The 121,876-nt window shown below is 36.3% G+C and overlaps 3 protein-coding genes across 7 annotated transcripts; 2 read left to right on the top strand and 1 right to left on the bottom strand.

Moving 5' to 3' along the window:
- Positions 1-2,841: 2,841 nt before the first annotated feature.
- On the top strand, positions 2,842-28,776 carry LOC121371434 (inactive ubiquitin carboxyl-terminal hydrolase MINDY-4B-like). Of its 3 annotated transcripts, none has more exons than XM_041497319.1 (14): positions 2,842-3,123; positions 5,875-6,001; positions 7,259-7,358; positions 8,348-8,448; positions 10,842-10,961; positions 12,958-13,052; positions 14,965-15,130; positions 16,768-16,833; positions 17,909-17,979; positions 21,112-21,271; positions 22,359-22,445; positions 23,180-23,360; positions 24,569-24,662; positions 26,280-28,776. In XM_041497319.1, the coding sequence occupies exons 2-14, from the start codon at positions 5,906-5,908 to the stop codon at positions 26,326-26,328; spliced, it is 1,386 nt and encodes a 461-aa protein (XP_041353253.1). In that variant the 5' UTR covers positions 2,842-3,123; positions 5,875-5,905; the 3' UTR covers positions 26,329-28,776. The 3 variants fall into 3 exon arrangements, with proteins under 3 accessions (XP_041353253.1, XP_041353271.1, XP_041353262.1); XM_041497337.1 differs by lacking the exon at positions 17,909-17,979 and adding an exon at positions 17,073-17,089; XM_041497328.1 differs by lacking the exon at positions 2,842-3,123 and adding an exon at positions 5,112-5,245.
- A 10,660-nt stretch (positions 28,777-39,436) lies between these two features.
- LOC121371407 (fragile X mental retardation syndrome-related protein 1-like) lies at positions 39,437-73,308 on the bottom strand. Of its 3 annotated transcripts, none has more exons than XM_041497282.1 (17): positions 73,258-73,308; positions 67,337-67,389; positions 65,895-65,988; positions 64,861-65,015; positions 64,032-64,097; positions 63,395-63,488; positions 62,390-62,506; positions 54,727-54,912; positions 53,998-54,076; positions 53,062-53,189; positions 50,798-50,884; positions 50,080-50,183; positions 48,816-48,910; positions 47,326-47,499; positions 46,326-46,385; positions 43,672-43,773; positions 39,437-42,751 (listed from the first exon to the last, which is right to left on the bottom strand). In XM_041497282.1, the coding sequence occupies exons 1-17, from the start codon at positions 73,306-73,308 to the stop codon at positions 42,168-42,170; spliced, it is 2,229 nt and encodes a 742-aa protein (XP_041353216.1). In that variant the 3' UTR covers positions 39,437-42,167. The 3 variants fall into 3 exon arrangements, with proteins under 3 accessions (XP_041353216.1, XP_041353224.1, XP_041353232.1); XM_041497290.1 differs by having other exon boundaries at positions 54,727-54,894; XM_041497298.1 differs by lacking the exon at positions 46,326-46,385.
- Positions 73,309-74,727: 1,419 nt separating this feature from the next.
- LOC121371398 (WD repeat-containing protein 44-like) lies at positions 74,728-115,799 on the top strand. Its single transcript, XM_041497270.1, has 21 exons — positions 74,728-74,862; positions 77,717-77,810; positions 80,092-80,153; positions 81,861-81,942; positions 82,345-83,016; positions 84,341-84,502; positions 85,951-86,199; positions 87,685-87,821; positions 90,808-90,897; positions 92,509-92,570; positions 95,893-95,954; positions 97,892-97,972; positions 98,944-99,079; positions 105,712-105,779; positions 107,063-107,170; positions 107,617-107,739; positions 108,877-109,068; positions 109,778-109,876; positions 110,482-110,597; positions 112,723-112,847; positions 113,473-115,799. Exons 1-21 carry the CDS (start codon positions 74,807-74,809, stop codon positions 113,664-113,666), a joined length of 2,970 nt encoding a protein of 989 aa, XP_041353204.1. The 5' UTR covers positions 74,728-74,806; the 3' UTR covers positions 113,667-115,799.
- The last annotated feature ends 6,077 nt before the right edge of the window (positions 115,800-121,876 follow it).

Here is a 121,876-nt window from a genome sequence, read left to right as displayed (position 1 = left end):
GAGCTACAAATGAGTCCAAATGAGGGATTTTTTTATTTATCAGTTAACTCGAAAATGATCGATGTAAAGGTATTTGACGTCAAACATAGGATTGGTGTGGTATTAGAGCGGGAATCTTTGCCAACTTTTTGGTTGTCAGGAATTGCCAAAAAAATACATAGGTTGGTCTCTGACTGTAATGAGAGCGTATAACTGTCCAAATGTCCGTCTAGCTCTCTTACAGTCAGAATACTCGGGCTAGCTCTGAATGTGCACGTAAAATCCTTCTTTTCTTCTTCTTCTTCATTCCGAGCACATGGAATTTGCACCTTACGATGTTTATGGGGTGGGCGTTTCTGTGTGAATTTGACCAGCTAAGACCAGCCAAACCAGTTCAAGGCTCTCATGTTACATACCTACCACCAACCCTTTACTCGCGGATGTGTAAGAACAATCAAAGCAAATTGACAGCAGTATTTAATTACGAGAGAACAAATAAAAATAAAATGTAGATTGTGTGGGGTTTCTTTTAGTCGTGTTCAGCTATGTGAACCATACAAAGGATTTTTCAGTCCGATAGGATTAGCGTGTGCCGTTGCTATCAACAAAAAACGTGACCAACAAGACACAAGAGAGAATGCGAAAAATATTAAAACCATCGATTGATGATCGATTGTCGCTAACCCGACGTCGATAATTCCACCTGACTGTGATGAATATAAATATAAATATACGTCAATGATGAAGCCTGTGTTTCGAAATATATCAGCACCCCTAGAAAAACGACGACCGGCGATTCTATTTCGAAATAAAATCGCCTCCGGAGGGGTTAGGGTTAGGGAAGTTTTATTTCGTGGGTCGGGGCGATTCTGTTTCAAGAGGGGGAGGTTTTATTTCGAAATAGATTCGTCGGGGGAGAAAATTTTGAAGGGGCGATTCTATTTCGTGACACCGGCAGGCATTTCGTTCGTTCGTTCGTTCGTACATTCACTTCCACCTCTGTTTTCTTAAACGAACATCTTTTCCCTTTCATGCAGTGTACGTTATTTGTGGCTATAGTGATTTTTATTTCTTTACATTTTTCATAATAATTAATATATTATAAATGTGTAAATATTTGTTTGTGTTATTTTATTATTGCTCACTAACAACTAACCATTATAATATTATAAATGCAGGGGCGGGTGCATAGGCGGGTTTTTGTCAGGCTAAATTTTGCCCGAATTAAACGAAAATGCACGAATCTGAATAACAAAACATTTATTCGTAATTAGCATTAATTCCGTATACTGCTAAACCCTGACCATAATCCGGCGGGGGGGGGGGGGGGGGGGGGTGCTATTTTTTTTATAAATAATATCAGTCGTGGGGCACTGATTCGAGAAAGGATCTACCAAGAGTGTTTATTCCTTCAATTCAAGCACTTCAGGCGAGCGCATATTGACTGAGTAAGACCCCCCCCCCCCCCCCATGCATTGTGAATTTTAACAGCTCAATGGAGAAATGTAACAGGGTCCGCGGAATGTGTTTGAAAGTGTTGGAGGTGGATGAGGGACACTGTCAGGCCAATAGGGTAGATAGGGGATGCAAGTACATGCATTTGAGTGTTCGAACATATCAGTATCCACTAACAACTAACCATAGGGGTCGAAATTGGCTGACGGATATCATTTGATCCGACCCCTGCTCACGTGCCTCTTTTGTGTTCAATTTACGGTAGATCTATTGATATATATATATATATATATATATATATATATTATATATATATATATATATTTATATAGCTATATATATAGTGTTTTCCCTAGCTTGTTTTAGCATGGTGCAGTACCATGCCTCAATAGTCTAGCACCAGCTTGCCTTAATCAGCACCATGCTGCCCTGAGATTAAACAAGCCTTTTTCACCAATTAATTCTAAAATTGTCTTTATAAAACACCCAAAAAGGTATTATTAATTAATAAAATATGCCTTTTATATATTTTGTCATTCATTTATTAAAGCAAGCACATAAATTACCTTAATGTTTATTTCAGTTAAGTTTTGTGTATTTTTAATAAAAAACAAGTGCCCCGAAAATGGTGAAAATGCCCCAAAAGTGTTTGGTCTACCATGCCTTGTCAAATTTCTAGGGAAATCACTATATATATATATATATATATATATATATATATATATATATATATGACAAAAATTAGGCTTAAACTCTTAATTTGCTTAAATTTGTATGGGAATTATAGTTACCTATTACGGCTGACACGTCCCTCCATTTGTCTCTCTCTCTCTCTCTCTCTCTCTCTCTCTCTCTCTCTCTCTCTCTCTCTCTCTCTCTCTCTCTCTCTCTCTCTCTCTCACACACACACACACATACACAAACACACACACACACACACACACATACACATACACACATACACACACCTACACACACAACTAAGAGTGTTATTTAAAATATATAAAATATTGCATTTGTACACAAATTTGCATGTACAATACTTTACTGTATCACTTTATGCATTATATAAGACTGTACTGTAAAACAATAAATTAATATACATGTACCTTTATTCAGAATACATTTGTGATGTAATGCAATATGTACAGCAAACACATTATAAGGGGTACAATAAAAGAAAAAATATACTACAATTTTATGTAAAAAAAAAATGGCTTCTAATATTCTATTGCAGATAAATTAAATATAATGCGCAACGTTTTATGCGTGTTGTCTGTATAGTTCCTGAGTGGGTTTAGTGATGAACTGCGCTTGTGAATGTATTGGCTATTTAAATTGCAAGGAACCTCGGAGCAAGGTGGGGGTTACCAAACAACAAATACATCCGGTAGTGTTAGTGGAGTGTAGCAGACGAAAAGAAAGATTTTGTTAGCTTTTGCCCAAATGAAAGTCGATTTTTATATGCTTTGGAACGTTTGCATTTTATCATTTCTGTTCATTATATTTCTTTATGAGTTATTTTTTTGATGGAGCAATTAATTAAACAATAACTATTTAATAAAACTCGAACTTGGCCATTATTTTTAAAGTGGACTTTCTAATTCTGAACCGGAAGTTAACAGTTTTGAGGTCATAAAAAACGTTTTTGTTGGCAACGTGAAACCATGGCAATATCACCAAAACGAAGTACGTGTATATTGATATCTGATAATGTAAAACGAGTGAGAGAGAGAGAGACTTGGAGAGCGAGAACAAATTATAAAAATAAATACGTCACTGGCATAGTCAGTGTTTTGTTGTGATCTTCTTCAACTTGGAAGTTCAACTTCAAGTCTATTTTCTCCTGATGATGTCAACAATTATTGTCCGAACCAAATTGTTAACAACTACAAAAAATTACTCTCCTACCTTTAATTGCCGTTAGATTTCCTCCAAAGTTTGTCCAGACACAAATCGCAAAAACCCCACTACAAATATACAGAATGAATGAATGAATGAATGAATGTTTAACGACACCCCAGCACGAAAAATACATCGGCTATTGGGTGTCAAACTATGATAATGCAAATAAATAAAGTGATGATCAACATCAATATAAAAATTCAATGTTTAAACAAAAACAGTGTAAAGAACTGTGCCAAAAATACAAATACAAATATCACAGAATTTTACGGACACCGAATTTTACTCTAAACTTCCATTTGTGCTGTATTGGCCATTCTCAAAGAGAATGTTACACCCCTGCACCACGGTGAGGTTACAGCACACGCAGGGGACAAATATACAGATTCCACACACGAGACTGCACTGATGTCGCCGATATTGTCTTTGCTGAGATTGCATAGGGAAAAATACATGCAGTTTTCTGGTGTCTGCCATGTTGTTTGTTTATGGAACACTCTTCAAGAGGGGTGAAAGCCTCCAAAGTATGTGACACAATTAATATGAAATCGATGATCTTTAGTGGTATCATTAAAATAATATTAATTATAATAACAAAAATAATAATAATATGACGTCATCATGTTTGCTTTTATATCATAACATGTTATGACGTTGTTAGATTAAGTCCTATCCTTTCACCCCTCTTGAAGAATATTCCATAAAAAGTCAAAATGGCAGCTGATACAAAATTACATGCTTTTTTCCCTATGCGCTCTCATCGAAGTCGATATAGATGACATGGTTAGCATCTGGTATGTGGAATCTGTGTCATTGTAATGGTTTTTTCAAGATTTGTTTCTGGACAAACTTTGGAGGAAATCTAACGGCAATTAAAGGTAGGAGAGTAATTTTTCGTAGTTGTTAACAATTTGGTTCGGACAATAGTTGACGGAACATTGAGATTTTAAACAGAGACTTTACTTTTATTAAATATTTAAAAAGAAAATGTACCTGACTTAAGTTTAACCATATTATTATTGACACGATCAAACTGCCGGATCATGGATGAAAATCATTAAATTCTGTTGCATTCTCTACATGTATGTGTTGCATATGAGCCAAAAATAATTTAATATTGTCCTTAAAAGCATGTGTCCCGGACATTACATCAATATGTATACAATGTATACCACTCAATTAGATGTAATTTTATTCTGGTCGATGAAACCATGCTGAAGTGCACTTTTGAAAAAGTTGTCATGTACTTGCTATAACACTTAAAGAAGACATGGTCTTAGTACTTATATATATCAGTGTTTTTATAGTGAGCATAAATATGTCACTTATTTTATTGCTACCACAGTACATTGATTTATTGTCTCTACAGTCGAGTAGTATACATATAGATACACATTCACATAAAGATAATGTTTGCACATATATTTTTAGACTACTTCATTTTGATTTAGTGTTTTAAGGAGCAGAATTTATAAAATAAAATAAAAAGTATATAAATATATTGGGTTGAATTGTTGCTTATCAAGTTATCTGACAAGATACTTGATATATTTTTCTTTTTTTTATAAACAATTGTTGGAAAAATTACAGAAATATAATGTCAGAAATATAATACCCAGCTTTATTGTTATAATTGTAAAAAGATATATTATGTCTGTCAATATATAAATAAAAATTATTACCCCAAAACCATTAAGTAATATGAAGAACACTTATCAATATTAAACCTGATTTCTTAATGACTGGGTCATAAAAGTCTTTATATATTTGACTGGTAAGTCACACATTTATATACTGTGGCCTAAGTTTGTTTTATTATCCACTTAAGTATCAAGTCTTACTTAACGACCCACATATAACAATTTGAGAACAAATGTACATCATTGATGCAGAGTACCATTTAGAGGTAAGTCACATGTTTTAAAACTGCAGTCTTGCATCCTTGTACTATAACCACATTAACTAATGCAATACACAGATCCAGCATTGTAAATTACTGTTTTTAATATGCTTGTGTGTTTTTGCTCTCCGTGAATATTGCTTCATTTCATTTATACCTATGTTTGTGCTTATATTCAATTAAGGTTCAAGCACATTGTCATGGGCACACATACCTCGGCTATCTGAGCTGTCTGTCCAGGGCAGTGGGTTAGTGGTTAGTTAGAAGTCAGTGTAGTAGCCTTACAACTATCTACAGATGAGTCATTAAAACTTACTCTGGGTGGGAGCTGGTATCGGGATGGGAACCCATTATCTACCGGCCTTAAGTCCAATAGCCTTAACCACTACATCACTGAGGCCGGTATTCAAGTATTGTCACTTTTTTGTTTATACTAAACAGTCCTTTATAAACATCCACTCTGATATTTTCATAATGTATTTGCATGTTGCATAGATTGGAGGCTGATATACAGTCCAAAAAAAACAAAAGAGGAAGGAAAGTGAAGTAACATAAAGAGAGTGATCAATTTTAAATGCTAAAATATTTAAAATATAATTAAGAGCAGTTTTAATTATTTTTGTGATTTATTTCAGTTGTAATGACATGTAGAAGCCAAAGATTGACATGATGGGCAGTTCATCAGACATAGCAGAAACACAGAAACTAAACAAGCTGTTACAGTTCCTAGAACAAAGCAGTCGGCTGTTTGCAGATGGCCAAGTAAGTAAACATTCTGTTTGGCCTAATTCACAAAACTATCTTAAAGCAACATGACATCGTCTTTGCATGTCTTTTTGCACTGCACTGCAAGATGGTCTATGGTCGATCTCCATTGGTCGGCCCATTGGACTATTTCTCATTCCCACCAGTGCACCATTACTGGTATATCAAAGACCATGGTTTGTGTCATCCTGTCTGTGGGATGATACATATAAAAGATCCCTTGCTACTAATGGAAAAATGTAGCAGGTTTCCTCTCTAAGACTATATATCAAAATTACGAAATGTTTGACATCCATTAGCCGATGATTAATAAATCAGTGTGCTCTAGTGGTGTCGTTACACAAAACAAATTTTAACTTTTGCACTGCAGGAATGCAAAGTAGTGAGTTTAATGAGTTAGGATCCAGGTTACAAATTTTCGAAGCTACAATATCGTAAAATTGTTTTAGGCTATGACGTCAATACAACGTTCACCTTAGCATACGACTGTTTTACGATATTGTAGCAGTGAGCTTCTAAAATATGGGCCACAGACATTATTGCTTCGCAGGGGCGGGATTTAGCTTAGTCGGTTGAGTGCTCACTTGAGGTGCTTGCGTCGCAGGATCAAACTACCTTGGTGGATCCATTCAGCTGATTTTGTTTTTCTCGTTCCAACCAGTGCACCACAACTGAACAAAGGCTGTGGTATGTGCTTTCCTGTCTGTGGGAAAGTACATATAAAAGATCCCTTGCTGCATTAGGAAAAATGTAGTGGATTTCCTCTGATGACTATGAGTCAGAATTACCAAATGTTTGACATCCAATAGCCGATGATTAATTAATCAATGTGCTCTAGTGGTGTCGTTAAACAAAACAACAAACTTTATTCCTTTGCATATTGATGGTGGGAGCAGTAATTGATCAATCACTGTAGTATTTTATTTTATTCCCACTTGATTTAGTAACCATATTGTTCTAAGCTTAATATTATGGTAAATTTGTCTCTTTGACGGGGCGGGATGTAGCCCAGTGGTACAGCACTCACTCGATGCGTGGTCAGTGTGGGATTGATCCCTGTCAGTGGGCCCATTGGGCTATTTCTCATTCCAGCCAGTGCACAACGACTGGTATATCAAAGGCCGTGGTATGTACCATCCTGTCTGTGGGATGGTGCATATAAAAGATCTGACGCCATATAACTGTAAATAAGATGTGTTGAGTGCATCATTAAATAAAACATTTCTTTCTTTTTCTTTCTTGTCTCTTTGACAGACAAAATTGCCAGAATGTAAAGCTCCAGTGGCTACCGAGCTGTTCAAGAAACAAAATACAATTCTAAACGAAAGGTGGACACAAAACAAGAATGAAAGAGGTAAGACTTTAAGTGTAATAATAATATGATTAATGATACATTATTTCACATGTTGTTTTGATGGTACATTTAATGCAGTTATAAACATACCGTATTTGACCGGGAATACACCCAGGGGGCCAAGACAACTCATTTGTAGCATTGTTGGGGGTGGGCTTATTTCCAGACATGGGGCCAGTTTTGTTAAAAAAAATTGTGCTTTCAAAATTCTCTTTTCATATATTACTGTCTTTCACGAATTATCATCTTAGTATTAGTTATGTTATATAAATGTTGTAAAAAATATATTCCTCTGATGCTATATGATGGTGGTTCTGTTGTTTGCGGCTGACTTATTTTTCGAGACGCAATGTAGCTTAGTTGTAGAATACTCACCTTAGTAGACTTGTTTTCTTGTGTTGTTTTTTCCACATCAAGTGCCCCATGATTGGTACAGCTCTGGCCATGATATATACTGACTTAACTACATGTATTGGAAATGCACATAAAAGATCCATTTTTGCTTTTTCATACGAATAACCGGTGGTGGCAGGTGTCTTCTCACTTTATAGCAAGTTAAAATAACCATGTGTTTATTTAAAAGTTAAAGTGTGTTTTGTTCAATGACACCACTAGAGCACATTGATTTATCAGTCATTGGCTATTTGATGTCAAACATTTGGTAATTTTCACTCGTAGTCTTGAAAGAAAACCTGCCATATTTTTGTTCATTACCAGCAAAGTAATCTTTTATGTGCACTTACCCACAGACAGGACAGCACATACCATGGCCAGTTGTGGGGTACTGGTTTGGTTGGGGAAAAAACTCAGTCAGAGATTGGATCCACTGACATGCTTCAATCTTGCGATGTACCCAACTCAGGCGAGCTAGATCCCGTCCACCCACATGTTAGATGCCAGATAGCCATATCATTTAAAAGGTGTCATTAAACCAATATTCCTTTCCATTTATTTGCATATCTTTAATAAAGGTATTATTCATTTTGCAGGCAGTGCCTCTGACGGCTTACTCCTTAACTATCAGAACGGACCAACACCTCGTTTTCGGTGCTTTGTGGGAGGGAAGCCTATAACCTTACAACAAGCAATGGTATAATTACAGAAACAATTTCATTTGTATTCAGTGTAGTACGTTTCTTGGTTGTTTTTACTGCATGCATCAATGTAAGCATGGTGCCTGGTAATGCATGTATAGGTTACCATACGTTACGGACCTTTTAACCCATAGATTATCACAAAGGTTTCAAGTATGCCTGTCGGGCTTAACCTCTCTGACTTTGCCAGTGACTAAGTCCGGGACAGGAGTTGGGTGGAGGTGAAGTTTGAGGTGGACGGAATTTGGAATACCAAGTTAGAAGTTAGGTCTGGAACCTAAAACCAAAATAGAACCTGCATTCTACTCATGTCTGGAAAAGTTAGAGCTGAATATAAACTTTGACTGCTCGGGCAAAAAGTCTTCATGTGATGTGATAAATTTTGATGGGCTGCCAAAATAAAGTTCATCGGACTGTTTACAAAAAAATAAACATAAGAACTTTGAACGCAAGTCAAACATTTAAAGTCCGACTAAGCCCCAAGCCTGGAGGCAAAGTTTGATGGAAAGGTTGGTGTCTACAGTGAGCCGATGGGCTGGTTGACATGATATTTTGGCAGGAAGTCTGCAATGTTCAGGTAGAAGTTCTTAGTTAATGCTGTGTACTCTTCCTGTAGGACGATCTTGAAAATCATGTGGATGGTAATGTTATCCATCGCTACATTAAGGATTGCCTGCCAGTACTGCCCATTCCTACCGAGCGTACGGTAGTATTGCTTGTCATCGGGTCTGTTGGTGAAACAGTATTTATCCGGGCCAAATGGTAGAAGGTGCCACGATTTATGAGAAACTGAGGTAGTTCAGATACTTCTCCTTAGGGCAACCCCAAATGTAGTGCCTACAAGAGTGCGACAACTTGGGACACACAATAGTCCAGTTGGTGTCATCAGTCTTTTCCAGTGGGGCTGCTTCTGGAATGCTGATTTTCATCTTTTGGTGTCGTGTTGATTGTCCCCAACAACTACCGGCAGTGGAGGGTCTGGACTGGAGTTTTCAACCATGACAATGATTTCTTTTTCCTGATCTCTCAGGGGTGGAGGTAGTGCTACCAAAGAAGCCACTTCCAGCAGTGGAGCTACTGGTTTGGTTTGGCTGCTGAAGTCCTCTTCTTTGGGGATGCTGGAACAGAAGGGACTGCCCCTGACTGTTGAGCTGCTGGCTTTGGTCCCCTCTCTTGAGCAGTTGAAGTGTTGGTCTTGTTAGGAGTGGAGTTAGAAGGTGCCACCCCCAGCGGTTGAACTGCCAGCTTTGGTCACTCCCCTTATTCTCCTCCATCGATCGCTTCAACCATGGTTTCCAGTTCCTCTTGCGAGTTGGTGGGCTGTCCCGATAAATCAGGGTAACAGTAACCACAGTCACGTAATTTTGACAATGTGGCAAAGCTGGCCAGGATGCAGCTCGATGGGAGGATTCACTGAGACTGGTGAAATATCGACTGTCATTTTACAATGACAAATCGTGAGTGCCATAGATTACAATACATTTAGGAAGGTTACAATCCCCATCATCATTCTTTCATAAACATGCTACTTTGTTATTCATTGATTTCAGTATTCTTGTTGTACTTGTATTAGTTTGTGAAATTTATATTTAAACAGCACAAAATTGATTGAAAATTTAGGTGATAGTGTTTGGTTCTTGAATTTCTTGACACGTGGTAACCTCCTGATAACCTGAACAACCGTTCTCGACTCATTTTAATGCCTGTTACTGTTTGTTTTGCACACCTATATATTGCTATTGGTCTTGTTGCAACCAGTGCCCTATAACTGCTACATCAAAGGCTATGGTATGTGCTGTCACGTCTGTTGAGAAAATGCATATAAAAGATCCTGATGAATAATAAATTGCCCTAGTGATGTCATTAAGAAAACTCAATTTGTAACCTGTTGACCTTGATGATTCAGTGAATAAACACTCACATATGTAGATTTATAGCAGAGTGCCAAAGGTATTGAGCAGATAAACATATTTACAATTTAAGCGGTAGTTGTAGCCATAGTTCATCTTAAGTTTTTAATTTGTTTTGGTTACTACCCCCATAGTCCCACTAAGAGCAAACAAAGTATCTTTTTATTTTGCTTTATAATAACCTAATAATATGATGTAAAAAAAATTCAATAACTTGTGATTCCATTGCAACCACCTAATAATATGACGTAAAATGTTGGCGACAACTTGTGATTCCATTACAACCACCTAATAATATGACGTAAAATGTTGGCTGTAACTTGTGATTCCATTGCAACCACCTAATGATATGACGTAAAATGTTGGCAAAAACTTGTGATTCCATTGCAACCACCTAATAATATGATGTAAAATGTTGGCAATAACATTGCAACCAGATTTGTTATTGAGACTGATATTATTTGTTTGTGAAATTTCAGGAACTGCGCAAGATTACTTACGGGTCTTGTCAACATTCATTCGGTACTGAATGGCGCAAATCGAGCCTTTCATTTCAAAATTTGGATGGCAAATTTCCTTATGGAATATTGGGTCACCGGGTATGGCTTTTTCATTCACAATTGTCTGGTGTATGCATGTTCTGCATCTCCCCACGTTTTCTTGGTAGGATATATCTTTTTGCAAGAACATTCACATGTAATGGGCTATTTCTCGCTCCAGCCAGTGCACCATGACTGGTATATCAAAGGCCGTGGTATGTGTTATCCTGTCTTTGGGATGGTGCATATAAAAGATCTCTTGCTGCTAATTGAAAAGAGTATCCCATGAAGTGGTGACAGCGGGTTTCCTCTCTCAATATATGTGTGGTCCTTAACCATATGTGTGACGCCATATAACCGTATATAAAATGTGTTGAGTGCGTCATTAAATAAAACATTTCCTTTCCTTTCACATGTAATGGGTCATTTGATCAATCACCCTGACCCATGTGGTTTCTTCCTATTTCCATCTTTTTTTCTTTTTTCCTTTTAAATATATTTTTATACTAAAAAGTGCAAGAATAATACTGCAGGAATGAAATCTTTCTTCATTCTATTTTTTTTTACTATTAATTTTAAAAGAGTTTATTCCTTCAACAATAATTGCCACATTTACGTTTGCTTTATACTCAAGTGGCTGGTGATTGAACAGGACATGTTTTATTTAAAATAGAAATGAATGATCGTGTTGATGATTACAGGGTTTTCCTGGTATGTTAATATGTCAGTTCTATTGTCCGAACCAAATTGTTAACAACTACGAAAAATTACTCTCCTACCTTTAATTGCCGTTAGATTTCCTCCAAAGTCTGTCCAGACAGAAATCTTGGAAAAAACCATTACAATGACCCAGATTCCACATACCAGATGATAACTATGTCACCTATATCGACTTCGCTGAGAGCGCATAGGGCAAAAAGCATGTAATTTTGTGCCAGCTGCCATTTTGACTTTTTATGGAATATTCTTCGAGAGGTGAAAGGATAGGACTTAATCTAACAAAGTCATAACATTTTATGATATAAAAGCAAACGTGATGACGTCATATTATTATTATTATTATTATTATTATATATATATTTTTTTAATGACTAGAGATCATTGATTTCATATTAATTGTGTCACATACTTTGGAGGCTTTCACCCCTCTTGAAGAGCAGACGGCAGAAAACTGCATGTATTTTTCCCTATGCAATCTCAGCAAAGACGATATCGGCGACATCGTTGCAGTCTCGTGTGGGGAATCTGTATATTTGTAGTGGTTTTTTTGCGATTTGTGTCTGGACAAACTTTGGAGGAAATCTAACGGCAATTAAAGGTAGGAGAGTAATTTTTTGTAGTTAACAATTTGGTTCGGACAATAGATGTTTCATCTAACAAATTGTCTCCATTATCATCCATTATCAGAAGGCACGGTTGAGTGCTCGCCTGAGATGCTTGTGTTACAGGATCGAACCACCTCAGTGGATCCATTCAAGTGATTGGGTGTTTTCTCATTCCAACCATTACACCACAACTGGTCAGAGGCTGTGGTATGTGCTTTTCAGTCTGTTGGAAAGTGCATATAAAAGATCTTTTGCTGCTGATGGAAAAATGTAGCAGTTTTCCTCTGATAACTACATGTCAGAATTACCGAATGTGTTGTTAAACAAAACGAACTTACCATTATAAGAGAAGAGAGCAGGTCAAAGCTGTCATATTGTATTTGAATATTCTGTTGCACTTCCACATCTGCTTGACAGAAGACGGTCATTCTTTGATTTCTTTCTTCCTTCTTTTAATTGTTTGTGTATTTGTTTGTTCATTCTTTCATTCATTCATTCATTCACTCATTCACAGAAAACATTTTGTTTTCAAAATCTTGATTAGCGATATTTCTATTCAATTGAAAATTGATTATTTCAACTACTGTTTAATGTTTTAACATTGTGTAGCGATCTCTGAAACTTGCGTAGTCAATTGTGACACGATACTGAACAAAGTATTTCCTCATTCATTCATTCATTCATCCATTCATTCATTCATTTGTTCATTTATTCTCATGTTGTGTTTTCAGTGTGGATCTAGAGGCTTAGCTCTGTGTGTTCAAGCCTTCTTGCTGAAACATCTCATCTTTGATCGTGAATACAAGTCAAGTTTATTTGCTCTTAAGTAAGTGCATAGATAGCTTCTGTTTTTTTGTATGTTGCGCAGAGTGTATTTTGAAAATAATGTTAACAGAAACACATTACATGATGAAATACGTTGATGTTCTGAGTAAGAAAATATAATTAACATGTACTTTTAATCATTTAATAAGTCTTTGAGCTGGAAATATATTACAGTGGCCATGGAGTCGAAAACATCCTTTTAAATGATGGTACTAGCCTTTTGTATTAAAGGGACATTCATTCATGAGTTTGCTGCATTGTAAGATGTTTCCAACTAATAAAATATTTCTGCGAATAAACTTACATATTAAACATATTTTCTTATTTAGAATATCAGTGTTTGTATATTCAATGTGTTTCTGGTCTTAATATTTGTAAGAAGCCCAAACTGGATTTTGTCTTCGGATAATTTTGTACGTACAAAAAACCCAAACTTTTAAGAAATAAAATGAAATTTAACCTAGTACAAATATTACAACAATCAGAAACAAGTTTAATATACAGCCACGAATATTTTATGCAGAAAAATATATTTGATAAGTAATTACAGTTGTTAAAAAGTATCTTTTAGTCAATAACATCTTTAAAATTGCAGCAAACTCAGGAATGTCCCTTTAAGTCAAAATATTCTGTAACCACTGGATTACTAGTTCCCTACCATGACGACCAGAGGAGACTTTAGGTTTTGTCTCAGTCTCTCCATTCATGTCTGTCTGTCCCAAATTTAGTTTTCCGAGCATTGTTTTTTTTAGCAATTCCTCAAGATATTGAACTGAAAGTTTGTGCATAGCTTTATACAGAGTTACGGATCAAGATAGACTTTAATGGGACCAGGGCTCATGCTTATAAAACTTTTTGAGTCCAGTCTCGATATCTAATGATGTCACACACATACAATTTGTATGGTGTTGTCATGACATTGGTGTCTCAGACTCTTATTAGAGTCTTGAGTCTCGAGTCTTGACACGAAAACTTTTAAAAGCACCAGGCCTGGTAAGTGGACATGTATTGCTTTAGCAGTACTCTCAGAATGCTTGTTGTGTTTGTCTGTTATACACCACCAGTGCACCATGGCTGGCACATCAAAGCCTGTGCTGTGTACTCTCCTGTCTTTTGGAACGTGGAAATACTGCTGCTTTGTCAGTATGTATATCATGTTTCCTCTATCTTTCTGTCGACGAGGTGTCGAAATAATGATATGTTTTCCAAATAGACATAGTTTAAAATGTTCTGAGATGTCATTAAACAAACTTTCCTTTCATCTTCTTATACACCCATTTAAGATGGGTTGTATTATGGTATAGCGTTGTCTGCCCGTTAATCCGTACATCCGTCCGTATGTCCGTCTGTCCGTCTGTTAACTTTTTCTTGTCCGGACCATATCTTGCATATAGATGCATACAGGACCATCAAACCTCACATGTAGGAACAACTTGGGATGGTGGTGTGTTACGTACTATTACTAGGTCACTTTGAGTTACTTTTCACGATGTACTGCATATAAACAGTAAACCCTTGTCCAGATCAATCCTTGCATACAGATGCATACAGGACCATCAAACCACATGTAGGAACAATTTGGGATGGTGGTTGGTCCAAAACAAACTGTTTATCCATCCCATTGCAAAAAGTTCACATAATTAGACTTTAATCATACCCATAACATATTCATTAATATAGATATGGTGTTCCATCAAACTCCTGATTGGCGTATCATGTACCTCACCGGTACTCTTGTTAAATTTTTTATTACAATGCACTGCAGCCTAGTTCTTAACTCCTGATGGGCGTATCATGTACCTCACCGGTACTCTTGTTAAATTTTTTATTGCAGTGCACTGCAGCCTAATTCTTAACTCCTGATGGGTGTATCATGTACCTCACCGGTACTCTTGTTAACATTTTTATTACAGTGCACTGCAGCCTAATTCTTACGAGCGTCGCCGTGCATTTGTCAGTGCCGTGTCGGAGATGCTGTGGCAGGCCGGGGACAGACAGAGATGTTCTGTGTGCTTGATGCAGGAAGAGAGCTGCTTCGGCCCAGATTACAGATACAGGGCGGATCGCATCACTGAGAAGGTAAAGTAAAGTTTGTTTTATTTAACGACACCACTAGAGCACATTGATTTTTTATCTTATCATCGGCTATTGGACGTCAAAGATATGGTCATTGGAAACCCGCTTCCCACAGGCAGGATAGCACAAACCATATCCTTTGTTGAACCAGTTATGGATCACTGGTCGGTGCAAGTGGTTTACACCTACCCATTGAGCCTTGTGGAGTACTCACTCAGGATTTGGAGTCGGTATCTGGATTAAAAATCCCATGCCTCGACTGGGATCCTAACCCAGTACCTACCAGCCTGTAGACTGATGATCTAACCATGACGCCACACAGTGTTTTCATATCTTTCTTTACATTTTGTTAAAAAAAGTTAAGGTTTGTTTTGTTTAATAACCCCTTTATGGTCCGTCTTATTCTCCTATAACAATGTTTTTTTGTAAATAATTTCAGTTTCGTGAAGAAAATTAAAAGTGTTTTGAAACCAACAAAAAATCTACCATTTTCTTGTGCAATTTTAAAAATAATTTTCTTCTTGTGTCAAACCAAAGTGAATTTATTTACCAGAAGGAAAGACTACAGAGCACATTGATTTATTAATCATCGGCCATTGGACGTGAAACATTTGGTAATTTTGACATATAGTCTAAGCTAGAAAACCCACTACATTTCTCAATTAGTAGCAAGGGATCTTTTATATGCACCATCTCAGACATGATAGCACATACCATGTCCTTTGATATACCAGTTTGGCTGGAACAAGAAAGCTCGATGGGCCCATTGACAGGGATCGATCTTAGACCAACTGTGCATCAGGCAAGGATTTACCACTGGGCTACATCCCGCCCCACTTTTACATTCTGTACCCGGACCTTGTAGTTCTTGTCAGCATTCTGCAGAACTGAAGTAAAATTGATAAAAGAGACTCCTCTGAGTTGGGGTGCGGGACGTAGCTGAATGGTAAAGTGCTCAGTTGATGCGTGGTCGGTTTGAGATTGATCCCCTTCAATGGGCTATTTCTCGCATACCAGCCATTGTATGTGCTGTCCTGTCTATGGGATAGTGCATATAAAAGATCCCTTGCTGCTAATCGAAAAGAGTAGCCCATGAGGTGCTGACAGCAGGTTTCCTCTCTCAATATCTGTGTGGTCCTTACCCAAATGTCCGACGCCATATAACCGTAAATAAAATGTGTTGAGTGCGTCGTTAAATAAAACATTTCCTTCCTTCCTCTGAGTTAGCTGCCATTGTAGCATGTTTTCTACTAATGGAGCCATTTTAACTACTAAAATGTCCCACAAAATACATTTTCTTGTTTAGAATATCTATGTCTTTATATACTATGTTGCTGGTCATTCTAATGTTGGTAGTAACCCAAACATGATGTTACCTCCCAATAATTTCATGGAATGAGAGATTTCTCCAGCTTAATCTTGAATAAAGAATTGACAGACTGACTTAAGGATTTGAATCTGATATCTTCAAAGAAAGTACGGTAGATTAGGCAGTGAATAAGTAACTTGTTGAATGATCAACATCTGAATATATCGCGACAGTTAATGTGTTGCAATAAAAAAAATAAGAGACATATAAAACAATATTGTGGTTTTATATATTATTATCTTTATCTGTGAGCTCTTTCATTTTATTTCAGCTCTATATATTTGACTTCAGCAACCTAGAAGATTTACAGACATTTATCAGACGCAACCTCGATTCGGTATGTGATGTTACATGTACAATACATTGTATATTTCATTCTGGTATCAGTTGTTTATAAAATATAAATACTTTCTGCAAGCACATACTAGTATGTCACATAGTGGAGGTATGTATTCATCAGAAAAATATTGTCAGCAACTTTTGTTTATGAAAATTAATGACCAGATTCAGCCCAAAATATCATGTTTGTACAAAGACTACCTAAGAAACCTACAAGAACATGATCTTTATTTGCAGGAGACCGTGATATACAGGTATAATGTTTTTGTAACATATATTTCAATTTGAATTTAATATAACATTAATTTTTGTAGCACATGCTGTATTGCATGGTTTTATTTCATCTGGATGTTTTTAGTTTAATTATTTATTTATTTATTTATTTATTTATTTGTTTGTTTATATATTCAGCTGTATATTGCATGGTTTTATTTCACCTGGATATTTTCAGTTTTATTATTTAGTTATTTAGTTAGCTAGTTTTTATTATGTTACTTGTTACGTGTAATAGTATCAAGCAGAAAATGACTGTATTTTGTTAATTTTTGTATTAGGTGCTTTTCGACATAAAATATATTTAGCTTTATTACGCCAGCAGGCACTCATAATGGGGAAAATAAAAATCGTAATTTCTCACTGAGAAATTATCATGCATAGGTTTAACGTGCACTACTATTGGACGATTTGACGCCAACAAACCAATCACCTAGTCGGACTAAATATGAGTCATCACAATTTGGCAAAGCACACACAATGATGTCACTTAATTTAAAGCGTTTGCGTTTACGTCTTTCTGTTTTCAGTGTTAAACTTGTAATAAAATGGTAAAGCTTGTGACAAGGGAAAATTATTTCACTCGGGACATACATTTGATAATAACTGGTAACTAGTTTATTATCCTCTATGTATTGCATAGTTTTATGCCATATATTTTTGTTTCATTATTTAGTTAGTGAGTTAGTTAGTTAGTTAGTTAGTTACAATGTACCTTTGTTGGTTAGTTAGTTTTTATTATGTGTACCTATAATAGTGTATGCATGCAGCTGACATGTAGAAACTTGCATGTTTTACAGTTTCAAGCAGAAAGTGGATGTGGGTGTATTTTGTTTCTCTACAGTATTGTTTTGTCTCGCACAATTCCCAAGTAAGTATTACTGTCATGCCCTGCTTTTTGTGTGTTCGCTTTGATCATTATTCTATAAATTCAGTGAATTTCAGGGAACATTTGGTATTCAAGATTTTGATGTTTGACAGTTATTAATCATTTGAGTATTGATTAGCATCTACTATTTGGCAGTTTAGAAATTATTTTTTTTAGCAGTCTTTGACGCATGCATAACAAATCGTGACACAATACTGAAGAAAATGTTCCTTGCATTTTAAATCCTTTTGCTGTGTCCTCACACTTGAGTCTGGATCCTTACTACAATAACATGCAGTTTGTAGGGTGTATACTACCAAAGAAAATCCCATAGACAATAGTAACATATGTGGATAAAACTCCTACCTGCAGTGTATCAATTACATGCCTTACGTGTTTCAAGCACAATGCTACTTGACACAATGGTGCTAGATGAAATAAAATTGCATACATTTTTTGCCCAGATGAAACTATTTTTTTTCACAACCAACACACTCACATTTATCAACAATCACAGGACTTATATATCTACTATCAAAAGTTGGGTACACCTCGAACTTTGACCCAGCTGGAAGTTATTTGGCTTAGTACCACCTGTATACTATTAAAATTGAACTTGAGCTTGAGCTTGAACTTTTTTAACATGCCTATATACCACTGAGGTTTCAGGCATGTCCATCCCGGATCCTGTCTCTGGATAGCCAGGGTCTTGACCCAGGACAGAATTTTAAAATTGAAACAACTTTGAATCTAGGGCAGGATTTAGTTTAGTTGGTAGAGTGCTTGCTGAGGTGTTTGGGTTGTAGAATCAAACCTCCATCGGGCATTTTTCTTATCCCAGCCAGTGTCCCATGACTGGCATATCAAAGGCTATAGCATGTGCAGTCCTGTGGGAAAGTACATACATATACAGAACTTCACATACGTTGTTTTCACTTCCTATTTATTGCACAAGTTTATTTTGCGCAAGAATATATACCACGAGACCGCGTATGTGAAGTTCTGTATTTATTACATACCTTCTTTTATGTTTTACAAAAACGTTTTTTAATTTAACGCATAACAACACTTTGTTAAATCTATCATCAAAACTCCTTTCATGGATGTACTTAACGTTAAGAATCATACACTGGGGCAGCTTTGTGTAATGTTTCAAATACGATGTGATGTCATTTGTAAATCATATATGACGTCAGGCGCTAACTGCAGTAAAAACAAAAAGGGGATTCCCCGTATAAAAGTTCAGGTCCGGATTGCACATGTGCTAATACAGATTATTGTATTGCACTGATTTGATGTTTGTATTAGTATAGTAAGATTGAACAGGTATGTAATAAAGATTTCTACTACATGTCAGAGTTACCAAATGTTTGACGCCCAATAGCCAGTGATCAATCAATGTGCTTTGGGGTGATGTCCCGGGGCAGGACGTAGCCCAGTGGTACAGTGCTCACTTGATGCGTGATCGGTGTCGGATCCATTTCCATCGGTGGGCCCATTGGGCTATTTCTCGTTCCAACCTGTGCACCACGACTTGTATATCAAAGGCCGTGGTATGTACTGCCCTGTCTGTGGGATGGTGCATATAATAGATCCCTTGCTGCTAATCGAAAAGAGTAGACCATGAAGCGGCGACAGCGGGTTTCCTCTCTCAATACCTGTGTGGTCCTTAATCATATGTCTGATGCCATATAATCTTAAATAAAATGTGTTGAGTGTGTCGTTAAATAAAACATTTCTTTCTTTCTTTCTTGGGGTGATGTCATTAAACAAAATATAATTTTAGCTTTAATTTTGAACCTTGTATGGAATATACCATGAAACCTCTCAAAACTGGACCCTCTGTTAACCGGAATTTCCTCAAAACCGGACATTTTTCATGGTCCCTTTTTAAATATCTGTGCAGAAGAAAACCCCTCTAAACCGGATACCTCTTAAAACAGACTTTTTACTTGATCACTAGGGTGTCTGGTTTAGAGGAGTTTCACTGTATATGTTTACCAGAACCCATTCTTCATTAGGAAAGGTGATGGATGACTCGTACTCCATTCCACACTGGGCGGGACGTAGTCCAGTGATAAAGCGTTCGCTTGATGCGCGGTCAGTCTAGGATTGATCCCCTTCGATAGATCCATTGGGTTATTTCTCGTTCCAGCCAGTACTCCACAACTGGTTTAACAAAGGCTGTGGTATATACTATCCTGTCTGTGGGATATTGCATATAAAAGATCCCTTGCTGCTAATCGAAAAGAGTAGCCCATGAAGTGGCAACAGCGGGTTTTCTCTCTCAATATCTGTGTGGTCCTTAACCATATGTCTGACGTCATTTAACCTTAAATAAAATGTGTTGAGTGCATCGTTAAATAAAACATTTCCATCCATTCCACACTTGTCCGGAAAGATTTAGAGGAGCAGGAAGTTGCTTGCCTTGTAACAAGAATGTCAATGAATGTTGTTTGAAACTTAATGACTGCTCATCAAACACCACTTCAGGAGAGTGATGTTCAGCTCGCATTGAGTTTACTCATGACGAAGACTGGATAAGGGGCCAATTTCACAAAACATCATAAATGTAACTCTACGACTAAATCACAACTCTTGTTACTACTAATAGGACCACTAATATAGTTTGAAGTTCTAATATTTCATTCACAAGAAACAGACTTCGTTTATGATAAATAAACTGTTGTACATCGATCAATTCACAACATATTTTTAAACAATTCATATACGGGTATAACCGAATAAGCATAGGTATATGGGGTTCCATTTTTGTAGGTGGGCAGGCTGGCTTTTGCCCGAAATAAATGATAATGCCTGGATAACAACATTTATTCATTATCTGGATAACAACAGTTATTCATATTCGCATTTTTACCAAACAGTTATACAGGGTTGTGAACGAATCACTATGCATTTTTAAACGGGTTACAACTAATTGTGAGAGTAGAATGATGGAAATACATGGTAAAATTGTCTCAAGTTAGCACAGTTTGCCTGAATATTTGTATAATTTTTGCCCCAATTAAAGATTTTGCTCCAGCATTAGGAGGGTAGTTGCCCCCCTGCCCCCCTGTCTCGTATGCTTATGCAAATTAGTATGCGTTTTATGAAATTCCTCTCTACTTTTCGCAGATTGTATGTTGACATGGACACACGAGATGGTGGATCTTCCAAGCTCCTCACAGACATGGACGAATGTTCTCCAGAGTTGATCAATCTACTTCTCACTGGCCAGGCCATACAACATCTACACAATGGAGACTTGGTCTACGACAATGACGGAAACCTACTGGTAAAAATTGATCAATCAGAGATTAATAACTTTTGGATTGTTTCTGGAATTCCAGATTTTTTAGTGATGCCCACAGAATTTCAAATTTTATGAAAAAAACACCTTTTTGGTTCCATGCCTTGTGATCATTGGAACACATGGGAAACTGTTTTTCAGTGATTCTGGTAATGGTGAAGTATGGGACACAACCCCTGCAATTGCCCATCCTGGCTACAGTAAAGTAAAGTTTGTTTTATTTAACGACGCCGCTAGAGCACATTGATTTTTTATCTTATCATCGGCTATTGGACGTCAAACATATGGTCATTCTGACACTGTTTTTTAGAGGAAACCCGCTGTCGCCACATAGGCTACTCTTTTTACGACAGGCAGCAAGGGATCTTTTATTTGCGCTTCCCACAGGCAGGATAGCACAAACCATGGCCTTTGTTGAACCAGTTATGGATCACTGGTCGGTGCAAGTGGTTTACACCTACCCATTGAGCCTTGCGGAGCACTCACTCAGGGTTTGGAGTCGGTATCTCGATTAAAAATCCCATGCCTCGACTGGGATCCGAACCCAGTACCTACCAGCCTGTAGACCGATGGCCTGCCACGACGCCACCGTGGCCGGTATCCTGGCTACAGATTTTCAAAGCTATCATAGCGCTACGATATCATAAAACTGTCATAAGCTATGACATCTGTATAACAGCAACACATGTCATAGTGACGCCATAGTCTACGACAGTTTTATGATATCGTAGTGCAGAGAAAACTTCAAAATTCTGGCCCAGTATCATGTTCTTCTCCTTGTTGTTTTGTGTAAAGCTCACCATAACCGGGGCTCACTCTGCCATCGCCAACTGTTAAATTGTTTATTCAAAGTGGCTACGACTTTCAGTATTTGGCTAATAGAATTTTGTAGATTCTGCATCCACCCCTGATACTGGTTAAGGTTACAGACTTCAGTTATTTCTTCTTTTAGGAGGTTTTTTTTAAGAGATAGGGTATGGGTGTGGGATGTGTCTTTGTGTCGTAACTAATGTGTTGTATTTCAGGATTCACACATTGTAATTGAGAATATTTTATTTTTCATCCACTGCAGTCAAAACCGATCAAGGGAATTGCAAACCGAAGCAGTATCGGCTATCTTTTCTGGGACAGGTCTGAGACAGAGGACAAAAGGACAGAGGTAGGATTACTATACTGATGGAAAGAAATAAAGGATCACACAGATAGCAACAAGAGATAATGACTGCATCAAAAATCAATTCATATTGTCAGAAGTTGACTGGGAACATGTAGGCAGCACAGTCAACACTACAGACATTCAATCCCACATTACAACTTGGTATGAAATACAGAGATTATTACGCTAGTAGTGAATTAAATTTGGTCTACAATATGATGTGTTCCCTTATGTCTTGCCATCAGTATAGTACAATCCCATGAAGTTTCAGAACCGTTACAACAATCTAATCTTTCAGGAATACCCCAGTGTTTAAAATGTTAATTTAAAATGGTCCATAATGCATTGAACAGCATAAATAGACAATAACGCCCGCAAATCTAAACAAATCCATACATGTGTATATGGTTATCTCCATTGTAAACTGATATGTTTTTCCATGAAACCATCTGAATGACTTGTACTTTTTTTGAAAGAAATACCTGGCTACAATCTAATTAAAGACCCACCATTAAAGAGTTAACTTAGCCAGTTGCACTTTTTAATAATTTCACTAATCTCTATTTGATGCCCAGAAAACAATGTAATTGACCAGTCACATTACAGAACAACATACTCACCATCAGTTTACAATCATGGTTATTCATTTCTTCTTCCTCTGCGTTCAAGCTATAGTTGATCATGCTTTAGATTTGGAGTCCAGTTGTGGTGATAAAAAAAATGGTTATTCATTTCAGATAGGTAGCATGCTGAAAACTCCTAAATATCCAATATGGCTGATAAAAGTTAACAACCAGTTTGGATTGCTGTTCAGTAACAACCTTGACCTTGTTAGTGACTGGCGAGTGGAACATCGATTTCTTCTTCACTACTATACCGGACTACCGAGTACCACTAAACCAACACAGCTTACAGTAGGTGAGGCACCAATACTGTATGTTATTACCCCTATGGTTAAAAATATCTTGGTACATATCAAAGTGATACGTCCCACTAGAATGCCAAGAGGGACGTAACACTTCGACGTGATCACTTAAAGCACTACAATTTTACAGAAACGTCAGCTAAACGAGTTGAGTCTCATGTAAATAGGATATTAAACTTGCTACCATTTCGTATCATGTTTATATCCCTCGATAAATAATTTTCATTGTCACTCGCTAAAGCTCATGACATTTGAAAATTATTTCACTCAAGACATAAACATGATATGAAACGGACGCTCATTTAATATTCTGTAATTATGTTTCATTCCGGGGTGAAAGTTTTAGCTCAGTCAGTTGCGCAGTTTCCTTATTTCCCATTGAGTCTCACCCCACCCACCCCTGTCCCAATCGGTGCCCCATTATTGATATATCAATGGTTGTGGTGTATGCTGTCCTGTCTGTGGGAAAGTACATGTAAAAGAGCCCTTGTTTTAAAGGGTAAAATGTAGTGGATTTTCTCTGAGACTCTTTGTCAGACTTATCAAATGTTTAACAACCAATAGTCAATGATTAATAAATCAGTGTGGTCTACTAATGTCATCAAACAAAACAAACATTTTTTTATTCAGAATTTATTTCAAAACAATGGAGGGGGGAGGTATTATTTATTATTTTTGAGAGAAATAAGTTTTACTTATTGCTCAATTTTATAACATATGAATCCTATTTATTATTCATTTATAATTTAATAACAAACTAATTCCATGTTAGCTTTTAACACTTTAATGCAAGTGTGTTTATGTATTCATTCATATTTTTAATTATACATAAAAACCATTGAGCATGGTTTCTGCCAGAGGGTAAAATAGGTATGGCGCCATACCCCCCAAAATTTAAGTGATTTTGGTTTTTTAAGTTAACCTTTTGACAAAATTAATTACTCTTATCATTACTGTATGATTTTCTAAAACCCAACCCTAAACTTAACCCATTTTCTTTCTGGGGGAGCATTTAATTCCATAGTGCTATACCCAAAAATTCTTTCTAGCAGAAATACTGCTGAGAAATATATATGCTAATTTCGTATAGAGGAAATAAAATGAGGTGGAAAGGATTTCAGTTCAAGTGAAATCCATAAACTTTTATAAATGCAATAATGTGGGTTTTTTTGTGTAATTGTTTAAAATGTTTCTCTTTCAGACACTCGATATCCACGTTCCAGACCGAAGACGAGTTTGTTGCATCGACGTGAAAGCGACAAAATACCACCACTGGAACATTGCATCATGACCAAGTAGGTGGTGTGGGCGGGAGGGAGGGATGCAAATACAGTGGACTGTTCTTTGCTTACCCATGACGCGTAGACTTTACACACACAAAAAAAACCCACAACAACAACAACAAAAACATGTTATAACTTGTTTTAGTAGCCAAGAATCGTTTGTTTATGTTATATATAGAGTGGCCAGTGTAACAAAAGCCTTATTCCTCGTGGCCGGAGTAGGTCAGACAAATCATTAGCTCTGAATGCTAAATGGTAAAAACCAACGATAATTCAAAGGATTTTCTGACTTCAAAGACTGTCTGTTGCCGAAACCTCGATCGGGGATTTGGTGGCTGAATCATTGATGTGACTGCTGTACAGCATCACACATTCCTTGATCATTATAACCTGCTTTAAGCCAGCTGTCCAGCTCGACATACCAGTCCTCTCTACAACTGTGGCATGTGCTAGCCTGTGGAGCTTTAGTTATAGTTTTGAACCCCTTCAGGTAGCACTAAACCAAATAACTTCTGGTTGGGTCAAAGTTCGAGGTGCACCCAACTTTTGATAGAGAAGTGAACACCACAAGTCCTGTGATTGGTGATAAATATGAGTGTGTTGGCTGTTAAAAAAAAAGTTTCATCTGTGAAAAAAATGTATGCAATTTTATTTCATCTAGTACCACTTTTGTCAAGTAGTCATGTGCTTGAAATGTGTTTGGGGTACCTGTACAAAAAGTACTCAAATTTTGTGCGGAACTCTGAAATGAGCAGCTTGACCCCCAATTTTTTCTGATTCACTTTAAGGGTGAGGGGTTGTGTTTATGTCAATTGATACACTGCAGGTAGATGTTTTAGCCACATATGTTACTATTGTCGTCTATGGGATTTGATTTTGTAGTATACACCCTTCATTGAACCCATTCTCTTGGGTTTTTCCCTGTCCAAAATCAGTGCCCCACAACTGGTATATCAAGATTTCGGCCAGAAAGACAGTGGGACATAGCTCAGTGGTAAATTGCTCTCCTGATGCGTGATCAGTGTAGGTGCAATGCCTGTTGGTGGGCTCATTTCACGATTGGTATATCAAAGGCCGTGGTATGTGCTATCCTGTCTGTGGAGTGGTGCATATAAAACATGCCTTGTACTAGTGGACTCGGTCCAGCCAGTGCACCACGATTGGTATATCAAAGGCCATAGTATGTGCTATTCTGTCTGTGGGATGGTGCATATAAATGATCCTTTGCTATTAATGGAAAAATGTCCCGGGTTTGACATCCAATAACCAATGATTAATATATCAGTGTGCTCTAGTGGTGTCTATAAACAAATCAAGTTTTAACTTTTAAATTAGTGCTATTTATGTACACATGCAGAAAATAACCTATCTGCCTGCCTTTCTATGGTTTTTTAATCTACTTTTTATAACATTTTTACCTAATATGCATATATGATGTAATGACGAAATAAAACCACCAGAACAGTATAGTATGTGGTAATTATGTATTTATGCACAACATAACATATCTGTCCACCTGCCTTTCTATTTTTTTAATGACATTTTTTATCTAATATATGAGAGGGTATGTTTTTTCTTTTGGGTTTCAGAATATTTTAAATTGGTTAATTGAGATTGCTTTTTTTTCAGATGGTATGACGCAACTGTCGATTGGAATGGTACGGTACCATATGTTTGATGTCCATGACTGAACTAAAACCAGTTGTCACAATAAATAATTGAACGGACTATTTGGTGCTACAGCCAAACATCATAGCTACAGTGTATGGAGATCTTGCAAATGGCTGTTTGGCTGTTTTATATGTTACAGTGTGTTATTTATTTATTAATGTCCGTTTGTGTGAGAGTGTTTGAAAATATTATTGGTGACTTATACAGGGCTTACGCAGTGTCGTGTAATCTTTTTTTATGTTCTACATACTTGTACGGTATAATATACAACCTTGGTAGTTAACTAAAGCAATAATATAGCTTTATCGGAATTGTAATATTTAGAGGTGCATTTTATTGAATTGTTGAGGTGTGTACTAAGTCTAAAGACAAAGGTGATGGGCTGTTTACAGTTTGTAGAGGGGCAGGACATAGCCCAGTGGTAAAGTATTCACTCGATCTAGAATCAATTCACGCTGGTGGGTCCATTGGGCTATTTCTCGTTCCAGCCAGTGAACCATGACTGGTATATCAACGGCGATTGTATGTGCTATCCTGTCTGTGAGAGATCCCTTGCTACTAATGGAATTTTTGTTTTAATTACCAAATATTTGATTTTCAATAGCCGATGATCACTAAATCCATGTGCTCAGATGGTGTTGTTAAACAAAACAAACTTTACATAAGATGGAACACAATGTGATCTGCTGAATTCTGAAATCAGTATTAGCATGGGGTGTGGAATATAACAGAATATTTTTAAATTGTATATGCCATTAGATGCACTATGGGCAACTTCCAAGTTTGCTTTGCTATCATTTTAAATAAAGGGTGCAGAAGTGGTGGAAATGAGACCCACCCACCTCCCTTCCCAGGCCCTAGCAGACCTGTATATACATTACATGTTGCAACAACTATAAGACTTCTTTCAGTAAAGGTACACAATAGTGGCGGATCCAGAAAATCCATTTGGGAGGAAGGCCAAGGGAACCTTGGGGGAGGTTTGGAGGGGCATCGTAAAAAAAATTAAAATTAATATATAATAAAATTATATCTGTCGCAAAACTTAAGGGACCCCCCCCTAGATCTGCCTCTGCACAAGTATATATTACAATACAAGTAGAGCTTAGTGATGTTTTTGGATGCAAACTGAATTTGTTTTACTTATAGTACCGGTACCTACTTGTAAGATAGGTTTTGCATTTACAAGTTGTTCCGTTATGTAATTTTGTCAGGATTTTATTCAAATAAATAACTTGTTACATTTTTTAAAATAATATCAATTAAAGATTTTTATTCCAACAAGTGTGATTAATACACCCTCCCCACAAGAAAGAACAAAGAATCCCAAAACGAAAGCTATTTACTTTTTAATGTCATTGTCATTGCATTACAATATATTTCATTTTCATGGGCTTTTGTTCTTTTTAAATTCATGGGGTTTTTTTCTTTTACTTTCTTTTCTATAAAAAATGCTTTTTATTAATATTGTGGTTCATGCCAGAATTAACTGTTCTCAATTTTGATGAAAAGGTAAATTTATGGAATGGTGCAATGTTGACTGAACAAACATTCGTGGAATCGGACATTGTTATTTTAAAATTACCCTTTTTGTGTGTGTGTGTGTTATTATTTTTTTTAATCTTTCAGAACAATTCATTTATTTTTGTCTTATGTAATTTCATACATGTATTATGTAGTTTTGTAGAGATATAAAGTACTGATTAAATTAATTTCTTACACACCTGTTAAAAAACCCCACTGTGTGAGATTGTTTATGTCACACGACATTCTCCCACTAATGGGATATCAATTTAAAGATATCTCATTGGCTATTCCACATAGATGACATGGATACCAAAGCCATACCATCCAATGAAATAAGCATTACCAAAATTGATTTCCCCTTTGACATAAACTTGTAATTTATTGCTCTATAATTCACATGATAATTGCAAGTGCAAGTATAGTATATGCATATGCACTTTAATTAGAAAAGACATTTATATTTTGTTTAAACCAGGGTTTTTTAAGATAACAAAAATAAAATAGATAGATACCAATTATTTTACAACTGGTTTAAAAATGTTTTTTGCACATTAGATATGCTGTCCCGGGTCAGACTACTGGCTATCCAGAGATCAGGCCCGGGACAGACATGCTTGAAACTCTAGTGGCATAGGAGCATGTAAATATTGGAATGGAAAAATGCTTTGAAACAACAAGTGAGAGAAATGGTATCTCAACAGACATTCATGAATATTCTCTACAATGGTGCCTTTTTAAAAAAAAAAAAAAGATTTATTAACTCTGTTCTTAATCTATAAGCTTAAAGGTTCCCAAAGTATCATTCCATAATTTGTTTTAAAATTAACTTTATATATTTATAAATTTTTCATTTGAATATATTGGGGTGGGTTTTTTTAATATATTATATATATACTTATATTTTTGTATATATACTTTGTGTGTGCCATTTTGATAATAAATATCAAACATATTTGTATATCAGTGTTTGTTTGGGGTTTTTCAAGATAGTTGATGTTGATAAGAAATTTCCTGCCATTCTGTTAGAAGTTCCTGGGAAAATTTTGTTTTCAAAATCTTGATTAGCGACATTTCTAGTCAATTAATAATTTATTAGCAATGTTTTAAAATTGTGTAGCCATCTTTGAGACTTGAGTAGTGAATCATGACACGGTAAACAAAATGTTTAGTGTTCTTGTTAAAACATTTGATACACTTGCCAATGGATCCACTTATTGTGTTCCAAATGACTGGCCAGGTGCTTGTAAACATTTAGTCCAAGACTCGACACTCTAATAAAGACCAACACTTTAACATCAGGGGATGGGACGTAGTCCAGTGGTAAAAAGCTTGTCGGTCTAGGATTGATCTGTCAGGGGGTCCATTGGGCTATTTCTGGTACTATGACTGGTATATTAAAGGTCATGGTATGATGCATATAAAAGAACATTGCCCGTATTCTCCATATTTAGGGGGCGGGAATCAAAATTCTTCAAACTAAGTATCTAGATTGGTGCATATATGTATACAATTGCTACTTGCCACCGTTAGTTTCGTTTTATTGCATTGGTAATAAAGTTAAGTATGCCAAGCATTAGGCTTTTTATACCAATACCTACACTACAAGGGTTCGACCCTTCAAATTAGATAGCTAGGCTAGTTTAATTCCCCCTCCGTCACTGTATTCAATGCTATACAAGGACGGAGAGGGATGGGTGGTCATGAATGACTGTTGAACTCACTAGAATAGGGATGAATGACTGTTGAACTCACTAGAATAGGGATGAATGACTGTTGAACTCACTAGAATAGGGATGAATGACTGTTGAACTCACTAGAATAGGGACTTATTACAATAGGTACAACCTTAACACAAAACTAGGATTCACACACAGACTACACGCTCACTGCATCAGTACATGGGGTGCATTGACTAATGATAACAATGCACCCGCCCCCATTTAATGGCCCAGCACGTACTTTAATAAGGAACTGGACAAAAGAATACCGGTTTCGAGTACACGATTGCAATGCACCCGGGGGAAGTTGAACAAAAGAACATCAGCTTCCCCCACCCAAACCTCCAATACTTGCTGCTGGTAATAACTTGGTACTTGGTGATGCCTCGACCAGAAGCGGTCAGGCCCTTTATAAGGGCCCTATGGGCAACCTAGGGAGACACCACAGCATTGTAGAGGTCTAAAATTAACGAGCTACTCTCGATTCACTAATATCAAAACCTATATTAGCTCGGCCATTTACCTTTCGACCGACCGTTCAAAACTGCGCCAAATTCCCTCAATCAAAATTGCACACCCTTTTCTCTTTGGCATTTAACTGCTCTATTCAAATTCCATAGCACCACCACCACCACCCGCCTGCTACCGACTTGATCGGGCTGCTGGTGCTCCCTTGCACCTGCCAGTGCAGACGGTCCCTCCTCTCCCCTCCTTTCCTGTCATGGACAGAGGAGACGGCCAAGGCCGGCTCTTGTGCCCACGACAGGCATGCGCTATGACACCCTATGACATGACATGACATTCTCCATCTAGGCTACATCTGCCACTATTACCAAAATAAGTCCAAATAATGAATACACTAAACTGAAACTGGAGTCGGTGTTAAGTGTGTGACAATTAAGCATAAAGAAAGGAACACAAACAAACATTATTGCATCACTTTAATTTTAGAACACATCTGCACAACTGGTCGAAATTTCTAACTTGGTACAACTTTGTAACAAAAGTGAAAATAAATATGCATGGCTTTCTTCCTAGAATGCCAACTACACACACACACACACACAAACACACAAATAGCATAGACATGATACCGTCATATATACAGTGAACAGGCAAAAGGGTTTCTTAAAACCGACTTAGTTTTAAGCAATGGAAGGCATTAGAATCTTTTCATCGATCATCCACTTTCTTTTGCCATGGATTCGATGTTTCTTCTCTTCTTTTTTTTTTCTCTTATTTTGGGTAATATTTGATGGACTACTCGGAGCGAAAAAATGAATGGTGCACAAGATTTAGATATCTCTAATAATTCAAAACATAAAACTAAGTCATTTCTTTTACAGAAATATTTTCTTTTTTCTTATTTCATTAAATAAGGAAAATACTTCCGTTTATTTGGCTGTTAATAGTTTTTATTTTATTTCATTTTTAAACATGGATTCTCATATTTATCTATTTAATATATTGCTACTTTCATCTGCCCCAAATATTAAAACTTTCAGTATTTCAAATTATTTTTGGTATTTTGAAATTTTAGGTCAAAATTTAGGTTAAAATTATCAACAGACTGGTTAAAAGCTTCATGTATAAATTTGTGCACCAATCAAAATTAACATCGGCAGCCATTTTTCCAACAAATCCATGAATAGTGGCTAATCAAAACAGTCGATACATCCTTTTCAAACATTGTACTACCAGAGTGTGCAGATATACAGAAAAAAAGGTATTGACCGTTTATAAAATGCAGCATGGGATAGAACCATATGCTGCAGCAAATGTGCACAATAATGAGATAACAGAATCTATTATGACTGGTGAATAAAGGAAACTGGGTCAGTACAAAGTTTCAGCAAAATTTTTACTTTTAACTTTTTCTTTGAAATGTAAGCATTATTTATACCTTCAACTAAATACCCATAAAAAAATTACAACTAAATAATACTAGAATTTGTTTTGTTTTTAAACGAACTTCTTTAATGGACAACCAACAGAATTGGGTGTATTCAGTTGTGGAACACCCAGAAACATTACATCAGGCAGATGTTGCCTACAAACATTTTGGTTTTATGCAATTCATCTGTTTCTAACAATAAACATGTTGGATTTGTAAGCACAAAAATCAGGTTGTACACGGAACACGACTGTTTCGATATTTCTGTAAAGTTTATTTTATTTAACGACGTCACTAGAGCACATTGATTTTTTATCTTATCATCGGCTATTGGACGTCAAACATATGGTCATTCTGACACTGTTTTTTAGAGGAAACCCGCTGTCACCACATAGGCTACTCTTTTACAACAGGCAGCAAGGGATCTTTTATTTGCTCTTCCCACAGGCAGGATAGCACAAACCATAGCCTTTGTTGAACCAGTTATGGATCACTGGTCGGTCCAAGTGGTCTTACACCTACCCATTGAGCCTTGCGGAGCACTCACTCAGGGTTTGGAGTCGGTATCTGGATTAAAAATCCCATGCCTTGACTGGGATCCGAACCCAGTACCTACCAGCCTGTAGACCGATGGCCTAACCACTATGCCACCAAGGCCGGTCGATATTTCTGAGTTATTTATGCAAACATTATGCAAGTGATTAATTATTAATTGATTAATTGGTAGTTAATTATTACTAATGAATGTTATAAATTGTGAAATATAGCTATGATATAGCACCCTTCGTGGATATTTTGTATGGACTTTTATCCCACATACAGGTCATACCACAGACTAACATACTAGCCGTGGACACTGGTTGGCTAGTAAATTTAAAAATTCAAACTAGAGAGAAATAATTTACCGTATCTCAAAGGCAATGTTTTTCATGCATACCATAGTCATATTTATTTACACATTCAAAAAAACCCACATCAACCAAACTTAATATTATTTTTTTTAAAGTGTCTTATGCTTTGCAATTTGTTTGCACAAATTTCATTGTCTTAATCTTTAATGGGCAAGAAAGAAAAAAAATCACACCCCAATTCCAGTTTTTCACTATGCCATTATAAATCCTGTTAACACAAAACATCAAAATGCACAATGTGCTGGCCAATCTATATTAGGTTCCATGTCTTTCATATATGCTGCCAAACGGTATTTCTTTTTGGCATTCTTCTGTGACAAGAGTATGATTATTGGCAAACACTTCTTGGAATCAAGCATGTCAATTATTTAATTTTTTTCAAAACACAAAACTAAATTATTCAGCCCTTGAACAAATCTGTCAGTTGTTTTATATGAGGGGCTAATTACTGTGCAGTGTTTCATTAAGTGTAACATTTGGTTCCAAAATTAATAAATTTCCAAACAGAGAAAGATTTCTAGGTACTACAGTACTGTTAGACCACTTCATCTGGTTTTCACAAATGTTTCTATGTTTTTTTTGTGGCAAAATTATCAAAAGCTGAAGACTTCAAAATATGTTTAAGGATTTCTGTATTCTTCATCAAAGCGGAGACTACTGTACTTTATACTTTAAAAAAATTAATCTTCAGTCTAAAAGCTACGTTAATTCTGCACCTAACACAGACATTGTAAACTTAAAGTTATCTTAATCTGTTCAAACTATCACTGCTGTTACATTCATCATCGGCAAAGACATTTCGCCATTATAACCATATCTGTCACAATTTTTTCATTACCAAGTTTGTATCGTCAGTAATTTAATCCTGTAACGATGTCTTATATCAGAGAGATGGTATCTCTAGCCATATTAAGCATAATTATAGTCAATGGTGATCAAATAGCAGTATTTAAACTATATATCACCAAGCCAGTCAAAATACAGAATGGGCTCTTAAAAAAAAGCCTAAAATTATTCAAATATTTAAAATGATATATTAAAAATATTTTTCTTGTTAATGATGCATGAGTTCAAACCAATTTTGCTAAAACTGCCCAATTTTCTGATTTTAATTTTTTTAAATTATTATTATACTTATTTTAAGTCACTTGCAAATAAGCCCCATAAACAAGGTCAAAACTCAAATTGCCCATTGCTTTGAAATGTGGAATTTAAACCAAAAAAAACACCCTAAAATTAAATAAGCTTTAAAACCTGGCTTGGCCATAAACAGCCTAAAACTCCTCGCCATGTGATGACAATTCAATGGTGGGGTAACAACACTGCAAATACATTTGTCTCAGTTTTGTTTCTTATATCCTTTGCATAACTGATCAGTAAGTAAGGTAAACACATCATTTTAATTTGCTGAAAGTACTTTTCCATATTCATAACTAATAATTAACTAGCTGACCGTCAAAATGAAAAGTATGGTCAAACCTGCAATTAAGGACAGCCTGTGTAATACAGAAGATGGTTGTTTAAAATTAATTGATTAATTAATCATCGGTCATCATGGATGTCAAACATTTGATAATTCTGATAAGAGTTTTCACAGGAAACCTACAACATTTTTCCATTAGTAGCAAGAGATCCTTCATATACACTTTCCCAAATACAGGCCAGAACATACCATGGCCTTTGATTTACCAGTTGTGGGGTACCGTACTGGTTGGGTCTGACAAAACCCCACCTGGTCCGCCAAGGAGGTTTGATCCTATGATTCTAGCACCCCAGGCAAGTATTCTATCCAATGATAGATCCTGTCATTTGTAATACAGTACATCATACATGACACAACAATAAACCATCAACTCATAAGGTTTCTGCCAGAGAGTAAAATGGGTATGGCACCATAAACCAATTTGTTTTTGCAGATTTGTTTTTTTTTAGTTAACCTTTTGACAAAATTAATCACTCTTGTCATTATGTACTGTAACATTTGCTAAACCCAAAACCTAAACCTAACCCATTTTCTTTCTGGGGTTGGGCCCCCTTACCCACGTCATTCAACAAACACTGTAATTATTCAATTCCATAGCACCATACCCAAAATATCTTTCTGGCAGAAACCCTGACTCGATATTTCTTGAAAGTCTTGTTGGCTCATCCAGTCACTTTTACACTTTCCTGTGATTACACTAAGCAGAGATAATCAGTAACATAGCTGGCAACCTATGCTTTATAGCTTTTTTGCACACTTTTCTTCTTTACTTAATATGCTCCTATTTGAAATTGCTGTTTTTAGCTTTCTCGATATAAAAGTCACCTAGTCATAACAGCTATTCGACTACCTTTTATCCTTGCACTTTTTAGCATGCTTTTTTTAAGCATGAACTCTGCTGCTGGATGCCCCAATGCATGCTCAAGTCAGGTGTGCTTCACAACAGCTTACTATGATAAGTTGAATACTTCGACTATCCTATCCTAAGGATCTGGGTCGATTGGGTGGCTGTGTAGACAGGTTTGACATTTATTACTTGCAGATTCTGGACAAATGAAATCATACACTGCGGATCGCCTCTAGTTTCTTACAATTAAGTTTAAAAATCTGAAACCTTACTTGCTGATCAAGCTTTACATATAGTACATGGTTAAAGACAAAAAGACACAACACAACTTATTTACAAAATCTTACACATATACACACAACCCACACCGCTTCCAAGTGAAAAACAGTAATGGCTTCCCTTTGTTTTTTTGTTTTTTTAAACCACATTAGCAAGAATGAAAGCAGGAGCAAAACAAAAGTTATGATTTTTAATTTACAAAATGGACTATAATATAACCCCCATGCTTTACATAAAGCTGGGCCCCGTTCCATGTCGCGGTCTTGGCGCAAAGATCACCTTAGAAGTGTGTAAGGTAGTTACGCACATAAGGTGATCTTAGCACTAAGATCGCTTCGTGGAATGGGCCCTGACCATGTGAGAAATCTAATAATATGGTAATTACATACAGGTCAATTATAGCATGTCATAGAAGATTTCTTTGCAATTTATTTTTGATGGTTAGAATTTTAAAAATCGGTGGAATTAATGTAGATACAATGTGAATGCATTTCAAAATGGAGCCAAAACTGGGTTTAAATAGTTTGATATTTTTTCATGGAAAGATGGATTGGGTGGGTTTATTTGTGTGTATTAAGTGTTCTAGTAACCAAAGTACACATGAAGAGTTCAGGCGCAAAACGCGATATAAACCACTTTCTTTCTTTTTTTAGTTAAAGCCATTATTGTATGTCAGTAAGGGCTAATCGTAGGCCTGCTGATTTGCCGCAAAACACAATTGATCCTTATGAAATTGTATTGGGTAAATCCCGTTTTTTATTTATTTATCAAAACGCGATATACACCAATTAAAAAAAATCACTTTTACTGAAAATGAAAAAATGGATATATCGCATTTTGCGCCTAAACTCTTCACATATACAGAATACAGACACAAGTAAAACACAAAACAATCTAGTAAGACAAAGATACAATGGAAACATTTCATTGATGGGTACTACGTCTCTGTAATTGGTTTGATATTGCTGAAAATTATTCTCAACAAAATATTCTGAATAGAATAAAGTTAGTTCTAGAACACACTGATTTATTAATCGTCGGCTCCTGGATGTCAAACATTTGATAATTCTGACGTACAGTCTTGAAGAAATCCTACATTCTTCCTTTAGCAAAGGATCTTAAATATGCACATTCCTACAGACAGGGCAGCATATACCACAGTCTTTCACGTACAAGTCATGGGACTTTGGCTGGCACATGGAAAAATCAAATCAGAGAATGGTTACACCCAGATTTGATCCTATGATCCAAGCATCCTACCGACTGCAAGATCCCCACTACTGCTTTGAAGGATTAAAAATGTATTCTTTTATCACCTGATAATCTTGTCAGACTAAAAAATGGTTGAAAACAACACAGCTTTTTGTTTGCGGTTGGATTTTTAAAAGTATTAATCAGTTAACAATTAAAAAAACAAAAAAAACAAATCCAATTAAAATCGTAATGAAAGCAAAATGCATGCAGTACCCATGAATGAAATGGAACCAGTCTTTGTGATTCGTCATCAATATCAGAGTGGGCTGCAACGCAATGCAACAAATATATTTATAGTTTTTTCTCTCTCTCAAAAGATACATCTAAAATTTTAGTTGGTAGTTTTGTAAATCTTAACCTATCACATAAAAACTAAAACGAAAAACATGCTCTTCTGTAGGTCAGTGGGAACCTGTTAAGCAGGACGTTATTAGCAATTTGTCAAGTAAATTTAAGAAGACCCATTTACAAACTTAGCGTTTTGGAGATTAAATAATGAAACGTATTTGCTTCAAGCTTGCTTTCTAGGCATGGCTTAAAACAACTGTTTAATGGTTCATTAGCAGAGGTCCACTGTACTTTTAATAAATCCAACTTATAAACACTAGAATAAGACGTGATTCAGGTTTTAGATTTACAGAACTACTTTCTTCAAATTAAGATACTTTCTCATATTTCATGTTTTTTGTCAAAACACCCGTGTTGCTATCTTCCACACCTGGAAGTTTTTCTAACAGGTGAAAGGGTCTTGGTAAACTTGTCTTTCTGTGTTTGTTGATTTCGATGTAACAGTTCAACAAACAGTAGTCACATACGTGTATGAGAGAAAGACGAAAAGGTCGAAAAATTTCAAATCCGTCTTTTCACATCCGGTGAACGAAAATTATAACTGACAACTCGTATAACCGTCAGCTATACCATGCTGAAAATATGTGGTTATGAAAATAGTCATGTATTTTCAACAAAAATATACCTCGACTACTTGTAACTAATTTCACAATAACATGAAAATGTAGCACATACATATTTGTATTTAAAAAGAAAAAAAACAAAAGAAAATAAAAACATAAAAAAAAATTCTATGACAAGATAATGTATCTCAACAGGCCGACAATTACTTGTTAATTAACACCAACTTAATTAATGGTTAGCATTGATTATAACAAGACAAATGTGAGTACACAACAGTTGTGAAAAATAATGAAAATCTTACAGGTGTATGTTCTCCTTTTACAACATTGTATGGTATTTCTGTTTTAAAAATTTGCTTTAAAAAAAAAAAAATGTACTATCCCCAAGGCCCATGCTTATAAAACTTCACACTCAATCTCTAATGACGTCGCACGCATACAATTTGTATGGCCTTGTCATAACATTAGTTTCTCTCATCCCTAGCTATGCAAGACAGACACATTCCATGACGTCAGTCCATACGGAATAAATCTGTGACGTCCATACGGAATAAATCTGTGACGTCCATACGGAATAAATCGGTCTTGTATAGGGTATGACGTCATTGAGTTTAACATGGGGAGTATTACGGCGTTGGTAATATATAACATTATATTAATGCGAGGTGGTTAGTTTTCGATCGATATTTTGTTATTAAAACCTTCATTATAAAAGCTACCTTGTTCATTTGTAGTGTTAAATTATATTTAACACAAGAAACGGACGCGGCAAATATGATAAGTGTAGTTTATTTGTTTGTTCGTATAAAATAATGATTTATTTATCGAATGGATGGGAGAGAAAAAAGACTCCATCATTTGCGGTCATGTGGATAGAAAAATTACATCCTCAGTGGTGGAAATTTCGACCCTGCTGGGACTTGGCAATCCTCGTCCCAGGTGGAAATTTCAACCACCTCGGGTGTACTTTTTCAATCCCACATGGCCACATATGATGGAGTCTTTTAATCTCAGACTCTATTAGAGTCTCAATCTCTAGACTAACAGTTTGTAAGCACCAAGCCTGATCAAATGACAAGATCAGGGATATGGAGCCCTGAATCACTGCTGTACAATATTATTTTAGTTCCATCAAAATTTATCAACTAAATCAAAAGTATAAAATAACATCTGATACCGGAAAAAGAATGCCATTAATCAATCCAAATACAGAACACACTCGCTGTCAGTTAACAATTAACAAAAACTGTTGACATTAGAACAACCAAGATTAAACTGGATATACTGAAATTGATATTCTACGAAAAAAGCTGGAACTTTTAATCAGAAATTCTCTACAATGTTGTTTTGTCAGGGTTTGGGGGTTTTTCTTCAGAAAAAATGTCCCTTTAAGATTTGTAAAGTAAACTTAGAACCAAAAATAGCTGGTCACATTTTCATTAAATTTCAAAAGAATTAAAAACTGAATTTGCAAAAATGCTTTGATATGCAAAATATTTAAAACAATGCAAAATAACCAGTTTTGTAATATGTTAATGCACAACTTCTTTTATTGCATTTTTATTTTTGGGGGGTACATAGTAATTGTATTTTCAAAAATGAGTTACGGGTATATACCAAAGCATAAACACATCATGGTTTAATTTAGATTGAAAATATCAAATGGCAAGATCATGAGTATAATATAAAATGTTATGCAAATCTCGTATGTCCGTGACAGGTCAGAGATGATAGTACAACTATTTACCATGTACAGAAAGCTGTGAACCTCATAATCAATATGACCCTGAATAATAACCAAAGGAACCAAAATAACACTAGTTACCCTCTCATAACAGAACAGCAGCATTTCACAATTTCACAGCGAATTCAAAATTACTTCAACTCATGCAATGCAGATAAAATACTCATCTTGCAAACATACATAATAAAATACCACAGCCATCAATTAAAGGATTTAAGTGTTAAAGACAATTAGAGAAACTTTTAACCAAACTGTACATCCAACTTTCAAATGACCTTGATCTTCATATTCATCGATTTATTAATCATTGGCTATTGGATGACAAACATTTAATAATGTTGACATTTTAGTCTAAGAGAAAACCAGGGCCCATACTTATAAAACTTTTAGAGTCCAGACTCAATCTCAAATGATGTCACACGCATGCAGTTTGTATGGTGTTGTCATGACATTAGTGTTTCAGTCTGTATTAGTCTCGAGTCTACTCTCTTAAAAGGTTTTATAAGCACCAGGCCTGCTACATTTTTCCATTAGCAGCAAAGGATCTCTTATATGCACTTTCCCACAGACAGAACATCACATACCACAGACTTTGATATACCAAACATGGGGAAGTTTGGGATGAGAAAAAAAACATGGGTCCAGCAATGGGGTTCGATCCTGCAACTGTAGCATCCCAAGCAAGTGCTCTACAGACTGACCTAGAGCCTGCATTGGAGTATCATGTTTCAGATTGGTTTTGTTATGGGGTGTGTGGGGTGGGGTGTGTGTGTGTGTGTGGGGGGGGGGCCAGCGCTTTAGACTGCATCTTAAGTCAATGCGATAAAACTATGAAGGCCCAAAATAATCAAGTCAAAATTAAGTAAAACATGCTGACTTCAAAATATTTCACCTCCAGACCAGTGAACATTTTAAACTTTAATTAAGTCAAAATAACCTGAAATGCATTATTCAATATTCACAACTCGCAAGAAAAGCAAAAGGTTCCGTTTGCAAAATAATTAATTTTGAGATTCAACAGCATTCCTTACATGGACTCGGCAAAAAGTATTAACATTCCATAAAAATTCTAGAATTATGCTGAATATGTGCAATGTTTATTCCACAAACACAACGAAAGCTTATACAAAATATAACAAAAACCCTCACAACTTAAATATATAATTCACTTCTTTTTTTTTCAAAGGGACTCAATAGGCCCATTAAGTTTCAAAATATTTTTGTTACATCCCCAAGAATGAATCTCATATTGAAATATACAATCCAAATATTAATTTTTCAAGCAATGTTTGTTTCACATAAAACAACATCATTGCTAGTGCTGTAACGATGCTTAGCACATATTCTTCCATTTCGTGTATGCACAACTGCAATGGTGAAAAAATACAGGAGGGGTTTTGTTTTGGGTTTTTTTCCTACAAAAACTGTATTTTATATCAAACTAAATTTTAGAATGAAACAAATTTTCAAAAGCTAAAAAGAAAAAATTATGACCATTAATTACAATTCAGTGGCCAAGGGAAATAATTTTGCCTGGCAAACTAAGGGAGATAATTTCAGTTAAGGGTAAAGGCAATAGCTTCACATATTAAAATTAACACTGCGGTGAACTTGTGGATCATAAAAAAAAAAGATATACTGTAAAAATATGTCAGGTGCATATCCACTTTTGGTGTAAGCAACAAACATAAACAGTTTCGATTTTCTATTTATCAAAAAGAAAATGTATATCATGCTAAATATTGATGATTGTGTACCACACGCAAGGTTATGACCATTGTACTTAAAAAGAAAATGCTTTAATAACCAGGTGTTTATATCTTTCTCCGAGACGGAGGAGAGAAAAAAATTCAAACTGAAGTCACAATTAAGCCCCCCTCCCAAATAATAATAATTTAAAACCAAATTTTATTATTTACCATCATGCATTACTTACATTTTAAGTAACATCGTTAACAATAATTTTCATTAAAAATACCATTATAACTTGATTTTACCCATACATATATAAGATATAAGGACGCTAATTTACAAACTCTATTTTTGTCTTACACACGTAAGTATACACACTCACAATGCTTAAACACCCGCATATAAGAAAAACTGGCTTCGTAAATTCGACCCATGTTGTTCAGCAATCTTCAACTGGTTTAAAATATGGTCCTTTTTTTTTTACAATTGCAAAAAAAAATTTAAAAAAATATTGGAAAAGGCTACAAAGTTCTTTCAATTTATAAAAAAAAGAAGAAAAAAAACAAAAAAAACAAACACCCACCAACAAAAAACCTCAAAATGTCCAATACGATTGTGAAAACAAAAATCCCTAATTTTGGGATCACAGGAACATTACACTTTCCATCACAACTCAAATAAGACTCAATCGATGATGTTCAAGAGAACCAATGTTTGGGGAAAAACACATAGGTTATGTTAGGTGAAATTCCATATGTGAAAGTAGTTCAGTCTCAATGCATCGGCCGTGCCTGGATGTCTCAAAACACCCGGAGGGTCCAGTGCTCGGTGTCTCAACTCAAAAAATGATAGCTGATAATGAATGTCACCATCTTCATCAAACTCAGCAGATCTGGGAGCCAATAATTCATCCAGATTGTGGTACGTAGTCATTTCACAGCATCCACTTCAGTGCAGGGAAATACGTAAACGTGCATTTCCAGAGGCAGAAAAAAATGTCTAGAATTAGATCTAGAATTTTTCAATACGACATTAAATCGGCTTCAAAAAATATCAACCACGGGATGGATTTTCTACCATCTACAGCTGGGATCAAACTCATTTGCACTTTTAAATGGGAACTGTTTGTGTTCATTTTGATCTCTCTCTGGTCCGACATCACTTGCTAGATGTCTCAATGACTAATAGCTACTTAATCAACGCATACTACAGACCAAAGCTTTCACGTCGCACTAATCAACATTTGGGCAATGTCGATGCCAGCAGAGAAGACCACAAGGTTTTCACCTCAGCTTTTTCACAAAGCATAAAGCTGTCACCATGTAATCATGTAGTCAAACCATCAAGCTCTATCTACTGTATGTTACTATCAAACTCCTCTTGCGGATCTAAATCACCTAAAGGCAGTGGCGAGGTCTGTCCTCACCAACAAATCATACTCCCCACCCCTGAAAATTAAACTACTGGATTTTTTGTTTGTTTGCCGTATTTTACTGGACGACAGTCGAGTGTATGTCATTTCCGTGTTGGTTTAAGTACTTGTAATCTTTATGCACCACATACTGAGTTAGGGAGGAGAAACCTTTTTATTCCCCGTTCACCATTGGTTCCATTTTCGTCTTTGCTATATTGTTCACTTTGGCTTTCGCATTTTTCGAGTCCGAATCACTGCCGCTGGCTGCACTGCCGGGAGGTTTACCGTGTAGCGCCCCGCCCCCGCCCCCGGCCCCACCCCCACCCCCACGTCGTGGCGGTTCACGCTGCTCCTTTGGTACGTCGCGTGGTGGTTTGGCTGCAGCATCGGCTGACGCAGACAACGATTCAGCCATTCCGTTAACCTTCTCGGCAGTACCGGTTTGGTTCTGATTGTTCTTGTACCCACCACCACCGCCGCCACCACCACCACTACTACTACCGCCAACTGCTCCAGCGCTACCGCTGTACTGATTGCCAGACTGGTTTCGCTCGGGTTTCATCGAGTTTGGCTGGCCAACGTTTCCTCCTCCACCGCCACGAGCCGACGACTGTGTGCGGGGCGGCATGTTCTGGTAGCGGTTTCCGCCTCGGTAGTTTGATACGCTGGTGTCGGTTTCCGTTCCCGACGCTGCACTGCCGACGTTTCCACGAATCCGGTTGGGACGTCGCCGCCTTCTTCTTCTACGGTCGAAGTCTGCAATCACAACAAAAATAGGCAAGTGTAAATTCAACGGCAAACTACACTAATAAGCAGAGCTCACCCTGTAGTACATCGCCAAAGTAGCAAATTGCTCATTTTTATACCAAGTCAGTGATTCTGCCAGAAAGAAATTTTTGCGTATGGTGCTATGAAATGGGAATATTTACAATGCGTGTGCTGAATGCATCTACAGTCCCCCAGAAACATGGGTGGGAATTGGTGAACTGTAAAAAAGAGAAAATCTAGAGGGGTCCCAGAAATTCTTGAAATCCTAGGTTAAAATCTGTGCAATCGGACACATTTTTGAGGATGGGACGATTAAAATGCGTGGAAACGCAATGTTCCATGAGAGGAAAACAGCTGATCCGAAGAGAATTACCACCCCTGAGAAAGAAAATGGGCCACGTTTAGGGTTAGGGTTAAGAGAATCATACAGTAATTTTGTCAAAAGGTTAACTTAAAAACATAAAATCTGCAAAACAATTTGGGTATGGCGCTACACCCGTCTTACCCTCTGGCAGAAACCCTGCAAGTGGCTACAACATTTAGTCCTTTACTAATAAACATTTCTGTACATTTTACACATTTTGTTCAATTTTCAAGGAAATACTCTACATTTCCTAAACCAAAATTTGTTCCATTGTGAGCCCAGTATAAGATATGATGGGTTTTTTTAGACCCCTTTCTGGCAGAAAGCTTGATACACCAAGGCCTTTGATACAAGGCCTGTGGGGCACTGGTCTTGGACAGCGGTAAAAAAAAACACCTAAGAGAATGAGTGGTTGACTCCTACAACCCATGCTTCACAGGTCACCAGAGACAAGCACATGCTAGTTGTAGAGAGGACTGGCATGTCGAGCTGGACAGCTGGCTTAAAGCATGTTATAATAATCAAGGAATGAGTGACATTGTACCTTGTTCTTGACTTGTGACACTCGCGTTGTCTAATACTGTATCGTCGTCGTCCGTCATGCGCCGACGTGAGCGTGGGTCTCGGTCGTCGTCGTCGTAATTAACTGAAACAAAAAAACAGCTCAACTTTTAAAACTTTGTTAACTACACTATACTAAAGAGAACAAAACCCAGTTCAACTCTTAAAACTGTTTTAACTACACCATGCTAAAGAGAACAAAACCCAGCTCAACTTTTAAAACTGTTTTAACTACACCATACTAAAGAGAACAAAAGCCAGCTCAACTTTTAAACCTGTGTTAACTACACCATGCTAAAGAGAACAAAACCCAGCTCAACTTTTAAAACTGTTTTAACTACACCATACTAAAGAGAACAAAAACCAGCTCAACTTTTAAAACTGTTTTAACTACACCATACTAAAGAGAACAAAAACCAGCTCAACTTTTAAAACTGTTTTAACTACACCATACTAAAGAGAACAAAACCCAGCTTAACTTTTAAAACTGTTTTAACTACACCATACTAAAGAGAATAAAACCCAGCTCAACTTTTAAAACTGTTTTAACTACACCATACTAAAGAGAACAAAACCCAGCTCAACTTTTAAACCTGTGTTAACTACACCATGCTAAAGAGAACAATGTTGTACAGTAGGGCATCTCTCAAGTATTTTACAGATTTTCTTTTTACCACAAATAAAGCTGTACAGAGAATAACCAGTAATGTAACAGCAGGTTTTCAAACAGGATGTAGTCTTGACAAACTGGATTAAAATCATCTGTTTAATGACACCCCAGCACATGGTTTAATCGGGAGTCCAACTGGTAATTGTAACACTTATTTGGAATATTTGTTTGATTACACCTCAGCACATTTTAAACTATGGCTATTTGGTGCTATCTGGCAATAATTTTAAAATATATATTTTCCACTCCTATGCCCCTGATATTTTCCTCAATAACCAAAAAACTGTTTGAAAATACATGTACATGCATATTATTTTATGTGAACTGTCAAGTTTTGTTGTGCTCAGTGAAATATTTCCCAATCTTCACAGACATTCCTCTCTTCGAAACCTAGGCACGACGTTACAGATTATGTTCCTTTTGATGAATTAATCATCGTTGTTTTCCTGCTTCAACCTTATGGATGCAAGTTAACTGGATATCATGCAATGCTCAAATGGAAGGAAGGAAATGTTTTTTTAAGAATGCACTCAACACATTTTATTTATGGTTATATGGCATCAGACATATGGTTAAGGACCACACAGATATTAAGAGAGGAAACCGGCTGTCACCACTTCATGGGCTACTCTTTTCGATTAGCAGTAAGGGATCGTTTATGTGCACCATCCCACAGACAGGATAACACATACCACGGCTTTTGATATACTAGTTGTGGTGCACTGGCTGGAGCGAGAAATCGGTTATATGGCATCAGACATATGGTTAACGAACCACACAGATATTGAGAGTGGAAACCCACTGTCGCCACTTCATGGGCTACTCTTTTCGATTAGCAGCAAGGGATCTTTTATATGCACCATCCCACAGACAGGGTAGTACATACCACAGCCTTTGATATGCCAGTCGTGGTGCACTGGCTGGAACGAGAAATAGCCCAATGGGCCCACCGTTGGGGATCGATCCCAGACCGACCGTGCATCGAGCGAGCGCTTTACTATTGGGCTACATCCTGCCCTTCCTTTTGATGAATTAATCATCGTTGGTTACCTGCTTCGACCTACTGGATGCAAGTTAACTGGATATCATGCAATTCTCAAACGGATGCAGACTAAACCATTTCCCCAACCTTCCCTTATGGTTGTAAAATATTCAGTTACATTCCTCTGAAAGTAACAACTAAAGAAAATGGAACCTTTCAAGGCTCATTTTGGACATTACATGTTGTTGTTACAACATCCCTAGTTTTGTAAAAAAAAATGTAGTGCTCAACTTTGTATGTGCTCCATGCATGTTCAATATGAATACTTGATACAGCAGTACTGGATAAATTAAAACTGAATGCATTTATTGCTTACATAAAAAAAGGTTTTTTTAAAACAAACTACTAAGATACTTATCACCAATGTTTGGACTGGCAGTATTAAATGTACTATGCATATTCAGGTCATTTTGAACTTTGACCCAAGTTATTCATTATAGTGTTCCCTTTCTGCCCAGGATAGGACTGTCCCACTACCCAATAAGTTTTTGTCTCACTCTTAACAATATCCTTCTACAAGTCAAACTCTTAGAGATATCTTTATGGCAGTCAAACTTAACTTTTAATGTCCTGAACAAATGACTTACTTGATTCACATTCCGACAAATTGTACCTATGGCATGTAACTAATAATTATCATTCAAAATTATACCATAGAAACTTGAAGATGTGTCCAGAACAGGCATACATTAACCCAGGGTAAGCTCTTTAAAAATTGCAGAAGGTGAGTTATTTTCTCACAATATATCAATTATTTTATGAAATTATTTCGCCAAATTAAAATAAAATTTGACAAGTGTTTTTAAAATTTGCAATTGGCGAATGCAAGAGCTCGCCCTGCATTAACTGGTGGTGTATGTAAAAATGTGACAGATAGGTGACCGAGTAACAAATGTGACATAAATTTTTGAAATGATTGACCTACATTTTCTGGTGACCCGGAAGTTGAAGTTATCAGGCGGGAAGCGACGGTGATCTTCATAATCTGTTACAAACAAAACATGCAGGAGAACCATTTCAACATTCCCATAAAAAAATAAAAAAATGAAGAAAATCTAGATACTCGGCACTGTTTTTTTAAAATTAATTTAGTAGCACACATGGCAAACAAAAAACAAGATTAGTCAAGTTTCAATTCAATCACTGAGAAAATCATAATTCTACATGCAGTATTTTAAATTGTTAGATTTATATACATTTATATAAATAAAATGTTAATTTTGTATTAAATCTAATCTTAGTTATATACAGTATGCACTGGTGATTAATCAACATGCAAATGTAATGTGAAACTCTACCAATCCTTGAAAGCATATATATCACTCGAGTTTTTCTCGCCTACCCAGTCAAACTTCCATGCACACACACACTGCAACCCACATACACACAGTGGCATGCACAAACTGTTAAGTTTGTTTTCTTTAATGACACCACTACACCACTACTAGAGCACACTGATTTATTAACTGTCAACTACTGATGTCAAACATTTGACAATTCTGACATATACTGTTAGAGGAAATCTTCTACATTTTTCATTAGCAGCCAGGGATCTTTTATATGCAAATTCCCACAAGCAGGACAGCACATACTGCACTCTTTGATATGTACCAGTCCTGGGGCAATGTTTGGAGTGGAACAAAAAAAAAATCAGAGAATGGTTCCACCTGGAGGATTTGATCCTTCGACTCAAACACCTCTGATGGGTACTGTACCGACTTAATATGATCTCATCATGTACAAATTCAGCTACGTTATCATACTCCCAAACCCTGCTACCCATTCAAAATTGACTTTTCAGAATCGAGCAAAGGTCAGGAAATAATTTTAAAAATATTTCATATACCATGCCTGTTTTGACAGTATTCATAAATACTAAATAGTCACAATGCAAACTGGCTTGATGTGCATGCACGATGACCCACCTGATTCCCTCCGAGAAGAGTAGCCGGAGAACCGCCCCCGACCTCGTCCCCTCCTGTAGCCCCGCCCTCTTCCACTGAGAACGCTGTCAGTCAAGTAACCTGACTGGCGCCGCTCCTCGGCCATCACCTCCGCAGACCAGTCTCCAACAGGTTCTGGACCTGTGCTGTCTTCTCCTGAAATGTAATTAAATTTATTTGTTTTAAACTCGTATCTTTCATTAAAAAAAAGAGAAGGGTTTGGTTTTTTGTTTAATGACACCACTACAGCACATTGATTAATTAATTATCAGCTGAACGAGAAAAAACCCAATCAGTTGAATGGATCCACCAAGGTGGTTTGATCCTGTGATGCAAGCATCTCAGGCAAGCGCGCAACCGACTGAGCTAAATCCCACCCCTCCGTATCTTTTATTAATTACTACCAACTATACCTTTTGCAGAATAATAATTTTAAAAAACTCTCCTGCTAAAAGATTACTAAATTTTAATTAGATTTATTTAATTATTATTACTTTTAAAAAAATAGATTTATTTTTTTATTTTTTTATAAAACTTAATGTGATCCTTTAATTAATTATTAGACTATATTTATTGGAGAATGGTTTACTGCATTATGATTGAATGACATTGTTAAGAAAATACAGAGAATATTATTCTTTGATAAAACGGAGTAAATGACATCATTATGCAAAATTAGTTCACAATAAGCAGCAAAAAGATGAGATTGTGAGTGTTAACCAGTACACATGTAAGAATTAAACTGGATTTAGCAACCTAATAATTACTAAATTCAAGACCAAGGTATTGACAATTTTGCAAAACAATTTGATGGTACTTGTTTAAATTTTCTCCCACCCCCATTTTGTCAATGGTCTTTGTACAAGGAAAATGTCTTCAAAATGAATAAATGAATGAAAGAATGTTTAATGACATCACAGCACGAAAAATACATCGACTTTTGGGTGACAAACTATGGTCAATGGAAAAATTAAAGGGACATACCCTAGTTTTTAAACACTATGACATATTTTTTTACTATTAGAACTGTTTTTGTTAACTAAAATTATACTTTACTTAGATTTTATGGTTTAGATCATTACTTTCCGTACATCTGAAATGTTTTGGGTTATCCTGGTGTTTTTAATATCACAAAATCAATTTCTCATATTTTTAAAAGTAACAGTTATGGAGTCGAGTTTTAGTCTTATTTTTAGAGGGTATTTCACTATTTCAAAGTCACAGACTCATGTTTCACTCAATTGTAACTTTATCCAAATGTGTGTTACAGGTTTGTAGATTAACTAAATTTAGTATTTTCATGGGTTGAAACTAGGATCTGAACCTTTAAGTGAAAAATGTCTTGAAAGCAAATTCCTTTGCAATACTTTCCACCAAAAATTTTATAAACAAAATGAAATAATCTTTATTTAAGATATGAATGGTGATATATATATATCAGTTTTAAAAGTAACTGCAAACTAGCATCATACCATGCCTTTCTGTCGCCCATCTCCGACCACGCCCCATGCCACGCCCACCTCGGCCCCGCCTTCCCCTGTCATCGTAAAAAGGATCAGTGCTACTCCTGGATGGATAAAAAATAAAATGATATAAAACTTTTTTAAATCAGTGAAAACAGCAAGAGCATTGATCGGTATTTTCGTTAAAAAGAGTTACCGATATACGCATTGAAAGAAGCTTTATGTAGTAATATGGGCTTGGTAACCTTTTGGTTATGACTTATTTATCAAGTTACAATACCATTATTTTTTTTTCTTTCTAGCAACAGGGTCAACATTTGCATTCAGCTAAATGATGAATACTGTTTAGCTCCATTACTCATAAACTTTAATCCTACATTAATTGAACTTGGTTTATATACTGGGAGGCATAAATAACGCAATGGGTATTTCACCGAATAATCTCTTACAGAAATGTCAAATCACATATATTAAGCATGCGAATAAATAACATAGTGGTAATAATTGTAAGTGAAAGAGGATTTTTTTCAAATCAAAAAACAATTGAATATAATGAGTTTTCAGCAAAAAGCATAACTGGTGTGTTTATTACAACACAGTGTTGCATGTGAAAATTGTTTTGCTTGTGCATTGCCTGCTCTCATCTCTCTATAAAAGCAAACATTTTTTGTGTTTTCTGGGGGGGTTTTAATATGCCATGGTAAGTAATGTTAAAGATTGCTGTTTTATTGCCAAAATACCCAGTTGTGTTTTTGTTTTAAACCACATTTTATTTTTAAAAAATGAACAATGCTTTCTTTCAGTTACAGTTGTTACCAATATGTCATTTGTCTGCATGCCTAATACTGATGACATAATATTTCTATAAGAAAATATCAGTGAAATATCCATTGCATTATTTATGCCTCTCAGTATATAGTTCCAACTATGGATGTTCATCACAATACGTGTCCAAAACTAGATAAATAAACTAAAATTTGAATTAAATTACTTTTAAACAATAAATTTAAGTTAATTTGTTGTTTTTTATTTTAACATGCATTGACATGAAAATTAATTGACGCAACTGTATGTGTCAAATAAGTCTATGGTAAGCAAGACATTTAATTGTGCGGAATTGAAATTCCTGATTAATACCTATATCTTACTTTTTAACTTCGTAATGTCAAGACAAAAACCTTTATTCAGTTACACATGCTGCTCCTAGCAACCATCATCAATTAATATTGAATGATGCAGGACGTAGCTCACTGGTAGTAAGACATCCACGTACCTTCTTTCTCGGGGTGCTGGGTAGTAAGGACTATTCTGGGTTCCAGACAAACTTTTCAACTGACTATCTATCTCCAGTTTGGCTTGTCTCAACTGCTCTACTTCCTGTAAATAAAAAAAACCCATCAAGATCATGTACTTGATAAAAAAATTAAAAATTAAAGTACCATATCGATTCACATTCTGCTATCAATAATACCAAAAATAACAATTTATCTTAAAATAGGACCAAAAGTTTTTGTGGTTTTTTTAAGTATAAAAATGTGAATGTAAATTGCAAAATTAAATTTTAAATAATGCAGACAGAAACAAGAAAACTTTTATAATTTTCTCCATTCATGATTATTTAGCCTGAACTCTTAACCTAAGTACATTTCCCCCTCTACTCATGGACTGGTCGGAATATATTCAACAGCCAATGGAATGGCACAAATTTTCCAATGTGTTAACGAGTACCAGCATCTGACCATGTTACCATCTCTCTCTTCTTTCTCTTTCACTCTGGACAGTAACTGAATTAATTGAAAGTATGCATTAATTTATTCTGACCTGCCATTAGTGGAGTTTCCCCTTCGTTAATTGGATTAGTCATATTCTCAACAGTCAATCAAAAGGAGATTTCAGATCAAATTCAGTGACCTTGAACCGAATTACTGGCCGCTAAAGAAAGAGGTTCAGGTGTACAGGAAAACAAACAATCTTAGCATGACACTACTTACCCGTAAATGTGTTAAATGGTAATCCAGTAACAATTGGGCATTTCCAATACTTTCAACAGTTCCTACGAAAATGAAAGGCACATCTCCCTAAAAATGAAAGAAAAAAGAATAAGAATTTTAATTATGTGAAAATATGTAATAGAAACCATTGTCGTCTATATACCTTTAAAACAGTTTAATAACAGTTTTAATGTACACATGTAGTATTCTATTTATTACCAACCTACAATTGTGACTGCTTGTGAAGCCTAGAAAATATCACTGCAGTCATAACAAAATGCAGTGTAAAGCTACTACAAAATAAGCTTGAACACCTCAGTGGGTAATACAAGTTAGATCATCAACTGGAACTGCTAATGAAACCACACAAAGTTTTATCTTGTTGATCTTAAAATAATGTATCAGCACACATTTTGAACAATTGTGCAAACATGTATTGTTACAGATGTTACAGAAGAGCTAAGTAATTTTGCCTGCTACCCTGAACCCGTTGACCTCCAACATACAATCTCGTTCCAGCCAGTGCACCACGACTGGTATATCAAAGGTCATGGTATGTACTATCCTGTCTGTGGGATAGTGCATATAAAAGATCCCTTGCTGCTAATCGAAAAGAGTAGCTCATGAAGTGGCAACAGCAGGTTTCCTCTCTCAATATCTGTGTGGTCCTTAACCATATGTCTGATGCCATATAACCGTAAATACAATGTCTTGAGTGCGTTGTTAAATAACACATTTCTTTCTTTTTTTCCAACATACAAAACCCGGCAGTGATTCATATCCATGCACTCTATTTCATTCTTTAAAAACCTCACTGGTTTGCTGGACTCTAGCCTACGATTAACCTTCTGAGTACAGCAGGCGAGATATCTCGCCCGACGTCACATCAGTCGACATACTGTATACTGTATACCGTGCATTCCACAATTCATATTTCCCGCCGTTTTGCACACGACACTCACCGGGAACGGAAATATAATAAAAGATTTTTTTTTTTTTTTCAAAATGGGGGCTTCTGTCTTGATTTTTCAATTCAAAATACCTTGAAATTTTGAGTTTAAAAAGTGGTTTTCAGCAAGTATTTTCGCTTGACAACAATGGCGGCAAATCGCGGTCATTTTCAGGGATCGATAGCTGATTGTGACAGCTAATTTGATAATAAATTTTATCGTTTTACCAACAACGAAAATCACCAAATATTGCAATATGAATCATATTTCGGGTTTAAAAAAAAAATCTGGTCAGAAAACCACTGTTATCGGGAATAATGGACATAAATACTGGGCAGCTGCCCACAAATGCCATAAGTAAACGCAACTTTTTTTTTTTTTGCCTAATTTTAATCACCATTAGCAGATCTAAAAATAATAAAAATTACAAAAAAAAAACATGAAAATAATACATACCGATTCATATATGAACTTTATTTCATATAATATATTTATAAAACATTTAAGTGAATATATGTGAGTAAAATTATAAACTTGTACCCACTCAACATGGTTTTTGTCAAAAATTAATCCAGTAGTCTAAAGGTTAACAAACTCCAGCTACATTTAGCAGGCATCATTCAACATACATCCATGGTATTTTCGGGGCAAAATTTTCAATTTCTAATAAAATAACAATTATTACATGAAATTTAATCATCATATTAAAATAAAAATTGCCAATTGTTTTTAAAACTTGCAATTGACGAAGCTGGCCAGTGTCAGAGCTAGCCATGATATTATTTTCTAAATTGCACACAAAAATATATATATTTTTTTTATTTCTTCCAAAACACTTTTACTTTTCTTCTTACGTCAAACCAAACAGAAATTATTTCCAAAAAACATTTTTGTAGGAGATGACGGACTATAGTTCAGGGTTTCTAGACAAATTTTTTAATCCAATAGCCATGGGATCAGTGATTTAAAAAATTTACTAGCCACGATTCAAAATTTATTAGCCCCACCTTACTTTAAGTTAATAAAATTTACTAAATAATAGTAATAATCAGATATGTCCCCTGAAGACAGAGAGCTTAAACACACTAACATTGGGGGTTGGGTGGGGTCAGGATATTCATATTTATAAAATAGACTTAACTGCAACATTTGACAATTTTGTATCACTAGCCATCGGGCATGGCAATAGTAGTTATTTACTAGCTCAACATTGAATATCACTAGCCATGGGAGTGGGGCTGCCATAATCTAGAAGCCCTGATAGTTAAATGTTAGCAGGTAACACCAAGTATTTCTACACTAAGTATTTCTTACAGTCTTTTCCGGCCACGTTCCTTCACTCACATCTTCGGCCTCATTGTCTCCCTCTATCTTCACTCGCACCACACCAGACTTGTCAACCATGTCTTGAATCGTCCGCCCATTCTTACCAATAACCTTGGCTGAAAGGAACAAAATAAAATTAAATTCCACTGAAAAATATTTTCTTGAAACATCATAGTAAGAGAAAACAAATAAGGGAAGGCTTTATATTGTAGGCGAAATTTAGTGTCGTAATGTCTGTATAAAGTAAAGTATGAATGTCAGTAATGTAAAACTGAACGTCAGTAATATGAAATTGAATGTTGGAGTGATCCCTTCTTCCTTCCCACCAGTACATTTTTGTTCAACCAGTGGGGTTTTTTCTATAGGAGTAAGGATCTTGCCAGACAGGACAGAACACATCCAGGCCAGAACACATCCAGGCCTTTGCTTTCCCCAATAGGTCCACTAAGGACAGATTCCAAACATTCACTGCTCCTCTACCACCAAGCTACATTCAGAAGAACAATGCAGAGTAATACCCAACAGGCCTGCCAAATCTGTCCCTCGATCTTGACATTAATCATCAACAGCATTCTTAACACACTGTATTGAGTTAAAAGTCAAGCCATTTACAATCAGCTTTAAGACTGAAGGGTGCTTGGTATAGGCCCCAACCTAGAATCTGCTCCAACACAACACAAGTTTTCATCACTGAGGGGAGGCACAAGGAAAAAAGCTTTTAACCATTGACCCCGATCCTGGACAAACCAATCAGAATGCTGAGGTGTGTTCCCAGGACGAGCTTGACCTGTAGCTCTTTGCCTGATGCAAGGTAAGAGTTAATTATATGTAAACCGAAATGAAAGAACAAGGGTGCAGCTGTAATCACAAACCCACACACAAGTAAGACGGAATACTGAACTGGAATGAAACCCAACCACACACCTACTAAATCCCTAGGCACTGGGAACGTTTCTTCAGAGAATTCTAATGTGTTGCGCGCTTGTTTCACTGCATCCTTTGTCTGAAAAATAATTAAAGATCAGTATAATGTTCTATCATCCCAACATCACCTATTTTAAATTATTCAATCTGAATCCATTTGTGTTTGTGGCCATTAAAATTATTAAATTCTAGGGAACATTTTAGTTCCATTTCGAGTCTATATCCTGAATTAATTGTATGATGAAAACCCCCCCCAAAAACATTAAAATATTTGTGTTTGTTCAATATATTTCCCAATGCAATAACACCCCTCATTTCTACTTATCTCTCTCTAAACTTTTCTCTCTTGCTATTTTCAAATGACCAGGTTAATAAAATGATTCTACACACCTTTGGATAAATTTACATCTTGATTTCTACACACCTCTGGGTAAATTTATATCCTGATTTCTACGTATCTCTGGGTAAATTTATATCCTGATTTCTACGCACCTCTGGGTAAATTTATATCCCGATTTCTACGCATCTCTGGGTAAATTTATATCCCGATTTCCACGCATCTCTGGGTAAATTTATATCCTGATTTCTACGCATCTCTGGTCAAATCTAAATCCCGATTTCTACGTACCTCTGAGTAAATTTACATCTTGATTTCTATGCATCTCTGGATAAATTTACATCCCGATTTTTATGCACCTCTTTAAAATGTACACCTCTATTTCCACCTACCTCCCCGTAAACTTTGAATGTGCACGTGGCCTCGTCGAGCTCGATGCCGGTGATGCCCTCCACTTTGCGTGCCTGCTGTATGTTGGCACCGTGCGTGCCGATGGCCAGCCCCATGAGGTCCTCGCGCACTATGAACTCCTCCATGTAGCCTGAGCGGATCTTTGTGTTCTGAAACAGACTAACTCCCTGAAGTTCGCACAGAAGACAGAGAGCCAAAACCACAACGTTTAATAGTGCAGCACAGTGCGGCAGAAAGTGTGTGGAATTAAACCTGTTTATATATATGCATGGAGTTCATTCATCAAAAACGACCTACAAAGATATTAAAGTATTTCATATTTTCAACAAATATGTATCATGAATGGCTCATATGTAATTTTTGGACACACTAACCTTCTGATTACTGCAGGCGAGATATCTCGCCCGACGTCACGTCAGTCGATATACTGTATACTGTATACAGTGCATTCCACAATTCATATTTCCCGCCGGTTTGCACACGACACTCACCGGAAACGGAAATATAATTAAACAAAACGATTTTTTTTCAAAATGGTGGCTTTTGTTTTGATTTTTTCAATTGAAAATACCTTGAAATTTTGAGTTCAAAAAGTGGTTTTCGGCAAGTATTTTCGCTTGACAACAATGGCGGCACGTCGCGGTCATTTTCAGGGATCAATAGCCGATTGTGACAGCTAATTTGATAATAAATTTGATCGTTTTACCAACAACGAAAATTACCAAATATTGCAATATGAATCTTAGTTCGGGTTTTAAAAAGAATTCTGGTCAGAAAACCACGGTTATCGGGAATAATGGACATAAATACTGGACAGCTGGCCACAAATGCCCGTAAGTAAATGCAACTTTTTCGATTTTTTGCCTAATTTTAATCACCATTAGCCGATCTAAAATAATAAAAAATAAAAAAAAGACACGAAAATAATACTTACCGATTCATATATGAACTTTATTTCATGTATTTATAAAACATTTAAGTGAATATATGTGAGTAAAAATTATAAACTTATACCCACTCAACGTGGTTTTTGTTAAAAATTAATCCAGTAGTCTAAAGGCTAATAGTAAGTCAATCTCACCCAACTCTCAAGTTATAAAATAAAATTTTGATAAAAACAAAATTCTACTTATAGGTGAAGATATACGGTATACACTCAGAAGTCTGAACATGGCTTTAAGAACTGAAAATTTCTTACACCATTAATAGTTTATACACCCTCTCACCTCAGATCAAACATTAAGATAACCCATTTTATTTTTATATAACCTGTTACTGTCCATGTAAATAAATGTCCAAATGTCTATGTGCGAATGCAATATGGGATATGCAAAGCTAGACTTGAAAGAGTGACAGGCAAATAAAATGATTGTTCAGACCAAGAGAGCTCGATATCATGATCCACGCAGCTCAAACACTCTGCCAACAGTGTAAAATCCTATCCTCCCCTCAGATGAAAGAAAACTATAAAAACTATTTTTCATTAACATTATCTAAAAAAATAAATAAATAAATAAATAAATTAAAAAAAAAAAAAAAAGTTTAGACATAATTCAGTAACTGACACAAATGAAGAAGATACTGTAACGATGTATTCAAACGTAATTTACAAGTTCTACAAAAAGCTCCCTGTTTGTTATTAACAAAACTTGTCAACTACAAGTACCTCAGTGATCAGCAAAGCATCTAGCCATTTTTAGCAGAGATGGCAGTGTTTGTTTTATATAAGGAGTCCGATATTTATTACATGTAGCTTCAAATTCTAAATTAATACCCTAGCACACTGTAAAAGGCGGCATGAAAAAACAAGCCTTCCACACAAATAAATGTCACACCTAACAAACTTATACATGTAGTTACATCCACCATAAATAAAAAATAATTTAATTTTAATTTAATAAAGAAAAAAGAAAAAAGAAGAAGTTTTTAATGTATATATTGAAATGAACATTAACAGATGAAACTGTTTACTGTAAACCAACTTTTCATTTATCTAGGACTTTTAGTCTGTGAGAAATTGACCTGAATGTAATAAAGTTAACACTGAACTAAAAAGTAAAGTATTTTAATTAAAAATAACTTTAAAAAAAATTAAAAACAAAATTTAGCACGCACAGAGATGAATGTACATAGATCAGGGTTAGATGTTGACTAAAAGTAAGCAGCAAATTTACCTGCCAGGAAGCATTATTTCGAACAGTACATACAGTTTTAATGTCATTTTTAAAACTTCTTTTTAAAGGGAAACACCCTAGTTACGTTTATTTGTTAACCATTACGGCGTTGTTTTTCGCTATTAAACCCCATTTTTCACAAATAAAATTGCATTTTACTTATATTTTATTATTTAGAATACACATTTCCATTCACCTGAAGTGCTTTTTGGTAATCCTGATGTTTGTAAAACCACGAAATGCATTTTTTCACACGACGTGTTGTCGAGAAAAAAACGTTAAGCAAGCGGGGTCCAATCTATTTTTAGAGGGGATATTTCCATTTCAATGTCACAGACGTTGGTATATCACGTGACCGTTATCATTTTGGTTCGGTTTGTTTTCTTGTGCACTATTCGTATAATCAACATCAGATTTGTTGTTGTTCATTTGTGAGATTTTTCTTCACAGTTCGTGAACATTTTCAGTAACAATAAAGTTCAGACAAGTAAGTGTCTCAATACAAAATGTTACAAACCCTTAAAACCAATAATTTTGCTAAGTCTTACGATATCTGGAGAGGGGATACAACCAGGACAGAACAGTTGGGACATGTCCAGGAGAGGTGAAACGAACGCACCCCAAGTCTGTGAAATTTGTCGTGACGTAGGCATTGTTGTGCTTCGAGCGACATCTACCGGTGACATCAGAATACTAACTTTCAAAATTATTTCAAGCAATTGGGACATGGGGATTCCCATGGTATTTATCGATATAAAACCTGCTTTTTCACTCCATTTGATAAAAACGTGATCTAAGTGTGTTACAGGTTTGTAGATTAACCAAATTATAATTTATTTTCGCTGGATGGAACTAGGGTGTGCGGCTTTAATCAAAATATGCCCCCATCTGGACTTTTTATTTATATTTTATAACTGTTTTGTTCATTTACCAAATAAGCAAGTCTGGTTTGTATATGTATTTTGTTTAACCCATAGCGATTGTTTTCTAAAACTTGCAGCATTTTTTCTTATAAGTGAATGAATGTTTAACGACATCCCTGCACAGAAATAAAAAAGTAAAAAGCGTTAATTTTCATTGTGTTAAATACAATAGCTGTAGAATTAATAAGTTGTATATTTCCACTGTAAAGCCTATTAAAATATTAGTGTTACCGTTTTCACACAAACAATATTTTTTACAAATAAACACAGGTCACTTTTAGCAGGATGTTAGAAGCAGCTGAAGTAGTAGAAGAGCTAGAAATCAAGTCACTTAAAACTTAATCAGATATTATCTTCAGTTTTCAATCTGAGGAAAATCAAGTCAAACTGAAGATCATTCTCTTCAAATGGTGCCAGGTGAGCCATCATATGCAGTTTCAAATAAAAAGTTTTTAATTGCAAGTCAATAACAGGGATGTGAGAGGGGCTGGAACAAAAAAGCTTACTGCGGCTGGGGTCCAGGGGCCACTCAAGTGCCCCTGAAGAAAAATTGTTGTTTGCAACCCCAGAAACTGCCAAAAATTGCATTCAATGCTAACAAATCTAAATTGGTTATAACTTATAAAATAAGGCACACAACATAAACTTGAAACCGTGAAAACGTGCAAATGAACCTTGTGTGGTCAACAGTATTGAACATTATGGGTTTTTTTTTTTTTTAGACAAAATGGAAAAGTGCATTTAAGCATTTCTGCGTAGCTCTCACATCCCTGCAATACATTTACAGCTCTCCTAAAACTTTTCAGGCAATTGTGGAGAGGAGTGAGACTGATCACTTGCTGTTCCTAATGAAGACTATCTTTGACCGAGTATATACACCTATCTATCTGCATTACAAGTAAATATATTTCTCTTTAAATATTTATTTAAAAAAATTTTTTACATGTAAAATTTAAAAAAAAAAAAAAAAAAAAAAAAAATCTTTTCTGCTTTATTTCCATTATCAGTTTGTCAACTGGCAATAGTTTAGTTTTATTATAAGCATAGTAAAATTTTGTCAAATTAATGGATTATACTTCACATATATGTTGTTTACATTTGTAATAGACTGTGTGTGAAGAACAAAAACATAGGCACAACTTTTCTTTTTACAAAGAAAGAAAGAAATGTTTTATTTAACTACGCACTCAACACATTTTATTTACGGTTATATGGCATCAGACATATGGTTAAGGACCATACAGATATTGAGAGAGGAAACCCGCTGTCGCCACTTCATGGGCTACTCTTTCCGATTAGCAGCAAGGGATCTCTTACATGCACCATCCCACAGACAGGGTAGTACATACCACAGCCTTTGATATACCAGTTGTGATGCACTCGCTGGAATGAGAAATAGCGCAATGGGGCCACCGACGGGGATCGATCTCACACTGACCGTGCATCGAGTGAGCGCTGTACCATTGGGCTACGTTCCCCCCCCCCCCCCCCCCCCCCCCCATCCCATTTTTTTTACAAAGTCAATGCCAAGATTTCATTTTAAATACTCTGAGGTTTTGCTTCTGAAGCTTAAGCAGAATTAAAGCAGAAACATAACGCTGGGTGTGAGCGAGTCTTGTGGAACACAAATAATTAAATCATATGAAATCACCCACATCAAACATTGCTGACAGCTGGTAATAATTGCCAGTAACCTGCTAAAAAAAGAAGAAGCAAGAACTGTATTATTAGAACGGACATTTTTGTCCGCTGTATAGATGTTAATGTAATAGCTATTTCTTTTCTGAAAGGTTCTGCCTAATACGTACAAATTCTACAATGTTAAAGCGATACTCACAGCTTCATGCATGTAAATATGTTAATCAGACAATACACCTGATACTTCATTAAATATTTTTTAAAACGTATTACATGCAAACACTGTAGAGGGGGAAAATTAATATTAAAAACACTAATACTGTATTTCACACAAAAAAGTAATTAAATTTAATAACATTTTCTTTGTTAACATGTAAACATATTACATTAAGTTTGTTTGTTTTGTTTAACACCACCACCATTAAATTAATTTATTATCATCAGCTATTGGATGTCAAACATTTTATAGTCTTAGGAAATCCACTACATATTTTCATTACCAGGGCTAGCTCTGTGTGACCATAAAGTTTCGCCAAATTATCTATTAAACTTTAAAAAATGGCACAAAACCAGTTATTTTCTAATAAAATGTAGTAAAATTACTTCACAAATTCAAAATAAAATTCGCCAATTGTTTTCAAAATTTGCAAATGGCAAATTTAGCCATTGCCAGAGCTAGCCCTGCATTAGTAGCATCAATCAGAGACCAATCGAGCATCAGGCGACAGCTTTACCAACGGGCTACGTCGCATCCCATATTACATTTATGCAAATATAAACCAAGTTTCACTGATTTAGGGCTTACAATTTGTGAGAACTGGAGCATAACAGGGAAATTTCTAAAAGTGGAAAAGTATATATATCACCTTTAACTTGCAACACGACATGACAAAAAGCAGCAAGAGAATTTTCATGTGTACTTCTCCCAATGACTGGACAGTACTTATGATGTCCTTAAAATTAGGACTAATCGCAACTCCCACCATTGAGCTACATCATATCATTCTTAACCTTCTGACTATTGCAGGCGAGATATCCCAGGGATCAATAGCTGATTGTGACAGCTAATTTGATAATAAATTTGATCACCAAATATTGGGACATGAATTGCGGTTCTTTAAAAAATAAAATTGGGGTCAGAAATAAGCAGAAATTTCCACTAGTCCATCGGACAAATACATATAGAAATCTACTTGTCCGTTAATACTTTCACATGTCCAAATCAGTTGTTAGGTTTATTCAAGTGCAAGGACATTAGTTTTGATTGCTCGAAATGAAACTGCATTAAAAAAATTTACTTGTCCACTGGACAACCACTATGGTACATTTTGCTTGTCCGAGCAGATTTTCACTTGTCAGGACAAATGGACAAGTGCTTATTTCGAACACCGAAAGCAGTTATTGGGAATGATGGACATAAATACTGAACAGCTGGCCACAAATGCCCACAAGTAAATGCTGCTTTTTAGATTTTTTGCCTAATTTTAATCAACATTAAATGATCTAAAATATCATAAAAGTTACAAAGACCCACCGAAATAATACCTACTGATTCAAATATGAACTTTATTTTATGTATTTATAAAACATTTAAGTGAATATATGCGAGTAAAAATTATAAACCTGTACCCACTGAACGTGTTTTTTTGTAAAAAATTAATCCAGTAGTCTAAAGGTTAAAGGAGCACTACTAAGATACCAAAATAAGCAAAAACCGTGTAACCCATGCACCGTTACCATAAATTACAGGCCTGGTGACCTATATATATATATATATATATATATATATATATATATATATATATATATATATATATATATATATATATGTTTACGACCCATTTATTTAGTTTACAACTGCCATTATCATTCCTCCACAAACATGCTGATACTTTATTATTCGTTCATACTGCTATTCTCATACTTGTGTGCTATTTATATTTCTCGACTTTTGATACTTGTGTTTTTGCAAAATGGTTTTTTATATTTAAACCGTTTTCGACTACTGATTGGTAAAATTTAATGACCCTTCGTGGTTTGCTTTTTTGTTCAAAATGTTTTGTGCAGAATGATGTACCGTTTTCGACTTTCTTGACATGTGGTAACCTCCCAGTAACCTGAATGACCCTTCGACTTTTTTCAATGTTTGCTATTTAGAGATGAAAATTATATCAGAAAAGAAAAAAAAAAAGAGAAAAGAATTTTTAGATAACTTTAAAGAATGGTGTAAAATAGGATGTGCTTGTGAGTTTTTTTATTACAGAACAAGGATAAAAACAGTTTTCGTGTTACAGTAATATCTAGTTTTCGTGTTACAGTAATATCTAGACTACAGATTTTCAAAACCATCTTAGCCCTAAGATATCATAAAATCATCATAGACTATGACGTCACTACAAAACACACCATAGCCTACAACGGTGTTACGATATTGTAGTGTTAATATAGTTTTGTAAATAGGGACATGAATTACGCAGCATTTTCATGTCTGATTATTGAGAGTAATATTTATCTTAAAGATGCAATTATTACTATTAGTAAAGTTAATTTAAAAGGCTCATTACTACTAGAAATACTGTTATTAAAGTGCAATGCTATCTTCATACAAACCATAGGCTAGGAGAAATGCTTTTAAAAATAAACAAAACATTCAAAAAATATTTGTTAAAAATGTGTCATTGTACGCTCATAAAAATTTGAATATCTCCGTAGCAATGTTTATCCTAAATAAGTAGTCTAACTTCACCAATTTGCCAATAAAAGATGCAACAAAGCTAACTAGAATAAACCTCCACAAAAACTGTAATACTGTTCTAACGCAGGCTCGTTTTAATCGCTTTGGCTTACCTACCAATACACCAGCATTAGTATTCTAATCAATGCATACATGTTCACATCGATCTACAAACCTGCAACTTTTTAACTGCCTCTTCTGTTCTTTGCTTGAGTAAGACTTTCTGACGAAGGTTGCGTAGAAACATGTCACCAATAATGGAAGCCTTTTTAATCACAGATTCGTTAGTGGACTGAAAAAAAAATCCAAAAAAATTCAAATAAACAGGTGCATTATTTGTGTTACTTACATAAACTTAACATTTATGTCAATGCTAATTGTAAATTATTTGAAGTAAAAGATGAAAAATAAAATAAAAAGTTGAGTTCTTCATCGGGGATCGATCCTATGACCTCGTCATATCTCTGGCAGTCACTGTTAGGGGTCATCCTGACCATAGACAAAGTAGCCAATTGCTATTTGTTATGTAAAATGGCTACAACATTGAGTAGTTGGCTAATATAAATGTTGTTTAAGTGTGCAACTTTTTAAATAATTTTCAAGTAAATACCCTACATATCTGAAATCTTTCCAGTGCGAGCCCTGCACTCCACAACTGATCTACATCTCCCAATGTCACTGCCAGAAAGAAATTTTTTGGTATGGCACTATGAAATTGAATGCAATCAGAGTCAACAGGGGGTATGGGGGGGGAGGGGGGGGGGCCTCCCAGAGAAAGAAAATAGGTTAATTTTAGGGTTAGGGTTAAGAAGATCATATAGCATTTAATAAGAGTAATTAATGTTGTCAAAAAGTTAACTCAAAAAAATAAAATATGCAAACATTTATGTATTTTACCCTCTGGCAGAAGCCCCGTCTCCCATACATCACCCAGGGCTAGCTCTGGATCAGCAGAAAAGTTCGCCAAATCATATATCAAACTTCCAAATTTTATACATACTCAGTTATTGTGTGACAAAATATCAATTAAGACTTGAAATTCTTTCACCAAATCAAAATAAAATTTGCCAATTGTTTTCAAGATTCGCAACTGACGAATTTGGCGAGTGTCAGATCCCCCCCCCCCCCCCCACCACATACACAACAACCACAGATGTGTAACATAATGCAGGACGTGTACCAGAATTTGAAGAGTATTCTCTGTAGCATTGTAACTGAGAACAGCCGGACCGATGTGCTTTCGGAAGTCCTCATGAACGGTATCTTCCTGACACCTGAAATATCAAGCAAGAGATTTTCAAATCTTAAACCAAATATAACGCAAAAATTCCACAGCATTAAATGTCTTGCCTACCTGAAACTGATTTGGTGAATATAAAAAAAAAACCAATTCAGGATTATTCTAGGTCTTTAAAAAAATTAAAATAATAAATAAAATTAATTTTTGAAGAAAAAAAAAAAATGAAATGAACATTTGTAGATCCAACTATAAACGACATGACATACACTGATGAACAGTTAAGCAAAGTAAAATAAATTACCAACAAAATGTGCACCGAGCTATGACAATAAACAAGTTGGTGTACTGATATCTATTGTATGATTTTGCTTTTAAAATTGAATTAGGTCTAAAGTATTACAGCAACTTTTATTTTCTAATTAATAACTCAGCACTTCAGCCGAGTTTTTGTGGAAAAAGCTTCACTTAACCGGCTAGATTAGGACCTGAATATGGTGTAAGTTTAATCCTGACTATGAAATAATTTTAGGTTATATTTTATTTTGTGTATCTCAATATACTGTCACCAAATACTTACACATCCCTCAAATCAGGTGGAACTTCCAGTATATATTTGAAGAAACTGTTTTTAGTGATTGGAGGACTGAAAAAATGCATAATAAAAGGTTATTAAAAATTGAAGATATTACATTCAAAACCAGGGTTTTTTTCAGTAATAATCTTGTAAAACTGAATCATGCAACATATAACACAACTGTAATACGTTGGATAGTTTTAGATTGATATTTTGTTATTAAAACCTTCATTATAAAAGCTTTCGTGTTAATTTGTAGTGTTAAATTATATTTAACACAGGAAACAGATGCAGAAAATATGACAATGTAGTTTATTTATGATAAAATGGTCAGCCATCTTTGTTTGTTCATGTAAAATAATGGTTAAATGAATGGGAGAAAGAGACTCAAGCAAGCCTCGTCCTGGGTCAAAATTTCCACCACCTCAGGTGTACTTTTTCTATCCCATATGACCACATATGATGGAGTCTATTAGTCTACAAAATTAGATTGCCCAGATAGATGATATCACATCTGAACATCCAATACAGGCATGTAAAATACATTTTATCAACAGGTCCAGGTGTGAGGGTGGATTATAAATCCATATTTTCAATTCTTCAGAATTTATCATTTTCAATACAAAGAAATAAAATAAGAATAATGTTTAAACATTAACCAGATCCTAACACCCCACCTCCAAATTAGTAACTTCCTAGATACGTCCCTCATCAAGAAAAACAATTTATATGGTGATTAATGTAGATCAGTGATTAGTTTTGTATTGACTTTGTAAGGATATAATAAATACAAAAAAGCGTACAGCAATTATTGTAAACCATGCTGTCTTACTTTGTATTGACTGGGCGAATTCTGTCCAGGGGGATGATATCGCTGTACTGTTTGTCCATTCCACTGTATTCAATGACAGCAAACTCCCCTTTAAGCATTTTCAACTTTCCCGGCCACCACGCAAATGCAGCATCTTCCGATGATTTTGCGTAAACCTAAAAAGAAAACCATTGATATCACAACTTTTATGTACTGCACAAACTAAATCACATTTTCATTTTGAGAAAAGCATTTCATGAATAACATCTTTATTTATTAAAGAAAATGGAAGATTCCAAATAAATATATGTACCAGATGTTAATTCTCCGAAAACATAAAATAAATCATATATAAATGTCCCACATCTAATTCTATTTTAAGTTGTCTCCCTTTAAAGTCAAAATTATTGGAGAGTGATGACTATTCAAAGTTGATTGTGTTTATTTTACAGCCCTCAAAATTTGCAAGGGCACTTAGCAGTGTTGCAAAACTGGGGCCTAATTTCACAACGGTCTCTTAGGCTCTGCTAGACAACAAAGCATCTTTTTTTCAAATCTTTTAGCATTGCACTGCGAGATCACAAAGTTGCAAGAGTTTAGTGAATTAGGCCCCTGATTTGCAATGACATTTTCAACATTATCTGTACTACTTTGCCGTCAAATGATGATCTGAACTTCAAGAGCTGATCTGAATGTCTACAACAGGCCTCGGTGGTGTCGTGGTAAAGTCATCAGACTACAGGCTGGTAGGTACAGGGTTCACAGCCCGGTACTGGCTCCAACCCAGAGCAAGATCTTAAGGGCTCAATGGGTAGGTGTAAGGCCACTACATCCTCTTCTCTCTCACTAACCCACTAACCAACCAATAACTAACCCAAAGTCCTGGACAGACAGCCCAGATAGCTATGTGCCCAGGACAGCATGCTTGAACCTTAATTGGATATAAGTGCATTAATAATATTTTTTGAAAACCATATAAGCACTGCAAGTTTCAACGACTGTTACAGTATACTAAAAAATTAAATAGTAGTTTAAATGTTCATGTCTGAACTCACTTCAACACGATCGTCATCTTTATACTCGACTTTCCCACTTTCTTTAGGGGGCAGCCGAACCTGATTGCACTTAACACGTCTTTCTGGCTGCCAACTGTAAAATTGAAGGGAAAAACATTCAAAATTGAACATGGTAATGATAATTTCAAAAGCACATATAATAATATTCAAAAGCACATATAATAATATATACATGTGTGTGATGGTGATCACCATTTTAACAATGCTTCAAACATCTTTGTTTTTAAAGAGACTACAATAAGTTGACATAAAATGTGAACTTTTTTTATTTTGGACAGGAGTGCTATTGATTTAACTTTTAAATGTATTTTGTATATATATATATATCATGAGTGCTCTACATACTAAACATGCCGCCATACATATACATATTTATATACATATGTATAGTGTTTTCCTTAGCCAGTGTTCGAGATTAACGGTATCCCGATATCCCAGGGATACCAGAATTTAATTTTGGATACCAGACTTCAAGAACCCAGTATCCCACCGGGATACCATATAATGTTGTTGGGTTTTTTAATCCTGCATTTTTATTTTTCGCTAAACAATGAAAGTCGTCATTTACTGGTGAAGTTAAGTAACAGTATTTTCGAGCTAGTACCCAGTCTAATACTATGCCATAAAAATATCTCCCCCAACTCATACCCAGTCTAATGCTACACTGGGGCAATAGCGGCATAGCAATAGACTGGGAACCGCTAAGTCACTATTGTTTTTGTTGGATGTTTCATCCCTTAAAATTTTATTTGAGATATTGATTCCACATCTGCAGAAAATTGATACAGGTAAGTTTATCACTAATAATGTCAGAATCACTTTTAAATTACTGCTAAATATTAATTTGTTAGTATTCAAACATAGATTCCGTTTGATTGCAAATTTCACAAATTCTGCGACTGCGGCGTTGCAATAGACTGGGAACGAAAACAGTGTTGTCAAGTTTGCTACAATGTTATTTATGAATTTCATTTTGAAATGTTAGTATCCAACTGGGATACTGCCCCAAAATTTGAATCTCGAACACTGCTAGCTTGTTTTAGCATGGTGCAGCACCATGCTCAATAGTCTAGCACCATCTTGCCTTAATCAGCACCATGCTGCCCTGAGATTAAACAAGCCTTTTTCACTAATTAATTCTAAAATTGTCTTTATAAAACATCCCAAAAGGTATTATTAATTAATAAAATATGCCTTTTATATCTTTTGCTATTCATTTATTAAAGCAAGCACATAAATCACATTAAATGTTTATTTCAATTAATTTTTGTGTATTCTTAATGAAAAACAAGTGCCCCGAAAATGGTGAAAATGCCCCAAAAGTGTTTAGTCTACCATGCCTTGCCAAATTTCTAGGGAAATCACTATATGTAAATATGCATGTTCATTCGAAAATCAAAATGACCAAATTCAAAACTCACTTGTTTTCAAACTCAACACAGACTTCATCATCATAAAAACTTTTTAGCACTGCCTATAAAAAAAACAAAAAAAACATTTAAAACACAAACATCTTGCCGTACCGGCTGCAAAATTGCAGGGTTTGAAACAATTAGCAACTTTATGTTATTACTAAGGTAATTACAAAATGTTTCGGTCATTTCATAGGCAAATTACTCATCTACAGCAATTTCGAGCCCACCTAGATCAACTTTACACCAGTAACTTTTGCAACACGATCAAACCCCATCGGTGGGCCCATTGGGCTATTTCTTGCTCCAGCCAGTGCTCCACACCTAGTACACCAAAGGCTGTGGTATGTGCTATCCTGTTTATGGGATGGTGCATATAAAAGATCCCTTGCTACTGATGGAAAAATGTAGAATGTTTCCTGTCTAAGACTATGTCAAAATTACTAAATGTTTGACAGTCAATAGCAGATGATTAATAAATCAAAGTGCTCAAGTGGTATTGTTAAACAAAACAAACTTCTTTTGCAACAAATAAACATATAACTTATAAAGCAACCATTATGTTCTCAACTGCAATAATATTTTATCCAACAGCAATAAAGTTTGTCTGTGTTTAACACCACTAGAGCACATTGATTTATTAATCATCGACTATTGGATGTCAAACATTTGGTAATTCTGACTCTAGTCAATAAAAGAAACCCGCTACATTTTCTTAATGCAGCAAGGGATCTTTTATATGCACTTCCCAGACAGGAAAGCACATACCACGGCCTTTGACCAGTTGTGGTGCACTATTTGGAACGAGAAAAAAAACAATCAGTTGAACAGATCCACTGAGGTGGTTCAATCCTGCGATGCAAGCACTTCAAGCGAGCGCTCAACGAACTGAGCTAAATCCCCCCCCCCCCCCCCCCACAGTAGTAAATTGCCACCGGTAAAACCCCTGACCTCTTACAATTCATATCTAAGCTATGCTATTGCTGCTGAACATCAAATTCAATTAACGTGGCAGGGCTTGAACTCACGGTTTTCAAATGTGAAGCACTGTGCTAGAAAAATGGTTTCAAGAGTAATTTGCATCCCATGTGCACCAGCTGGAGCACATTAATTTATTAATCATAATATTGGATTTCAAATATTTTGTAATTTTTGACATGAAGTTTTACAGAAAACCTGCTACATTTTTCCTTTAATAAATAGCATTTTCTCACAGACAGGACAGCACACACCTCTGCCTTGATATATCAGCTGTGGTGCACTAGCTGGGATGCAAAAACAAAATAAAAAGATAGTCAGAGAATTGGTTTACTGAGGTGTTTTGAACCTACATACATGTATAACGAAGGCACCTTAGGTGAACGCTCTACCAACCAAGCTAGATCGCAACCCCCTCCCCCCAGTATTAAGTTTAAAAGGACAAAAGGAACATAAAAATACCATTTGTCAAATATAATGTATTACAAAAATGAATGCTGGTCAACTCGCCCCAAAAATAGCTTGCCCCAATGGTTGGACAATTCGCCCCAGTGTTTGATCAACCCACCACCAATTTCAACTTCAATGGACATCCCTAAATAATATTGATATCATTAAAAATGGACGTCTACAAGTACAACTTTGGTGTCATTTTATTTATCAATATTACAGTGAAACTTTGCTATTACAACCACGTGTTTGTCTTATTAAAATATTTCTTATATAATTGGAGAGTTCTTAATTTATCGGATTAACCAATAGTCTACATGTAATGACAATGTACAGTTTGATGGTGTATCTATTAACATTTACACACATGAGGTATTACAGTGAACTGAGAAGCCTCCTTTAATGTTGTCACAGTGTATCTGTACCTTTAATGATATTTCCTTAATTTGTGTACAATAAAGATTGAAAGCAGGACTTATCGAATCACAGGTGTTTATTGCCACAAAAATAGTTGGAATGTTCGACTTCTTGATCACGTGATTGATTGAAGCAGGACAGATCCAAACAATTAGGCTTTTTTTCTTTTGTGGGTCTTACATTTTGTCATTAAACCAAACATTGCATACATTTGTATGTCATCCATGCAGTAATGTTATTGTAGCCCTGGCATGACAAGGGTTTTACATGCTTCAAACATCTTGCAATGGTGTGTCGTCAACCTTAATAACTTATCTGTGCCAGTCTGGTTACAGCAAATGAACTGATTGTCCATTGTTCGTGTTAGTACAGTTACTATTCAGTATCGTGACAATTTACATCTTTGAACTCCCAATGAATGTTCTGGCATGAAATATATTTCAGTTCCATTAAATGTAATATATTAATTTAAATTCACTTCAAACATACAGGGCTGTTAACAGGAAATTGAAAAAAAGTTTTGAAGTCGAGTGAAGCGAGAAAACTAATTTGAGCACAGCGAGAGAAGAAATCTGTAATAATCCAGCTGGAGGTCCAGGGGTGCGCTGTAAGCTCACCGGGATTTTTTAGTTTTAAATAAGTACTCCAAGAGTGATACTGAGCCACCTGCTGTGGTATATAACAATACTTATGAAGCTAAATTACCTACCCAATTTGGGTAATAGACCATATGTAGTACTAACGGCATTTGGTGCAACTTTGATTTGCCGAGATTTAGTAGTTTGTCAATTTAAGTTTACACTACGTTTATGTTTTTTTAGTTTGGCAATGTTCTTCCACGACCAATTAAATTTGTTTTTGCTCCACTGTCAATTACTTTCATCTTCACTCTCAGTTCACTACCGTTGCCATTCTGTATTCAGGAAAATCCAGACACCAGGGCTTCTAGATTATGGTAGCCCCACTCCCATGACTAGTGATATTCAGTATTGGGCTAGTAAATAACTACAATTGCCATGCCCGATGCCTAGTGAAAACAAAATGTCAAATGTTGCAGTTAAGTCTATTTTGTAAATATGAATATCCACCCCCAACCCCCAGTGTTAGTGTGTTTAAGTTCTCTCTCTCTCTCTTTAGGCGACATATCTGATTATTTCTATTATTTAGTAAAATTGTATTAACTTAAAGTAAAGTAGGGCTAGTGAATTTTTAATTGTAGCTTGTAAATTTTAAAAATCAATGGTCCCATGGCTTGTGGAATTAAAAAAAATTCTAGAAGCCTTGCAGACACGTAAAGTAACAGCGCAAAAGAGATAAATCATTATTCACCAGGGTTTCTGCCAGAGGGTAAAACAGGTATGACACCATACCTATTTTTTTATTTTTTTTTAAAGTTACTTTTTTCACAAAATTAATTATTCTTATCATTACTGTATGATTTTCTTAACCCTAACCCTAAACGTAACCCATTTTCATTCTAGGGGAGGCCTCCTATTGACTGTGGCTGCATTCAATTCCATAGCGCCATACCCCCAAAATATTTCTTGCAGAAACACTGTTAACAAATAATTTGTGTTTGGAATTTTAGTTTGAAGCACGCGGGATCCAAGATGTCATAAAGGATGCAGACAATTCGTCCACTAAAAAATATTCCACTGTTAAACTCAAGACGATTTGTCTGCAATCAAAAATTGTTCTTGGGCAATTCGTCCACTATATAAAAAAAATTTGTATTAGTTATTTACAGTATATTTCGACCACGGACTAAATAAATGTACAGACACTTTATTTTAGTGGAATATCAACACAGATATTTGCCAGAGAAGTACACAATGTAACCTAACAGCTTTGCCATGCCTATATTTTTAACATCGCCAGTGGCTTTGCCCGTGGCAGAAAGGGGGGTGGGTGGCGTGGGGTGGGGTACAGAGTATGATGGGGACAATTTGATAGACATAGTCTATTATAGTTATAACTATAAATATTGTAATTATAATAGGGAATGGGATAATTAAAGTTAAGTTAGGATTATTGTATTTACAAATTTATTTATGACACTATTTTTGAACAAGCTCTCAAACTTAATAATAATAATAAATATATATAGTTTGTGAAGAGTATAGCTGACGAGTTGAAGAGAGGATTCATGACTGTACAAAGCGGTAAAGGGTTGAAGAGAGTTGAGTAGAGGTTAGGTGCAGATTGTAATAATGTATAAGGTATCTATTGAAAGATGTTTTTGTTACGAGTAAAGATAATCTTGACGTATACTAGTAGTTTACCACAAAACGAAAATAATTAACCATTTCAATGGCTAAGAAATAACATTTTAGATTTATTGGTCTAAATGTTGTAATTGAGTGGGCGAATTGTCCGAGGTGGGTGGACGAATTGTACATGGATGAATTGTACGGCGGATAAACTGTCTGAAAAGCATCATAAATGCCCTTGCGCACTGAAAACTTCCGGTGAAACTGTAGTCTTGAACCCAAAGTTAAAAGACATTGGATGCTTCCAACGACCTATATCCATCTAAACAACCTGTCGGCTATTTCCGCACTAGATAATCTTCTGGTTCCGATATTGTTGTCTAACGAAGAGTGTGGTTCGAGATAGTGTTTCCGTTTTACACCAGCTGCCAAAAACTCTGCTAAAGGTTTATTTAAAAACACATTGCGATCACGCTATTTAGAATTCTGGAATCTATACAGTGGCACCAATAGAAAGGGTCTCCACCCCACCCCACCCCCCAAACTTCTAAACCGATTTGCACAGATCTCAATAATGATCCAAATGACAACAAAAAAGTCCGAAATCTGTGGAATATTGACATCCCTGAACGTAACAGAGTACAACTAGGTGCCTTGACTGGGTTGAGTTGACCGTGTACCAGACGTTTCGCCCCCAAACCAGTTCGTCCCCAGTCAGTATGCCCCCAGGTCTGTTAGCTCCCAAATAGGATGTCAGTTTGCCCTCAAATAGGATGTCAGTTCACCCACATGTGAATAACCAGTTCGCCCCATAAAGATACCACTGTGTCAATGTGAACCACTGTGTCAATGTGAATGTGTGGCCTGGACCCATCTGTGTGTGTCGAGCTTCCTCTAGTGCAACCCTACCCTATTTTTAGGCGATTTCGTGCAGTCCCATGTGCATTTTTAGATGCACGGTTTGGCAGTCATCAATGATAAAATCACCTGTTTAATTAAGAGATATATATATATATATATATATATATATATATATCATCAGTGCCCGGACTGACTCATGATCCGTCACAATCGTGGAAAGACAACAATCCCTCCCTTCTAAGAACTGACTAAAAGTTTGGGGCGAACAGCCTAACAGTTGGGGGCGAATCGACTTGGGGGCAAAGAGGTCAAACTGGAGGCGAACAGCCTTGGGGGCAAAACGTCATGGATTCGAGTTGACCAATTTGGTAAATTTTTGGGGGCAAGCTGACTAAACATTGCAGGACGAGATGACAAACTGATGGGGCGTGTTCGTAGGGGTAAGCTGACCTGCTCCCTAAATAAATTACCATTGGATATAATATGTTAATTGTTATTGTGTTCAAAGCAGAAACGATGTGGGAAGTGTCTTCGACCGTAATTAATACCATTGTTAGACTACAATTTATTTTACATGTATTAAATAAACCTTTGGATTTGGCACTTTTTGGTGAAAACTGTGCTATCCTTTAGGTTTTACTTTCATAATTAATATTAGGACTTTCATTTGGGTTGGACTACAATTCCAGTGCTCAAGAAAAATGTACTTTAACACAAAAGAGGAGCTGGTATACATAATGAAATATATTCCATACGTGTAGAGCTGTTAAATATAACCTATTTTGAAATGTTAACGTCCAGGGTCTACTGGGAGTAAGATGGTGGGGGAAATTACGATTCACGCGCCGGTTTCAACTTTCCAGTGTTGTTGTAACGGTGTAATGTCGACAAACAAAACGCACAAATTACCAATTTGGATTATGAGTAAACTATAAATGAATATAAGTGTTTTATCCTACCTTTATTTTGTAAAGTTAAAAACAACCAATAACCTCAAGAATTCACTGATATTACCTTGTAATAAATCCCATTAGCTCCACAAACTTCGACCGCAAGGTCCTCCATTTTGGATGGGCAGTGGGGTTTCTGGGAAATTCTTACTTTCGCACCAAAAATGAAAGTTACAAAAGAACAATTTAGAATAAAATTAATAATCAGTATACATTGTTTCAAACTATGGATAAAACATTAATGATATAAAAGTTTATTTCAAACCAAATTTACCGTTTTTTTAATAAAGGGTAAGGGTAGTCGCTATTTATACAAAACCGTAATAACAGAAATCTCGGCGTAATGCGCAATTTTGTATGGTCAAACTGCTTATTTTTAATTTAAGGATTGGAATTGGAGTTTAATGTGATATTATAATCATTTATCTTGGTTGAAACAAGACTCTTTTAAATTGGTCAACCAATAGATATAACATTAGTCTATAAATACATTATTGTTCTACATATACTTTTTTTTTTTTTTTTATCTGCATCCCTATTATATATTTATTTATTTATTTTGTTGGGAATTAGTTTTTTGGTTACGGTATATATTTTTTAATTAATTAAAAGCAAAAACAAACATATTGGTGATCGAACTTCCACTCGATCCTGTCTACCCGAATAGGCCCCACCCAAGATATGCAAAAATAAAACAAAAAAGAAGAAAAAACTAGCCTAAGGGGTACAGCATTTCTAAAAATAAAATTTCCCTCATAAAACATATATGTAGGCCTGTCTTAAAACATTTATCAACACTAGATATTGAAGAAAGTCGATCAAGATCTCTGTGGTGACGCTCTTTCTACATTGGGGGGGGGGGGGGGGGAGAGGGGGTCATTTCTTCTTTTTTCTTCTTCTTTTGTTCATTAATTGTTGTTTAATTTGTGGATCGATATATATTATATATATATATATATATATATATATATATATATATATATATATATATATATATATATATATATATATATATATATATATTACCTTTAACCATTGTACATTATTTAGAATTGTACGTATGTCAAAAGAGAGAGAAAACATGTGAATGGTTAATTAATCTCAAACCGTTTACTATTTATAATGAAGTTCTGGACAGATTTGAATATAGCATTATTTTTTTTAAGAGACTACGGTTTGGATCACCAAATAGTAAATTAAAAATAATTTTAAAATTTTAAAATATTACCATTATTTTGAATTAAGATTATGTCATCTGACAAATAGGCTTTTTTATTACGATATATCTGAACGACAAAACTGTAACACATGATCATGACCGTATCTGCTTACAATGCAGAGTCGAATGGGTATTTTTAAAAAAATAGTGGATGATTCCATGAATCTATATTTGGTGCCTCGTCTATATAGGAGGACGTGTAAATAGCATTCTATCGTATACACGATACCAAACAAATTACAATGGTATGTAGTTGTTTTTACTCTTGTTACGCTTTTATGACTGGTAAAGCAAACGACAATGTATTGGTGGATACAAAATGGAAGTTTTGGTTGCGTAGTGTACCAGTTATTACTTGATTTATGACATCGTTTGACGTATTTATATTGCAATTATGGATTCTGACAGTGACTCAGATGAATTTTATGATGCTGAAGACCATTCTATTGAGTATGATATTTTTCCCTGTATGATAAATAACTGTAAAATAATATCCACCTACCAGAACTGTCCTCACTAACACTGGCACTACCTCAGTACCTGCCCCCATTTGAAATAATCATTTGACATTTTAAAAGGCATTTAATTCCCCGACTGCCTGACATTTCTGCCCATGTCCGTTTGCCCCCAGTTGCTGTGTTTGTTCTTGAATAACAATAATATTAACTAAAAATTATTAAAAGACTTAACTTCTAAAGTCTGTAATTTGTGTAAAGAGTTCATTTTAAAAGACTACAGTTGATGACAGTCACTCTTCGTACCCCCTCTTTTGGCTTCATACACATTAAATATAACCTATTCAACATTAATTATTTTATATTATATATTTGACAAAAGGTACATTTTATTTCTTTAATTTTTTAAAACTTAACTTTAACATTTTGTCTAGAGCTTGACTGTATTGAAATTTCAGGTTTGTTTAAATTGTTATCGGTGATGGGGGTGATTTACCTCAGTATCGGTATGGTATTCAGTATTGATACAATACCAATACCGATATTAAGTGGTATTTTTGGTATACTTGGCTTTACATGCATGCCCGAGTTATGTCTCACCTGCTAATTTCATCTAAATAAAATTAAATTCCATACACAAGGCCCTCATCTCTCTCCTCTTTTCAGGTATTTTGCGTTCATCAGATATATTGTCAGTGTTTTACTAAATGGCAGATACAAAATTTCAATAATGAAATTTTGTTATTTTGAAATTTACTCAGTATGGTAAATCGGTATTGACATGATACCAATAACGATACGGAAAACTTAAAACATCTACCTATAAACAGTGTTTTCTGTTAACTATAGAACTTAGAATAATTTTGACAGTAAGTAGACCTGATTTTACTTTTAATGTGGCAAAGCATTGTAATAATATAGCTAATTTTGAATTTGAATGGTGTCAGTATTTCAATGATGTCAATGACATTTCTTTACAATAACAATAAACTAGATACTTGGCATTTCATTTCAGAATGCTGAAAAATTCCAATGCAAAACTTGCTATTGAAAATGTTTTGTTTGAGAATTACCAAAGCACCTGACTGTATTTGAAAAAAACACCTTTTAATTAAAAAATTGTACTGTTTACAAAGTATAGATTTGAAGTGAAATGATGGTAATATACATACATGTGTAGGCCCTATATTATATACATTTATTGTGTACAAAGCCAAAACAAAGGTGCAAAAAGTGACTGTCGTCGACCTTAGGTAAAATAGTCATATTGCTTAATGTCACTTAGGAAATTGAAATTAAAATAAATATAATATTTATGTAATGCAGCTTTTGATGACCTGGAATGAAATATGCCCACTACGGCTGTGACACAACAAGTGCTATATAAAAGTCAAAAGCTCTTTGATCTTCGCAGACCAAACTGTCATTCATATTTTAATAGTTAACTGTAATCATTACATGGATTTTCAGTGTGTGATTTTCTTCTTGATGCTTAATTAATTACTAATTAATTACTGGAATTAACCTCCTCCGTTAATCCAGTATTTAATGAAAGGGCATAGTAAAGACCACCTAGATACCAGTATTATCATCAAAGCATAAAAAAAGAAGAAAATGAACATTCAATAAAAACCTCCACCAAAATCATCTTTAATTTAATACCTGGCATAATATAATGTTGGAGGAGGGGGCAAACTGGTATAACTGTCTTGGGGACGAATGTATGTATTTCCTCCTCTTTAAATAGCCATCAAATAAAACAAATATTAAAATCTGACAAACTTTGTTCATTTCTGCATTATTGATTTCCAGAAACAATATTAAAAGGGCAATGCACAAAAAATATTTTATTTAACTGTTACATATAACAATTTCTGATGGATTCTAATGATGTAAGTGAAAAACTGGATTTCATAGAATTTGAAATCCTGGGGGAGGGGGTACATAGTCCAGTGGTAAAATGCTCATTTTATGTTCGGTCAGTCTTGGATTGATCCCATTTGGGCTATTTCTCGTTCCAGCCACTATCAAAGGCTGTAGTATGTTCTGTCCTGTCTGTGGGATATTGCATAAAAGATCCCTTGTTGCTAATGGAAAAATATAGTGGGTTTTTCTCTAAGACCATATGTTAAAATTACCAACTGTCCTACATTCAGTAGCCAATAATTGATAAATCAATGTGCTCTAGTGGTGTTGTTAAACAAAATAAACTTTCTTTGAAATCCTGAGGCCTTGGTCTCACCAAATTTGCAAATTGCAGGGCTAGCTCTGGCGTTTGCCAAATTCGCCAATTGCAAAGTTTGAAAGCAGTTGGCAAATTTTATTTTAATTTGGCAAAATAATTTCATGTCATAATTGACATTTTTAAGAAAGTAACTGTTGATTTCTGCAATTTTTGAAGTTTAATAGACTATTTGGCCAAATATTTTGCTCACCCAGAGCTAGCCATGAATTGTGAATTTTAAAAACAATTTGGCAAAGTTTACTTCAATTTGGTGAAATAATTTCATGCAATAATTGCTATTTTGTTAGAAAGTACATGGGTTTTTACAATTTTAAAGTTTAGTAATAGATAATTTTCTGCTTACCCAGAGCTAGCCTTGCCAGTACATGTATGTACAGTAACGGGAATATTTTGTTTAAGTATCGCGTCACGATTTGCTATGCAAGTTTCAGAGATCGCTACACAACTTTAAAACATTAAACAGTAATTGCTAATCAATTTTCAATTGACTAGAAATACTGCTATGAAGATTTTGAAAACAAAATGTTCCCTGCATGTGCAAAACTTGGAGAAATGATCCATAAATGTTGTTTTCATTTAAAATATTGTTTCTCTTCTGTTCCAGTTCATTCATAAGTTCCAAATCTCGTGGCATTCTATCGCTCAGCAGTCTTCCATCCAGTAAAAATTTGTCGTTCATTCAAATTCACCATACACACGTAAGTATAGTTCATAATACGGGCATAGTGCTTGCCTAAGTGGTCTTAAGATCGATCCCTGTCAGTGGGTCATTGGGCTGTTTCTTGTTCTGGCCAGTGCATCACTAATGGTATATCAAGGCCATGGTATGTACCGTCCTGTCAGTGACATGGTGCATATAAAAGATCCTTTGTTACTAAAAGTTTGTTTTGTTTAACGAAATCACTAGAACATATTGATTTATTAATCATCGGCTATTGGATGTCAAACATTTTGTCCATTAATAGCAAGGGGTCTTTTATATGCACCATCCCACAGACAGGATAGCACATACCACTGCATATGATATACCAGTCATGGTGGACTGGCTGGAACGAGAAATAGCTCAATGGGCCCACCGATGGGTATTGATCCCAAACCGACCATGCATCAAGAGAGCGCTGTACCACTGGGTACGTCCCACCCCTTCCCCCTTGCTACTAATAAAAATATGTTTCCTCTTTAAGACTATATGTCGAAATGCATGCTAACTAAATGTTTGACATCCAAGAGCTGATGATTAGTATATCAATGTGCTCTAGTGGTGTCATTAAAAAAAAAACTTTTATTCAGGCCTATGAGAGTTCAAAATGTGCATAACCCAAAAATATTTGTCTGGTATCCCATTTCCTTTTTGAAGAGTCCATTATGTAAATACAAATTATGTCTTAAATTTAATGTGTAGACACAAAATAGACCTGTTACATAAAATTCAATTTATATCCATGAACAAATCATGAACGAAACTATCGTTCTCGCAATATTTTGAGTTCAGGGCTCTAATTCACTAAACTCTCGCAACTTTGCGATATCGCAGTGCAATGCTAAAAGACTTGCAAAGAGTACAGTGCTGTCCGGTGTATCGGCGCACCTAAGCATTCAAGGACCATTTTCTATGTGAACACTGTGAAATACTTTTAAAAATGTGTCTCTCACCAATGAAGCAGTGCATAATCTGAAATACACTACAAATTGTTTTATGTCTGTAGTAAATAAACATTTTAAAATGGTGCATAAATATAGGCACCCTCTTGTATCCAAAACGATTTGCATGTCCGGTGATTCGGCACAGTAGATGTGGAATGTTGACCCGGCTATTTATAGACAGTCTATGACCTCATTTTTAGCCCATAAACGCTACACTATTGTCCCAAAATTATTTTTGTACTTTTTTATTTTGTCTTGTTAAAAATCTTACTATGATAATGAACGATCACACATGACCCATCTCATTATCCGTTTCGGAAATGTTTTCTTGAGTGGCATAGTACTGTAGATGCATACATGTTCATTGTCATGCATGGCTAAGATGCCTACATGGATTTTATTGTTCTCGGGTAGATTGTGCACACACGTGAATCTTATTTCGCTTTTATTTTTTTTACAACAATGTGACCTGGAATGACTGTCAATTAAGGTGTAAAATTTTCGTTTTGTTTGCATTTGTCTGTGTTTTCCACTTCAGTTTAAATAAAAATAACCGAAAAAAAATAATTACATTTATACTGTTTGCTATAATTTAAAAAATGCGGGAAAGGTGTTTTCAGACTGGTTTTAACATTATTAATATCAATAAGGCTGACCTACTTCGCGTTTATATACACGAAAACAGGTGAATGATTTATTTTGAAATTATGATATAATTATTGATAATTAAAAAAAAAAAAATTGCACCCTTAACAATAAATATGTTGATACTTGATTAACCATTGAAAAAGAAATTGAACTTTAATTCATTAAAAACACCGACAACATGACAACTTCCTAAACATACTTAAGCAAAATATCAAGTGCGCCGAATCACTGGACGTGCCGATACACCGGACACGGTTGTATGCTTTGTTGTCTAGCAGAGCCTAAGAGACCTTTGTGAATTAGGCCCCTGATAGTTAATTTAATTGTATACCAAACAAACAACCCAAAAAAAGTCTAGTTCGTTTCCAGTCCGACTCTTTGGAAATTCGCCTATTTACAATTTCATAGAGGGATACATTTGCATTAAGGTTTTAGCAAAAGCGGGCCTAAAAACATTAGTAAAATGTTTGGGAATGCTGTTGGTTTTTGTTAGTTTTTTTAAGTGACATTCCTAATGTTGTGGGCATTATCGTTATAAAAGCTCTGTTAGCTGGACACATGAATGGCCCTTTAATAGTCCTAACTGAAATTAAAGCTTGATATGAAGTGTGGTAGATACAGTATAGAATATTTGGCATATTGAATAACATGTATTCTTTACATTTAAATCCATTTTTTCTAATCCAGACTCCAGACATTACAGAAGAGGAAAGGTTACTGCTGGAATTGAAGAAGAAGGCTGTTGAAAAGTAATAATTAGTGGCCAGTCAACACTAAATCTGGCCATTCATCAAACACATAAATGCATGCACACGCACATGCACAGGCACACACGTACGCACACACATATAATGTTTTGTAACACCAATACTCGGGGTGTAACAATATACTTAAATATTCAGAGGTGCGGGATGTAGCCCAGTGGTAAAGATCTTGCTTGATGGGCGGTCGGTTTAGGATCGATCCCCATCAGTGGTCCCATTGGGCTATGTCTTGTTCCAGCCAGTGCTCCACAACTGGTGTAACAAAGTCTGTGGTATGTACTATCTTGTCTATGGTTTGGTACATGTAAAAGATCCCTTGCTGCTAATCGAAAAGAGTAGCCTTTGAAGTGACAACAGTGGGTTTCCCCTCTCAATATCTGTGTCGTCCTTAACCATATGTCCAACGCTATGTTGTAAATAAAATATGTTGAGTATGTCATTAAATAAAACCCCTAACCAAGACCAATCCCCATTTAAAATTAAATACAGTAAATCATAAAATACATGTACTTACAATTTTAAAATTTAGCTAAATCCAAATAAGCAACATACATGGTCACGTATTAGCAACATAAAACCTAAGTGAAGTTGACATTATTTGACATTTAGAAAAAAATAGCATGTATCCATTGTTGTGTGTTTACGGTAGTAAATCACCAACAAAACTATCACCCACATTTGTATTAGGAGCAGTCTATTGTATGTCTTCAAATTTAGCATCACTAATTATTAACATTTTGTATGGTTTAACTAGTATTTTATGCTCGCTAACATTTCCTGATTTAAAGTAATGCTTTTGTGCTATTACTGTTACCATGACATAATTTGACCAATGCTATTTATTTTTTGTTTTGTATTTTTCATTTGTTTCTTTTATTTAACGACACACTCAACACATTTTATTTACGGTTATATGGCATCAGACATAAGTTAAAGACCACACAGATATTGAGGGAGGAAACATGCTGTCCCCACTTCATGGTCTACTTTTTTTGATTAGCAGCAAGGTATCTTTTATATGCACCATCCCTCAGACAGGATAGCACATACCATGATCTTTGATGTACCAGTCGTGGTGCACTGGCTGGAGCGAGAAATAGCCAATGGGCCCACCGACGGGATCGATCCCAAACCGACCGCACATCAAGCGAGCACTTTACCACTGGGCTATGTCTCGCCCCTAAAACTGATAGATGCTGGGTTCGCATCCCAATCCCGGCTTCCACCCAGAGTTTTAACGACACAAAGAGATGTTTGATCACTACACTGACTTCTTTCTCGGTAACCTCTGAACCACTGTCCCGAACAGACAGCCAGGGTTTCTGCCAGAGGGTAAACCGGGTATAGCGCCATACCCAAAACAATTTGTAGATTATTATTTTTTAAAGTTAACCTTTTGACAAAATTAATTACTCTATATCATTACTGTTCGATTTTCTTAACCCTAACCGTAAACGTAACCCACTTTCTTTCCTGGGGAGACCCCCCCCCCCCCCCCCCCCATACTCCCTGTTGTCTGTGATTGCTGTCAATTCCATAGCACCATACCCAAAAATGTTTTTCTGGCAGAAACACTGACAGCCCAGATACGTAAGATGTACTTCGCTACAAGCCTTAAAATAAGTATAAACAGGGTACATGGTTTTCTTTCGTGTCAGTATGTTGTACAAATATTATTGTATTTAATTTTAGGTGGCAGAGAGAGGATGAGGAGCTTGAACGAAGGCTGCATGAACTACAGAAGAAGAAAGTTACTGAAGACAGCAAAACAGAGGTAAATCACTACTCGCTAAATTATCTTTTTATACCAAAACCCCCCCCGTCTTAAACAGTTTTTGTTTTTTTCATTGCCTGTACAAAATATCACAAATTTTGCCAATCCAATTCCTTTGTGTTATGTATATACTGTAATATAAAAAAAAGTGTGAATTTTTGTTTAAAAAACCCAAAACCAAACAAAAATGTTTTGGAGTTGCCTCCCCTTTTTCTCCTTCATTATGATGTTTTAGAGAGTTGTCTCCCCTTTCCATTCAGGTTGATTTGAACTATTTTATACCACTAAGGTTTCATGGATCAGGTTCATACTTTCTTTTCAACAGAATATTTTACAGTACAATTTGCTTTGTACTTATCACATTCTAGTTAAATAAGTAATTAAAACTTCTTCTTTTTTCAGGAAGCCCATACTCAAATGCAGGAACTGGAGATTCGAAGAAGGAAGCTGGAAGAAATGCGACAGCTTATTCGTGAGGAGAGCATGACATTGCGACATGCGGCTGATTCTTCGCCGGAAGAAGATGTCGTGGAAGAGGAAATACTCCAGGTGATTCAGTCCTCCCCGCATAAAAAATCACACACCATCGAGAAGATGGAGCACAGCTACCAGGACACAAAGGAGCACTTGTATCGCCGGCACAGCCGCAAAAAACGATCGGGTTCCTGGGGAGACCTGCCGCACAACACCTCCGTGATTGTTGGTGAAAGTGAAACCGAAAGTAGCATGACTCCGAAAGAAGGCACGAGTGTAAAGCGCTCGCAAAGTGGTCGATCTAAGCTCCTGACACTGAGGCACGGATCAAGTGACGATGATGATGATGAAAGTCACTGTGAGCTGGAGGCGATTAAAGTCGTCGATGATGTCATGTACGACAGCCGCCGGACAGTGATGGATGGTCAGCGGACAGCTACGGACGGTCCGCAGTCGGTAAAAGACGGTTCACTACCGGTGAAAGACAGTGTGATGTTGGTGAATGCTCCCGATATTGTGATGAGCACAAAACCGCGAACTTCGTCTGCCGAATTCAGTCTTCCAGTCGCTCCACCCAGGAGGAAAAAGTCTACAAATCAGGTAAAGTGTTTAGTGTTTACAGACTTATGAAAATCACGAATCCATCTTTTTCTTTGCTTGCCAATCACTCTAACTAGTTTGGCAGTATCTTCTCTCTTTTTTCTTTTTGTGTGGGTAATATATTTAGGGCATCATTTACGTAGTACTTAAAACGGGGCTCACCCTGGCCATAGCCAAATTAGCCAGCTGTTAATTTTAATACAAAGTAGTTAAAACATGTAGCATTTGGCTAAGAAAATTTGCATATTAGGAAACTGGTAAAGACAAAATTCCTTCCAGTGGGAGCCCATACAAATTGGCTATAAATGTTTTGGTATAACTCATAAAAGTTCACCCATATTTTCAGTTTTTCGAGGTCCGTTTTAGAGACTTGGTATACACTTAACGAGATTGACAACTCATTTAATGTGTAAACTAGTGGTACGTGAGAAGTGCTGGTTTATAATTGTTGTTGTTTTGACAGATAAAATATAGATATAGATATTGATCCCCTAATATATAATGATCACTCTAGGATCGATTCCTATCAGTGGGCTTTATTGGCTATTTCTCATTCCAGCCAGTGCACCACGACTGATATTTCAAAGACCGTGGTATGTGCTATCATACTCATAGAGCATATAAATGATCCCTTGGTACTAGTAGAAAAATGTAACAGGTCTCCTGTCTAAGACTATGTCAGAATTACCAAATGTTTGACACGTATCCAATAGCTGATGATTAGTAAATCAATGTGCTCTAGTGTTGTTTTTAAACAAATAAAACTTTAACTTGATAATTGCTGTTGCTTTACAGATTGGTCCCCCAATAGGTAATGATTTAATTTTTAATATATTTCTTTCTTTTTCTTTAATTTTTTCTTTCTTTCTTTTCTTCACTCGATCACTCCCTCACATATTCACTCTCACCCATACAATTTTTTTTTTTATATACTTCTATTCAAATCTCAATCAGGTTAATTAGTGATAGACCAGCCTTGGTGGTGCAGTGGTTAAGCCTTCGGACGACAGGCTGGTAGGTACAAGGTTCGCAGCCCGGTACCGGCTCCAACCCAGAGCAAGTTCTTAAGGGCCTAATGGGTAGGTGTAAGGCCACAACATCCTCTTCTCTCTCAATAACCACTAACCAACTAACAACTAACCGACTGACCCAGGACAGCGTGCTTGAACCTTAATTGGATATAAGCACATTTTTTTTTTTTTTTTAGTGATTATTCTTTAAAATTGTGTTCTGTACTCTTATCTCAAACTGAACAAACGACTAGTATTGACGAAGCTGCGAGTTGTCAATACTTTCTTTAATCTGTTGTGTCGTACACGTACAGGCCAGCACGTCGCACCAAAGATCATCGGTTGATGTAGAAATTCCGTCTTTATCATCGTCTGTGTCATTGCCAGTAGACAACTCGGACAAGGGTCTTGGTAAGAGCTTCCAGTGCCTTGAGCTACGGGATGTCATCAGGGGATCAAAGATGGTCACCTCAGAGGTTCGCAGAACTTTTTCTTGTTTAACCACCCCACCCGCTACCAACCCTAGCTTGTCCTCTCTCTCACAAGCCAGTGCAGGCGGTCTCCTCTCCCACTCACCCCTGCACAATCCAGTGCAGGCGGTCCCCTCCCACCCACCCATGTACAAGCCAGCGCTGGCAGTCCCCTCTCCAACCCACCCATGCACAAGCCAGCGCAGGCAATCCCCTATTCCCACCCACCCCTGCACAAGTCAGCGCAGGCAGTCCCCTCTCCCACCCACCTCTGCACAAGCCAACACAGGCAGTCCCCTCTCCCACCCACTCCTGCACAAGTCGGCACAAGCGGTCCTCTCTCCCACCTAACCCTGCATAAGCCAGTGCGGGAGGTACCCTCTTCCACCCACCCACCCCAACCCCTTTCCTTTCCTAGACGAAGGAGCCTGTGTAAGTGGACACCTACACCTATGACAGGCGTGTGCTACAACAGCTTGCTTTGCACATACGTGTTAAACCCAATAACCTGACTTATTTCTCATTCCAGCCAGTGCACCACGACAGGTATATCAAAGGCCATGATATGTGCTACCCTGTCTGTAGGATAATGCATATAAAAGATCCCTTGCTACTAATGGAAAAATGTACCGGATTTCCTCTCTAAGACTATATGTCAAAATTACCAAATGTTTGACATCCAGCAGCTAATATTTAATAAATCAATGTGCTCCAGTGGTGTCATTAAACAAAACAAACTTCTTTTGCAACAAATAAACATATAACTTATAAAGAAACCATTATCTTTTTTTACTGCAATAATATTGTATCCAACAGTAATAAATTGCCATCGGTAAACATGTATTCATTCATTCATTTAAATATTTAAAAATTAATTAATTAATTTTGTTTGTTTATTTCTTCTTTTTTCTCTCTTTTTTTCTCAGTAAAGAACTTGATTAATCATGAATGTTAGGTTACAAATTATCTCTTCATTTGCCTAATCAGTTGTGTGGTAGGCGAGATATTTAATTGATTGTATTTCTTGTATATTTACCGGCGTCGGTGGCGTCGTGGTTAGGCCATCGGTCTACAGGCTGGTAGGTACTGGGTTCGGATCCCAGTCAAGGCATGGGATTTGTAATCCAGATACCAACTCCAAACCCTGAGTGAGTGCTCCACAAGGCTCAGTGGGTAGGTGTAAACCACTTGCACCGACCAGTGATCTATAACTGGTTCAACAAAGGCCATGATTTGTGCTGTGGGAAGTGCAAATAAAAGATCCCTTGCTGCCTGTCATAAAAGAGTAGCCTATGTGGCGACAGCGGGTTTCCTCTAAAAAACAGTGTCAGAATGACCATATGTTTGACGTCCAATAGCCGATGTTAAGATAAAAAATCAATGTGCTTTAGTGGTGTCGTTAAATAAAAACAAACCTTTTTTTTTAATTGATCATAATTCTCGTATATTTATAGGCAGCTGAAGTGAATGCTGTGAAACCTCATGGAAGCAGTTGCGACTCGCAGCTGCCATACATAACCTTTGAAGACCCAACAGACGAAGAAATCAATGGTGGCAGTGATGATGACAGGGTTCACAAGAAAAGAAAGAAGGATAGGTTAAGAAGGTCATCGGGAGATAAATGTCGCAGTCCGTCCCCAGTTCCCACATCGCCAGATCAGAATATTTCTCAGTTGGGATGTGATTTATCAAAGACTGATGTGGTTGGATTTTATTCTGGTTTTTGTCTCACCATTGTTTTTGTCACCTACCGGTCCAACCGAGGGGGACTATAGGTATCATCTCCGTCCTTCTGTCTGTCTGACCATGGGTTTCATCTCTGTCCTGTCTGTCTGTCCGACCTACATATAGATTTCTGGATGGGGTTTTTTCTTCACAATGCCTTGAGATATTGAGCTGAAAGAATGTGTGGAGCTTTTTCATGTACTGTTACCGATCACGTTTGAATTTCATGGTGATTTACCAATTTTGTTATAGAGTTATGGCCCTTGAACATAGGAGATATGAAAACAAAATGCTGGACTTTTTTTTACAAATCCTCAGTATTGAGCTGAAATTTTGTTTATAGCTTTATCACATTCTATTACAGATCAAGTTTGACTTTCATAGTGATTTACTTATTTTTTCACAGAGTAATGGCCCTTGAATATAGGAGATAAGAAAATTTGTTTTCCAGATTTGTTTTTTGTTCATTTCCTCAAAATATTGAACTGAAGTTTTGTGTAAAGCTTGATAATTTTCTGTTACAAATCAAGTTTGACTCTCATTGTAATTTATCCAAGTTATGGCCTTTGAACTGAGGAGATATCAAAACAAAAATTCCAGAATTTTTTTATGGCAATGCCTGAAGATATTGAGATTAATTTTTTTTATATAGCTTTATCATGTACTGTTACAGATCCAATTTAACTTTCGTGGCAATTTACCCAATTTTTCACAGAGTTGTGGCCTTTGAATATTGGAGATGAGAAAAAAATTTGAGCCCGGTAGGGGACATGTATCGCTTTAGCAGTCCTCAGAATTCTGGTTAAATTTTTTTGTTTAAACTATATGTAGATTAATCTTAAATGTTACTTTACAAATTATTTCTTTATTCACGGAATTGGTTTATGATAGGACAGACATTTAATTCCACAAAATTCCTGCTTTCACCTCAAACGAAGTGAACAGTGAGATTTAGAATATATTGATAGCACACTTTATCACAAATTGTTGTTTAAAATGTCTAGCTAATGTGCCATGTCTACAATTAATATAAAGTCATGTATCCTGTCTGATGATGTCATGCACCGTCCTTGTGATATCATGTAACCTCTTCCTTGGGGCAGGACGTAGCTTTGTGGTAAAGAGCTTGCCTGATGTGTGGTAAGTCTAGGATCGAACCCTGTCAGTGGGTTCATTGGGCTGTTTCTCGTTTCAGCCAGTGCACTTGGTATGTGGTTTCTTGTCTGTGGGATGGTGTATATATAAGATCCCTTGCTACTAATGGAAATATGTAGCGGGTTTCCTCTCTAAGACTATATTTTAAAAAAACCCCCCAAATATTTGACATCCAATAGCCGATGATTAATACATCAATGTGCTCTAGTGGTGTCGTTAAACCAAACAAACTCTAATTTTTTATGTCATGCATCCTCTTTGTGATATCATGTAACCTCTTTATTACTTGGTGTTTTGTTGATTTCCAGGAAATTCTTGACTGCTGTCTGATTAAGAACCTGGACACTGGAGAGGAGCTGCCACTAAGCAAGGCGGCAGAAGAACTTCCACAGTGCATCAACCCGGTCGATCTACACATTGTTCAGAGAACAAAGGAGTATAAAGGGTATTTTGAGCTTTGTTTGTACAGTTCATTAAACTGTGTAGGCAGGGCCCGTGCTTATAAATCCTTTAGAGTCCAGACTCAATCTCAAATGACGTCACAGACACCAGCTCGTATAATAATCTCTATATAATCACTAGGGTTACAATTTTTTGTGAGCCACATGATATATACCAGGGCCCGTGCTTATAAAACTTTTAGAGTCGAGACTCAATCTTTAATGACATCACACGTATGCAATTTGTATGGCGTTGTCATGACATTAGTGCCTCAGACTGTATTACAGTCTCGAGTCTAGACTCTAAAAGGTTTATAAGCACCAGGCCAGGACTCGACTATAGCAGTAGCCCGGAGGATTTTGGCTACCGATTTCTCGTTGGGGCTGCCAGATGTCTAAACCCGGTAGTTCGTTTGGTTACTAGATTTTTTTTTGCACATCCTGTTACGCTTAATTCATCGGTGTCTGAAATTCTACCTTTCGTGTGCACGCTGTGCTACCATGAGTCGCTGTAACAGTGTTAACTGCTCCCCAAGTCTGACAGGTGGCAATTCTGCAATATGATTTAAGAAAATAAAAAGTCAGTGTTTTTGCCAAAAAGACACTTTTGGGTATGGATGGCGCTATGGAATTGAATGCAACAACAGTCAACAGGGGGTATGGGGGAGCCTCCCCCAGAAAGAAAATGGGTTAAGTTTAGTGTTAGGGATAAGACAATCATACAGTAATGATAAGAGTAATTAATTTGGTCAAAAGGTTAACTTAAAAAATGATATTTGCAAAACAATTTGGGTATGGCGTCATACCCATTTTATCCTTTAGCAGAAACCCTGAGAGGATGTTTTCTTTTTTCTGTCTTTTTTGTAAAATTTATTAAAATTTGAGGGCTACCAATTTTTACTGATTGGTGGGCTACCACTGAAAAAAATGTACGGTCAAAGCCTGTTGTCCATCTCCAAATGAGATAATTGCTAAGTTTTATACAAAGTGGCTACAACATTTAGTCTTTGGCTAATGAAATATTTCTTAAATTCTGTAAATCTGAAGATTAGCGTATACATTTTTAAAAAAAGTTATGAAGGGTAGGATCTACCTCAGTTTGTCGAGTACTTACCTGAGATTCTTGCGTCATCGGATAAAACCACATCAGTGGACCCACTCTCTGATTGGCAGAGCCCTCAAAAGTACCCTGTCTCCGGCGGCAAATCACTGCCTGAAACAGCTTTTGCTGCCGCCTACTTTTCATTGATGGTAAAAAAAAAAGTGCTTTCTCTGCTTTAATAAAGTCTCCTACAAAAGGGATCCAAACATGTTTCTAGGGGAGGGCCCCCAGACCCCCCGCTTTGCCCCCTGCTATCATCACTGTTGTAGCCTGCTACTTCTTAAACTATTGAGGACGCTGGATTGGGTTTTTCCTATCTCAGCCAGTGCCCCACAGCTGGCATATCAAAGGCCATGGTATGTGCTGTCCCTCTAAGACTACAGTGGTAAAGCGCTCACTTGATTTTTCGCTCCTGCCAGTGTACCACGACTGGTATATCAAAGGCTGTGGTATGTGCTATCCTGTCTATGGGGATGGTGCATATAAAGATTCCTTGCTACTAATGAAAAAATGTAGTGTGTTTCCTTTCTTTGCTACTAATGAAAAAATGTAGTGGGTTTCCTTTCTTAGAGTATATGTAAATATTACCAAATGTTTGACATCGAATAGCCGATGACTAATAAATCAATGCACTCTAGAGATATCGTTAAACAAAATAAACTTAACATCTCAAAAATGACCAATCCAATAGCTGATTATTAACAAATAAAAAATTGTGCTCTAGTCATGGTGTTAAACAGACTTTCCTTTCTAATACTATAACTGCAGATTAGAATGTGCTGGGTTTTTTTGTTAATCTAACATTCCTTTCATTTAATTTCAGTGACTGTCTTTCCCTTCTAATACTGTTACTGCAGATTACAATGTGCTGGGGTGTTGGTATGCTAACATTCCTTTCATTTAATTTCAGTGACTGTCTTTCCCTTCTAATACTGATACTGCGGATGAGAATGTGCTGGGGTGCTGTTACGCTAACATTCCTTTCATTTAATTTCATTGACGGCCTTTCTCTTCTAATACAACCCTGAGTGAGTGCTCCGCAAGGCTCAGTGGGTAGGTGTAAACCACTGGCACCGACCAGTGATCACAAAGGCCATGGTTTGTGCTATCCTGCCTGTGGGAAGCACAAATAAAAGATCCCTTGCTGCTAATCGGAAGAGTAGCCCATATAGTGGCGACAGCGGGTTTCCTCTCAAAATCTGTGTGGTCCTTAACCATATGTCTGACGCCATATAACCGTAAAATAAAATGTGTTGAGTGCGTCGTTAAATAAAACATTTCTTTCTTTTTTTTCTCTTCTAATACTGTAACTGCAGATTAGAATGTGCTGGGGTGTTGTTACGCTAACATTCCTTCCACTTAATTTCATTGACGACCTTTCTCTTCTAATACTGTAACTGCAGATTAGAATGTGCTGGGGTTTTGTTACGCTAACATTCCTTCCACTTAATTTCATTGACAGACTTTCCCTTCTAATACTGTTACTGCAGATTACAATGTGCTGGGGTGTTGTTACGCTGACATTCCTTTAATTTAATTTCAGTGACTCTTTCCCTTCTAATACTGTTACTGCAGATTAGAATGTGCTGGGGTGCTGTTACGCTAACATTCCTTTCATTTAATTTCATTGACGGCCTTTCTCTTCTAATACTGTAACTGCAGATTAGAATGTGCTGGGGTGTTGTTATGCTAACATTCCTTTCATTTAATTTCGTTGACGGCCTTTCCCTTCTAATACTGTAACTGCAGATTAGAATGTGCTGGGGTGTTGTTATGCTAACATTCCTTTCATTTAATTTCGTTGACGGCCTTTCCCTTCTAATACTGTAACTGCAGATTAGAATGTGCTGGGGTGTTGTTACGCTAACATTCCTTTCATTTAATTTCAGTGACAGCCTACACCCAGATGCTTCAACGGATGAAGATACAATCTCGTTCCATTCCAGTTCCAGTTCAGCCATGAGTCTAGGCTCCAAGAAGTAAGTTCATGTTGGTTTAAACAATATTTATTAGCAAATCAAATTTGGGATTGGCCAACAGGCAAGTGCCTATATTAAGGCCTCTCCCTACATTTAACAAATATATAGAGGCTATTTCATGGGGTTTTTTCGAATACGATTTTTATGTCAACGAGTGATGTGTGAAAACCATATTTTCACGAATTGCGAAGCAATGAGTGAAAATATGGTTTTCACACATCACGAGTTGACATAAAAATCGTATTCGGAAAAACACCATGAAATGGTCCATTTATTATATACATATTTCCTAATTTTTGACAATATCTTTCGCTCTTTGGTTATATCTTTCACTTATCCTATCGAAAACACGTAACGTCATGATATATTTCTTCCTATGGAACTTTGCCAGAAAATTTACTTTACCACAGACTTTTAAAAAGAAATTTGATTAAAATTTATCTTTATTAACATTTATTTAACAATACTGCGGTGCAAACATACCTGACAAAGCGATCCTCTAAAAACTCCCACAAAAACAAAACGAGTCGAACGCCGTTAAATTGTTACACTTATAACTCGATGACACTACATTGTGTCATCATTATTTAGCTTCGTATTCAATTTGTTTTATATATATTATCGTAATTGTACTTCGTATCCCGTTTTTATAGGTACAGTTGTTTAAATTACATTTTTTATTTTTCAAATACGATCAGATGCATTGGTAATCATCAAATTTAAATACGAAGAACCGAGACAAAGGGAGATAATTTAATTGTGCACTTTTACAAAAAAGTAAATACGACTTCTTCTTAGCTACAGTGAAAATATGACTTTTCACTGGATATGACTTTTATGGTTTCCGTAGATCTATATATTTCATTGCTATGTATATAATAAACATGTTATACATCAAGATGGCTAGAACAATATTACAATGTTGAATCATTTCACTAGCATTGTGACACCATCATTAACGCATGTTTATCGATACAATGCATTTACGTAGTACCTTTTCCATGTACGTTATTTTCAGTTTTTTAGCTTGGTGATGTTATAACGTAAAGCATTTATACTGCTGGAAAGAAATAAAGGATTAACACATGGTATTGTAGACGAAATTTAATTCACTACTAGCGTAGTATTGTCTGTATTACATACAGAGTTGTAATGAGTGATTGAATGTCAGTAGTGTTGAACTGATGTCTGTATTACATACAGAGTTGTAATGAGTGACTGGAAAATGGGTCTTAGTCAGACTTGCAATTTATCAATTTTTCACCAAGTTGTAGCCCTTGAATTTAGGAGATATGAAAATGTGTTTTCTGGATTTTTTTTTTTTTCAATGCCTAAAGACATTGAGATGAAATTTTGTCTATTGCTTTATCATGTACTGTTACAGATTAAGTTTTAACTTTCGTGACGATTTATTTGCAGAGTTATGGCCATTGAACTTAGGAGATAAGAAATGTGTTTGTGCCCGTAGCAGTACTCTCAGAATGCTTGTTTTAATAGGGTTCGGAATGAAAACTTTCTGATTAAAACAATGTGCTGGGGTGTTGTTATATATTCTTTTCCTTTAGTCTTCTGGTATTCACAGCTTGTAATGTTTTTTTCTTATTTTTCTAGAAAGAGGCTGAAGAAATTATTAAGCAGAACAGCCAGAAAGGTTAAAAATGTAGCAGATCAAGGTAAGACAAATGCATTAACATGGGACAAAAAATTTGATAATTAAAGGCATAGTATTTAGCGCAGTTGACAAAATTTATTATAATTAAAGGCATAGTGTCTAGGGCAGTTGACAAAATCTGTGATAATTACAGATGTAGTTTCTAGGTCAGTTGACTAAATCTGTGATAACTAAAGGTGTAGTGTCTAGGTCAGTTGACAAAATCTGTGATAATTACAGACGTAGTGTCTAGGTCAGTTGACTAAATCTGTGATAATTACAGACGTAGTATCTAGGTCAGTTGACTAAATCTGTGATAATTACAGACGTAGTGTCTAGGTCAGTTGACTAAATCTGTGATAATTACAGACGTAGTGTCTAGGTCATTTGACTAAATCTGTGATAATTACAGACATAGTATCTAGGTCAGTTGACTAAATCTGTGATAATTAAAGGTGTAGTGTCTAGGTCAGTTGACTAAATCTGTGATAATTACAGACATAGTATCTAGATCAGTTGACTAAATCTGTGATAATTACAGACGTAGTGTCTAGGTCAGTTGACTAAATCTGTGATAATAAAAGGGTAATGTCTAGGTCAGTTGACTAAATCTGTGATAATTACAGACGTAGTATCTAGGTCAGTTGACTATATCTGTGATAATTACAGACGTAGTGCCTAGGTCAGTTGACTAAATCTGTGATAATTACAGACATAGTATCTAGGTCAGTTGACTAAATCTGTGATAATTACAGACGTAGTGTCTAGGTCATTTGACTAAATCTGTTATAATAAAAGGGTAATGTCTAGGCCAGTTGACTAAATCTGTGATAATTACAGACGTAGTGTCTAGGTCAGTTGACAAAATCTGTGATAATTACAGACAGTTTCTAGGTCAGTTGACAAAATATGTGATAATTACAGACGTAGTGTCTAGATCAGTTGACTAAATCTGATAATTAAAGGTGTAGTGTCTAGGTCAGTTGACTAAATCTGTGATAATTAAAGGTGTAGTGTCTAGGTCAGTTGACTAAATCTCCGATAATTACAGAAGTAGTGTCTAGGTCAGTTGACTAAATCTGTGATAATTACAGACGTAGTGTCTAGGTCAGTTGACTAAATCTGTGATAACTAAAGGTGTAGTGACTAAGTCAGTTGACAAAATCTGTGATAATTAAAGGCATAGCAACAAAGACAATGTCAAAATCTGTGATAATTAAAGGCATAGCATCAAAGACAATGACAAAATCTGTGAGAATTAAAGGCATAACATCAAAGACAATGACAAAATCTGTGAGATTAAAGGCATAGCATCAAAGACGGTGACAAAATCTGTAATAATTAAAGGCATAACATCAAAGACTGACAAAATCTGTGAGAATTAAAGGCATAACATCAAAGACAATGACTAAATCTGTGATAATTAAAGGCATGGTGTCTAGGTCAGTTGACTAAATCTGTGATAATTAAAGGAATGGTGTCTAGGTCATTTGACTGAATCTGTGATAATTAAAGGCATGGTGTCTAGGTCAGTTGACTAAATCTGTGATAATTAAAGGAATGGTGTCTAGGTCATTTGACTGAATCTGTGATAACTAAAGGCATGGTGTCTAGGTCAGTTGACTAAATCTGTGATAATTAAAGGCATGTTGTCTAGGTCAGTTGACTAAATCTGTGATAATTAAAGGCGTAGTGTCTAGGTCAGTTGGCTTACTAAATGGCCCAGCAAAATATTGTCTGACTATAGGGAATAACTGGTTACTGTCTTAAGATATCGGCTTTATCCTGCGACGGTTCGACCTGAGCAGGATAAAGCCGATATCTTAAGTCAGTAACCAGTTATTTCTTTATCCTGTAATCCTACATGAATAGTCGGGAAAATCATTATTTATTCCATTTTTGTGTACGCAAATCAAGTATTGTCAACCTAACTAGGCTTTTGCCATACAAGATATATGACGTCATTCTTTGTAAGACGCTAGCTACATTTTGCAACATTCAAAAAGCATTTCTAAACTCTAATTCATAAATAAATATACAAGTTTTGTATTTTTATTGCAAAACTAAAAGTTATTTGTATTTACTGTACTAATGATTTAAAGAGTATGTTTATTGAAAATCTAGTCTGAAATACTTGAGTTGAGTCGGGCTTATGTCACTTGACCTACATTTTTGGTCAATAACCGAAAATATAGAGATTTATCTAGTCATCATATCTTGACAACGAATACAGTGATTGCGAGATAAATAATAATATACATTAAATTTCTCCTGAAAAGTCTACATTGTGATCATATTCACTTAATTAAGACTACATAGCTATAAATCAGTCCTAGTATATTAAAGGTCATAGTATGTGCTGTGGTGTCTGGAAAAGTGCACATAAAAGATCCCTTTGTAAAATATTGCAGGTTTCTAAACTTAGTCATCAGGGATTTACCGGACGCACAAAACTTGCATATAGGATGCACTAAAACTTAACTGGACCCGCAAAAATAGAGATACTGCGTCCCGTGGGACGCATAAAATATCTGACATTTTCAGTAACCCTGTCCACTATCAAAGATCGATCATTCTGTGTAACACACTATTTCTTTTCTACCTATAAACTGCGTATTCAAATGGGGATTCCCCATATCGAAAACAAAAAGTTTTTATCTCTGGGAACACTGCGTCTTTATCCTTTGCTGCGCTTAATTGGGTAAAGTTGGTACTTTCCGGAAAGAGGTCGCGAAATTTGCGATCATTCGGAACTTCTCGTCAACAGGCCGAAGACAATCGGAAATTCCCGGGCGAATAAAACAAATTGGTTAAATGTTCTGATTTGCATTAACAAACAAGTAGCACGATTCATAAACAACGCATGGTATTGTGAGTATCATTTAGCTTGCAGGAAATGGTTCAAATAATAATACAGATCAAAGTGAAATGTTGATTTTGAAAGAGTAAACAATGAATACCGACACTGATTTCCCGAAAGGAAAAACAACAACAACACAGCTTGTTAAATTTACTTTAATGAAACATATAGTATACACGTGATTTGTTGTCTGCAGCTCTCTGTCGTTTGTGTGGTTTTGGGACCCTTTGTTTTCAGGTTGGGACCCCCAGAAAAGAAAGAGGTGAGTCCAAGGGACTCCCATTTCAGAAAAACAAGGTAAATCCCTGAGTCATAATGTTTGACGGCCAGTATGTGATAATGAATTAAAGAAGTGATCTAGTGGTGGTGTTAAAAAAATCTAATTGTTTTCCACAATAAATTAGAACAAATCCAGGCTTAAAACTATATATTAAAATTTCGTCTGTGTGACTGAGGATAGTTTAAAGTTTGTCTTTTGTTCCAGTGCTATTTCGAGATGAGGGAGACACAGAAGAAGAGGTCTCAGTAGATGGGAAGATATTCAAAGTAAGTACACTGCATCCTGCATTTATTCATTTGAGGGGGCTGGGATTTAGCTCAATCAGTTGAGCGCCTGTCTGAGGTGCTTATGTCGCAGGATCCAATCACCACGGTGGATCCATTCAACTGATTTTTTTGTTGTTGTCATTCTAACCAGTGCACCACAACTGGTCAAAGGCTGTGGTGTGTGCTATCCTGTCTTTGGGAAAGTCAATATAAAAGATCCCTTGCTTCTAATGGAAAAATGTAGCGGATTTCTCTTGATGACTACAAGTAAGAAACCGGCCTCGGTGGCGTCATGGTTAGGCCATCGGTCTACAGGCTGGTAGGTACTGGGTTCGGATCCCAGTCGAGGCATGGGTTTTTTAATCCAGATACCGACTCCAAACCCTGAGTGAGTGCTCCGCAAGGCTCAATAGGTAGGTGTAAACCACTTGCACCGACTAGTGATCTATAACTGGTTCAACAAAGGCCATGGTTTGTGCTATCCTGCCTGTGGGAAGTGCAAATAAAAGATCCCTTGCTGTCTGTCTAAGAGTAGCCTATGTGGCGACAGCGGGTTTCCTCTAAAAAACAGTGTCAGAATGACCATACATTTGACGTCCAATAGTCAATGATAAGATAAAAAATCGATGTGCTCTAGTGGCGTCGTTAAATAATAATAAAAAAAAGAAGTAAGAATTACAAAATGTTTGACATCCAATAGCCGACGATTAATTAATCAATGTGCTTTAGTAGTGGTGTTAAATAAAACAAATGTTCTTTATTCATTTGAGGTTCAAGCCTACTGTCGTGGGCACACCTGATCTCTGTGGTTAGTTGTTAGTGATTAGTGAGATAGAAATGGGTATGGTGACCTTCCAGTATCTGTTAGCAAAATAAAATAAGCTAATGACTGGATTAATGGGAAGTAACATTTTGAAATAAGACCACAATCATGATATTTCTTTTCTCTTTAATATTAATCAAAGATCTCTTGCTGCTAATGGAAAGATGTAGTGGCTTTCGTCTGAAGACCATGTATTTACTACGTACTGTTACAGATTAAGTTTTAACTTTTATTATGATTTACCCCCCTTTTTTTTAATAGTTATGACCGTTGAATTTAGGAATATCTGAATGTTTGACATTCATTAACTGATGATTAATTAATCAGTGTGATCCAGTGGTGTCGTTAAACAAAACAAAACAAACTTTAACTCTTTAATGTTTATAATTCCACATCTGTGTTCAGATATTATAAGTGTGAAGCATTTATTGAATAGTGGGGCAGGATCTAGCTCAGTTGGTAAAGTGTTCGCCTGAGGTGCTTCCAGTCATAGGATCGAACCACATCAGTAGACCTGTTCTCTGACTGAGGTTTTTCCTCTCCCATGAATGGCACATCAAAGGCCATGGTATGTGGTGTCCTGTCTGTGAGAAAGTGCATATAAAAGATCCCTTGCTGCTACTGGAAAAATGTTGCAGGTTTCCTCTGACTACAAGTAAAAAAATTACCAAATGTTTGACATTCAATAGCCAATGATTAATAAATCAATGTGCTCTAGTGTTGATGTTAAAAAAAAAAAGAGGAAAAAAACAAAAACAAAACTTTTTTGTCAGGCCTAAGATCTCAAAATTTTGACCCCTGTCCTGATTAAATGCTTGTGTTGCCATTAATTGTTTTATTGTTAACCAAACAGGTTGTAGTTCAGTTGTAGAGTACTTGTTTGAGGTTCAGTGTGTTGTAGTGTTGGGCCTATGTCATCCGGTGCTTGACAGTGGTATATCAGAGGCTGTGGTATGTGCTGTCATGTCTTTGAGAATAGGAATATGGAAGATCTCTTACTAAATTTTTGATACACTGCTAGTATTTCTTTTCCTCAACATTGATTTTTACCTTTCTTATTCCTTGTTGCAGCAGAGGTATTTTTATTAATTGGTTTATGATTCTGTTTTACCAGATCAAGTCATCGAACAGTAACAAGGGACCTTACGACTTTGCACAGATTCGAATGCTGCAGGAACTTAGTGGAGAACATGTTGTAAGTTAAAGTTATATGGATACACAGATCTTTTATATATATATTATATGACTCATTTGTTTCACAAACATGAAATGGAATATTTTGGTAAGCAGCAGCACTAACCATATAGAAAAATAATTATTTTGTAATAAAACCATAGTCGTATCATTTTGTATCTTAAACATTTGTCTGTAAAAAGAAGGCTATTATGCGATGAAGTCACTTATATATTATGTCATTTAATGCACATATATGGTTGGTTATGTGACATAATGGCAGATAGAATTGCTTGTGACAAAACAGGGATTTTTATATTAAAAGACAGTTAAAACTGACAATAGGTAACCGTGATACATAATTGTTATAAAGAGCATGTTATTGGTCTTGGCTAAACAATTGAACTATAATAACTTAAGTTTAATTTTTCGTGAAAACATTTTTTCTCTTAAACTGGTGTTCAGATCAAAGTTTGTTGGACATGATAATTATTTATAGGATATTAAATGTGCTTCCATTTCATATGATGTTTATGTCCCAAGTGAAATTTCTTTCACTAGGGATATAAACATGATACGAAATGGTAGCATTTTTAATATTCTATTTATTACCCAGTTTAATATTCTATTTACTACCCATAATCTATTTCAGTTTATATCACTGATCTCGTTTGATTGACAATCCGTTAAGTTCATGGTGCACCAGTAGTATGATGTTGAGATGGCTTCATTCAAATATGTGCACTGTATGTTTAAACCCAACCTAGTATTTGTAGTTTGTATGTAATGGCTGAAATTATATTTTTGTAATCGTATCTTTTATGTCATTCTCTGAAATGTTTACATTATGTAACATCATCTTGTGGAGAGGCATTTATATAGGCTTATCGCCTGTTTGCCTATCCACTTCATTTATTTGAATAAATATTGTTGATATCTGAACCATAATATTTTTGAACCATATGTGTAATAATGTAAAGTATATTTTATTAGGGTGCTATTTGGTCTATGAAGTTCTCAGCATGTGGACGCTTGTTGGCGACTGGTGGACAAGATGGCATCCTCAAAATCTGGGTCCTCAAATCAGCCTATGTCTACTTCACCGATCTCAGGAAGAAGTACGAAGCAGGTAATGCAGTATTAATAACCTTCTTGATGCTTGTACATTTCCCATTATAAAGGCATGTGGTAGAGACCTCTCTTAAAATTATGCCTGTTGAATTTGTTTAAAATGAGTGCTCCACAACTGGTGTAACAAAGGCTGTGGTATGTGCAATCCTGTCTGTGAAATGGTGCATATAAAAGATCCCTTGCTACTAATTGAAAAGAGTAGCCCATGAAGTGATGACAGTGGGTTTCCTCTCTCAATATTTGTGTGATCGGTAACTATAAGTCTGACGCCATATAAACGTAAATGAGTGCGTCGTTACATAAAACATTTCCTTCCTTCCTTGTTTTAAATGCGATTGTTTGTGTTTTTACTGGTTGTCTTTTGGGGATTTGGCATGTGTGTTTTTTGTTGCATTTAGGGTGTGTGGGGTTTTTTTAGTAGGTGGGACTGGTTTAGTGGGAAGGTTGGAATATTCAAGGAAAAACAGGTCTCCACTCACACTTTTGTCCAATCCTTAAATTTTAAAAAACATATATTTCAGTTATTTGTTAATTTTTTATTAGTGGAGGTGGAGGTGGGTTTTTTTATCCCATTCCATGGAACGTTTTGTTCAGTATTGTGTCACAATTGTCTGTATAGTTCAGCGATAGCTACACAGTTCTATAAATAGTAGTTTTCACTTTTCAAATTGATTTAATTTAATATTAGATTTGTTGCTAATCAAAAGTTTGATAACAAATCTTGCCTGTGTTTAAATGCTCTATGACTGGTATATCGGTGACCTGTGTGTGTGTGTGGAGGGGGAGTACTATAAAACGACCTTTCGATGCCAATAACAAATCCAGCCTGTGTTTAAATGCTCTATGACTGGTATATCGGTGACCTGTGTGTGTGTGTGGAGGGGGAGTACTATAAAACGACCTTTCGCTACCAATAACAAATCCAGCCTGTGTTTAAATGCTCTATGACTGGTATATCGGTGACCTGTGTGTGTGTGTGGAGGGGGAGTACTATAAAACGACCTTTCGCTACCAATAACAAATCCAGCCTGTGTTTAAATGCTCTATGACTGGTATATCGGTGACCTGTGTGTGTGTGTGTGGAGGGGAGTACTATAAAACGACCTTTCGCTACCAATAACAAATCCAGCCTGTGTTTAAATGCTCTATGACTGGTATATCGGTGACCTGTGTGTGTGTGTGGAGGGGGAGTACTATAAAACGACCTTTCGCTACCAATAACAAATCCAGCCTGTGTTTAAATGCTCTATGACTGGTATATCGGTGACCTGTGTGTGTGTGTGGAGGGGGAGTACTATAAAACGACCTTTCGCTACCAATAACAAATCCAGCCTGTGTTTAAATGCTCTATGACTGGTATATCGGTGACCTGTGTGTGTGTGTGTGGAGGGGGAGTACTATAAAACGACCTTTCGCTACCAATAACAAATCCAGCCTGTGTTTAAATGCTCTATGACTGGTATATCGGTGACCTGTGTGTGTGTGTGTGGAGGGGGAGTACTATAAAACGACCTTTCGCTACCAATAACAAATCCAGCCTGTGTTTAAATGCTCTATGACTGGTATATCGGTGACCTGTGTGTGTGTGTGGAGGGGGAGTACTATAAAACGACCTTTCGCTACCAATAACAAATCCAGCCTGTGTTTAAATGCTCTATGACTGGTATATCGGTGACCTGTGTGTGTGTATGGAGGGGGAGTACTATAAAACGACCTTTCGCTACCAATAACAAATCCAGCCTGTGTTTAAATGCTCTATGACTGGTATATCGGTGACCTGTGTGTGTGTGTGGAGGGGGAGTACTATAAAACGACCTTTCGCTACCAATAACAAATCCAGCCTGTGTTTAAATGCTCTATGACTGGTATATCGGTGACCTGTGTGTGTGTGTGGAGGGGGAGTACTATAAAACGACCTTTCGCTACCAATAACAAATCCAGCCTGTGTTTAAATGCTCTATGACTGGTATATCGGTGACCTGTGTGTGTGTGTGTGGAGGGGAGTACTATAAAACGACCTTTCGCTACCAATAACAAATCCAGCCTGTGTTTAAATGCTCTATGACTGGTATATCGGTGACCTGTGTGTGTGTGTGTGGAGGGGGAGTACTATAAAATGACCTTTCGCTACCAATAACAAATCCAGCCTGTGTTTAAATGCTCTATGACTGGTATATCGGTGACCTGTGTGTGTGTGTGGAGGGGGAGTACTATAAAACGACCTTTCGCTACCAATAACAAATCCAGCCTGTGTTTAAATGCTCTATGACTGGTATATCGGTGACCTGTGTGTGTGTATGGAGGGGGAGTACTATAAAACGACCTTTCGCTACCAATAACAAATCCAGCCTGTGTTTAAATGCTCTATGACTGGTATATCGGTGACCTGTGTGTGTGTGTGGAGGGGGAGTACTATAAAACGACCTTTCGCTACCAATAACAAATCCAGCCTGTGTTTAAATGCTCTATGACTGGTATATCGGTGACCTGTGTGTGTGTGTGTGGAGGGGAGTACTATAAAACGACCTTTCGCTACCAATAACAAATCCAGCCTGTGTTTAAATGCTCTATGACTGGTATATCGGTGACCTGTGTGTGTGTGTGGAGGGGGAGTACTATAAAACGACCTTTCGCTACCAATAACAAATCCAGCCTGTGTTTAAATGCTCTATGACTGGTATATCGGTGACCTGTGTGTGTGTGTGTGGAGGGGAGTACTATAAAACGACCTTTCGCTACCAATAACAAATCCAGCCTGTGTTTAAATGCTCTATGACTGGTATATCGGTGACCTGTGTGTGTGTGTGGAGGGGGAGTACTATAAAACGACCTTTCGCTACCAATAACAAATCCAGCCTGTGTTTAAATGCTCTATGACTGGTATATCGGTGACCTGTGTGTGTGTGTGGAGGGGGAGTACTATAAAACGACCTTTCGCTACCAATAACAAATCCAGCCTGTGGTGGCAGTTTATTTCTTATAGTGCAAATGTTTCAATAACAACATGTACTATATGCTAGATGCTTACGAGTAATAGCCACTGATTGAACAATGAGCTGGGGTGTCGTATAAACATTAATTTTGTTTCCTTTTGTGGATTAAAAAATAATTGATATGTTCTTTTGTGTGTGTGTGTGTGTTTGTGTGTGTGTGTGCGTGCATGCATGTGTGCGTGTCTGCACATTGACATGTTGCATTTTTAATTTACATTTTAGTATGGTTGCTTTCTTAGACTGTATATATAATGTTAGATGAGTGCATTACGTTTATGCCTTTAGTATGTATTTGATAGTCTTTTCGTTCTGTTTGTCAAATACATGATTTGTTTTATTATGATCGTAGCTGTTTATTTTGCTCCTTTCAGCATTTTTGTTAAGATTAAAAGGAGAAACAGTTGCATGTAACTATTGTTTGAACATTGCTTTTAGCTTTTTATTGCTTGAAACTTTTCAAAGCACTTTTTCTTCTGTGTGGGTTTTATGAATTTCTTAGCATGCAGTGATGACAATAATCTGCAGAATTCTGCAGATTTAAAAGCCATTTAGGTCGTTTTTGTGAATCGTCCAAATCCAAGTTGTTTTTAGGTTGGGTTAGGTACTTTTATTCAGTCTCTGGATATGTAATGCATGCGTCACTTGGTCTATATAAAATTTCAATAACTATTTTAAATAGATGTGCCTTCGTGTAGTGTTGTGCTACTTTGATCATGTTGTTCACAAATCAGAAGAACCCATTACTCCCCTTTAAGCTGACAATGACAGTAGCTCTCATTGGCTGAAAACAAATTTGGGCGTGGGGTGGAGGGGGACCAATCAAATGCAGTTATATAGTTTTAGGCAAGTGCATTTAATTTTGTACCCATAATAGTGGTTTGATTCGAGAGTAGGTGATATATATATATATATATATATATATATATATATATATATATATATATATATATATATATATATATATATATATATATATATAATCGGATAAATTGGATTAGCTTAATAATAAAAATGAGATTCGACCAATCAAAGGAGCCATATTGATTGACTTGCTTAAAGGGACATTCCTGAGTTTGCTGCATTGTAAGATGATTCCAACTAATAACATATTTCTATGAGTAAACTTATATATTAAATATATGTTCTTGTGTAATGTGTTTCTGGTCAACGTAATATTTGTAAGAAGCCCAAACAGGATTTTGTCTTCAAATAATTTCGTACGTACAAAAAAATAATATTTTAGGAAATAAAATTAAATTTAACCTTGTACAAATATTAGAATGATCAGAAACACATTTAATATACAGCCACTAATATTTTATTCAGAAAAAAAATATATGATATGTTTAAAAGTGCTCAGGAATATTCCTTTAAAACTTTTAATGGTGGATGGTCTGATAGGGATGACAATTTTTTGTGGATATACCCATATACATTACTTTTCTGCTGTTGTCCCAGACAGATAACAGGGTTCGAGATTAAAAATTTGGGGCAGTATCCCAGTTGGATACTAACATTTCAAAATCTGGTATCCCACCTGAGAATTTAGTATCTTAAATGAAATTCATAAATAACATCGTAACAAACTTGGACGACACTGTTACTTAACTTCACCAGTAAATGACGACTTTCATTGTTTCAGTGCAAAATAAAAATGCAGGATTTAAAAAAACAAAAAACAACAACATTACATGGTATCCCAGTGGGATACTGGGTTATTGAAGTTTGGTATCCAAAATTCAATTCTGGTATCCCCAGGATATCGGGATACCATTAATCTCGAACACTGGATAACATAATTTAAAATTTAAAGCTAAATAAAATGTAGTGTAATTACCACCGAGTATTCTATCACTGAAAATATATTCTGCCCCTGGTAAACAAAAAGTTAAAAGGTCATCTCAGTTATTATATTTAGTAATATTTTCAGTTCACTTAGATAGGGGAAAATGCTATAGGACACAGGTCAGACTAAGAATTCAAATAAAGAGAAAATGAACAAGTTTTCTTTATTTGTTAAATTTTTTAATTTTTTTTTACCTGACAGAGTAATTTAATTAAAAAATAATATCACTCACAATTTTGTGATTGGAATATTATTACTTTCCAAACATTTTTGTGTGTGTGTTTTTTTAATACATTTATACATTGGTTTAAACACTCTGCACTTTAATGTTTTACTTTGTGAATTTCCATAGGCTGTAGCATTTAGTAGTTCTAATATTTGGGGGGGGGGGGGGGGGTAAATTTTAAGTGTTTTGCTTCAAATAGCACAATTTTTTCAAAGCACTGTATACATTTAATCATTATTATTATATTATTGCATCATCTATTTGGAGTTGGTCTGGGATCTGGGATCGATCCCCGTCAGTGGACTCATTGTTTCTCACTCCAGTCAGTACACCACTACTGGTATATCAAAGGCCGTGGTATGTGTTATCCTCTGTGGAATGGTGCATATAAAAGATCCCTTGCTGCTAATCGAAAAAGAGTAGCCCATGACGTGGCGACAGCGGGCTTCCTCTCTTAATATCTGTGTGTGTGTGTCCATAACTTGTTCAACAAAGGCCACGGTTTGTGCTATCCTGCCTGTGGGAAGCGCAAATAAAAGATCCTTTGCTGCTAATCGGAAGAGTAGCCCATGTAGTGGCGACAGCGGGTTTCCTCTCAAAATCTGTGTGGTCCTTAACATTTCTTTCTTTTTCTTTCAATATCTGTGTGGTCCTTAATCATATGCCTGACACCATATAACCGTAAATAAAATATGTTGAGTAAGTCGTCATATAAAACATTTCTTTCTTTTTTAATCAATATTATTATATTATTGCATCTATTTGGACGCAAGTAAAATCTGATGTAAATGTGACATTAGAGGTTGGTACTCATCTAATTCTGCTCTACACACTTGAAGTATATGATGACATCAGCAAGTGGAGGGGACAGTTATTAAATAATAATAATTGCATCTGGGCATACACGTACATAATGTCCTGGTAACATTGTGATAAATAGTGAACTACATCTCTTGTAAACTTCACGGAAAGTTGGTCAAAGTAAATGGCAAAATAAATGTAGTAATTAAAGTTCATGTAGCGAATAGGGAAATTCCCACTAGCTACTGCCAGCAGGGGCACTTTATACCAACACTACTACATTTGTGTGTAAATTTATTAGTTATTTTATCTTCCTTCCTTCCAACCTACCTACCTACCTATATCTACCTATCTACCTACCTACATAGTTAGTTAGCTACCCACAGGTATCTGCCTACCTACTTGCCTACCCTCGGTGGATCCGTTCTCTGATTAGGTTTTATTCCTGTTCCAACCAGATGCCCACAACTGGTATATTAAATGCCATGGTATATGCTGTCCTGTTTCAGAAACATTCCTTTCCATTCCTTTGTGGGGCCAGATGTAGCCTAGTGGTAAAAAGCTTGCCTGATGCGCAGTCGGACGTAGGATCAATCCCTGTCGGTGGCCCATGGAGCTATTTCTCATTCCAGCCAGTGCATCATGACTGGTATACCAAAGGTTGTGGTATGTCACTTCTGTCCTGTGCTCTAGTGGTGTCGTTAAACAAAACAGAATTTGTTCCCTTTCTTTTGTCTAACTGAATTGTATTTTTCCTGTTTCAGTGTCTTTGTCCCCGGCTACCTCGGTGGAAGATCTGACCACTGTGACGACAGAAACGGCGTCTTCTTCAGTGAGTTCTTTTTCATCCAGTTTTAAAGGTCTCCAAGGTTGTGTCCACACTAAGAACAGCTGCTCACCTCTCCAAATTACTGCCCAGCTTTAATAGTGGGCAGGACATGGCCAAGTGGTAAAACTGCATACCTGATGTGCGGTCAGTCTAGGATCAATCCCTGTTGGTGTGCCCATTGAGGTATTTTTTGTTGCAGCCAGTGCACCATGACTGGAATATTAAAGCCATGGTATGTGCTATCCTCTTTGTGGGACAGTGCATATAAAAGATCCCTTGCTGCTAATGGAAAAATTAAGTGGGTTTCCTCTCTAAGACATTCAATAGCCAATGATTAATAAATAAATGTGCTCTAGTGTGCTCTCATTTCTGCCAGGGGTAGGACGTAACCCAGTGGTAAAGTGCTCACCCAATGTGCGATTGGTCTAGGATCCATCCCCGTTGGTGAGTCCATTGGGCTATTGCACGTTTCAGCCAGTGCTCCACAACTGGTGTAACAAAGGCCGTGGTATGTACTATCCTGTCTGTGGAATATTGCATATAAAAGATCCCTTGCTGCTAATGGAAAAGAGTAGCCTATGAAGTGGCAACAGCGGGTTTCCTCTTTCAATATCTGTGTGGTCCTTAAGCATATGTCCAATGCCATATAATTGTAAATAAAATGTGTTGAGCACGTCGTTAAATAAAAACATTTCTTTCTTTCAATGTCATGTATTATCTGTAAACAACATTATACTTTTCAAAATATAAAAAAATCACAAACATAGAAGGCCGAATTTACAAAGTCTGTTTTCAACTTACATGTGTGTATCTATGTACATTTACTATGCTTAAACACCTGTGTCTAAGAAAACAGGAGTCGTAAATTCGGCCCAGAGACTTTTTGTCTCGGACTGAAAATGTTCTCTAGTAGGCACAAATCTGGTCACAGTGTATTTGTATATTACTTTTGATTGACATTATAATAAAATTTAATTTTTTTTGCAGTTTTTGAGGCACAGAATATTATTTTATTACTGTTTCTAAACCACAATATATATTTTAGTTTTACCATTTTTTTGGACACCAGTGCTTTTAAAAAGACCATGGGCCGAAGTTAAAGAGTCTGTATTTCTTAAACACAGGTGTTTAAGCATTGTAAATGTATGTAGTTACACAGGCATGTGTATGACATAAACAGGTTTTGTAAATGCGGCCCACAAAGAAATATACATTTACAGTTATTCTGTTTTGAGTCTGATTTGCATACAGTGATGTCTGTATTCCGAAATATGTTATTTTGTCAGGAAAACCCTGAAGAAGAAGACGAGGATGAAAGTGCCCCGTTCAAGAAGACGCCATTCTGTTGTTACCGAGGTCACGCGGCTGACCTTTTGGATGTTTCCTGGTCAAAGGTAAATTCAGCTTATTTCTCTTAAATGTTCAATAAACAGTTCTATTATAGAACTTTAGACTTGAATATCATGATACGAAAACACACTTGGAAGTTTAAATTCATGTGTTTGTGCTAATGTGATATTTAGTGTGATATTTTGTGCAGTACAATTTTGATATTTCTGTGAGAGAGATAACAAGACAAAAAGTATGACCTTTGCTTCGTAAATATCTATCATCTGTAAAGAAAACGGGCCATGATTTTAGCTTTTAACTAGAAACAGTCCCACAATTCTACCTATGGTTAAACAAGTATTGTAATCTCAGAAATGCAGTTGGTCCTAAATTGAGCTGTTTAAATACCATGATTATATTTAAACATAAAAAAAACCCATGTTGGAACACATTTTAAGCATCATGTTGAAATTCTGTTATGTTTTCAATTTTAAAATTATTATTATTTTAGAATTATTTCATTCTGAGTTCGTCGATGGACAAAACCGTTCGCTTGTGGCACATGTCTCGGAGAGAGTGTCTCTGCACATTCCAGCACATAGACTTTGTTACAACCATTGTCTTCCATCCTAAGGTGAAGTATGGTGTTTTCACAGTGTATTTTTTAAGTTTAATGCTAACTACAACTGGTCAAAGACCGTGGTATGTGCTTTCCTGTCTGTGGAAAAGTACATACAAAAGATACCTTACTGCATTAGGAGAAATATAGCGAGTTTCCTCGGATGACTTTTTGTCAAAATTACTAAATGTTTGACATCCAATAACCGATGATTAATTAATCATTGTGCTCTAGTGGTGTCGTTAAACATTTTTTTTTTTTTTTAATGCTGACTACAGTGCACACACCACCAATAAAATTAACTACGGTAGACATAGGTTGGCAACTAGGTTTCCAGCCTTTTTCACTGACTGAATGGTGAATTGTGTGACCACAGCAAAGTGTTAAAGTAATTAGATGAATTTACAATTATTATAATAATCCTAGGAGGTGCTGGGTGATTACTTTAAAAAAAAAAAAACACTATGGGTTGATGGTTGTTTTTATTGTTGTGTTGTGCACTGTACTCATTCTAAAATGAAAAGACTTGTTGCGTTAGTTAAAATTAAAATGAATACTCCTTTTCTGACGTTTCACCTACTGGCCTTACTGAAAATTATCAATATTAATATAATTTTTTATAAACACCCATAACTGAACATCAAATAGTAAGTGGTAACTTCCAACTGTGGAGATGGGTTGGGTTTTGGGGTTGTTTTTAAAAATCTTTGTGGGAGTTTTGGGGGCTTCTTTTACCTATGTTATTGATCTTTGATCCATTGGCCTTTCTGAAAACTATGAAATGAATATTTAGATAGTTCTACTTGAACAGGATGAAAGGGTTGGGACGTAGCCCAGCGGTAAAGCATTCGCTTAATATGTGGTCGGTCTAGGATTGATCCCCGTCGGTGGACCCATTGGGCTATTTCTTGTTCCAGCCAGTGCTCCACAACTGGTGTAACAAAGGCCGTGGTATGTACTATCCTGTCTATGGGATGGTGCATATACAAGATCTCTTGCTGCTAATCGAAAAGTGTAGCCCATGAAGTGGCGAATGCAGGTTTCTTCTTTCTATATCTGTGTGGTCCTTAACCATATGTCTGATGCCATATAACCGTAAATAAAATGTGTTGAGTGCGTCATTAAATAAAACATTTCCTTTTCCTTGAACAGGATGACCGTTACTTCCTGAGTGGGTCTCTGGACGGGAAACTGAGACTGTGGAATATCCCCGACAAGAAGGTCACCCTGTGGAACGAGGTGGGCCAGACAGGAAGTTTGATCACGACGGCCAACTTCGTCAGTAACGGGAAGTACGCGGTGGTCGGCACTTACGACGGGAGGTGTATATTCTACACCACCGAGGTATGTACATGGTTTTTCTGTTGTCAGGGGGCGGGATGTAGCTCGGTGGTCGGTCAGGCATTGATGGTTATTTCTTGTTCCGACCAGTGCACACTGACTGGTATATAAAGGCTATGGTATGTGTCATCTTGTCTGTGGGATGGTGCGTATAAAAGATCCCTTTCTACTAATGGAAAAATGTAGCGTGTTTCTTTTCTAAAAAGCGCTCGCCTGATGTACGGTCGATCTAGGATTGATCCCCGTCGGTGGGACCACTGAACTATTTCTTGTTCCAGCCAGTACACTATGACTGGTATATCAAAGGCTGTGGTATGTGCTATCCTGTCTGTGGGATGGTGCATATAAAAGATCAGTTGCTACTAATGGAAACTAATGTAGCTGGTTTCCTCTCTAAGACTACTATGTCAAAATTAACAAATGTTTGATGTCCAATAGCTGATGATTAATAAATCAGTGTGCTCTAGTGGTGTTGTTAAACAAAACAAAACTTCTTCCAATAGCTGATGATTAATAAATCAATGTGCTCTAGAGGTGTCGTTAAACAAAACAATTTTTTTTAATTCACCGAATCTGTTTATGGTAGGTGAGATATTTAATTCCTTTGAATATTGAATGTAGGATGTGGCTCAGTGGTAGGATGTTCACCCGATTGATTTACATTATAGTCAATCTGTGTATTTTATTTGTGTATTGTTGTTGTTTTTCCCAGCAACTGAAGTATTTCACTCAGATCCATGTGCGGTCAACACGGGGCCGGAACGCCAAAGGTCAGAAAATAACGGGAATTGAACCGGTGTCTGACAGCAAGGTAAATATATGAAAATTGAATCAATGATGTTTTAAAATTTAATTGAGTAAATTTATTGTTACAGTAATAATGTAATTACTGACAGTAAAAAGAACGTTTTATAGGTAGAATTGTCAATTAATAAATTTTTCACCTCAAAATTTTAAGAAATGCTATTTTTCCCCACACTACAGCATTTTTTGAGAGGGATGATTTTACACTCGGTAACGCCTCTGACAGCAGTTTCATTGCAGTTATGGCATTTGGGGGTGGGATATAGCGCAGTGGTAAAGCGCTCTCTCTAGTATCGATCCCCGTTGGTGGGCTCATTGGGCTATTTCTCGCTCCAGCTGTGGTATTTTCTATCCTGTCTGTGGGATTATGCATATAAAAGATCCCTTGCTAGTAATGAAAAAATGTAGCAGGTTTCCTTTTTAAGACTATGTAAAAATTACCAAATGTTTGACATCCAATAACCAATGATTAATACATCAATCTGCTCTAGTGGTGTTGTTAAACAAAACAAACAAACCCTCAGATTGAACTGCTGGGTGTGCAGGGATAATGCCGAACTCACAGCTTTCAAAATAACTAAAGTCTGCTTATAAATGTTTTATTCTGTTCAGATGCTTGTGACGTCTAACGACTCGAGAATTCGCTTGTACGACCTGCGTGACCTCACTCTGTCCGTCAAGTACAAGGGAGGAACCAACACAAGCAGTCAGATTAAAGCTAGTCTCAGGTTGGTTTTGTTACTCATCAGCAGCAGGGAACGTTTGGTTCAAGTTTAAGCTAGCTCTGCCACTCGCCAAATTTGCCAATTGCAAATTTTAGGAACAATTGGTGAAATTTTATTTCAATTTGGCCAAAAAATGTTGGGTGTTTTTTTTATTTTTAAATAACAGGTTTTGCTGCTTTTTTTATTTTTTTAGATGATTTGGCGAAATGTTTTGCTCATCCAGTGCTAGTCCTATGTTCATGACGCAATACTGAACAAAATATTCGCTGCATAGTGACTAACGTTCTTTATTGTAGAAACATGTACGTGTGGAATCTAGCTCAGTCAGTAAAGTACTAGCCTAGTCGGTAAAGTACTAGCCCAGTCGGTAAAATACTAGCCCAGTCAGTAACGTACTAGCCCAGTCAGTAAAATACTAGCCTGAGGTATTTGTGTCAGAGAATTGATATTTCTCCATGGGTGGGATCTAGCCCAGTCAGTAACGTACTAGCCCAGTCAGTAAAGTACTAGCCCAGTCAGTAAAATACTAGCCTGAGGTATTTGTGTCAGAGAATTGATATTTCTCCATGGGTGGGATCTAGCCCAGTCAGTAACGTACTAGCCCAGTCAGTAAAGTACTAGCCCAGTCAGTAAAATACTAGCCTGAGGTATTTGTGTCAGAGAATTGATATTTCTCCATGGGTGGGATCTAGCCCAGTCAGTAAAATACTAGCCCAGTCAGTAAAATACTAGCCTGAGGTATTTGTGTCAGAGAATTGATATTTCTCCATGGGTGGGATCTAGCCCAGTCAGTAAAGTACTAGCCCCATCAGTAAAATACTAGCCTGAGGTATTTGTGTCAGAGAATTGATATTTCTCCATGGGTGGGATCTAGCCCAGTCAGTAACGTACTAGCCCCGTCAGTAAAATACTAGCCTGAGGTGTTTGTGTCAGAGAATTGATATTTCTCCATGGGTGGGATCTAGCCCAGTCAGTAAAGTACTAGCCCCGTCAGTAAAATACTAGCCTGAGGTATTTGTGTCAGAGAATTGATATTTCTCCATGGGTGGGATCTAGCCCAGTCAGTAAAGTACTAGCCCCGTCAGTAAAATACTAGCCTGAGGTATTTGTGTCAGAGAATTGATATTTCTCCATGGGTGGGATCTAGCCCAGTCAGTAACGTACTAGCCCAGTCAGTAAAGTACTAGCCCAGTCGGTAAAGTACTAGTCCAGTCGATAAAGTACTAGCCCAGTCAGTAACGTACTAGCCCAGTCTGTAAAGTACTAGCCCAGTCAGTAAAGTACTAGCCTGAGGTATTTGTGTTAGAGAATTGATATTTCTCCATGGGTGGGATCTAGCCCAGTCAGTAAAGTACTAGCCCAGTCAGTAAAGTACTAGCCCAGTCAGTAAACCCAGTCAGTAAAGTACTAGCCTGAGGTATTTGTGTCAGAGAATTGATCTTTCTCGATGGACTATTTAAAAAAAAAACATTTCGCCTCCTAACCCGACGACTGGTATATCAAAGGTCATGCTATGCGCTGTCCTGTCTATGTATGGGAGAGTGCATGGTAAAGATTCCTGGCTGTTGCTGGCTGGTTTCCTTTAGGATCCTAATAAGTAAACTACAGTGGATTCAAGAGGGTGGGGAGGTGTGTGTTTAAACTACAGTGGATTCAAGAGGGTGGGGTGGTGTGTGTGTAAACTACAGTGGATTCAAGAGGGTGGGGTGGTGTGTGTGTAAACTACAGTGGATTCAAGAGGGTGGGGTGGTGTGTGTGTGTAAACTACAGTGGATTCAAGAGGGTGGGTAGTGTGTGTGTAAACTAACAAAATACCCAGTATATACAGAATGTTGGATTAGATGGACGGCACTCAAGTTAATGTGTCACAGGACAATAGAGATTGTGCCGGTTTACAGAGAAATCCAGATTACACAGATCATGCCATTTGAGACGGGTCCACTGTGTAGTATACAATCTTTGCAACATGTCAAACATATTTTAAAAATAAAATAAGGAAAGGAGAGATGGAAAAGTTTTATTTAACTGTGCACTCAACACAAAAAGTTAAAATAATAATAATAAATAAATAAATGACAATTATTATTTTTGAATACATTTTTAATCTGCAGTTTTTCTATTTGAACAGCCCCACTGGAAAGTACATTGTGTGTGGATCGGAGGACCACTTCATCTACATCTGGAAAACACGGCACGACTACAAGTTGTCAGCCACGCGTAGGGACAGAAATGACTACTGGGAAGCCATCAAAGGTGTCTGATCTAATTTTAACATCATCCTTTTTTCTCACCTCCTATTGGTCCCTTTCCTTTGTATTCCCCATTTCTGGCTTTTCTCAGATGGGGGGGGGGGGGGGAAGGAGGGATGTAGTTCAGTCGATAGTGTGGAGTGATGGGTCACAGGATTGATCCCTTGCTGCATTATTAGTAGAAGTACCCGATGTGACAGCAGTGGGTTTTCCCCTCTATCTTTCTCAGTTTCTCTTTTAGTCTCTCTCTGTCTCCCTCCCTTCCTCCCTCATTCTCTCTCTCATTCTCTCTCTCTCTCTCTCTGTCTGTCTGTGTCTCTTTCTCTCTGTCTGTGTCTCTCTCTTTCTCTCTATTTCTTTCTCTGTCTCTCTCCATCTCTCATCTCTCCCCTCCCTCCCTCCCCCCTCCGTCCCTCCCTCTCCCTCTCTGTGTGTGTGTCTCTGTATATCTCTTTGTGTCTCTCCCCTTCCCTCCCTCTCTCTCTCTCTCTCTCTCTCTCTCTCTCTCTCTCTCACCTCCCTCTCTCTTGTTTTTAGAAGCTATATATATATATGTTTAATATAATCATTTTATATTTTATCTAAAGCAAAATACATATATTTGTATTATGTGTATTATTTATTTTCAGTTCACAATGCTGTTGCTACTGTAGCCATCTTCGCTCCAAATCCAAGTCTCTTTTGTCCTCCTGTGAAAAAACTTGACCCTTGTGCTGCATCAATAGCCAGTTGCGATCTGGAGAGTGGCTTAGGGGAGATAATTATATCGGCGGATTTTACCGGTGCTATTAAGGTTGTGCGAAACTACCCTCAGAAGTTGTGAACATCTTAATTATCTCCAAATAACATTACCACACTTGTCAACCGTGACGGGAAACCAGTAATATAAGGTTTTTAAATTTTTTATTTAATACAATGGCAGCTGGATAAAGAGACTCTGCTGGGTTTTCTTTTCATGTAAGACTCAGAAATGTCAATAATGCTGTTCCAGATAATGTAGGGATGAATGGGGTGGGGATACTGGTTGTCATGTTTAAGATGGGTGTTTTATTCAGTACCAGCTGCTTACAAGGTAATTATATTACAAGTATTCTATCGTGCTCATCACAGCCAGGCTACAAATTTGTTTTGAAACCCAGATTTTGGTTTGGATCATAAGATTATGAGATACAATCCAAAAATATTGATAGTCCGTCCCACGGGGAATGCCACTTTTCATGCTGTGGAATTGACTACACGTTATTTATTTGATGGGATGGAGTATAACATCGGGCTGAGTTTACGAAGCCTGTTTTTTCATAAACGCAAGTGTTTAAGCACTGTAAATGTATATAGTTTTACACGCGTGTTAGGCTAAAACAGGATTTGTAAATTTGGCCCAGAATATTTACAATTACAGTGGAATTCTAAAACAAAATTCCCAAATTGAATGCTCGATAGCTAATGTTTTGTTAGTTTTGATGCCACCCCCCACCCCCGTCTCCTACGATATTTCTGGAATAGCTATTGCAAATATTGTTTTTGGTGCTCTGTATGAAAATAGCTGACAAGACAGCTTTGTATTTGGATATTGGATTTTTTTTAAACCTGTTGTTTATTATGATGAACCTTTATTTCAGATGAGTATCTTAAATTTAAGCCAGTGTTAGTCACCAGTTGTGATGTTGTTATACAGAAATATATCGTGGCAGCAAAAAATAAATATCATTTTGAATGGCAATGCTAATAGGGTGGAAGGTGCCATAGCAATTGCTTTGTCTAATGGGTTGTCTAATTTTCATGAATAGATGAAATAAATAAAACTTGGAATGGTGGGTAAGTGGTATATAAACACACAGTGTCCTGCTCCATCCCTCCACCACCCAACTACCAACCTGGTCGGACTGCTGGTGCTCTCTTGCACGTGCCAGCACAGGTGGTCCCTCCTCTCACCTACCCCATACCCTTTCCTGTCCTGGACGGAGGAGCTGACATAAGTTGACACCTGTGCCCATGACAGGCATGCGTTACAACAGCTTTCTCTGAATGTGCACTTAATCCCTATTACTTGACCTGACCTGACCTGATCCTCTCTAACCCTATGGTCAGATATGGGACAACCCTAGCAACAGTCTTGATTGACTTCGGGGTTTTTTTGTCAACTCCGCCATTGAGGTGGAGTCTCCCTTAGTAAAGGCAGCATTATCCCCATGTCCAGGGCCCTGTTTTATGAAGCAATCTTAGTGCTAAGATCACCTTAAATATATCGCTACCTTATGCACTTGAGGCGATCTTAGCGCTAGGATCACCTTTCATTGAACTAGTCGAAACTATATTGGTATAGTTTGCTGTTAATAAAAACAGTTCACATGGTCATCAAGTGTCAGGGTTTTGGGTCAGATTTAGTAACAGAGACCAGGGCCAGACTCAAATCTTTTAATGACGTCACACACATACAGTGATATTAAAATGTCAGATGAAGTCTTGATTCTAGACTCTAAAAGCTATATAGGGCTAAGGCCTGGCCCTGTACTTATAAGACATTTAGAGTTTAGACTCAAATCGTTTAATGACGTCACACACATGCAATGACATTAAAAGTCTCAGACTCTATTAAAGGCTTGAGTCTAGGCTGTAAAAGTTATATAAGTATGGGTTCCATACTTATAAAGCTTTACAGTGTTTTCGAAACTATGGGATTTGAGAACAAGAACATGTTCTCGCCTCTTTGAAATGTTTAGGAACACATTCCCGGCACCACAAGAGAATTTCAAATACAAAGTTAGAGTATAGACTCACATTTTTAATAATGTCTTACACATGGTCATGATGTTACAGTCTCAAACCATTATTAGAGACCGAGTCTACACTTCATAGGTATTATAAGAGAGAGAGACAGAGACAGAGACAGAGAGAGAGACAGACAGAGAGAGAGACAGAGAGAGAGAGACAGAGAGAGAGACAGAGACAGAGAGAGAGACAGAGAGAGAGACAGACAGAGAGAGAGACAGAGAGAGAGACAGAGAGAGAGACAGAGAGAGAGAGACAGAGAGAGAGAGAGACACAGACAGAGAGACACAGACAGAGAGACAGAGAGAGAGGGAGAGAGAGAGAGAGGCAGGCAGGCAGGCAGGCACGCACAGAGACACAGAGAGAGAGAGACAGAGACACAGACAGACAGAGAGACAGAGACAGACAGACAGACAGAGAGAGACAGAGAGAGAGACAGAGATAGAGAGACAGAGAGAGAGACTGTCTCTCTCTCTCTCTGACAGAGAGAGAGAGACAGAGAGAGAGAGAGACAGACAGAGAGAGAGAGACAGACAGAGAGAGAGACAGAGAGAGACAGACACAGAGAGAGAGACACACAGAGACAGACAGAGAGATAGAGACACAGAGACAGAGATAGAGATAGACACAGAGAGATAGACAGACAGAGAGAGGGGGAGGGGGAGGGAGAGGGAGGGAGGGAGAGGGGAGACACTGAGATGACACTGAGGTTTGTGTCCAAGCTTATAAAATATTGAAGCCGATACACAATACTTTAGCAAAGTCTTCAAATTTATCTATTTTCAATTTGTCAAAAATGTCTGTATGTTCTTTAAATTGTGCAGGCATGTGCACAGTGTTTGATCATTTATATACCATAACCGTACCGAGTATGTTTTCTGTACAATACTGTTTAGAGTTTAGTTCATTGTATTATGTATGTAGATAGAAGCCTGTGATACTGTTTTGATATTAACATTATTTACATTTGTACATTTATTTGTCGAACCCTTATTTCCTGTGATCAAAATGTTGGTGATGTATATTATCCTATGATTTATAGGACCTTTTTTTAAAGTCTAATTACTCACCAGTACAGTGGTATTTGTCCTAAGTACAGTGGTAATTATCCTATGATTTATAGGACCTTTTTTAAAAGTCTAATTACTCACCAGTACAGTGGTATTTGTCCTATGTACAGTGGTAATTATCCTATGATTTATAGGACCTTCAACTGTTTATGGTTTTGCATTCAAACAGTACATGAGTCAACAGTCAAATCAAGTAGCAACAACCCATGGGTGGTTTCTGAAAGTCTCATAAATACTCCAGCTAAACACACCAGTACAGTAGTAATTAACCAACAGAACAAAACTTTATTATGATCAAAGTCACCATTTGGTGACATACGATGAAGTAAACTGAATAAATATATCATTGTTGTGTTAATGTATGTATTTATGTATGTTTTATGGAGAAAGTCTTGTAAGTTGGAAAACTTGTGCCGGATCCATTTGGTTTTCAAAAAGCAATAAAAAAAACATTTCATCAATAAGAGATATACAAATTTACGTAACGTGAGCAGTCAAGATGACAAGATATTAAATATATATAATATCTTCACCTAATAAAAATACTTAATAACATGGCTTCTAGATTATGGGAGCCCCACTCACATGGCTAGTGATATTCAATGTTGGGCTAGTAAATAACTAATATTAGTGAATTTCTTTTGGTCAAATGTTGCAGTTTTAAGTCTATTTTGTAAATATGAATATCCTGCCCGCACCCAACCCCCAATGTTAGTATTTTTAAGCTCTATCTCACTCTTTAGGTGACATATCTGATTATTACTATTATTTAGTAAAATTGTATTAACTTTAAAGTAATTTAGGGCCAGTGAATTTTTAATCGTGGCTAGTAAATGTTTTAAATCACTGATCCCATGACTAGTGGATTTTATATAAATTCTAGAAGCCCTGACTAATAAGCATTTTTGCGAATAAATGAATATCTTCTAGGATCCTTAATTGCTGGTTAATCCAAACCACAGTGAAACCCATCTAAACCGAACACCCACAGGATCAAGTAAAAAGTTTGGTTTAATGGGTGTCCAATTTAGAGGGGTTATCTTCTGTAGTTCTATTTAAAAAGGGACCGGTTTGGAGGAATTCCAGTTTACTGAGGGTCCTGTTTGGAGGGTTTTGACAGTACTTTATATTTACACTTGAAACCACAGACAATAGGTAAAGCGGGCTGGATACATTTTCAAAAATGGTAGTATGATTATGGGTAAATGTTTTAATGGTATAAAAATCAAATTGGAAATTATAGGATTAATTATTTTTCTTACACACCCATTGGTGAGAACATCATATATTATATTTATGATATCACATGACAATAACACATAATTATGTGCTCTTTATTTAAAGACATATGATTGGCTGCTCCTATGTGATGACACAGCCATATACCATCCAATGAAATAAGCACAATTGAAATTGATTGCTCTGTGACACATAAGTTTAGCTGTATTTACATGTAGCAGCCACTCGTGTAATAATATCTATATAAAAAGTAAACACTTTCATCCTCCGCCTACCATAAATACATGCATGGCTGTTAACTGTCCGTCGTGAGACGGATTTCCGTCGTCGGAGAAATTGTGGAAATTATTTTTTCAGTCATTTTATTTTTAAAATTTTAATGAGAATCACTTAGGCCGTTTTTGGTTTAGGTACCCATCAGATGGGTATAATCTATCATACATTTAGGGACTGGTGAACGGCCCCATTCCCCTAACGTAAATTCCCAATCCAATATCAAACCTTTTCCCCAATTACGACCCATCGGTTTCCCAATAAAGATTCCCAAAGTTGCTCTCATCGTGAACACTTGAACTCATAATTTTTTTACAAATTTAGCTAATAGAATATTTTTTAAAAAATGACATAGAAAAAGTTTCGTTTTGGTTTTCCGATTGATTACGAACACGTGACGAACAAGTCTGACCTGGATATGCAAATTAGGTGCATCTTGTTTTGATAGTCTGTTGTGTTGTAGTTTTTAGTAATAATGTCTACATTGTCTGATATAATAGTTTTCGAAGAAGATTACAACTTTTTTGTTTTAATTCATCCATTTGCGTTAACACATATTTGGGATCTATCGCAACACGTCCAATCCGCTATTTACATAGTTCGAACGGACGTAGAAAGTAAAGTATTGACTTAATGTGCACCCTGCACTGTCATTTGCTGTGCTATTTTAAGCAGACGATCTTATTTTGTAAAAAGGTGTGTACATATGTTTCGTACTTTATTTTCTCAAATATTTTTTTTTTTTTTTTTTTTTTTTTAAATCATTTTTGGTATGGTTTTTGTAATTAAAAAAAACTAAACATTACTACAGTAGTTGTAAATTAAGTGAAAAAAACACTTTAATTTAAATGTGCTACTCACTCCCTTTGAAGTAATGGCCGTATCCATTGTCACATCATGTGACGAACAGCACGTGCGAGTTTGAACACTCTTACAATGTAATAGTTCTGCTGGGAGATTATTAGATTGCGTATTATAGATATTATTGAAACTTAATAAAGTTGATCCGGTCAAATATAACATTTACCAACCAGCGGTATGTTACTTCTTTATTATTTACGATTGAATAATGGGTCATTCGAGAACTACGCAACATGCACTGAGGAGAGTGGGAATTATGAGACGTGTGACAAAACGTACTTGGGGGGTGGGGGTGATTATTGTGCAACGTAATGTTAATTCATAAAGTAAAATGCAACCAGTCATTGCCATTTTATGTTAACATATATATATTACTAAAGACCCCAAAGTAAAATATGACACGGTCACAACACGTTACAAGGAGAGGGGGGTATTAAAACTGCAAGATTTTGCGTTACGTATTGTTAAATGGACACAAAGATCAACAAAGGACTATTCCACATTAGCCTATTGCAGTATCAGACATTGGCTTTTAACCCAATTTTTAACGACCCCCTCCCCCTCCCATAATGAATTTGCAATAACACAAGGGCCACCCGATGTAAATGTATTTGAATATTTGATTTGCCGTCCATTAGCTGGCGGTCAAGCGTAAATAAATAATATCGGGTAATAATGCAAACTTTAAAAAAATGCCCGTAGCTTATGAAAGAACACCCCAACAAATGTCAGCCTAATAGGACTATTTCCATTAATATAGGTTCACTGCAGGACCCATCAAATTAATGTTTTTGTCCAATAAAAAAAATAACAGGGTGTGGGATGGGAGAAATACATGTTTAAAGTGGACTACAATTGTCATATAAAACATTACCATTTTGAATGCCCTGTACCTTGAAATTTCAGTCACAACATTTTACTTTTGTTAACAGCCATGTACATGTAACATTTAAGTTGTTTTTAAATCTCCCAAGATATAAATATTTTAATTGGTTTAATTAGTTCACGCTAGAGATTTTCGAACCAATCTTAACGCTACGATATCATAAACTGTTGTAAGCTATGATGTCACAATGATGCATGCCATAGCCTACGACAGTGTTAAGATATCGTAGCACTAAGATAGCTTAAAAAATCTGGGCCCTGGAGGATAATAAATCGGCAAATAAAAAATTGTAGCTGTATCATATTAATCATCTGAATAAATTACAAAATGTTAACCTTTGTTTTGTTTATGTTTATTTGTTATTTGCTTTAATTATGAAGTTTGGTTAAGCACTTGGCACATCATGTGTCATTCTGTTTATACGTTGTGTATTTAAAAAAAAAAATTGTTTTAGTAGATGCATGTATATGTTTTTGTTTAGTTTTGAGATTACATCCTATATACAGTGAAACCTTATTCAGACTCATTAAAGGGACATTCCTGAGTTTGCTGCATTGTAAGATATTTCCGACTAATAAAATATTTCTACGATTAAACTTACATATTAAATATATTTTCTCGTTTAGAATATTAGTATCTGTATATTGAATGTGTTTCTGGTCGTCTTAATAGTTGTAAAAAGCTCAAACTGGATTTTGTCTTAAATAATTTTGTACATACGAAAAAATTATATTTTAGGAAATAAAATGAAATTTGACCTACTACAAATATCAGAACGTTCAGAAACACGTTTAATATACAGCCACTAATATTTTATGCAGAAAAATATATTTGATATGTAATTACAATCGTTAAAAAGTCTTTGCTCTAATTTTAAACATCTTTAAAATTAGACAAACTCAGGAATGTCCCTTTAATGTGGAAACTTCATATTGTAGCATACCCATAGCCAGGTGGGGCTATGTGAGCCATGCCCCCCCCCCCCCCCCCCCCTTCCATCACACACCTCTTTTCCTATCACCTTACAAACTATATACAGTGAATCATCCTCATTCAGATTTTTATTAATCTGGAAACCTCTTATAGCATAACCATAGCCAGGTGGGGCTATGTGGACATCCCCCTCCATCACACACCTCTTTTTCCCTATCACCATACAAACTATATACAGTGAACCCTCCTTATTTGGATTCCTATAATCTGGAAACTTCATATTACAGGACTAGCATAGCCATGGGGGTGGGGGGATGACATCTCCCCCCACCCAATCACACCTCTCTTTATTCTTATCATATTTTATATTTGTTTATTGTCCCTCAACACATGTAAAATTATAAACACAGGAATTGACACTCATTGACAGTGTGGGTACCTCCCTACCCTAATAACCCTGCCCTTCCTACCCCTCCTCCAAAAAAAAAAAAAAAAAAGCCAGTGTATTAAGTGGAAAGTAGGAGTGGATTCTATTTGGGGGATTTTAAAATATATATTTAAATATTATTATTATAATTATTGAGGATTGGATTCAGTAAACTCATTTAAATGGCAGTTTATAAATTAAAGAAAAAACAGTAACCTTAGTTTATTTTTGTTAGAAGTGCAGCTTGTTTGAATGATAACCACAGTATTTCACACCCCTCAGACTGAAGTTTCCAGAGTACATGGGCACAATCACACATGCTTTCCACATAAAGAAAAGTTTGTGAATAACAAAATATTTCCTTATTTTAATCCTGAATCCCATAATGGAGACATTTATTATCCAGTTCTTCACATGCAATCCAGTATTAAAACTGGACTCTGGCATAACCACTGGTCTGAACTAATGAGGTTTCACTATACTACATTTATTATCGATTTTTGATTTTTGTTACTTCAGGAATGATTTACTGTTGTGTTTCCCTTTTTTTTTGTGTGGATTTTTTGTTACTTATA

This window comes from Gigantopelta aegis, chromosome 1 (genome assembly GCF_016097555.1).
Source record: "Gigantopelta aegis isolate Gae_Host chromosome 1, Gae_host_genome, whole genome shotgun sequence".
NCBI lineage: Eukaryota > Metazoa > Mollusca > Gastropoda > Neomphalida > Peltospiridae > Gigantopelta > Gigantopelta aegis.
The sequence above is the reverse complement of the archived record's forward strand: the minus strand, read 5'-3'. Positions and strand labels throughout refer to the sequence as shown.

Excerpts from the sequence above, each read along its gene's own strand:
- LOC121371407 (XM_041497282.1), bottom strand. The coding sequence starts at position 73,308 with ATGGAGGACCTTGCGGTCGAAGTTTGTGGAGCTAATGGGATTTATTAC. Across the intron at positions 67,390-73,257 it reads CTAATGGGATTTATTACAAG|GCAGTGCTAAAAAGTTTTTA; the intron begins GTAATATCAGTG and ends TTTTTTTTATAG. Across the intron at positions 50,885-53,061 it reads GAACGTGGCCGGAAAAGACT|GGAGATGTGCCTTTCATTTT; the intron begins GTAAGAAATACT and ends TTTCATTTTTAG.
- LOC121371398 (XM_041497270.1), top strand. The coding sequence starts at position 74,807 with ATGGATTCTGACAGTGACTCAGATGAATTTTATGATGCTGAAGACCAT. Across the intron at positions 74,863-77,716 it reads GCTGAAGACCATTCTATTGA|TTCATTCATAAGTTCCAAAT; the intron begins GTATGATATTTT and ends CTTCTGTTCCAG. Across the intron at positions 107,171-107,616 it reads TGGATGTTTCCTGGTCAAAG|AATTATTTCATTCTGAGTTC; the intron begins GTAAATTCAGCT and ends TTATTATTTTAG.
- LOC121371434 (XM_041497319.1), top strand. The coding sequence starts at position 5,906 with ATGATGGGCAGTTCATCAGACATAGCAGAAACACAGAAACTAAACAAG. Across the intron at positions 7,359-8,347 it reads ACAAAACAAGAATGAAAGAG|GCAGTGCCTCTGACGGCTTA; the intron begins GTAAGACTTTAA and ends TTCATTTTGCAG. Across the intron at positions 10,962-12,957 it reads ATGGAATATTGGGTCACCGG|TGTGGATCTAGAGGCTTAGC; the intron begins GTATGGCTTTTT and ends TTGTGTTTTCAG.